Raw genomic sequence first — 112,393 nt, forward strand, 5'->3', positions numbered from 1 at the left:
AATTAACCATTACAACATTCTTCTTTATCCTCAGTAAAACTCTACCTCAGGGTGGCCTCCACTCCCTGGTCCTGGCCCACGGGATTCTGATCTCATGTGTACACATGACAAGGAGACGGTGGACTTTGCAGTCAGCCTCCCAGCTCTGCCGTTTATTATCTCTAAGGCACGAAGCAAGTCATAGAGACACTGTGTGCAGGTTCCTCCCTTATCTGTAAAACAAGCCCCCTCTCAAAAGTAGGAATGTTACATAACCTGCTGCCCCCTGTTCCCTCTCCAACTCTCATTGAGGGGCCTCTGCATTTAGCATCCAGCAGAGTCTGATGCACAGGAAACATCCTGTTGAAAACCTGAATGAGCAAATGAATAAGGATTGGTGGGAGAATCAAATGACCTGACATCTCATGTATGTAGCTTGAGACCTGGCATGTGGCAAGTGTCCAGTAGGTGGTGGAAATTAACATTTTCCACACGTTAATACCTGAATGTACCATTTATCACCTCAACATTTCTTAAATCAGGACGTGTCTTAAAAATTGGTTTATACATTTAATAGTGTGTTCTTTTTTCCCCCAAAAAAAGCAGTTATTAAGTCAGAGGTGCGTCTGATACTCAACTGCATCTTAGAAACAGGGAAAGGCAGTATTGTTACAGATTTTCTAAATCTGCGATAAAAGCATCTGACATGTAGGAACTCAGAAAATGATAGCTGTCTCTCCATATATTTGCCAAAGAGATATAATCCTATCTATTTCACAAGACTGCAGCAAAGCCACCTGTTTTTGTGAATAAAGTTTTATTGGAACGCAGCTGTGCTCATTCATTTATGTTTGATCCAGGGCTATTTTTATGCTAGAATAGCAGAGTTGAGTAAATGCATCAGGGACCATGTGGGTTGTAAAGCTGAAAATATTTACTCTCTGGCCCTTATAGAAAAAGTTTGTCAACTCCTGTGATAAAGTAGAAGAAAGGACCAGGCCAATGGTGGCTGCCTCCCTATTCCCAGCTCTCACAGGCCCGAGGAGAAAGCCACACAAGTCACAGATACAAACGCCCTCAAGGACAGAGCTGAGGCTGGGGCCCTGCCACGAGGCACTACGGACTGGTCATCTCACATCAACCCGCTAGGCAGCAGCCCTCTGGGGTGGTTACTTGGTTTTCCTTAGTTCCTCCCTTCTGAGCACAGCATTTCTTGATTGTGAAGGGTAATCACAGAGTCACGGAGTTTTGACACGGTGGGACCCTCAGGAGCTGCTGAGATCACAGATCTATTTACTCCTGCACTCCACTACGCCAACAACACTCTCAGAACTGTCTGCCACCATCCTCTCTCCCCTTAAAACACTTAACTTAGGTTTCTTTTTTTCTAACTCCTTTCACTGTTGGTGCACTAAGAACAGGATGTTCTAAGCTCATCCCCCCGCCTCGCCTGGGAGAATGAGGCCTAAGAGCAGGTGTGGCAGGCTGTGACTCGGTCTGTGGGTCAAGTGTGTGAATCTGTGATGACTTCCATTAGTCGACTCAGTGGTCTTTCTCTCATCCATGTTGGGGATGGGGATGGTTGCTGGGGATGTGACGTAACACTGCCTTACTGGTTATTTTCACAGCTTTACCTTAACTGGCATTGACCAAATCCCAGTCAAATACCAACTGAGTGAGCTGTTTCCCCGTGTTTTTGGATGTTGGGAATCTCCACTTGGAAATAACATACCACACACCAAATGGGACAAGCTTTGGGGTCTTTAGCTTAACATTTAAAAGTCCAATACTCATTTACAATTTCTTTTCTCTTAGGCAAAGGATTTTGTACCTTCAGCTTACTCCCCTTCTGGCCAAAAAGAAGTGTATGTTAAGGCACTGATTATTGTTAAAATTTTAGACACAAGTGAACCACCCAGCCCACACCAGTCTTGGCTCTTCTACACCATACAGCGAAAGCACCCACCTCTGCTATGCCATACAGAGAGTCCACAATCTCTCAATCAAGACTTCATGCTGAGAGAGCTCTAGAGCCAGCTGGTTCTCAGCATCTCCGCACATCTCCAGCAACTTCCTTTAAATACAAGACGCCCCAACAACAAGCATGTGTTCATTACATCAGGCACTTGGTTACCATGTTGCTCACTTCTGCTCTCTCTATGATGGGAACACATCAAGGCGCTACACAATAGAGCCTTAAAAATGTCATGAGTTTAGGGCGTCACCTGAAACCTGAGTCCACAGATTTGAGCTTTAAAATCAAAACAACGATGTCAGGTAAACCTTGTGTGTGTGTGATGTGTGTAAACAGTGAGGGCGCGACTCCCTCAAGGAGTAGGTTCTCGGCTGGCCCTGTGGCTTAGCGGTTAAGTGTGCGCGCTCCGCTACTGGCGGCCCGGGTTCGGATCCCAGGCGTGCGCCAACGCACTGCTTCTCCGGCCATGCTGAGGCCGTGTCCCACATACAGCAACTAGAAGGATCTGCAACTATGACATACAACTATCTGCTGAGGCTTTGGGGGAAAAAAAGGAGGAGGATTGGCAATAGATGTTAGCTCAGAGCCGGTCTTCCTCAGCGAAAAGAGGAGGATTAGCACGGATGTTAGCTCAGGGCTGATCTTTCTCACACACACACACAAAAAAAAATAAAATTAAGGATTAGGTTCTCACATCAGGTGAAAACCAAGTGTTCTCAGAAGCACCCTGAGAATCTTTACAGTCACACGTAAAGTCCATTATATATAGTTTCATGTCTGCTAGTGGGTCCAGTCCAGGCGGTGTCTCCTCCCGACTTAACGCAAGTGCTGCTTTCCTGCTGGGCAGAGGAGGCGGCGGGCTAACATTTATGGGCCGTGTTACATGGAACTCGTGTTTCCTTGTGATTTTCTGTGAGCATAGGGTTAATATCACACAGAGTACACCTGCAAAGGATGAGTTGTTCTGTCTGTGTCCCTGCATCCTTCTCGCCCCTCCCCATCTAGCTCTCTACAGGATTCTTTTGAAATTAGAAACGTGTGTGGCGCTGGCAGGAGGTGGCCGTGGAGCTGTAGTTAAGATGTAATCTCTGGTGCCCAGCTGCCTGAGTGTGAACACAGGCTTTGCTATTTACAGCTGTGTGGTCTTGGGCCATTTACTACCCTATGTGATTGTCAACATCCTCATCTGTAAATGGGGTGTTAGTATCACTACCTCCAAGGTTGTTCTGAGGATTGAATGAGTAAGTACATGCAAAGCACCTAGAACCGTGCGAGCACAAAGGAGCACTCTCCAGCAAGGGTGTTGATGATGACGGCAATGGTGTGAGGAAGTATAAACATGGAAACACATCTAGGCTGGAGGAACTGGGAAGCCAGCATGTGGGTACGTGCCACCCTCCTCTCAGGGCCAGTGCCCTCAAATACGGGAGCACAGACAGGAGAGAGGAAGGGGGAAGAGTGGGAGGAAACCATTATCCTTGAAAGAACGAAGGGAGATCTGTAGGACATACAGCATAGCAGATGTCAGGAAATGGCTAACAAGTCCAAAGACTATGCCCCACTGGATAGCAGGGCCCACATTACCACAGGGGAGAGCAGACATGATTAATGACACTGGCCTCCTGGAGAAGCAGGTAGAAGGAAGGGTAAACATTCCCTCTTACAATGAAAACAGTTTTATTATATTTTTAAATTATTTATATTGTACATGTCCTTTGTTAAAAAAAAAACAAATAATTCAGAAAATACACTATTTTGAGTCAACCACCATTGACATTATGGTGACCACCCCTCAAGGAAGTCACTCTTAAGGACTGGAAGGGACTTAGAGTTTATAAATCTGAGTCAACACCTGGAACAGGGCAGGTGAGCATAGAGTTCTTTAAACCCAAGCTGAGGGGATAAATATTGACCCTATCGACTGCTTTTGTTAGCAGCCCCTTGTATCATGCATCCTTGCTCCTTCTAAGATGAAGATTCTTCAGCATCCCAGTGGTCTAGACCCCACTTCCTCCGTGGAGGCTGTGCTGTTCTCCTGGCAGATGAGCCAATGCCGTCATGCTCATGGTCCTCTGGTCACACATGGGCCATGGACACCACCCAGCCATCCACTTCTACCGACCCACAGGGCGTCTGCCTCTCTTTCCAAAACAGCCAGCTCTTATTCCAGGAGAGAGTCTTCTGGCTGAGTCAATGCTTCTTGTATGTTCTGAGTGAGAGCTGTCAAAGGGAGTTTTTTCTGGTAGGCACACAGTTGGTGTTTGGTAAGTATTACTTTAATGTGCTTGTTTGTAATGAAAATGTGTTAATGATTATTGACACCTATCCTCAAATACCTTCAGATCATCATTCATTGACTTCTCCCCCAGGCAGACTGCACAGGTAAGAGACAACCTGTCTGGGGTCAGGTATGAGCTGGTCTCAAAGGTATGAGCTGTGGGACTTCATCTCTGCGCCAGTTTCCTCAGGCCTGGAATACAGGGAAGATGACAGTGCGTGTCTCCTAGGGCTGTCTGCTGCCTGATGGAGATACTCAGTGTCAAGTACCAGGCATATGGTAAGTACTCAGTAAATGTTACCTGCCATTATTGTGGTAGTAGCTATGACTATTATTTGTAATTAATCAAGTGCACACTATGTCCCATGACTGGGGACATAAGACACAGAACTTGCTCTCTGATTATCACCAAATAAATGCACTAAGGTGCTCAATTTCAAAAAGTTTTGCTAGACTACTCATTCTTCAACTGGCTCTTAATGTGGCTCTAATCATAAAGATTTAGCTGTAGTTAAACATCTAAAAATATCTAGCTAAATAGCAAAAAAGTGTTTTTAAGGTTTTTAAGCACAAAACCACTCCTATTCCTATCAGAGATTTGTTTTTCAGCTGGAAATGACCATAAGGATCATCTGATTCATGTTCTAATTGTGCAGTCAAGGAACCGGAAGCCTGGCCAGGGATCCTCTGATGGACGGCAGCGCCAGACTCAGTGCCGGCAGCCTAAGCCCCAGGTCTGTGTCTTTTCGTCACTGGCTGATGGCTTATCTCAGAATCTGGGTAGAAGAAGCCTCGAAAGTAACAAGTCGGCTGGTTACAACCCCACCATATGCTAACAAAGAATACTTTCAATGGTGGAGCACCCCAGGTACTTTTGTCTTCCCAGTGGAAAGGGCACTCATGTCACAGACACAGGGTCCCTCTTGCTGCAGCCTTGTTGTGCCTTGACCTCGGGCATGTCACCTACCTCTCTTGGCTCCAAAGGGCTCCATCTGATGCACTTACACCTGTGTTTGCTTGTATTGTATAGACTATCTCTGGAGGGCTATCAAGGAACTGCTAACACTTGTGGTCCTGGAGAGGGGAACGGGGAGCCTGGGGAACAGGGCTGAGAGAGCCCTCACTTTATGTTCTTGGTATATTCTGGATTTTGACCATGGAAAGGCATAGCCTATTCAAAACAGTACACTGAAAGTTAAAAATAAATAACAACAAATATACTTACACATCTCTCCTCCCCCCAAGTTATTTTCAGATAAATAAAAGAGGCTTCACACGCCCGTAGGAGACATTCCTGCTTCCACATTCTAGTCTAGGAAGATCCGAGAAAACAGGCTTTGATCATAATAGAGGAGAATTCACGCATTTTACTTATGCTGCCTTTCTAAGGAAATTTAAATCTAGAATAAATGGAATAATCAGGCAATATACATTTTGTGCATCCCTGGAGATCTGTGGGTCTACGGGAAAAAAATCATAGAGAGGAGTCTATTTTGACAAGTGTCACTCGAGCTCCAAGCTGTAAACAGCCTGTGGTTTCCATGCCCTGACCTCAAAGCCACGACAATCGTGTTTCCTGATGCACATACTAAGGACAGTCTGTTTATTTAACACGTGAGCTCATTACTGAAGATGCTGTCTACCAACATGAAACTCCTCCACAGAGAAGGCCTGAACAGCTTTCTAATCACCAGGGATTCATCTAAAAGGCTCTAAAGTCATAATTTATAAAATGTATGCCAACTGCACAAAAAGAAGTCATTCCAGATCTCATATGATGCACAACATGACCTCAGTCACATCAATGGGTTGGGCTGAGAAGCCCACCCCTTCCGTCTCTCTTCCCTCTAATTCTTCCCTCTTCACATGCATGGGAGCCTCTACTACTGGGCCTTTGGGAGGCTCCTCCTATATTTTCTAGAGCCCTCTAGACTGCTATGATTTTCTCCATATTATATGACCTCTTGTGGTCACCTTTCTTCCATCATTTCCAGGGTGACTCCTCTTCCCACGTGCAGAGTGTAGACACCCTCAGAGCCCTGTCTTTGGCACTTTTGTTCGAGGTTGAAGTAGGAAGGCTAAGGCATTAATTAGGTTTTAGAAATGAGGGCCAGGCACCCTTGCCTGGAATATGCCAACCACCTGCCACTCATTTCCCTCCATCATGGCTGGGCCACTATCTCCTCCAGGAAGCCTCACCTGACTACCTCTCTCCTCCGTTGGTGCCCATTCATGGTCCTCCCATAATGCCTTCTGCATATTTTGTTTAGCATGTTGTTTATAATTATCCATTTGTGTGTATCTCCCCCACAGGCCATGAGAACCTTTAACGTGGAGATTATATCTTATTCAGTTTATATCTCCAACACTTGCGCACAGTAGATGTTTGGTAAATATTACTTTAATGTCTTTGTTTGTAATGAACATATGTGGCACTCGGGCTTGCCTCAAAGCAATCAAAAGGAACCACAAGACATAACTGTGTGAAGGACAATGGCATATAGCATGAATGGGAGGAAGCAGGAGACAGTGACACTCATAAGGGAAAATGCCATCAGATTATGAAGGGCTTACCTCATGCTAAAGAGTTGGACTTTAACCCAGGCAGTGGGAAACAGTCAGTGTCCCTCCACTGAGGCACCACAGATTTTATGGGACACTTTCTTGTGTGGAACTATCCAGGCATTGCAGAAGTTGACAGCAGTTTGGTCCCCACCCTCCAAATGCAGTAGTGTCCCCCAGTCTCTATAGCAACCAAAAATGTCTCTACACATTTCCAAATATCCCCAGGGGTGTCATTCTGGTCCCTGTGGAGAACCACTAAGCTAAGATTTTCTTTTGAGGCAGAAGGATGACAAGATCAATTCATATTTCAGGAAGCCAACTCTGGTGATCATGTTAGAGATAGGCGGCGAAAGAATGAAATTAGAGGCAGGAAATGCAGCTCAGGAGGTGACTGCAACAGTCCAGGTGAGAAGTAATTAGGTCTTGCATTAAGACGAAGGTGGTAGAGATGGACAGAAGTGAGGAATTCAAAAGACATTCATAGAGAGAATCACAGGACTTGCTAATCAAGCAGCTATGGGGAGGTAAGGACAAAAGGAGAGGAAATATCTAACCCCCACTCTAGCTTAGACAACAGGGAGGGTGGAATTCAAAAGTGAACACAGAAAGAACTGGTTGTGCACTGTAAAATAGACATCTAGGGAAGGAAGCTTTTTACTTGATTGAGGTGGTTTAGAAGCCCCAGGCATAAACACATCAGTCAGAAGGCATGAAAATAGAGGAGGAGGCCCAAGGAATGTGACTGCAAGAATAATGAGGAGAAGGACGGAACCTCAGGAGACAATACGAAAAGGGAAGGCAGAGCAGAAGCCATGGCAAGAGGAGAAAGAGCAGCACGGGCAGAACCAGCGCTTGTGTCGGTTCTGATGAACGGGACCTACAGCAAGCATTCCTGGAATCGTAGGTGTGTGCAAACTACCACTCCTTTGATATGCACCACTACAGAAAACTATTGTGCAAGAGAGGAACAACCCTTTGGACACAAGGCAGGGACACGGTTAGTGGGGACCCTGAGAGGGGTGCGGAGGAGCCAGCCCGCCGCCAGCCGTCCACACCCGCCCCCCGCCCCCCGCCCCCCGCGCCCCGCCAGGACATTCGCCTGCCCGCGGTCGGCTGGGCCCTCGGCTTCCTGCGGCTGAACCCCTGCTTTCTGGCGGCGGCGGCCCGCGGGGCTCGGGGCGGGGGACGGGCGGCCCCGGCGGCTCCTCCACCGCCTCCCGGCCCAGGCGGCGGCTCCCCAGGCCGGCGGCCCCGCCCTCCCGCGTGCCCTCCAGCGCCGCCCGCCGGGCCGCCGGGGCGGGAGCGCAGCCAGGCCCAGGGCGCGGCCCCGCGTCGGTCCCCGAGGAGGACGACCCCCCGGGCTGAGCGGGCCCGGGCAGAGCGGGCCACTAGGACCCCGGTGTCCTTTCCTCATCAATGCTTCCTCCACGGATGTGAAACTCACTTCCCTGACTAGATTCAAACACGTGTTGACGAAGGCAGACACACGGCGTGTCCACGGTGTGACACCCGTATCACAAGAGCCCCCAAACTCATCCAGGGGACCCCTCTCCCTGCAGGGCTGCTCGGGGAGGAGGCGAGGCTGTGAGGAGAGGACCCGGGAACCGCCTGGATGATGGAAATGGTCAGTGTCTTCATCAGGGTCGCGCTTATGCGCGGGTGTAGACATTTGTCCAAACACAGAACTCCTCAGATGGGTGCCGGTCACCGTGTAAATTTTACCTCAGATTTTTTAAAAGTGAAAACCAGCAGCTGCAGGACAATACGGACCGTGTGTTCCACTTGGTGACATGAGAGCAATGGGTCCTCTCTTCACAGCGCGGACACGCGCACGGGGGAGGCCGTGTGGGGACGGCCGCCTCCAGAGCGGCTGTCATGGCGGCCGGCGCGAGGTGGCAGGAGGGGCGCTGGCACCGCGGACGTCACTGGGGCAGCGGGAGAAGGGGCCCGACCCCGCGGTGGGAAGTCATCGGGGTGAGCGGAGGCCCCGGGTGACAGGGTGGGTGGGGAGGGTGACTGGAGACCCATTGGTGAGGTCCAGGGCCAGGCCCCGGGCTCCAGGCAGCCCCTCCCCCACCCCGGCGGTTGGCGCCCCACCCCACCCCCACCCCGGAGCCCCGTTGCCTAGGAACCCTCGGCGTGTTTGGACTCTTCGCCTCGCGCAGGCGCCGGTGCCCGACACTTGGCGGGACTGGCCGACTGGGCTGGAAGCTTTGCGCCGAGCGGACCAGGTCAGCTCTGCGACCCGCGGCGATGGCCTCCTGGTTTGGTGGCCTAGGCTCTGGCTTAGGCCATTCCCTGGGGCAAGTGGGCGGCAGTGTGGCTTCCCTCACTGGACACATCTCTAACTTCACCAAAGATGTGCTGAGGAAGGGAAGGGAGAAGGCGGAAGAGTCACCGGACTCTGGGAGGACGGAGATGGAGGACGTTCAGGCAATTGTAGCGTCAGAGGAGAGACTGAGAACCCAAGCTTTGAGAAAAGCTGAAATTGTGCAGCAGACCGTGGAGGAAAAAGACACACGGCTTGCCTCCATGAGAGAAGAAAACAGTCATCTGAAAGAAGCCCTGGAACGACTGAGAGAACAGACTGGAACTGCACCTGTGGTTGACCCTAAAACCCTGGACAGGGTGACACGACTAGAATCTGAGGTCTCTCAGCTGATGGTGATAAAAGGTCATCTGGAGGAGGAAGTAAAACATCATCAAAAGATGAGTGAAGAGCAAAACCAGAGGAAGACACAGCTCCTTCGAACTTTACAAGAGCAGAAACAGGAAATGGATGAACTTAAATACCAGCATGAGCAAATGCATATGAAACACACTCAGCTCTTTTCAGCCAAAGATGAGGAAATTAAGAATTTGCAAAACACGATAAAACAAATCAAAACCCACTTGCCTGAAAAAACCCAGCACATGCAGATAAAACATTCAGAGATTTGTCAAGTGGCAAAAGGTCAGAGTCTTAGTGTGCAAAACGGAAGTGAAAAGCATGATTTACGTAAAGTTGAAACTGAAAGATTAGGAAAAGGAAGAAAAGAACAGGAATGGGAGATGAAACTTCGAACTGAAAAGACTATCCCTTTGACGGAGCAGATTGACCAGCCCTACAAAGATGAAATTGGTCAACTAACTCAGATTATCCAGCAAAAAGAGTTGGAGGTACAGGGTCTTCACGCTAGAATAGCTTCAGATGAGAAGGTGAGGGAAAACAGCAACCTAAAAAGAGAGTATCACAAAATGATGGACATACTGGTTGCCAAAGAAGCAGACCTCGTGAAGCTGCAAGATGAAAATACAAAACGGTCCACAAGATTTGAAAGCAGTGGTCAGGATATGTTTAGAGAAACTGTTCAGAACCTCTCACACATCATTCGAGCAAAAGACATGGAAATCGCTGCCTTGAATCAGAAATGTCAGACTTTATGGACAATCTTGCAGACATCCAGCACTGGCGGTGAGGTTGGAGGGGTTACTGTGAATCAGTTGGAGGAGCTTCTGCAGGAACGTGACACGTTACAGCAGCAGGTCTCCCTAATGGAAGGCTGGACACATCAGGTGATGACCGCGGTGCGCAACATGCAGCGAGAGTCAGCCCAGCTCCAGAAAGAACTTCCACAGCTTCAGGCTCGGGTCTTGATGGACGGTGATAATAAGTCTCAACTACGGATGACCTCTACTGACCGGATCCAAAATTATAAAGAGGAGGAAATCCAAGTCATACATCTGGCAAAGAAATTAGCACGAATGCAGCTCAGCCTAGAGCAGCTGTGCAATGCCAGGGACGTTCTTTTAGGTCCACTTGACCTTACTGCACCACAGCCTCCCACCACATCATCGCTCACTTCAGAGTCAGCCAACTCTCTGAAGGCAGCTAGATCTGATGCAGTGAGTGAGTCTTGTAAAGCGCTCCCAGAAGAGATAGAAGAGTTAAGGAGATCCACGGAGGAAAAAGAGGCAACCATTCGAAGCCTCCAGGAGGAGAATCAGAGACTGTCTGCTGCGATTGCTGCCACCTCCGAACTAGACAGAAAACAACGTGAAGAAACAGATTCTGAAATCCAGCAGCTCAGGGAGAAACAAGATGTTTTACAAAACTTCCTTCAGGAAAAAGAGCTCTTAGTCAACGCAAAAAGTGAGGAATTACTTTCTTTGAGTGAAAATTACACAACTGAAGTGAAGGAAAATGAACTTTTGAGGCAGGCAGTAACAAACCTGAAGGAGAGAATATCACGTTTTGAAGTGGATTTGCATAAAGTAAAACAAGAAAATGAAAAAATACTAGAAAGGTCCAGGGAAAAGGAAACAGAAAACCAGGCATTACAAGAGACAAATATGCGGCTTTCTATGATGCTGAGAGAGAAAGAGTTCGAATCTGCTGCAGTGAAGAAGAAGGCTCTTGCTTTGGAGCGACTCCTGAAAGAAAAAGAGCAGGGCCAGGCTGGGGAGTTAAACCAGCTTTTACATGCAGTTACGTCCATGCAGGAAAAGACAGTTCTGTTTCAGCAGGAGAGAGATGAAGTCGTGTTGGCACTGAAACAGCAACAAATGGAAAACTGTGCCCTACAGAATGAGGTTCACCATTTACGTGACAATGAATTACACTTACACCAGGAGCTAGAGAGATCTCATAACCAGGCTTTAGAGTCAGAAGATGCTCATCTCCGTGAAGTGCTGGTTGCAGAAGACAGAGCAGCTCAACTAAGAAAGAGAGTCACAACACTAGAGGAAAAGCTACTTTTATCTTCCCAGGCAACGCAAAAGGCAAGCCATCAAGCCAGGGTACAGGCAGAGTCATTGCAGGAACAACTGAATGTTGTCACCAAGCAGAAAGATGAAACCGCATTACAGCTTTCTGTCTCCCAGGAACAAGAAAAGCAGTATGCTCGAGCACTAGCCAACCTGAAGATGGCACTAGCCGAATGGATGGAAAAGGCAGACCATCTAGAAGGAAAACTGATGACATTGCAGGGAAGACTAGAGAAAGCAAATGCCGTCTTGGATCTGAAGGAGGAACAAATTGGAGAATTTAAAAAGCAAAATGAGGTCCAACAGGAAATGTTGGATGAGGTGCAAAAGAAATGGATGAACTTAGTAAGTAGCATGGAAGGAAAAGTAGAGAAAGTCCTAGTGAGAAAGCTCTTCCTGGACTATTTTCAAACACCCAAACATGAACGTCAGGAAGTGTTACGATTAATAGGAAGCACTCTGGGAATGAAAAGGGAAGAAATGGAGCGGCTCATCCAGGAAGAGCAAGGCGGCCTTACCAGATGGATGACTGGGTGGCTTGGATCAAGAAGTGTCCCCAGCACACCTCTGACCCCAAATCAGCAATCTGAGCTCAATGGTTCTTTTTCAGAACTTTTTGTTAAATTTCTAGAAACCGAGTCTCATGTAGCTTTTCCACCACAAAAGCTCTCTGCTCAGGATAGGAAGCATCTAGATGCACCCAGAAGGGAGAAATTGGCGAAAAATGTACCAGCTCGTCTTAACACCACCCTCGGATCCACACCCAGAAAATCAGATGTGACTGCCTGCTCCACAGCTGTGTCTCTTATTGACCCACCCGGCCCTGGGACTGGGGGGTCTGGGCATCTTCTTTTAAACACTGTTACTGATGTTGTGCCCACGTGTACACCTTTGCTCCTGTCACCTGCCAAGAGTGCTGCAGTTGCCCAGAAAGACCTTTCATAGCAGTAGAGCATCCCCAAACCCGAGACAAGACAGCGCTTTAGAGAAACCGGGTCACTTTGTGTGTGACCTTATCACAAAGTGGCCAGCTGGGAAAAGTCATAGATTTGTTTTTAGTTTCACTTTAGCTTTAATAGGAATAGTCTTCATACTTAAAAAAAAAAGTGTCCTTTAAGGTCTTCACCCCACTTAAAGCAGAGGTTACTTCTAGGGAGAGTGGGCCTTGGTGGGACTGGAGGCTGTGGTCAAAGGACACTTCCAATTGAGTTTGTAGCACTTTCACTTTTTACAAGGAGTGGGTGTTGTTTTAGGTAAACGTTGGGTAATTAGAACAGTAACTTGTGTTAATGCTCAAAAATATAAAATACACAAGTGCCTGCTCCTTGTATAAGAAGACAGATGAACAGTGCAAAAGGGCAAGATGCATAACAATTTAAAAAGGAAGGTTCAATTTTCCTGGCTCCGTCCTACTCCTCTTTCGTTGCCTAGGAAACCACTCTATTGGGAACCTGGATTCTCTCAGCCCTTTTTGACACATATATATATTTGTATATATGGGAGGATATTACTCCCTGACTTACTTTTTTAAAAAAGTCACTACACCTTAGAGATCTTTCCAAATGTGTATGAATTCCATCTTATTCTTTTTAAAAGCAGCAGTTTGTCATATGGATGTACCCTAAATTATTTAACTAAAGTCTAGTGATTGGCATTGAAGCAGTTTCTACCCCAAATCCTATCAAAGGTCCGTGGTCCACTCCCTTGCCCAATCCTTAAGAGCCACTCCAAGTCTTCATCCCTTGCCACAAGTTTGATCATCCTTATACCCTCTTGAAGAGATAAGAGGCCAGATAGTCAAGAACTCTCCATTTCCTGCACCCCCTTCCTAGATTCCGCCATCCCTCTATTTCTCTCCATCCATCTCTACTCTTTCCCTTTTGTTTTACAGGAAAAGGGATCCAGCTTTGCATTTCCAGGGGAATTGCTCCATTGTACCCTGGAAACTGTCTATTCAGACTCCTTCAAAGACCTCAGTCCATTAATTTTCCATCTGCTTTCTCTTCAGCCTGTCTCTTTCCCTAAGCAGAGGAGCACTCCCGCGTCTCTCCCAGCATCTACTCCTCTGCTTTCTGCTCCTCCAACTACCACCTTATCTTTCTACCTTTCACAGCTAAGCTTCTGCAAAAATTCTCTACTCCTTGTCATCATCTCATCTCTCACTGACTTATTGAAAGATTCACAAAATCTTGTGTCAGTATTGTCATAGGAATTTTCAAATGTGCACTCTTTAGTCCTTTATTTACTTAAACTCTCAGTGGTGTCCAATGAATTCTAGCTGCATGTTTAGTCCTTAAATGTTCTCTCCACTCTCTTTCTTTTTGGGATGCCGCTCTCCCCAAGTGCCCTTCCTAACCTCAGACCCTTCTATCTCAGTCTCCTTTGTGGCTTCTTCTCTAAGGCATCGTCTTCAGGGAACAGGATCTTCTTACTCTCCCTGTGGTCTCAGGGAAGCTCATCCGATCCCATGATTGGGCTCTCACCTGGATGCTAATTACTTCTGAATGCCTGTGTCTGACCTCACCCTTCTCCTGACTCCACACTGGTTTATCTCACTGTCTGCTGGACACCTCCATCAGGATATCCATAGGGTTCTCAAAATCAACATGTCCAAAAGGGAACCCGGTGTCTTCCAGTACAACTCTCCTCCTCCTCCTATGTTCCTTTTCTCACCTCATAAAACCTCTGTCCATCTCAAGAAGGCTCAAAACCATGGTTGATCTCTCTGTGTCTCCCACTGCAAATCCTGTGAATTACCAAAAAGAGCTTAATTCCTTCCCTTCTTTTCTGTTCCCACTACTCTGGTCCATCCCTTCCTGTCTCCTGCTTGGACTAGCACAGTAGACTCCTTACTGATCTTGCTGGTTGCACTCTTGGCCTCCCTTGAATCCATCCTCCACACTGCTGGGAGGGGGAACTAAGGTGAAAATCTGCTGTTACTGAAATGGTGCCTGGTACCCAAAATGTTGACCCAGTAAGCAAAGTAACCAAAGTTTCTGAGCTTGTTTTGCAGAATAACAGGAAGACCACTGATAAGAGAGCAGCTTGCTGACAGCCCCCTGACCCTGCCTGACTACACATCATGCAGATGCATCGAGAAGCTCAAGTGACCAATCGTGAAATTTGGACGTCACAGACAAGGATCCACTTCATACAACACACAGAACCCCAGCGGATTTGCACACGTGACCCAGGAAGAACTATGAAGGGCAGTGGCGCCTGAGCAGAGGACTCTTCAAATTTCAGCCCCCAAAGTCCTCCTACTCCCTCCCCTATCCAAAACTCTAGATAAAAACCCCAACTTTTTTCCTTTAAGGAGGTGGATTTGACTCTTCTTCCCACCTCCTTTTCTGGCTGTCTTTTGATAATAAACCTGTTTCTTTGCTACGATCCTGATGTTACTGTGATTGGCTTTGCTGCGTATCTGGTAAACAAACCTGAGTTTGTGCTCCATAACATTACTTCTGTTTTTTAAATTATTTCGGGGTTCCCCATTGCCTTGAGTCTAAGCTTTAGCAGAATATCCAAGGCCTTGCCTCTGCAGCCTTCCTTCCTGCTCATCACCCACACATAGGCCACCCTCCAGCCACATGCGAGTTTCTGCAAATCCCAGATGGATTCTTACTCATATAACGTCAAGCCCATGAGCCTAATCATGGCAGGGTAATTGCTTCAAGAAAGTGCACACCAGAAGTGTTTAATTTGCCTGCTCTTGACCCAGAAGGTGTGGGAGGGATTCCCGTCCACCCTAAGGTGATGGGAATGGCTGAATGCTGAACAGATGAGCTCGACAGCAATTTATTAGTCAGGTAATTTAAGAGAGCCCAGGGGAGGACACCACACACCATGTGGAGCCACATGGGGGTGCTCTTGGGAAGAGAGTAAAGATGCAGGGCTGTAGGGCACAGACTTTGTACTAACAAGAGGGTGGAGGAGTCCCCTGGTTCCCACAGGAAGGTGTGATTGTCTTGTCTGAATAATTTCACAGGCTTGCAGGGAACTGGAGCCTGCTACTTGGGGAGCATCTGTGCCTGGTCCCTGTGATAAAGGGGGTTGTTTGGTGAAGAGACCTTAACTATGGGAGCAGAGGGGGAGGGGAACTTGCAGTTAGACCATTGGAGGCCCTGGGATTTGACCAGATGTCAGCGTAAAACTTCATATTGAATCTTTATTTCAGGCCTTATGGTAATTGACTCTTCAATGCCTTGACATCACTTTACACCTTGGTGATGACAGAGACTTTTAGGGAGGAGGAGAAATGCTTCTCTAGGAAGTGAAATGGGCACTTGACCAGGAGAGAGAGGTGGTCATGGACAACCTCAAGTGTATGAACTCTCATTGAGGTTCACTCTGTTGATTCAGGGAATCCCCAGGTAGCCAAGGGGACTGGGGGAGGATTGACATCCTCCAGCACCATGGCATCTGGCAATGGAGTGATGACAGGGAAGGCCACCTCCACCAGAAGGTAGGACATGACACAGGGTCCGGGTTTTGCTCTCTCCTGTAGCAAGGAGGCCTTGGTAACCTTCCTGAACTTGTCAGGTGCTGCTTCCAGACCCAAGGAATAATGGGCAGCTGGGTATGGAGGCTCAGGGTCTGGGAGAGACTCTATTTCCAGAAGAGCCTAGGGCATGGCTAATAATTGCTGCTCTAACACTGTATAATGCAGTGCCAAGGAGGGCATTTCTTGCATCAGAAACCAAATGACATATTTATACAATGTTATAAACCAATGTTACCACAATAAGAAAAACAAAAAAAAGGGAGAAAAAAAAAGAAAGAAAGAAAAGAAACCAAGAGACAACTTAGGCACATCGTGTGTGGTGCAGAGACTCCAGGAAGAATGAGGAGGTTGCTGAAGTCTCTTCACTGAGGAAATCTCTGAGGACTCTAAGAGGAGTGCCCACTGATTTTCATTTGGACAGATTCCAGAGCCATCTGTTGGAGGGAGCCCCCACTGAAGGTGGGCTAATTTATAAGTAACAGCATAAATGGGCTTAAGTAACGTTTGTAAACAAGAATTATGTTGCCTCCAGAATCAAAAAAGGACTAAAAGACGTTGGACTTGTATATCTTTAATATGTGTATCAAACAAATGTCCTCAAAGGAAGATGTCATAAAAGTCATGTCAGACCTGTACTCCTGGGGAAAGGTGGATGCAGTGAAGGTCCTGTCTGCAAAGACCGTGTGTGAGAGCAGAACGGCCTAGGTACCTGTGGGTAACAAGGTAAAAATGTGTCCCTCAGAGGTAACAGCAAGGCTGAGAGGATGTTGAAACAGGCTCTGAACAGAACATATTAGCCTAATCTATAATAGCAAAACATTCAGCCATGTGTAAATGTAGTGGGATCCCAGGTGTTTTAAGGGTACCCGGATTTGTTTTCATCAGGTATAGTCAGACACAAAGATACGGAACTAACAGTCATGAACTACAAGTTTTCTATCCTCATAGATCCCGAGCAGCAGGAGGCAGGGCACACCATAGAGGGCCACACAGGCCAACACCTGGGTCAGTCAGGAGGCAGAAGAGAGGGGAAAACGTGGGCAAGAGCCTTTCTTGTGGATTCCATGGGAAGGAAGGAGTGAGGCTGGGTGAGCAGGTGTAGGATTGGGTAGTTTGAATCATTTCAGTGAGCTCAGGGCACAGTGGTGTCCCTGGTTGTCTGGTCCCTGTCCCTGGGGTGACGAGGGCAGGGGAAGAGTGGCCCAGAGTGGGAGAGCCTGATAGAGGAGGGGGTTGGGGTGTGGGCTTTGGATTGGATGGTTTAAACATGAAAGGTGTGCACAGAAGAGTCATTTACTATCTCTAGGAATTAGTTAACTGTGGCAGGGACTGTCGCTCCAAGGTCACCAAGGCCTCGGATGTCAAAGCATTCAATACAGAAACTAGAAAATGGCTATTACATTAGGTATAACCATAATTCGCCCTAGTATGAATTCTGTGAAGGTTTGCCAATTGGTGCATTTAACAGACGTTAAATTTACTTCAGAGCCTATGTTGTGGAGGCACAAAGGCCAGTCAGCTCCCTTTAACTTTTTGCCATATAAATCATTTTAGTAAATTTTGGATTTCTAATTAGACCAAATTGTGAACCTTTCTTGAATTAATTATTTTGTTTGATTGTTTCCTCCCCATGTATCCAAATTTCTTTCTGTCATTTATCTTTTTATTGGTTTGTTGGTCACTGGATATACTTGGGGGTGGGATAATGTCTTTCTACCCTGCTCATATGTATCAGTTTCTTCCTCCAGAGAGTCTCAGTTCGGGATCATCTGGGTTAGGACCTCTCTCACTGAGGGCAATTGTTGTGTGGTTTAAGGACCCTGGGCTGAAGTCAGGTTTGAATTAACACCTTCACTGTGCCACAGGGGTGCTGTAGATCATTTACCCCATAGACCTGAGGATCAGGAGTTTGTGCCACACAGGCACAGGCAGCAGGGTGCAGTGGAGGAGCACAGGGCCTGCCCACCATCCAGAAGCTGAGGGATGGAAGCCATCCTCTGCTGCAGCCCTACCATTCTGCCATCTGGGCTGCTTCCCTGCCCCCACCTTCTCTCTATGTATTCCCTCAGGATATTTTGGGCTGTAGAGTCACAGCTTTTGTGTTTCTCCAACCAATCACATGTGGTACAGACCTTCTGGATGGTTATGGGGAAAGGGAACCAGGTGTTGGGTCTCATAGATGAGTATCCTCTTCCTCCAGGGAATGCCAGTCAATCTCCCCAGTGTTAAAGTCCACATCCAGTAGGTCATTTTGTCTATCGCCAAGGTGGGGGCCTCAAGCTCCTTGATGACAAGATCCGTCCTTTGGTGTGCTGGTAAGGAACAACACTAAGCAAAGCCCAAGTGTGCTGGTTGGGGTTTGGCATTGGGAGAGAGGTTGAATACCAAATGCTCCCCCTCCCACATTTTGGTTTTTGTCATCGGTGCCTGGGCCTCAGGCTGCCGTGCATGTGCACCTCAAAACCCTTAGGGGTCAGGAGAGCACGTGACAGCAGCAAGATGAGCAGCAGAATAGGAGATGGGTGAGGTCACTGCCTTTGCCTGAACAACAATGACTCAGGAGTGTACCAGGGAGTCATTCCATAATCTTCCTCGTATGGTGGACTACTTCCTTATCTCAAGCTAAAGAGGGAGCCATCCCCAGGACTGTGCTGGGGGTTCACTTTCCCAAACAGTGTCTCTGTGACTGCCCCAAGCAGCCACTGATGGTCATCAGGCTGGATACAGTGACCAAGGAGCAGTAGCCTGACATTCAGTAAGGGGAACTCAAGCACCCACCAGTTAGGACGTTGTGTTGTCACTGCCCTCAGGTGGGAGCCTCGGAGACCACCTGCCAGACAGAGGCCACACCCTACGGCACCTCACTCTGTGATATAGTCAATTAAGAATAGTTCTCGCCTTGTGGGCAAGAATGAGACATTAGGATGGGAAGAGATGGCAGCATCCTCTTGAGAGAACAGAACATGAGCTAAAGCCCAGGCTGGCCAGCAACTGGCTCTCACATCCCAGACAGGAACTGCTGCCTATGACCCAGTTAGTTAGCAAAGGAGTAGTTAGTGAAAGCTGGCCAGGTGTCCTCAGGTGAGGTTGGGCCATCCTGTTTGTGATGTCAACTGTTTTAATCCCCGCCTCTACACTCCATGGGTGAGAGAGAGATTCCCACCCTAGACTCATGGGGATGGCTGAACACAGGACACCCGACAGCAGACAGATGGGATGGACAGCAGTATATTAGTTTATCACATACACTCACATCCCAGGGGAGGAGGACCTCACACCATGCAGGGACACACGGGGATTGTACTTGGGAACAGAGTGAACAATCAGAGGCTTGGGAGGTTGCCTTTGCAGTAAAAAGAGAGTAAGGCGAGGGTTGGCCCCGTGGCTTAGCGGTTAAGTGTGCGCGCTCCACTACTGGCAGCCCGGTTTCCCATCCCAGGCGCGCACCGACGCACCACTTCACGCGGTTGTATGAGGCCCACATACAGCAACTAGAAGGATGTTCAACTATGACATACAACTATCTACTGAGGCTTTAGGGAAAAAAAAGGAGGAGGATTGGCAATAGATGTTAGCTCAGAGCCGGTCTTCCTCAGCAAAAAGAGGAGGATTAGCACGGATGTTAGCTCAGGGCTGATCTTCCTCACAAAAAAAAAAAAAAATAAGAGGGTGAGGTGAGCCCTGGTTCCCGCAGGAGAGTGTGATGGGCTTGTTTGAATATTTCAATAATAGGGAACTGAAGCCTGAGCTCGAGAATAAACAGGCACTGTGTCTGGTCCCCCTGATGAGAAGGGTTGTGTGGCCAGGGACCCCTGTCTGTGGGAGAAGGGAGAAGAGGCGTGGGGAATTAGAGTTAGGCCATTCGAGGTCCCTTTGATTTACCAGATCTCAAGACAGGTCATAATACTGAACCTTAGTTTCAGGCCTTATACTTCAAGTAGTTATAAAAAGCAATTCTTCCTAGTAGTAATAATTGAGTTGAACAATCTCATAGGATAGAAAATAAATGTATAAAATTTAGTGTATTTCTATGTACTAGGAATGAACATGCGGATACCAATATTAAAAATACATTTATGATTACTAATAAAAATAAAAGACTTAGGTGTAGATCTAACAAAACATGTCTAGGATTTGTATGCTGAAAACTATACAACACTGATAAAAGCAGCGAAAGATCTAGCTAAGTGGAGAGAGAAACCATGTTCATGAATTTGAAGACAAAACATAGTAAAGATTTCAATTCTCCCCAAATTGATATAGAGATGTAATAAAATATAAATCTAGTAAGATTTTGTGTGTAGCTATAGACAAAATAATTCTAAAATTTGTATGGAAAGATAAAGGAACTAAAATAGGTAAAACAATTTTTAAAAAGAAGAGTAAGTGGGAGCAATCAGTCTAGCCAGTTTCACAACTTATTGTACGGCTACAGTAATCAAGACTGTGTAGTATTTGCAGAGGGATAGATGCATAGATCAATGGAACAGAACAAAGAACCCAGAAATGATCCCAACAAATACACCCAACAGATTTTTGACAAAGGTGCAACAGCAATTCAATGGAAGAAAGATAGCCTTTCCGACAGACTACAGCTATTTAACGCTTGTGAGGAAATCATAGGCCAAAAACTAGGAAAATTGAACCACAAGGAAGGAAGATAATGGTTTGACTGAGGTACTACCAGGTGGTGATGGGAGGGGAGGGATAGTCTGCCCGTCTGCCCCCCCCTCCCCCCGCTCAGGAGGAGAGCTGCAAGAACCGAATGACTGTTTACTTCATCTTTTTGAATTTAGCTTCTTCTGCCTGACCAGCTCCACAGGCTCTGGTCATTTCCGCATCAGCTCCCACACTCCAAAATCAGGTCACCCCTAACTGAGCGTACAGTGATCCAGACTCCGTTAGCCTTCCCATTAGCATCATTCTCAGCCTATATGAGGTGGCAAGATGGCTCTCAGTAGCTTCAAAGGTACATCCTCCAGGTTCAAGTCTGGCAGAAAAGAGGGCTCTTCTAGACTCAGCAACTGCCATTCAACTCCTGGGATTCAATCTGATTGGACCAACCTAGTAACCCCTCCTCCCTCCCGCCCCCCCCACACCCCTGAAGTATATCTGGGGTGATTTGTATGTGATTGCCAGGCCTTGGTAAGGTTCCACCCACCGTGCCAGGTATGGAACCTCAGGTGATCCACATGGACTGAAAGGAGAGTTTAGTTCTCCAGAATAAACTCTAGCTGTTGTTATAGAAGAAAGGAATATTGGACAACCAGTGCAACAAATGCCCACTGTAGCCTCTCAGGGAGAAATTCCATAGTTCATGTCCAGCTTTTGCTCCCAATATTAATGTTCACAGGGATTGTAAACTCCAGTTTCTCTTTTTTTGACTTTGTCAGAGGATGCAGATTAGCTGGCAGTGACCTTTCTCTGGCTGGGACCTTGTTCATGACTACCCCAGTGCAGTCACATATTTGGAGGCATCACGCAGCCTGAGATGGCTAAGCTTGCCGTTTCCAGACTCCACTGCTGTGTCGTAGAGTTCCAGTGCCTTGATCAGGAACTTAAATGGAAGGAGCTGGCCCTGCCTGCAAGAAGCCTTTGGGGTGGTCCCTCAGTGAAAAACTGACCAAAGTCCTCTGAACCATCAGTTTTCCTGAATCAAAGAAAATCAGCAAAGAACAGAAGTATTCTTTGCTCATCAATCAATACAGGTGTATCAATGCATCTGCCTCCACCTTCTTCCAGTCACCCTCAGCCTCACCATCCAGAAGTATGGGATCCACACCTTCTACTACTTGTTGTTGATACTTATTACCCAGAAACACACATGGAATGTGTTCACTGCCAAGCTGGAAGACTATGCTTGTTCAATGGTTTGCATTACCCTCTAGGCTGAGGATGAGTCAAAGAAAGTGGTGTATTTCATCTCATCACCACTCCCCCTGGCTCAACTCCCTAACCTCAGCCTTCTCCACTGTCGTTTCTACTTCGGGTATCAATGAGCTCTTGTTCCTCCATTGAATACCTAGCAAGTATTCAGTATGTGATCTTGCCCCAAGATATATGTACTGGGTTTTTGTTGTTGTTGTTTGCTAGTTTTGCTTGTGTGTGTGCATGTGCAATCGAAGGTTCTTCAAGTTTGAGTATATCCATTCTCTGGCTCCCGACAGATAATGAAATGGAATATACAAGCACACTTCTTTCTTATTTATTCGGAAAATGTTTTATAATAAATACAGTATAAAATATGTTATGAACATCTTGAATATGCATAAAGTGAAACAAACACATGTGAGCACACCAATTTGACAAATCATTGAGGTGTCTGGTGTACTCCTTCCATATTCCCTTTCTTTGCCCTCCAGTGTCCTACCCTCCCCACTCCCCAAAGGTCACAAATAATCTGATTCTTGATTTTTTCCCTCATTCTTCTACTTTTTTGTATAGCATTTTACCACATACATATGTTTCTCTAAACATTAGTTTTGCTTGGCTTGAACTTTACAAAAATGTTTCATTTCCTTCTTTCACTGAATATCATGTTGCTGAAATTCAGCCATTGATGCTTGTAACTGGTAGCTCTATTTTATTTTCACTGCCACATAGTTTTCCACACATTCCTTCCTTCACAACAAAGCCGAGTATGTGTCCAATGCCCATAGCACAGGTTCTGGCTCAGAGTCGACGCTCAATAAATATTTGTTAAATTGTTGAGTGAGACTGAGTCCCGACTGACTGCAACACTGACACTTGTTTCCCCCGGCTGGATTCTCCGTCCATCGCCTTACTGCTGATCCTTGCAGCTCTTCAGCCCTGAGTTAATCACAGTTATAAAATTTCGTACTAGGCAGAAAAAACCCGGTGACCTACCAGCGCACCTAAAACTACAATTCCCAGAGAGCATGGCGGTGCGTTTGCGTCAATTTTAGTTTACTTTCCTCATCGGCGAACTTCCGGAGTGTGTGGGAGGGGCCAAATGAGTTGTCCAATGAGCGCGTCCGCCGTTGAGGGGGCGGGGAAATTGCCCAGTAACCGGCTCGGCAGAGGCGCCAACGAGCGGGCCGGTTGCTGGGCAGCCGTCGTGGGCGGTGTCGCTGAGCCGCGGCGGCGGAGCGGAGTGGAGTGTAGCCTCTCTCTGCTGCCTGCTCCCAGGCTCGCTCCTTCTCCTGGCGTCTGTCGACCCCCTCCATGTCCCCGGTGGGCACAGCACCCCGGAACCTCCACGCCCACGCCCACTAGCCTGAGGAGGCCCTCCTTCACGTCCGGTTCTTGCTCCTCGACCGACGCAGACGACGAGGGCGTGCGCGGCGCCTGCGAGGATGCTTCTGTCTGCAGGAGGTGCCTGCGGCGCGTGGGGTTGGGGGCCGCCTCCGCGGGGGGCTGGGGGCTCCGTGGGACGCGGGCCTGTGTCTGAGGAACACGCGTGTGCGCCAGGAGGTACCTGTCAAGTCGTGCGACGGCTGTGCAGTGCACGGAGCGGGGGTTCGCTGGTTGAGCTCACGTTTACCTGACCTGTGACGTGTGCCGGGCGCGGTGCCAGCCTGGGGATGCGGTGACCCGGAGTCAGGCGCTGAACCAGCGGACGTGGTCGTGGCTCTTGGAGCTCAAGTCTTGCTAGAAGGACAGACGTGAAGCAACGAGTAACGACAGTCTTGGTGGGTTATGAGAAGTGCAGGTCTCCCTCTTTTATAGGCTTGTTGAGGCACCCTTCTATTTTAGTCTTTTTTTTCCTTCTTTTTTAAAAAAATTCATCAAATCTCACTGTATGTCATTCTGTACTGTCTGTTTCTGTCTTAATATTTGGATTTCTAATTCTAGGTGGTTGTTTTTTTAACATCGTCAAATGCTTGTTTGAAATAATTAAATGTGGAGTGTTATGTTATAGTTTTTCTCCTTCACGTTTTTGGAGGAGCAGAGGAGAAAATTTTTATTGGCTGAAATGTTGTGATTCACTTTTTCTGCTTTCTTTTTACAGAAACTTTGTACAGAATTTGTTTTTTCCCTATTCCTAGGTATTTTGTGGACCGGGTTCCTAGTTTGAGAGAGCCCACTTCTGTCATATAGTGAAGTGCAGTTTCTTTAATGGATAATGTTAATGGGAAGTGAGAGATATATTTTGTTTCTCTTTCATTTATGCAAAATCTTTAATATTCCTTTCTTATTTCCTTCCTTTTTCCTTCATTGCCATATCTCTAAGGAGCACCACCTCTTTTCCGTATTTCTGATGCCCCATTGGAAGCAATACTTCTTCAAGGCTGACACCTCCAGAGCCTTTCACTTTCAAACAGCTTGCTCATGGCCAATGCTGAGAAGTACCAAGTCCTAGACCCATGTTCAGTATTTCAGCATTTAGTGATGGACTTCCTCTTTTGAGGATGATTTTATGTGTTTTACCTGATTCCTCCATGACCTTCTCCTTTTTATGGAGTCTCTGAAACCTTCTAATCATCCACTCTCCCAAAGGCTTTCAGTAGTGGTCGGAGTTAGGCTGAAATTTGGTGTTTAGTTATGACCCTACATTTGAAGGTTATGGTATTCTTTGTCTTCTTGTAATGCCGAAGGCTTGGTTATATGTAGCTTTGTTTGTTCTCCTTATTGATTGAATGATTTGGAGGGACTTGACTGTATGATTGTGGAGAGATTTGGATTCAAGGAGCTGTCTTTATCTTCCAGACCCTGAGGGCTCTCCCAAAGTTTTTACATGTACCTTTCTAACACATGATATTATTAGTGTTGTTTGTTTTCTCAATATGGTGGTTGAAGATGGTATTCCATTGCCAGTTTCATTTTTAATTAATGAACTCGAACATCACTGCATATTGGTCATCTGTATGTATTTCTCACTAAATTGTTTATTCATACCCTTGCCAGTTTATTAGTTAGGTTTTTGGAGCTCCTTCTTCAGTATTGGTAATCATTTGTCTATTTTATGTGTAGCTGATATTTTTTTCTGAATCTGATTCATCTTTTAACTGTGTTTATAGTATTGTTGCTAAATGGAATAGTGTATTTTCTGAGTCTCTGCACATTACTGTAAATCTTTTCGTTCTTTTGGTCTTCATTCATGGATGAGAGATTGTCTGGCTATAGAATGCTTATCTCACAATGTTTTACCCCTCATCTCTGTCCACACACATTGCTCCATTGTATTCTGGAATTGCAGATGAGCAGTCTAATGCCAGTGTGATATTTTTTTCTCTTTCTTCCTAGATGCCTAGAAAATTTTAATTCTTCTCTAAATTCAAAAACTTTCTCAATATGTGTTATGGTAATATTTTTTCTCATTAATTTTGCCTAGTATATAATATGTTCCTTTTGATGATTAGGGCCTTCCATGAGTTCTGGAAAGTTTTTTCTGACATATCTTTAAATACTGTTTTTCCCATTTGCTCTGTTCTCTCCATCAGACGTGCCAGTGATTCTTATATTGAAGATCTCTTCCATCTCTGGAATCTTCTGACTCATTATTTTCTCTCTTTTCCTTTATCCTCTTCTTTCTGAAAGAATTTCTCAAGAATGGCTTCAACATTATTGGTTTAATGCCCAGTGGTTTAAATTCTGATCTTGATTCTTTCTAAAGTGCATTTAATCTCAAGGAAAATTTTATTCTTTTCAAAATATTTCCTCTTTATCTCTGTCTATTTCTATCATGCCAACCTCTCCCTTTACAACTCAGTCTCTCACCTTATCATATATTTTTTCATTTTTTGTTTCATAGAGCAATTTCCTGAATTTTGTTGAGAACACAAACACAACAGAAGCTTTCTAAAGTATGCTTCTGTTTCGTCTAATAGAACTCTTTCAAAGACTTCTTCTGACTCTTAAGCTCAACATTTCTGTCTTTATGCTATACATCTTGAAAAAAAAATAAGACTAAGGTACATAGCTGAGATATATGTTGTTCTTATTTCCACTTCTGCTTATTCATCAAGGAACAAGAAATGTATAGCCTTTTCCTATTTGTTATATATAATTTCTACTCAGTTCCCATCAGGTTGCTGTGTGATCTCTTCCTTCTTCCTGCTCTGAAATTGGAGAACCATCTGATGTGCACACCCTTTAGCCAAATTTCTAGTTTAAAAAACCAATTATCATCAAACTTTCTAATTTAAAAAGTCACTTATTCTTTAAAATAATAACCTGATGTTTAAGGAGAGATATCATGATACTGTTATCTCATTGTCTTTCTACAATATTTAAAATTTATCCATGGATGGGCTATTTCTGCATTCATGACTGAAAACCTACAGCTTCACCATGGCCACTCCACAGCTCCTTTCCTTCCAAATGGAGGTTTCAGCTCACAGCTGATGCTGGATGAGGGTATTAAAAGACTCTGAAGCCTCTAGTAACTAGTTTCCATACTGGGCGAGATGTGAATTCTTTCACTGATGAAAGAAAGTCTAAGCCTGTGAGATTTCTTGAAACATTTTTCCATAAATGGTTCCACCATTACACCTGTAGGCTTTAAAGGGTTAACTCATGGAAGTTCTTCCAGTTTTCTAGCCATTCACTGTCTAATCTTCCTGGTTCCTAGTGCTATTGAAATTCTCCATCTCCTCTTCAGTTTTTGTCTATGTGAGTCTGGGGAATGGCTCATCAGAAGGCACCAGCTTTCTCTCATCATGACTCTGAGCTAAGTAGTTTGTGCTTATGTCGCTCTGCTGCATAAAATCCTTCAAGGGTTTCCAACTGTATGTAGTGTCAGGTATAAAAGCCTCTCAGAATAGGACGTGAGCTCTTTACAATCTGGCACCAACCTGTCTTTTCAACTTCGTATGTATTCACTTCCTGCCATATATCTCATACTCTCGCCATACTAGACAATTAATCTCTTTCTCCAAACCTGCCAGATAATTTCAGACCTTTGTACTTCTGCTCATATACTGTTCCTTCTGCCTGAACTCCCTCTCAGTGGGAAATGCATATTTATCTTTCAAAGTGAAACAGAAATAGCATCTCCTTTTTGTCGTATTCCCAGATGCCCAAAGCAAAATTAATTACCATTAATTACCGTTCTCTGTGGCCCCATTGCTATGCTCTAAATGTTGTGTCCCCCCTAAAATTCACATGTTAAATCCTAACTCCCGTTGTGATGGTATTAGGAGGTGGGGCCTGTGGGAGGTGATTAGGTCATGAGGGCAAAGCCCTCAGGAATGGGATTAGTGCTCTTACAAAAGAAGCCTGAGAGATCTCTAGCCTTTGTCTCAGGGAAATTATCTTCTAATAGATCACTAAGTTTTTTCCTCCCTTTTATTACCTCTGTTCTCTGCCTCGAGAATCCCAATAAAAGAAATGGCAGACGTCTATGCTGCTTCATATTTCTCTCATACATTCCACTATTGTGCCTTTGGCTCAGGTCTGCAAGATTCCATTGACTTTATCACCAGATCACTGACATGGTTGTTAACCAAGCCATTCTCTTCTTCAGTCTGTCCACTGAATTTTTTTAGTGCCAAACATATTTTTCATTACCAGGTGCTCATTTTTGTTCTAGGATTGGTCCTTTTTTGCAGTAGCAGTCTGTTCTTACTTATGTATGCACATCTTTCCAGTTGCACTGGGGTCATTTATTAATCTTTAAAATTGTTTTGTTTCCTGAATGATCTTTATTTCCAACAAACACGATTATTTTATTTATTAATCTTAATGTTACTCATGTATGTGATTTCTTCACATGTTTGTTGACCCTTGGTTGTTCATGTTTATGAATAGAGATCTAGGCTGTTAAATAGTGAGAGTTTCATTTGGATTTGTGTAGATCCGTTGCCAAGAAACTTATCCCTGGATGATACTGTACTAGGGGGTAGCATGTGATAACTAGAAAACTACATTTCAGAGTTGTGGGGGTTGGCAGGCTGTAGATAGCAAGTCAAAAAAGGGAAGACTTGGCTTTAGCAGTGGATTATTTTGATGTGTTCCTTCTTGAGGAAAGCTGTGTTGCCTCTTTTTTCATTAAGTTACTTGCTGTTTGTTCCAGAGTTTCCTCAAACTCTACTTTGCTTCCCATTCACAGTCTTACACTCAAATGAGGAGGCATCTGCATGTAAGCAGGTCATTGTCTTTAGAGTGCGCAGCTTGGATTTTTATGTGGGGGCCAAAAGCGTCTGTTACCTGCTGTATATTTTTGAGGGGAGGGCAGGGAAGAGAGATGGGGTCCAACTAGCCCAACCTTCCCAGATCCAGTTCTTTAAATCAAATATATTCAGCATATGTGTATATATATTGAGCAGTCTGATAAGAGTGCAAAAATGGCTGCAAATTCTGTCCACCCTTATCCATGCCCCTTTGCAATGTGACTTTGGAGCTGCTCCTAGCAAGAGGTGGAGGCTGTTTCTCTATCCTCTTGAATCTGGGCTTGGCCACAGGGCTTACTTTCTTCAATGGGATGCTAGAAAAGTGACTGGAAAGACGGCTTGGAAATCACTTGCGCACTGGGCTTGCTCTCTCTTGCTGCCCTTGTAAAGACGATAGATAAAAGACCAGAGAGTTAAACATACATTTTTTTGCATATGAATGCTGATCTATCAAAAGTAACAGTCCTGTGAAGAAGCCCAAGAGGATAACAAGAGGATGTGGCCCATTTGCTTCTGTTGCCCTGATCACCAGCCTGCTAGACACATGGTGTGTGAAAAAGACTTCCCTAGATATCCAACCAGCAGCCAACCCATGGATGCTTCAAAGAGCCCAGCAGAGGTGAGCTGAGCTCACACAGATAAGAACTGCCTAGCCGATCCAAATCATGAACTAAATAAAGAGTTGTTATTTGAAGCCACTAAGTTTGGGGTAGTTTATTACCCAGCGAAAGCTAACTAATACAAACACCAAATTGTGTGAATATTCCAGGTACTGTAAATACTCTGACAAATAAAGTAGACAAGGCCTTTGCCCTCAGATGATGATAAACAAATAAATAAGACAATTTCAGAGATTCACACAGGGTATGAAGGAAAGGAAGCAGGGTGATGTGACTGGCTGGGGTTGGGATCTAATTTAGATATTGCAACCAGAGAAGAAGTCTTTGAGTAGCTAAAGTTTGAGCCAAAATCTGAATGACAAGGAAGAGCCAACCATGTGAAGGTCTAGAGATAGATTGTTGCAGACAGAGGAAACAGCAAGTGTAAAGGCATTGAGGTGGGAACATACTTCACATATTAAAGGGACGTAAAGAAGGTCAATGAAGCTAGAGTAGGGTGAGCAAAAGAGAGAGTGAGAGGAAGGATGTAAAGTCAGGGAAACAAGCCATGCGGGAGGACTTGGCCTATACTTAATTTATCAGTTACCTTAATGCTTGTACCGTATTGCAACCCCGTCCTTTATGTTTGTGGACTAGGAGCTCGGAGCTCTTAAAAGACTCCTATGGGAAGGATCTCTCTTTTCTCCAGCCTTTTGGGCTACAGCTTCTCATGACCTCTTTTCATCAATCAGGTCCATCTGCTTTCTCTCTTCTAGGATTTCTTCAAAATTTCCTCCAGCTACCTGCCTTTCTAGCTTTCTGGCATTACTATGGATTCATTCTTTTTAAAATACAACTTTTTTTTTTTTGACATTTTTAAGGACCTTGGTATATGTCAGTTCTCAATTCACCATCTTTAATTGAAATTCTCGTATCTCCTGTTTAAATTTGGAGCTCTCAGCTCATCTTAATCTCTTCTCCTCCTTTCGTTATCCTATCTTTTTCTCTCTGTTCTCTTTTCAGCTTGTCTTTAGAGTGGCTGCTGAGAGGTGAGGCCTCAGTGGGATCTTTGTTCACTGTCCAGTAAATATGTATTGAGGACCTTTTATCTGCAGACAGACTTGAGGCCGCTCTCTCCTACCTGTTGCAGCCACTTGCCTTGCTCAGTTCCAGTGAGTTGAGTACGGCTCATCAAAACACCTCCTGCTGGAACACTGAGGAGACACAAGGATTAATTCTTCCCGGTGCCTTACATTTCCCTGGACACTGCAGGTGTTTCATTTCCTAGGAAGGTTTTGATATCTCAGAATTCATATGCCAAAAAAATGTATTTTAACTCCCCCATCTTCATCTGTCTATCTATCTGTCTGTGTATCTGTCTGTCTGTCTATCTGTCTATCTCTCTATCTATCTGTCTATGTAATCTATTTGTCTGTCTGTCTGTCTTCACTGAGTTTTGGGTGCCATAAATCATCAGGAGATGACACATAGGATGTCATACCTGAGAGGGATGGACCACGTTACCGCACTGAGAACAGAAGACACTACACCCTTGCAGACCAAGAGCTTGGCCTTGCTGGGCATTTGTAAAGTTTCCAGGCACAGGAACCTTCACTCATCTCCCTAAAGCAGATAAATATGCTTTTGTACGGAGATTAGAGCACTTGAAAGGTGATATTAGCAATCTTCAGGGTCCAGTACATACTCATAATATTTTCTTCCACAAATCTGTTGGGTCCTTTGCAGAATCCCACAGTACAGAACTCTTTGCCTGCCCTGCATTTGCCTTATGGAAATACTACTACACTCTTTCCCTCCAACCCAGTCAGGAGGCCAGAGCACCTTGAATGAAGAGAAAAGGAGGCCAACATTCTCCTCTCTACCCCAGGGCCATTGCATGTGCTGTGCCCTTTGCCTGGGACACCATTCTCCCTGCTTTCCCTCCAAGTCTCTTACTTATCCTGACTCTTACTTATCCTTCTGGGCTCAGCTTATGAGCTGCTTACTCAGAGAGGCCTTATCTGCTTTTCTAATCTTCCCTTCCTTCCTCAAGTGTAGTGGCTGCTGCTGGTGCCCTGCCCGGGTCCCCTTCACTGGTGGCACACTCATTCCTCAGTCACTGTGAGCATTCATTGCTAACATGGAGCTGCCTTGCCTGGGAGGTTACTCCTGGCCACAGGGGACCGTCAGTGGCGAATGATCGACTCGGGTGTAAAAGACTGGCTGCCTGGCCTCGAGGTGGACCAGAGCTGTCTGGGATATGAGGCTGAAGTTAGTCTCCAGCTGAGACCACACCTTTGCTTAGTTTTCTTCTGTCTTCTCCTGCTTCCCTCATACCCCCCTCCAGAGAACACTTCTCCAATAAATCCTTTTCACTAGAATCACCATCTTAGGCCCTGCCTCTAGGAAACATGACCTAGGACACTTAGAAAGCTTTATTGAAGAGGTTTATCTGTGTATTTACATAGCTGAGAATAACTCGTCTCTCTGATACCTGCACCTCTAACTGTGATGGAGAGTCACATGGACAGACTCGGATGTGAATAGCGCCCTCGGGACTGGCTCTGTCTCTCACACACTCCTTTCCTCCCTCAGCACATCCTGGGGGCTCTCCTTTCAGAGTGCACCTAGAATACAGCCCCTCTCCACCCTCTGCCGCCCCGCCTGGGCCACACCGCTGCCAGCTCTTGCGGGGACTGCAGCCCCGTGAGTGGTCCCCCTGCTCTACCCTCAGCCAGCAGGATCCTGATAAGACCCCAGCCAGCCCTCGCCTTTCCGCCCAGCATCCTCCAGCTCCCGCCTCCCCCAGGGCGAGGGGCACAGGCCTTGCCTCATCTGTCCTCATCACCTCTGACCTCAGTCTCATTGGTCTTCCTCTTGTTCCCTCTACTGTCCCCACTAGAATGTGAGCTACACGAGGGCAAGAATCTTGGTTTTGTTCCCTGATGTGTCTTTAGGGCCTAGAACAATCCCCAGCATGTTGCAGGTGCTCAGTGACTATTTGCTGAATGAATGAACGTTGATCTGAGGTAGGTATGATTATTATCATTTTACAGATGAGTAAATTGAGGCACAGAGAGGTTAAGTAAGTAACCCATGATCACACAGGTACTAAATGGTAGACTTGAGATTCAAACCCAGGCGCACTGGTTTCAGAATCTGTGTTAATTCCTATGTTATATTGCCTATCTAATTAAAAATTGATGAATTAATGGATCAAATAGACTTTCTAGAGTCTTCTTGCATCCTATGCACTAGATCATCAAACTTTTTCATGCTTTTGATTCTCTTTCCTGTTGATTCTCCATTCCTTTGCACATGCTGTTTCCTCTAATTAGAGTGCCCTTTCACATAGTGAACTCATATTCATTCTTCAAAACCCAACCTAAATTGCTCTTCCATGAGGCAGAGTTAATTTCTCTCTCTTCCCTGCTTTCATTGCCCCATGGATATACCTGGGTCAGAGTCCTTAGAATCCACTTATTGATGTGTTTCTGAATCCCTCCTTACCTTATATACTTGAGTCTCTCGATGGCAGGGACCTTGCTTTATTTTCTTTCTCTCTCCCAGCCTGTGTCTAACACAAATTAGGGGCCTAATAAATAGTTGTTGAACGTGTGGCTAGATGTGTTGCGCCTGCCAAGTGAATATCTGCATATTGAATCCCATTTATGATGACCTTTCATTTGAACACTGCCCATATGTTCCAAAGAGAGAGAAATGGGCCCAAATCGGAACAAAAGCTGATGAAATCATATCTAATGATGGCTCTTCATGTCGTTCATTTAGAGGAAAATGCTTCTGGTAAAATACTGTTGTGTCCTTGGTGTATTAAACACAGACATTTAATGTTATCTGCTGTAGAGTTACATTAGATCCTCAGGATCAAAAGATATTGTGGGCACTAAAACTGATTGGCCATAAGCAAAGTTTACTTGGTTGGAGGATAGAAGGGACATTAATGTCCCATTGGGTAATGCAAATCCTGGTGGTCATAAAATGCACTAACTTCTTTTGGTTTTTTTTGTTGTTGTTGTTGTGAGGAAGATCAGCCCTGAGCTAACATCCATGCTAATCCTCCTATTTTTGCTGAGGAAGACCGGCTCTGAGCTAACATCTATTGCCAATCCTCCTCCCTTGTTTCCTCCAAAGGCCCAGTAGATAGTTGTATGTCATAGTTGCACATCCTTCTAGTTGCTGTATGTGGGACGCGGCCTCAGCATGGCCAGAGAAGTGGTGCGTCGGTGTGCGCCCGGGATCCGAACCCGGGCTGCCGGTAGCGGAGCGCGCGCACTTAACTGCTAAGCCACAGGGCCGGCCCCAAAATGCACTAACTTCTGTGTAAAGCTGTTAACCAAAGGTTGTAGCTGTGGACTGGGGGTAGCAAAACCCTTTCTCCTGCATGAGAATTTGACCTTTGGTTAACTTTCTAGCTGTTTTCTGGGACCAGGTAAAGGCAGATTGTCAGCTCTGTCACTGGGCAGCAGTGCTCATAGTAAAACGTTGGTAAATTGCATATGAACGGGTTGGGGCTCGAAACACCAGATGGGCCGCTATGCTTGGGCTTCGCAGAGCATGGTGGCTCTTGTGTTGGCTGAGTCTCTCGTGGGGAGCCTGGACGCTTTGTTGATGGGATTGTCCGTAGAGGTGTTTGCTTCCGTGGGGCATGAAGCTTTTAAGCCAGGATAGCTCCCACACCTGCCTGATGTGTGTCTCATCTCCTTGCACCTGAGCAGTCACCTAGAGGTTGGGTGACAGTGGTGATCGCCCCCAGGTGGCTGTGGGGGCTGCCACAGAGGAGGAATGCTTGAAGCTACGCTGCCAGCAAGCTGTGCTCCTGTCCTGTGTCCTTCTTAGTGGACAGTTGCCTAAGGTAGTTGTGTTAAGTTGAAGCCTGAAACACACTCGGGCGGGCATTGCAGAAATCAGATACGACATTTGCCTGATGTGGTCTTGGAGAAGTTAGTGGTGCTGGTTTCAACACTTAGGAGTCTAAATGAAAAACAGTTTGGCCAAATGGAAGTCATGAGGCTGAAGACTGCTCATGTTGTGTGCAGCACCCTTCCTCCCACTGCCCCCTAGAGAGCGGGCAGTCCTGGCCTGAGCCTGGGGCCCAGCACTGGGGAAGCACTGTGGTTTCAGCATCGACCTCCAAGGTGGAAATAATGCTCTTTTCAGGCCATTCCCCTACTCCTCCTGGGGCTTAATAATTAGGTGTGGTGAGCATCTTTCTTCCTGCTAAACCTCAAGGGGCTCAGGCAGGGTTGTCTTCTTCCTCCCTCTAGCTGGACCGGGCTGTGGAGGGGACACCCAGCCTGGGTGGGGAGTTAGGGGTGTTAGTTCTAATGGCTCCACCCCCGCTCTTGCTCCATGCCACCACAGATTGCATCATCTTCCTGCATTTCCCCTCTTAAGCCTCCCAACAGCCTCAGGAGGTAGGCATCCTTATTGTCTTCCTTTCTCAGATAAGGAACTGGAGGTTCAGAGAGGTTAAGGAACTCATTCAAGGTCACCCAGCAGGTCTGTGGCCGAGTGAGGACTCAACCCTGACCATCCAGCTCCAGAGCCTGGCTCTGAATCCCTGCGTTGTGTCGACCTCCCTCTCCCTCCAAAGCTAATTAACGTCCTGTGATTCTAAATCAGTGCCACCTTGGTAGGTGCCCTGGGCAGTGATTCTAGGGCACAAGATGTCCTTCTTCCTTCCCTCTTTCTGCCTGAGTTGTCAGTTCAGAAAATGCTGAAATGGGCCAGGTATAAAGTCTGGAATGGGGCCCCCAAATTGCTAAGCCTTTCCTCTTCCCTCTAATGCCTTTGTTTTGACTTCCTCCTCAGATGGCCTTCTTGATACAGTGTCCCAGGTGTATCTCTTGTAGGCAGAAGCTTGGCTTCTCAGATCTGGCAGTGACAGGCAGGGAAGGGCAGGGGCGGGCACAGTGGGAGGCCACTTTCCACATCCTTCCTTGGGGAGGGCTGGCCTGACTTGCTTCTCCCGTCCATTCCCAGCTTCTCTCTGACATGGCAGGTCTGCCAGCCCCCAGGAATTCGGCCACAAGCAGTCCCTGTGCATGGGAAGGGCTCTGCTTAGTGTGTGGGAAGCTTTTTCACTTACCAGGGGTGGAGGAGGCTGCCCCAGGGGTTGGTGAGCTCCCCTTCCTGGCAGGATGGGGAAGCAGAGACTGGGCGGCCACTTGGCCACAATCTGGAGGGTTTTCATCTTTGCAGGAGGATTTGACCCTTTAGGGTCCCTTCTAAACCTGAGCTTCTTTCCTTCTATGATTTCTTCCCACATCTCTAATCCAGAAGAGGCTAATTATGCAATGAAGCATTAATTTTTCCGTTGAGATAATATTCTGGGGATTATTCACAAAGTACGGAGAGCCAGGTAGCTCAGCGCACCACAGGCACATTTACAAGGGGTCTGGGGTGGGGCTTATATCTCCACCGACCCCTACCCAAGTCTCTGTAACAGGGTCTTCTGGAAAAATCGTTCTCAGCGTCTCTCAGATAAAAGACCCCTTTCTGTTTATTTCCAATCCATTGCGATTGATACTTTGGTAAAAGCAAAATCCTGTGTTGGATGTCAAGGAATGTAAAATGGCAGCGCACGTTTCTGAATGCTGACCCTGGGTTTCTGTACTCCGCCTGCTGTGGTCCTGTAGTGGGGGACTGGCCAGGCCCGGGCCACCCTGTCAGAGTGTGGCTTCCTCAGCGGTTCTGAAGGGCGCGGAGTTTGGAGCAGCTCCGCTTACGTTGTCCCTGAGCTCACTGGTATTGACAGTGCTGAGGAGTCCTGTGGGACAGACACTTGCTCGCCGCTTCCCACACCTGTCTCATCTTGGGATGCTTTCTCTTGGCCCACCACAGAGCTCATTCCCAGAGTCTGCTTCAAGAAACTCTTCTCCTGTGGGCGAGGATGTGGAGAAATTGGAACCCTGGTGCACTGCTGGTGGGAGTGCAAAATGGTGCAGTCGCTGTTCAAAACAGTGTGGTGGTTCCTCAAAAAGTTAAACATAGAGTTACCAAATGACCTAGCATTTACACTTCTGGGCATATACCCAAAATAATTGAAAGCAGGGACTCAAACACACATTTGTACACCATGTTCATAGCAGCATTATTTACAGTAGCCAAAAGGTAGAAGCAACCCAAGTGTCCATTGATGGATGAATAGATAAACAAAATGTGGCCTATCCATACAGTGAAACAGCCCTAAAAAGGAAGGAAATTCTGACATACGCTGCAACATGGATGAACTTTGAGGACATTTTGCTAAGTGAAATAAGCCAGTCTCAAAAAGACAAATACTGTCTGATTCCACTCACGTGAGGTACCCAGAGTAGTCAAAACTCTAGTGACAGAAAGCAGAATTGTGGTTGCCAGAGGCTGCGGGGGCAGGGATGGGGAGTTAGTGTTTAATGGGGACAGAGTTTCAGTTTGGGAAGATGAAAAAGTTCTGAAGATGGATGCCGGTGATGGTTGCGCAACAGTGTGAATGTACTTAATGCCACTGAGCTGTACGCTTAAAAATGGTAAATTTCAGGCCGGCCCAGTGGTGTAGTGTTTGAGTTTAGCATGCTGCACTTCAGCGGCCCGGGGTTCACGGGTTCGGATCCTGGGCATAGACCTACACCACTCGTCAAAGCCACGCTGTGGCAGTGATCCACATATAAAATAGAGGAAGATTGGCACAGATGTTAGCTCAGGGCCAATCTTCCTCAAGTAAAAAGGAGAAGATTGGCAACAGATGTTATCTCAGGGCCACTCTTCCCTCACCAAAAAAAAAAAAAAACAAACAAAAAGGTCAGTTTCATGTTAGGCATCTTTTACCACCATAAAAAGAAAGGAGCAGCTCTCAGAGTTGCAGGGGTGTAGGGCTGGGCAGGCTGCTCCCTCTCCCTCCTGCCCCTCTGTGCCTGGGGCTCCCATCTCTGGGTGGGTCTGGGCCTGGCTGAAGAAACGCACTCATCTCTCGAACACACTAAATTTCGAGATCCGACAGCTGCCTGGCCCTGGGGTCCTTTCTGAATCTGGTCCGCGTGGGCACCGACCCTCATTTTCCAGATTGCTGATTGCAGACGGAAAGTCCCTGCCTTGTGGCAGATGCTGGTGCTGCAGCTCCGTGTGGAGGAGGCCGCCCCTTGGATTCAGTCGCTGAGCGTATGCTGCCCCGACGGCAGCATCGTGGCGCCACGCAGAGCTGGGGAGGCCTCTGCACGTTCCGGCGTCTGTTCCCGGAGGCCCTGGGAGCCTGAATTTTGTGAGCTCATTGGGTCCCTGGAGCCAGCATTGCATGGAGAATGGGGTGCCAGGTGGGCGGGGTGGGCTGGCAGGGGTGGGAATGCGAGCTCTGCTGCTTACAAAGGTGGGGCCTCCACGTGGCCTTGCCCAGAAGGTTCCTCACGAGCCTCCCAGAGATGCTGTGAGGTGTGAAGGAGGCAGTCTATGTCCTGAGTCTGTCCTTCCTTTGCCCTTTCTCTGGCTCCTCCTGCAGGGTCTTGGGCCTGCTGCAGGAACCATGACATCCTTCTGGTTGAGGCAGAGGGGCCTGCAGAGGGGCAGTGGGCCAGGCAGACAGGCCCGGGAGCAGGCAAGCCTGGGCCCCCATGTCCACCCCCAGGGGCCACTGCCAGGCAGGCAGGACCCTCTGGGCATCGTCCCTGAGGTGACCCCACCTCTACCAGGTTGGGAAGGTCTGGCCTCTGCCCTCATGGCAGAGTGGGACAGCACTTTGCAGAGGCAGAAACACTCCCCTTCTCCCTCACCATCTTCATTGGTCGTTTTGCTCGAGGCCTTTCTGTGGTGTTGACACCGTAGGGTCCTTCCCGTGGCCGACTCTAGGGGATGGTTATGAGTGTGGCCTTGGAGCCAGACATGCTGGGGTCCTCCTGGCTCCCCTGCTCACTGGCCTCCCTGCCTCCCTCAGACTCACCACTGCCTCTCTCTGCATCTTCTTTTCCCGACCCAAGAACCAGGTAAGCAGCTCACGATGCCGTTCTGAGAACTAAGTGGAATAATTGCCTGTGCAGCGTTCCCATAGCTGGTAGCTATTAATAGTAACAGGAATTTGGCAGCAAAACCCCATCCATGTGGATCTCGATGAAAGGGGATATGTGAGGAGTGGTTTGGCCAGACTGTAAATGAGGCTGACTTAGCCGTGTGTCCCAGGACGTGGGTATGCACTTAGGTATCACCCTTCACACCTGGGGAGTAGGTTGTTCTCTGCAAGGGCTGAAATGCACCCAGAACATTTCAGGTGATGCTTTTTAGGGAACTGCTCCTGGGGTAAGCAAGAAACCAGAGGACTAAGTCAGCTTCCACTGTCAGGCTGTACCTTGCTTTGGACCAGAAAATAGGCTTGATTATTAATTACTCATTTGGTTCAATGAGTAATTATTAGGTTGTCCTCCTCCCTGGGCACCCAGATGTTGGTGAGAAGCCCCCTTTGTCCTATGAGATGTTTTCCATGTTTGGAATTTGGGACTATGGAAAGATGTGGCTCTGGAGCTGAGCAGCACTGTCCCTTTGGAGGAGCCAGTTTGCCCCAGGCCCCACCCAGCCCTCTTCTCTTATCCACAAACACACTCACATCCCAAAGTCAAATTCCCACGCTGTTTTGGGTGGCACCAGGGTTACTGAAATAAGCCATGAGCAGCTCTGGGGCCTTGCTGACATGAGTGTTGATCTTCGGATGAAGAGGCGCTATCTCCCTCCTTGTTAAGGGCGCCACCTCCCCCTCGCGGCCACATAGCTGGTGTGGGCTATCCCCCCAGGCTGGGCGGGCCCTGCAGAGGTGGCCAGTCCTTGGGCAAGCATTGACACTGCTGCTTGAGCAGAAAGCCTGCTGCATATTTGGCAGAGTCTGCTTGCTGCTGAATTATTTACCATCTTAACGAGTCCATTTTTCATGTCCTCCACTGGTTCCTCCAGGACCCACCCGACAGGCTGGCAGTTGAGGGCCTAGTGAATATTAACAAGGCAGCTTTCTGTTTGGTGTGTCTGCTTAATGTTCTTCCCACCAGGGTGAGACCAGGTTGGGGGGCACCTTCCCGCTGGCCATGTGGCCTGGAGATATTTTCCAGTATGAGGAAGTCCCTGGGGCCCATGGGGCGGTTACATCACTGTGAGGAACTCCAGGGAGGGACTCCTGCACCTGGACAGAGTAGGCACCATGACTGGGTGTCGAGCGTGTTGAATGATTGTTCTCGGGTCGGCTGGCTGACCTTCAGCTTCCTCTTACTGGTGAACTTGGAAGCACGTGTTAGGAATGCCCCACAATGTCTCTTGAGAAGAATGGGCTCAGCAAGGCCCACTGTCCACATAGACAGACAGGCTGTCCCTGCCTACAGGGAGCTTGTGTCTCCTGGGGGCAGACAGAAGTGAACAGATTCCTGATGTTACAGAAGCACAGAAGAGCCATGATGAAAACAAGCAGGGCGATGAGAGTGGGGTGGGGAAGTCCCTGCGAGCCTGGACTTGGATGGAGAGAAGGAGCTGTGAGGATCTGGCCAAGACTGTTCCAGGCGGGAGATGGCCCCGGTGAGGTGGTGATGTGGGAGATGGCATGAGCTTGGCGGGAGGTGAGGGGGCCAGAGAGAGAAGGAAAAACGGGAGGCCTGCTGGTGGAGAGGGCAGGTGGGGTCCTGTGGGCCCTCTAGGCCAGGGGCTAGGAGATGCCCTTTGGTCCTCAGTGCCTGTGGAACCTTTGGAGGGTTTACGGAGGAGCTCGGGAGTGACATGGTGTGACAATGTGTAAGAAGCCCCTTCTGCTGCTGAATGAGTTGTAGAAGGTGCCGAGGAAGCTGTCAGGCCAGTTGAGAGGCTGGTGCAGTGGTCCAGGGAAAGGTGCTCTGGCCTGGACCAGGTGCACGTGGCAGCAGTGGAGAAGGGTGGGTGATTTTAGGAACATTCGGGAGGGAATTGCCAGGGGACTTCTGACGAATGGCACACAGTGGGTGAGGGAAAAGGAGGCATTGCGGGTGATTCAGGAGGTTTGGACAAGTGTAGCAGACACTGGGGGTGAGGGGAATTCTCCTGCTTCATTTCCCCCCATTGCACACCTGCTACCAGACGAGTCATGCGAGAGCTCGATCTGATCAGGCTACCCTTGCTCAAGAATGTTCAGTGGCTCCCCGTTGCCTGCAGGACTCAATGCACACCCTTGAGGGTGGCATTCGGGGACCTCCCCAAACAGATTTGTCCCCCTGAGTTATTTATTCTCCAGCCTGACCTATTCAATTAAGCCTCTAGTGGCTGTTCCAAACCTGGTTAATATGCAGCGTCACTCTTTATTTTGCCCATATGTCTGTCTGGCCACTCACCCACCCAGGCTCCACTAGGTTCCAAACTACTATATACTTTCAAAAACCTGAATTTTAAAGTTGCATTGATTGGAAAACTAACTGTTTAGTGAATCAGAGAAAGATGTCCTTAACATAAATCTTCAGTGATTTATTCATTCACAGTGCATTCATTGAGCACTTACTGTGTATCAGGCTGAGGGGGCAGTAGTGAGAAAGATCTGTTCTCTCCTGGTGCTTATGTTGTAGTGGGGAGAGAGAGGTGGAGTCAGCAGCAAGTAAGTAAAAAGAAAGAGCAGAGGACATGTGCTGTGAAGAACGTGACTGGGTGGCAGGTTGATTTAGATCTGGGGGTCAGAGAGGACCTCCTGGAGAGGGGAGATTTGCCGGCGAATGGCAAGAATATTGAGAATACTCTCAGTGAGTTCTGTCTCCCCTTGTGTTCCTCCTCCCTTCCAGCCTCACCCCCCGGGTGACCACTGTCCTGGTTCCTGTGTCTAACCCTCCGCTGGTCTTGTTTTATTACATAATGCATACAAAAGTATTTTGTTTTGCCTATGATTTTAGAACTTTTTATTAAGGTATAGCTTACGTAAAGGGCACACATCTTAATTGCACACTGGTTGAATTTTTGCATCTGTATACACCTATGTGCCTGCCCCGGAGATGAAGATTGAAAACATCTCCACTGCCCCAGAATGATCCCTTGTGCCCCCTCCCCACGATTAACTCCCCACCCCCAACCACTATCTTGACTTCCATCCGTGTAGATCAGTTTTGTGAGGTTTTGTACTTTATATAAGTGGAGTCGTGCAGTATATAGTCCTCTGCGTCTGGCTTCTTTCACTCAACGTTATATGAGAGGCACATATTTTTGTGTATAATTGTGGCTGGTTCGTTTTCACTGCTGTTCAGTGTTCCCTGTCCTTTGGAGGATGCATGTCTGCGTATCAGCTGGGTATGTACCTAAAAGTGGAATTGCAAAAGGCTTTCATAGAGACAATTTTCCAAATAGCTTTTTGCACTCCCATCAACAAAGAATGAGGGTTTCTGTTGTTCCACAGTCTCAACAGCATTGTCAGCCTTTTTAATTTTAGCCCCTCTGATGGGTGTGCAGTGGCATCTCATTGTGGTTTTCATTTGCATTTTCCCAGTGACTAAGGATGTTGAGCATCTTGTCACAGGTTTCCCAGCCTTAGAATTTCTTCCTTGTGAATGTTATGATCAAGTCTTTTGCTCATTTTTTTTTTCTTTTTTTTTTCTTTTTTTATGAGGAGGATCAGTCCTGAGCTAACATCTGCCAATCCTCCTCCTTTTGCTGAGGAAGACCGGCCCTGGGCTAACATCCATGCCCATCTTCCTCCACTTTACATGAGATGCTGCCACAGCATGGCTTGCCAAGCAGTGCGTCGGTGCGTGCCTGGGATCCAAACCGGCAAACCCTGGGCCGCAGCAGCGGAGCGCGCGCACCCAACCACTTGCGCCACTGGGCCGGCCCCTTTTTTTTCTTTTTTGTGAGGAAGATTATCCCTGAGCTAACATCTGTTGCCAATCCGCCTCTTTTTGCTGAGCAAGATTGGCCCTGGGCCAGCATCCGTGCCCATCTTCCTCTACTTTATGTGTGGGATGCCTGCCACAGCATGGCTTGATAAGCAGTGTGTAGGCCCGTGCCCATGATCTGAACCTGTGAACCCTGGGCCACCAAAGGGGTTCGCCGGAGCGGGCGAACTTGACCACTACGCCACCGGGCCGGGCCCTTCTCTGGTTTTTAATATCCCTGTTTTACAGATAGGTAACTGGAGGCCCAGAGTGGGTAGGATTTGCCTAACATCGCACAGCAGAGAGGGGAAGGTGGGTTCCAGAACTCTTGTCCCAAGTCAGGTGTGTGTGTCTGCACCCATCACCAGCACCAGAGTGAGGATCAGCCCTGCCCAGGTGGCCCCAGCAGATGTGCAGTGATGGATTGGCGGACTTGGGGTGGCAGGAAGCAGGATTGTCCACAGAGGCATTGGGTTCCGCTTTCGAGGTGTCTGCTGTTGTTTGGCATTGTGAGGTCCGGCTCTGAACTCAGACAACAAACGCTTGTAGTTCTTCGCGGTTCCCTGCTGCCTTCTACGGACGTTCATTCTGGTGGGCCTTGCCTCCTGCCCTGCCACACTCCCCATCCCTCCCCACTGCCTCCCCAGGGCCCAGGCCTGTTGGACCACGTGCCCTCCCCCAGCACACCCTTTCCCCTGTTCCTTCACACATGCTGTCCCCTTAGCCCAGCCCAGCCTTCCCACTGAAGGAACACATTATTCACTGAACACATGTTTATACCGAGTCTGCTGTGCACCAGATGTGCCGCTGGGCTTCAGGAATACAGCAGCAAGGGCTGAAATTCACCCAGGGGCTCCAGGGGCTCGTCGCTGAGTAAGCTGAGAGCTGAAGGAGGAGCACACACTATTTAGGCCAAGTGAGAGGTGAGAGTTGGGGAGGGCCCACCTGTGCCAAGGCCCTGAGGTGGCCGGTTTGAAGCGCTGTAAGATGTCCATTTGAGTTCAAGGTGGGGACAGTGGCCATCCTGCCCATTGACTCAAGACCAAACCCTGTCCTTTCCTACCCAACCTCCTTCCTGGGCAGACTTTGAGGTCAGAGGCCTTGAGTCTGACCGGGTCTGTCACTGCTTATAGCTGTGTGACCTGGGCCAGTGGCTTCCCCTCATGAAGCCTTAGTTCTCTCATCTGTGAAATGGGGGAGAGGCTGTGCAAATAATAGGACCAACTCACAAGGCATTGGAGAAGTCTAGACAAATGTGAATAATACACCTGAAACGCTACCGTGCACAGTGCTCAGTGTGCACTGCTATTTTCTATTGTTATGATTATTATTACTGCTTTTATTCAAAGCTGATAGGACTTGGAGGCAGTGTAGGCTAGTGGATAAGGTCACAGGCTTTGCTGTTAAACTTGGGAGTCAAGGAAGTACTAGCTCCTCTGCTTGCCTGCTGTGTGACCTTGGGCGAGTCACTTAACCTCTCTGTGCTGCATTTTCCTTATCCATAAAATAGGGAGGATAAGTCTTAGAGAGCCTTCCAATATGTGCTTGCATGTGTTGGCATAGGGAGAGACTACACATGAAACCAGTCGCCTTGGTTGCTCCAGGAGAGCAGAAATGGAGCAGTGGTGGAGAGGGAGAGAGCAGCGGGCACAGGGGAGAGTGTGAACTTGCTCTTTACCTGCTTCTGTACTGTTTGGTTTGCTCCAACGAGCGCCTATTCCTTTTGCAATTAAAACAAAGAAGCCCCAGAAAGTGGAAAAGTTAAATTAAATAAAGGTACTACCTTCTTCCTAGGATGCCGTGAGGATTAAATGAATTAATACTTGTAAAGCAATTAGAATAGGGCCTGTCTGTGGTCAGTGCTGAGTAAATGTTAGTCGTGATAATAATATTGTTATTATTATTATTATTATTATTGTCACTATCACCATTACTTTTCAAACAGCTCTGCAAAATCATTAGTGTCTCTCATGTACTCTGAGAGAAATGAGGGTCCTCTGATCCGGAGTGGTAGGGGGGTTCTTGGAGGCCCTGGGATGCTGAGTCACCTGTTCCAGGGAGGAAGGTGAGAAGCCCCGAGGTGGTTCTGTTACCAGAAACAAACACGGGTTCTTTATCCGCCACACAAGAGGGGCCAAATAAAACTGAAACGGCAGGCTTATGTCAGGGAAAGAGGTTTTATTTCAGGTGACGTCAGCCAGGAGAGGAGAGCTCTCAAATTTGTCCCATCTCCCCGAAAGATGGGAGGCAAGGGGTTTTAAAGGGTGCGAGGAATGCAGCTGCTTGTAGGGAGGGGGAGCTGTGGCCTTGCTGGTCGGCTCTTCCCCACCAGCCTGTGTTTGGCCTTGTGAGGCTGCTGGCAGGGACGGGGAGGGCGAGATAAGGGAATCTGCAGGTGTCCTTGGTTGTCTTTCTCCGTGGTAGAGGGTGGATTCTGGTGCCAGGAAGCCGAGGAGTTGGGGTCTGGGAGCTTCAGCTTCTTGTCTTGACATCAGTTTCCCTGTAACAAACCTCAAGGACTGGTAATTAGCCCAAACTTCAGTGTGAGCCCACCTTGAGGCCACCTGAGCTTTTAACAATTTGTAACTTCTATCTGCCTTGTGAAGTTCAGGGATACAAAGGTTTAAAAAACTGCTGTTTACGTATGAATGTAACTTAGAGAAGCAGGGAAAGGAGATAAGTGCTTTTCATGTTGGGTTTAATGTAGGGGAACTGATATCAGGGCCAGCATCAGTTCTGGGCAGGGCGCCAGGCCCCCCCCCAACCCCTGCCCCAGGGCCGCCCCCATGCTTTTCTCTAGTCCTCTAGCTTTGGGGGATCCTCTGCCCTGGTGTGGGAAGGGCAGGTACATCCCTTTAGTCTGGTGACTGGGAGGCCCTTGAAAGTCTGGGAAGGCCCAAGGGGTAGAGAGGGGACATCTGGGTGGAAACTGAGTCAGGGCCAAGCAATGGAGCCTGCAACTGGGACTTCCAGCCCTCCTCAGCCCTGACAGGTTAGAAGGCGGGGACAGGGGTCCACAGGAGGCCCAGAGATGGAGGTGACTCTTGTGGGCTACCAGGCAGATGGCTGGGGGTTCTCATGGAGCTGCTCCCTTTCTGCAGGCTGGGGCCCCCAAGCACTGGCCCCGTGAGAAGCAGGAGGATTTGGTTTTATTTTTAAGATGAAGAAGACCTTAAAACCAGCTCATGGGCTGGCCCCGTGGCTTAGTGGTTAAGTGCGCGCGCTCCGCTGCTGGCGGCCCGGGTTCGGATCCCAGGCGCGCACCGACGCACCGCTTCTCCAGCCGTGCTGAGGCAGTGTCCCACATACAGCAACTAGAAGGATGTGCAACTATGACATACAACTATCTACTGGGGCTTTGGGGGAAAAATAAATAAATAAATAAAATTATAAAAAAATAAAAGCAGTGCGTAAGCATTTCACAGAATCAGATGTTATTTGCGTAACAAGTGTCTGAATCATCAGTAATAGGGAAGAAACTGCAAATGAGGAGGAACAGAGAGCCTCTGGGAACAGAGGTCTGCTGGCACCTGTTTCAAGTTTGTGACAACACCCTTGGGTTTAGGGTTCTTGGAAGGTGAGGGAGAGGAAGTGGGAAACGGCCTCAGGTGCTGTTGGGGGTTGGGGCTGATCCAGCCTTGTGGGACCTAAAGTTTAGAACTTAGATAGGTTTTTGGGTGGAGCTTTTTAAGAAAAAGAACCCAGAATTATGTGTGGGATCTAAGAAGGGGCTTGTGCAAGTGAGGAGCCCTGTGGTTTCCACTTCCGTAGCTTCCCAGGAAACCTGCCTCTGGTGGTGCCAGAGTTTTAGTAAGAAAACCTTTGTCCATGTGTCTGCCCTTGACTGACAGGCTGTGTGACCTTGACCCAGCCACCTCTCCTCCCATGGGTCCCAGGAGATGGTGCATTTGAAGGCCCTGTTCGTGCATAATAATAACATCACTGAGGATTTCCTCCTTGGCAGAGATGAATGGCATGAGGCTTTTTAAAGACTCCAAATAGACCTCTGTGCCATATTGAAATGCTGTTTTGACTCACGCACGCATTAAGCTACTTAATAGCTACCTAATGTGTCTCTTATTTTTATTCTTGTTTCAAAACTAATTATGTATCATGCAAGGATGCCAATAACGTGGTAAAACCTGCTATTCAACTAGACTAGCACTCCTCTCTGTGGGCTGCGAGCCCCCCCCGTGATCTGCACTGGTCTGGTCTGAACTGTGTGTGTGCCCACACACGTGCGTGCATGGACACTCTTGTGGTTCCTCGTTCTGGGGTCCTCTTCCCTCCTTAGTTTGTGTTGAACACACTGACACACACAAGCATCAGTTCCCAAGCTACTGTTTTGCTTTGATGGCTTTGGTCCTAGCTCCACTGTGCCCCATTCCCATCCAAATCAGGTCAGCACCAGGTCTGGCTTGACCTATGGGTTCAAGTTACGTCATCAGGAGTTATCTTAGCTCTGCTTTCCATGTTGGCCTCACTCTTTGGTCAGTTCGCTGCATGTAGTGGCCCTGGCAGCCCCTCAGGGGGGTAAGAGCTTCTCATTCATAGGAGTTCTGTTGCAAGTCCTATCATAGGTTTGCTGGGCCCAGGTCACATGTCCATCCTCAGACTGGTTACTGAATCAAAGGGGATGAAATGTACTGATTGGCCAGATCTAGGTCATATACTTACCTTTTGATTCTGGTACATAGACGGTTAACTTCCCCCAAACCACATAGACTAGGAAAGTGTGGAGGGGGTCTTCAAAGGGAAAAAGAGGTACTGTTGGCATAAGATGAGCAGATAGAGGGAGATGGCAGACAGAAAAAATAGCCACAGATGTCCACTACCCTACCCAGGACAGTGGAGCATCCTAGGATCTGAAGGGATAAGTTCACCCTACAACTGGTGGAAAACCCAACTCAAAATCCCTAAGAGCCACGTATGACATCAGGGGTTATGGAGCCTGGAATTGAGAGCCAAATGGAGGCAGGGCCTGAGGCACGCAGAGTGGAAACAAGCACAGGGTTTCCTGCTGGCCTGGCTGGCTAGTGGCTGGGCAGAGGCACAGGTGCCTAGGAGCTGTGTCAGTGTGGAGCCCAGACATGGATGGGAAGGAACAGGCAAGAATGTGTCAGGATGGAGGCATCTGGAGGAATTCTCCTGGGAGCTGGTTAGAAATGAGCGTCTCGGGGCCGGCCCGGTGGCGTAGCAGTTAAGTGCACAGGCTCTGCTTTGGCGGCCTGGGGTTCGCAGGTTTGGATCCTGGGCATGGACATACACACCACTCATCAAGCCATGCTGTGGCGGCGTCCCATATAATGTAGAGGAAGATGGGCACGGATGTTAGCCCAGGGTCAGTCTTCGTCAGCAAAAAGAGGAGGATTGGTGACAGATGTTAGCTCAGGGCTAATCTTCCTCACAAAAAAAAAAAGAAGGAAAAAGAAAAAAGTGTCTCGAGCTCCACTCCAGACCTCTTGCATCAAAATCTGAATTTTAATCAGACCCCCAAATGATTCACATGCACCACTAGTCTAAAAGACTTGTCTCTTAGCCCTCACATTCAGGAATGGTAGGACTTATGTTAGGTCTTGAGTTCAGGCTTTCTGGAATGCATTGTGGCAGTGTGTATGAAGGAGCGTTAAAAATATTCATGCTCTTTGGTCTGGTATTTCTACTTCCAAGACTATTACTTAGCGAGATCATCAGAGGCAGGGGCAAAGAATGTTATGCACAAAGATGTTCATTGCAGTATTAGTAAGAATAGTTCAGAAACTATGACATATTCACAAATAGTAAAGGATGAAGTCAAGTATGGCGCATTAGACATCAACTGTTATGTTACGATTTAAAATGTTGTTTTAAAAGAAGTTTGCAGGGAATGGGCAGGGAGCATAGTCATAAACAAGACGAACACACTGCCTGCCTCTTGGAGCTGACATTCTCCTGGGGAAGACAGACAATAAGCAAGTGGACAAATGAGATGATTTCAGATTGTGACAAGTAAGGAAGGAAGGGAGAATGGGATAATGTGGTAGAGGATCATGGGTGGGTTCGGGAGGGCTATTCAGTGGGGGATACAGGGAGAGCCTGTCCTAGGAGCTATCATTTAAAGTGAGGTCCAATAGATGAGAGGGAGCCAGTAAAATGAACAGCCAGGAGAAGATCTTCCAGGCAGAGGAAACAGGAATTAGCAAGATGCTGGAGTCGGGGAGCTCAGCTGTGTGAGGGATGTGATGGAAGATGTGTGACTGGAGCAGAATGAGCCAGGGGGGAGTTGGTGGCTGAGGAATCTGGAGAAGTGAGCAGGGCCAGACCCCTAGGCCTCGTGGGCTGTGGGTGGACTTTGGGTTTTGTTCTGAGGGCAGACTGTTACAAGAGTGGCTGGAGAGGGTATGTGATATCAGGAAGACGGCAGAATAGGAGGTCCCAGCCCGCACCCCCCACAGAAATACCAATATGACAACTATTTACAGACAAAAATACCTTGTGAGAGCTCAAGAGTCTAGTTGAGAGGTTCCAGCACCCCAGTAGACCACAGAATCCAAGATTGGTCACAATGAAAAGAGTAGGAAGAACAGTTTCACTTGGCTCACATCAGCCCTCCCCGAGGCTGACAAAACTCAGAGCCGAGAGAGATTTCCCAGCCTACTTTTTTCGCAGGAGAGAGAGCAAGTGAGGGTTCAGCTCCCCCGCCTTTTGGGGCAATGTCCAGAAGGCCTGCTTGTCTTGATGCACCCAGAACACTGAAGGAATCAGTGTGGCTGGATCGTCTGGGAGCAGCTGAGAAAACAGAAAAGTGCAGAGACTCATAGCATCCAGTGCATGTGGCCCCGAAACCACAATGCCCCACAGATGGTGCCCCGCACAGTCCCACAGATGGCACATGCATCACAGTAGCCAGCAAGGATCTCAGCAACCAACTTGACTCTGCAGGATTGGGAGAAGGCCACAACCCTGAAACTGTTCCTTCAGAACGGAGGACAGAAGTGGAACGTGTGCCCGTTGTCCTGGCGTCTCAGTGCACTGCCCTAGGGAAAAGGGATAGGTGACTCTTGGCACTTGACATGGCTCTGTGGGATAGGGAGCAGGCATAAAATCCTAAGACATACCCGTCGGGAGGGATGGAGGGAAAGGGAGCTTGCACCCAGTGCCCCAGCATATCAGGGCACTGACCTAGGGAAAAGGAATGAGCAGCTCTCAGCCCTTGACGGCTCTGTGGGAGCCAGAGAAGGCACACAATCCTAAGACTAGCCCCCATCTCCTGGAGGGAGTGAGAGGAGTGGAGTGGGCACATCTGTAGAAAAGGTTTGAGAGATCCCTGGAATCTCTAACCAGGCTCTCTGGTGAAGGTCTTTCCCTCCTATTTCTAGACCTCAAGTCAGACTTGCTGAATCTGAGTGACTGGGGATGCAGCCCTAGGAATCTTCATTTTGACCAGAAGCCCCCAACCAAGTGATTCTGATGCCCACTAAAATTTGAGGCCACTAATGTAGAATGAGGGAGGTGAGAATCCCATCTACATGCTGGAGAAATGACACCTGGAAAAGTATGCCGCGAATTAGCTGGGGCTGTGACGAATGGCTGTGTGCTCACAGTTAATCCATGTAAAGCATTCAGAACAGAGCCTGGCACATAGCAAGTGCTCAGTAAATGTTTGGTAGTTTTAGCAAACATAAGAGAAAGCCCTGCCTAAAAGCCAGATCTGTCTGAGCATGAAATGGTGGTGAGATGCCCACCTTTGGAAGTATGCAAGGACAGTGAACCACCGCTTAACAGGATGTGTTGACAGAGTTGTATGCTTGTATGAGCAAGCAACCTCCTGGCCTTTGGACTCTTCTGTTCCTACCAGAAACCACGTTTTGTTGTGCCTGAGTTTGGGACTCTTCCTCCTCCTTGGCAGGAGGCAGCCTGCAAGAAAGACGTGGGCAGAGAGCGCCAAGGTGCAGCATGTCCCTCAGGATGCCTGGAATAGAGGCCGTGCAGCAAAATGTTCGCTGATTGCAGACGCTCACACATGCAGTCTCAGAAAGAGCCCCCTCCCCTTGAAAGTGGTCTGCACTGTTCCCCAATCCTGCCTCTCCAAACCTATGCCGTTACCTTCCTAGTCAGGAAAACCTGGACGTAATGGGCCTCTAGGAGTTGGTGAAGCTTCTCTCTCCAAAGTATTTGCATCATAAGAGAAGCACGTTGGCTCCTAAGGGTGTCACTTCAGGTATGGGGACTAGTTTGGGAAATAGGTAGGAGTCTGAAATCATTCCACAAAAGCCAGTGCTCCCGAGTTGGTCCTGGAAAGGCAGACAACAGAAAAAAGTTGGTGTTGTCCATTTCACTGGCTGAGCACAAGGAATTGTAGAACTTGCTTGTTGGGCTGGTGAAAGGGAGCGCTTATTCACAGGCTAGGTTAAGGAGAAAAGAGTTGTTACACAAGGCCTGACTTTTTTTTTTGGCAGGTGGTAAAGGCGTTCATAGTCTTTTCTCCAGCCTGCTCCTCTCATGGTCCAGGGGAACTAACCCGGGAGCTCCAGGAGCTCATGAAAAGGGTGACTGCTCCGTACGAGTACCCCAGGAAGGTAAACATCGGGGGTTCCAGGACATGATGAGCTGGGGACTCAGGAGGGCGCACGCTACCTGGGCTCCCACTCCGGGCTCGGCACTGGGGAGATGAAGGCACAAATAGCTGCTTCAGCCTTTTCTTTCTGTTTGTTCACGGGGCCTCCCCAAAGCACATCTTGTTCCTACTCCGAGAAGTGACTGTAAATCAGATTCAGGGGGTGGTGCTGAAACACTGTGGGAAAGATCACGTGCTCCAGGCTCTGGCTGATTTGATTGTTGCCATTTGGAGAAAACCATGATTCATGGAGGCTTTCTGATGAAGTGGCCGATGGTAATGACTCTTTTCGAGACAAAAGTCTCTCTGGAAAATGATGATTTCAAAGTGTTTTTGTTTTTGTTTTATGGTCACTAGGTGGCCTTTGTTTCAGAATTGCCCAAGATAGTTTCTGGAAAGATCCAAAGCAGTAAATTGAGAAGCCAAGAGTGGAAGAGATGAGATACAACCTCAAAAAGGCCCCACAGGCCTCTGAAGATTCTAAGGGGAACTGGTGGGATCACTGGTTAGTCGTCACTTGGAGCATCATTCCTTCAACCCTGTGACATCAAAGGCTCTTTGCTTCCAAGTGGGCATCTCCAGAATCTCTGGATGACCCTGGAAGAGAGAAGAAAATCACTGACCCAGAGCGCATGGCCACTGCCCAGAATAGCAAACGTTTGGTGGCTTGACTTTCCCCTCTGTCTGGAGGCATCTTCAGCAGCTGCCCACTGGTCTTACTTCCTAAGAGCTTGTAGCTGGCCCTCCAAGGGACGGGTCACCAGAGCGTCAGAGCACTTGTGATCTCCTTCACTGCCAATGGGAGTGCAACCACTTGACCCTTTTGATAAAGCCATTTGGTAGTCATATCCAGGGCCATAAAAAATTGGTTATACCCTTTAGTTCAGAAATTCCGTCTTTGGGAATCACTACAAAAGGAAGGATTCAAAAGACGTTTACTTTAGCATTGTTTAAAACTGTGAAAAAAAAACAAGGAAAAAATCAATATTCAAACAATAGAGTAATGATTAAGTTGTAGTAGAGTAACTCAATAACTTATTATGTGGCCATTAAAAATATGCCTTGGAGGGACTGGCCCCACGGCGTAGCAGTTAAGTGCGCGCGCTCCGCTGCTGGCGGCCCAGGTTCGGATCCTGGGCGCTCACCGACGCACCGCTTGTCAGGCCATGCTGTGGTGGCGTCCCATATAAAGTAGAGGAGGATGGGCACAGATGTTAGCCCAGGGCCAGTCTTCCTCAGCAAAAAGAGGATTGGCATGGATGTTAGCTCAGGGCTGATCTTCCTCATCAAAAAAAAAAAAAAAAAAAATCCTTGGGGAAACCTTGAGCTATCTTAATTTTAAATCAGAACAAAAATAATATGTGAATACTGGAGAGTCACAGCTTTGAAAGATAAAAGAAAAACTGTAGATGGAAAAATGGTGGGAAGGAAATACACTAAAATGTTACTAGTAATTTTCATGGGTATTGAAAATAATGGATTTTAGTTTTTCCTTTCCTCTACTTTTCTTATTTTCCATGTTTTCTCAGTGAGTCTGTATAACTATTTTAATGAAAAAATTATTTTAAAGAAACAGTCCCCCTAAACCACACTCTGCCTCGTGTCTGGTTCTTCCTCCACATCCTAAGTCATTGTCCCCAAATATGAGTGTTGTATGTCTTACCCGGGAAGGACATGAGGACCTGAAGCCAAGTCCCAGGCCCAGAAACAGAAAGGATGACTCTGGGCAGCTGAGGCCAGGCGGAGGAGAAGCAGATGGAAACTCAGAGTGAACCCAGTGCTGCTTACCCGACACCCAGCACCTCCACTCACGCACCAATCATTATTTATTAAGCACCTACTCAGTGCTGGGCTCTGCGAATGCGATGATAAACAACAGCCAACCCAGTCCCTCCCTGTATCAGCCAGCTCGGGCTGCCAACCAGAGTGCCACAGACTGGGGGCCTTTAACAGCAGGGATTTATTTCCTCAGTTCTGGAGGCTGGACGTCCAAGATCAAGGTGTTGGCAGGGTTGGTTTCATTCTGAGGCCTCTCTCCTTGGTTTGTAGACGGCTGTCTCCTCCTGTGTCTTCACATGGCCTGTTCTCCATGCGTGTCTGTGTCCTCATCTCCTCTTATAAGAACACCAGTCGCATTGGGTTAGGGCCCACCCTAACAACCTCATTTAACTTACTCACCTCTTTGCAGGCCCTGTCTCTGAATACAGCCACATTCTGCACTACTGGGGGTTAGGGCTTCAGCATATGAATTTGGGGGGACACAGTTCAGCTCATGACACTAGCCTTGTGGAGTTTATGGTCTAATGGGGAGGTTGATATTATTTGTCAAAGAATAATGCAAATAATGCCCAACTGTGGTAAATGCTATAAAGGAAACAGTACAGTTAAAACATAGTTGGGGGCTGATCAAGACTGGGGGGACTCAGGGTATCAGGAGAGGCTTCCATAAGGAGGTCCCCCCTGAGCTGGGATTGAAGGAAAGGTGGCAGTAAACCAAGAGACTGGGGCTGAGCTTTCTGAACAAAGGATACCCACGTGCAAAGGCCCTGAGGTGGGCAAGGCACGTCAGCGTTTCTAAGAACAGCTCACGCTCAGCGCCAGCTATGTCCAGGCACAGCTCTAAATGTTACCTCTCAGCCATCCTGTTGGACAGGTACTGATAACATCCTCTTTTTACAGATGGAACAGAGAGGTTAAGCAGTTTGCTGAAGTTCACACAGCTAGTATCTCACAGAGATAGAATTCAAACCCAGGGGGCCCAGCCCGGTGTCCACACATGCTTCGCCTTTCACAACTGATTCACGATGACCTGGTTTCAGAATTTTGTCTTTCTCCAGTGAGTGCTGGGGAGATGACAGAAATGACCCCCTTAAGGTTTCCTAGCCCTTAAAAAGAAAAAATCGTGTCAAAGTGATTTACTTATCCTTTTTTTTAATTGAACAAATCTGACGTAACATTGTGTAAGTTTAAGGTGTACAGTATGTTACTTTGATACATTCATATCTTGTAATATGATTGCTGATGTAGCGATATTTATCACATTACGTCATTATGGCCCAATATTGTTGTCTATATTCATTATACTGTGCATTAGATCCCTACGGTTTATTTACTACTCCTTACAAGTTTGTACCCTTAAATGCCAAGACTCTTATCCTGCCCCATCCCTGGGTAGCAGCATTTTACTCTCTGGTTTTTACAAGTTTAACTTTTTTAGATTCCACATGTAAGTGATATACAGTATTTGTCTTTCTCTTGTTCTTTATGCTGTTTATCTTTATGTATTCCAGGGCTGGGCAAATTCTCCTCTTTTTAAAGGTGGAAATTCAGAAAGGTGATTTGCCCCAGGCCTGACAGGAGGGGGCGCCAGAGGCCAGGAAAACAGACAGGTCTGACTCCACATCACTAGTGCTCTTGGGCTGGGGCCTGTAGTCGTGGCATGGGGCGCTGCTGGGATTCCTAATGAGCCCCCAAAATGTCAGTTCCCTGAAAGCCGTGGCTTGGGTGGAAATGACGCCTGGGGGAAGTGGCACCTGCGGTCGCTGTGCTGTGGTCACACTGCTCCCGTCTCTCAGCCTCAGATGCCTTGTCTGCAGGGCAGATGCTGTCTGGATTCCCCTCCACTCCCCCCTGGGCTGAACAAGTCTGTTCTCCCGCTGCAGTCAGAGCTCTCCACCAGGGGCCTGGGCTCAGACTTCAGTCAGGACAAGCCAAGGATGATAAAGGGTGGGGGAGACCCAATCACCCTCCCCCGAGGGGCCCCACTGACACACCTGACTCCCAGCCAGCTCTCCCACGGTCACTTCAGCCCAGCTGAGCTCCAAAAGGAAAAGACAAAACTCCCAGCTGCAGCCACACCACAGGGAGCCAGCACCACCACCCAGCACCTCCCAGCTGCACCCCCAGCCCCAGACGTCATCAATAGTTAGAGCAGGAAGGACGAGTTTCACCGCCATCCTTTACTGCCAGTTTATTCTGTGCCAGGCATCGTGCTGAATGCTCTGCTGAAATCCTCTCAGTTATTCTTGATCTTCACTCGTTCCCATTTTACCGTCATGACTGTAGCTCTATCCACAGACCATCGTGCTATAAATCAACTCACTTCTAGAAGAAAATATCTTCACCCTAAGAAATAGAATACTCATTAAACAACGAGTCTGGAGTTCTGTTCATGTTTTCCCAATACACATCAAAATAACCACAAACATGAAAACTACTCGTCTAAAATCACCTTGCAGGTCCTGGCTATTGTGACTAATGCTTCAGGGAACACAAGGGTGCATATATCTTTTCGAATTACTGTTTTCATGTTCTTTGGATAAATACCCAGAGCTGGATCATACAGTATTTCTATTTTTAATTTTTTGAGAAATCTCTGTATGTTTTCCATAGTGGCTGCACCAGTTTGAAGCAACCTAAGTGCCCATCAATGAATGAGTGGATAAAGAAGATGTGATACATATATACAATGGAATGTATATACTCAGCCGTAAAGAAAGAGAAAATCATGCCATTTGCAACAACATGGATGGACCTTGAAGGTATTATGCTAAGCGAAATACGTCAGACAGGGAAAGACAAATACCATATGATTTCACTCATATGTGGAAGATAAACACATAGATATGGAGAACAGATTGGTAGTTACCAGAGGGGAAGGGGGGCTAGGGGAGGGCAAAAGGAATAAAGGGGAACATGTGTACGGTGATGGATAGAAACTAGAATATTGGTGGCAACACGATGCAGTATATACAGAACCTGATAGATAATGATGTACACCTGAAATTTACACAGTGTTATAAACCAATTTGACCCAATAAAAAATTAATTATTTAGGGGCCGGCCTGGTGGGATAGTGCTTAAGTTCGCGTGCTCCACTTTGGTGGCCCGAGGTTCGCAGGTTCAGATCCCGGGCATGGGCCTATACACCGTTTATCAAGCCATGCTGTGGAAGACATCCCCCATATAAAGTAGAGGAAGATGGGCACAGATGTTAGCCCACCGCCAGTCTTCGTCAGCAAAAAGAGGAGGATTGGCAACAGATGTTAGCTCAGGGATAATCTTCCTCACCAAAAAAATAAATAAAAAATAATTAATTAATGAAATAAATAAAATCACCTTGCAAAACCCACTTTGGGGAAAACTGATCTAACTGAAGTCCCACTGTAATCCTAAGAAGAAAGTAGTATTATCTCCATTGAACAGAGAAGAAGACTGAAGCTCAGGGGGGATTCTGCATAGCAGCCCGTCCCCAGGTCTCCACCCCGTCTCCCGTCAGGAGTTGGGAGACTCTGCCAAGACCCCAGCCCCCTTTCCAGGGTCACACTTCCTCCCTCTCACTCTTGGTCCCATTCCTTTTCTTAGTGAACTTCCCTTTGCTCTCACTCTGCCTCTTCCTGGCCTGAGGGCTCAACTGTAGGTAAGGCTCAGCTTTTAAGTCGTTTCTTCTGTAAAGTTTTCTCAGACTTTTGCGGGATCCCAGGACACCCTCCCTAACCATGTGGTGGCAGAGATAATGGAGATATTGAGTGGGCTGGGCTTGATGGGCTACGGTCAGAAAAGAGCTTTATATTTTTTCCTCCTACCGCTGATATTCAAAGTCACTATGTCGCTCTCTCTTCCTCTTCCAAAGGACTGTAAATCCCTGGGTAGATCCCTTACCGTTTTATTCTCTCTCAAGTCTCCTTTTCAGGTGTTAAGTGTTTAGTCCAATCCACATCAGCACTTAACTCCGGCTTAGAGCTGCCCCTCTTCCACCGGCCAGCCTCGCCCAGCTGTGTGCCGTGTCCTCTCACGCTTCCTCAGGTGGCTGTCCGCTCCCCTCTTCCAGGGTCCGGCAGGTCAGGGGAAGGTGGGTAGAGGGGTGAGGCGTACTCCTGATCAGTGCTAGCGTGGTCCTTCCTGATGCTGCCCTGATGCGGACGACTGGGTCGTCAACCTCTCACCGCTCCGCTCTTGGATCCCCATCCAATGATACACCCTCTTCCCTCTATCCTGTGAGGGCCCCTTGCCTGGGCAGGCAGCCGTGTTGGGTGGGGCCCCCTCAAATCAGCTCAGACATGGTGGTCTTCAGCAATGCCCACTGGCCCATTGGCCAAGCATTCCACATTCCTGCTCTGCCAAATTCTGGAAGTGCAGGCCCCTTCCAAGACCCTTTCCGCTCTCTGGTGACATCCTGGAGCGAGTGGATGGGTTTTTGGAACTCAGAAAGCATGCAGCAGGGGGGAGGGGAGAATTTGGGTGAAATGGAGTCTCCCCTCCTCAATGCAGGAACGTGGGCTCCAGCTGCCTGATGTTTGAATACCGGCTCCTGCGCTGTCTGGCTGTGCGGCACTGAGTACCCTGTTTGACCTCTTCGTGCTTCATTGTCCCGTCTATAAAATGGGGAAATAAACGACACCCACCCGTTGGATGGTTTTGAGGTTCCAGTGAGTTTGTGTTTGTAAAGCACGTAGACCAGTGCCTGGCACAGTGTTAGTTACTAGTACAAGTCATTTTCTTGAGGTACTTGCTTATCTTATCTTCCTAAAACATCAGCAGTTCCCTTCCTCCGAGTCCACCTGCTGGCTTGTGGGTAGCGTTCTGTCATATACAGGCTGGAGGTGGGTAAAGTTCCAAACTTTGGGGCCGCCTTTGAGCACATTGTGTGGAAAACCTCTCTTTAAACTGTGGATATTTGTCATCCTAGTCTCGGCTTTGGGCTTCAGCTAAAGTTCTGAGAGAACAGGGAAAGTCTCATTTAACATCCTCTTTCATGAGCGTCACACTGGGCTGCTATTGTCTGATGTTTTTGCCCATCTTCCCTAGTAGATTGCGGGCTTTTCAGGATCATGAGTCAATCAGAGTCCTGTCTGCCACCCCAGTGCCAATTTTAGGACCCGCTGCCTGGTAGGCATCAGTAAATAGTCATTGAATGAATGGATGAATGGAAAATAAGATACTTTTCAGACCAGAATAGGGCACTGAGGAAGCTTCAAGCAAGGATTATACCTGAAGACCACCCACCTCATATTTTTCTCTAAATTAATGTGCCTGTTTCTTTTCTTGATCACTGAAAAGTCCCTAAGAGAAGTCCTCACTTGTCCCCAGGCAAATGACTTCCTCTGTCTGGGCCTCTTTATTTCCTTCTATATACTGGGGTTTGGACATTGCCAGAAATCTATTTTTCCCAACCTTCCCAGTGCCGAGGACTCCTTTTCATCATTCTGCCCATCATGTTTTGAAAGGTTTTGTCTTCCAAATGGCATTTCTTGTAAGCCTACTGAGTTCCACACAATTTGAGTTGGTGTCAGCTTTTACTGAGTAGTAATGTTTGCCATGTTGGCTATAGGATGATCTTTTTCCTGTTTCAGAATTTATCACGGATTTGGGAAATGATCCTTAGCTAGAAAGAGCCTGACGTGTTGTGCAATATTGCAATCACAGCAGCATCTTTACGGAGAGAAGCAGTTACGTCCAGGGTATGCGTGGACAGGAGCACTTCCTTCCTCTCTGCTTCTGGATTTCTCTCTGCCCTGGGGTCTGCAGCCCATCACATATACTTATCTTAATAAAAATGAAGATGAGGACTATGATGGTGGTGGTGGTGATGATGACGAACATCTACCATTTGTTGAGCTTTTCCTTAACTGTTGAACTGTGCTGAGGACTTATTGGACATTATCTCATTTAAGCCCCACAAAAAGCAACAAAGGAGGCATGTCTCATTCATCCCTTCATTTAACAAAAATTATTCTTTCAGTTCTAAGCACTGAGGATACACCAGGGAACAAAAAAGACAGAATGTCTCCCCTCTGGAAATTGCATCCCAGTGGGAAAGAGAGACAACAGACAAATAACAAAAAAAATTAGAGTACGTTTGATGGTGTCAGTGCGAAGGAGAAAAGTAGAGAAGGGGGACAGAAACTATGGGAGGTAGATGTGGGGTTTTAAATAAAGTGGCCAGGGAAGGATTTGTTGTGAAGATGACATTTGAGTAAAGGCTGAAATAGGTGCGGGAGCGAGCCGTGCAGACATGGGGAGTGTGGAGGACAGTGTCCTAGACAGAGAACAGCAAGTTCAAAGGCCTGTGGCAGAAATGATCTTCTAGATGGTTCCCGTTTACAGAGGTGGAAACTGAAGCTCTGAGAGGTGGAGTCACTTGCCCAAAGTTGCACAGCTATAAGTGGCAGAGCTGGGATTTAAATACCAGGTCTGCCAACAGCAAAACCTGAATGTGCTAACATCTGTAGCCCAGAGCAAGCTCTCGGTAACTGTAATCTCCAGTCACTATTACTCAGTCCAGTGGCCAGCTGATCAGACACAGCCTTGAACGGTGACCATTTCAGATCTTTTTCTTTTAAACTCATTTTTCAGAAACACAGTGTTGCCTGTAAGAAAGACGTTGGACTTGGAAGTCAGACCCGAGTTCCCCTGCAGCACCCATCAGCTGTGGGGCCTCCTCCTTGGAGCCTGTTTCCTCATCTATAAGATGGTGTTGCACATGCGTCCCGCGTAGAGTTCTGGTTAAGATTACACGTGTGCGTATTTACACAGCAGTGAAACCATGAAGTAGCCATTATCCTTTAAAAATTTTTTGAAGAAAATCTTGATTTTCCACCTCATAGATTTCCCACTGCACTGTGGTGTTCTGAACTGTGTGCAGAGGTCAAGATTTCCTAAAAAGAAGGAAAAAGTAAGCCTGCAATGAGAAGCTCATCAGAGTCCAGCACTGTGCCTTCGCAATGTCCCTGGGGGGCAAGCACAAAGGGCGCTGGGAGAGGTATTTTCAGACCATCCTAAATAAAGTAGCATGCACACACACACCACGGACACACACACAGACACAGCCGGAAACACATCTGCATATGCACAGCCACACATAGACACCCATACATGCAAACATACACAGATGTCTATGATCACACAGCCCCACACATGCTCACAACCACACTCACACACAAATAGACACACCTACACTCACACACATAGTCTTACACACATGCCAAACTCATATACAGGCACACACACATACACTCACGCACAAAGCTGTACATACACAGCAGTCACACACACAGTCACACATTCACAGACATACACACTCACAAAGACACTGCACACACACTCACATACATACACACAAACAAGTACGCATAACCCCCTGTACACGTACAAGTATGCTCCTACCCCCACACACTCACACAGACGCACATGTACAAACTTACATGCACAGCCACACACACATGCACTCACACACAGAAGTAGACATACACAACAGCTACACACACAGACACATGCACAAACACACATTCATACACATGGGCTGTCACATGCACGGCCACACACATCACACGTTCATACTCGTTATCACGTCAACATGTTTCGTTTTCTTCAGAGCCCTTATTCATTCAGTCACATATTTACTGAGAATCTCCTGTGTGCCAGATACTGTCTAAGTTTTTGAGCTAAATCAGTGTACAAACAGGCAAAGGTCTCTTCCCTCATGTAGCTTACATTCTAATGGAAGGAGACAGAGAAAAAATAATAAATAACTTCTTTAATATGTTTGAAAATGATGAGTATTAAGGAAAAAGAGTACTGGGTAAGGGGGGAGGAAGAACCAGTCTGGAAGTGGGTTGCAATTTTAAGTAGATGGTCAGGGTAAGCTTCATTGAGAAGGTGACAAAAACTTTGGCAAAGATTTGAAGGGAGAGAAAGGGTTATCCCTGTAGAGACCTGGGGAAAGTGGTCTGAGAAGAAGAAGCAGCAGGTGCAAAGGCCTGAGGCAGGATGTGCCTTCAAGGAACAGCAAGGAGGCCAGTGGGGCTGATGTGCAGCGAGTGGTAAAGGGACAGGACATCAAGCCAGAGAGGAAGGGAGTGTGTGTGAAGACCATGTAGAGCCTTGGGTGACGTGGTCAACACTTGGACATTTATTTTGCCTGAAATGGGATTCACTGGCGGGTGCTGAGAAGAATTGTGACATGACCTGACCTCTGATCTACCCTTAACAATATCTAAGGTGAACTTGATCATTGTACATGTTATTAGCTGTCTCGCCTCCAAACTGGAAGGGATCTGACTTGGTCACCTCCATGTCCATCTGAGAGCAGCAGTCAATAAATACTTGTTGATTAATTGACAGGAACAGACATTTCCAGGGAGGACAGCATTCCATGACATGTCCTGGGGAGCTCGGCTCCAGAACTTGCCAACCAAATGGGTCTGCGGGTCCTTTTGCCTCACTTTCTGGGGAACAAATGACTTTTTTGAGCTTCCTTCTATTTTTGGGACCCTAATTACTGTTCCCAGGACCACGACTCTTATTCCTCAAATCTGCTGTGTCCATGTGATCAGCAGGAATGGTCAATGACCGCCAGACCCTCTGTCCATGCAGGTGTGTGAATTTGAGTCCAAAGACCCCCCAAGTCCCCCATTCTAGACTGAAGTCACTACAAATTAGTGAGTGCTTACTGCATGCCATGAGTTGGGTGTTTTTTTTTTTTTAACTTTTATTCATTTACTTTTTGAATAAGTAAATAAAATTTGAATTGAATAATTTAATTAAAAAACCTACTTTGACCTGTTTCAAAATCAAACTAGCTCCCCTCTCCAGAAACAACTGAAGCTCTAGCGCACCATTCTAGAGCTATTTGAAGCATCTTCATGTGCTGGGTGCTTGATGCGCATTCTCAAGTCTACTCCTCACACGTCTAAGAGGTGTCCTTGGATTATCCCCCACTTTCCAGGTGAGAAGACTGAGCCTTGGAGTCGGGGTAACATAACTTCGTCAAGAGCACACAGCTCAAAAGTAGGAAAATCCAAATTCAAATCTAGATGGACTTCAGGCCCTCAGGCCTGAACTGTGAGTTTCTACTGCATAGTGGTGGACACAGAAGTTGCCAACCACTGGAGCTGAAGAACCAGCTGTGATCCTGGAGGAGATCACGTGTGGAGTGAGTGCAGATAAAGGAGACAAGGAGGAATCATCAAAAGAGACTGGAATAAGAGGAAAATCAGGTGAAAAAAAGGGCTAAAGGAGGTGAGAGAATGTACCTCAAGCCCCTGGGAGCTCTGTTTCTCTCTCCCTGGTTGGAGCATGAAATTACTGTCAGTCCTGGGCATAAATCTCCTTTTTACCGCCTGGATTAAAAGAACAGTCCCTGCTGGCCCCCAAGGTTCTGGGGCTGTGCAATTCACAAACACAACATGGAGGAGTGGCATTACCCCAAGTAGGGCTCTGGCTTGTCCACAGTTAATGATTAACTGTGCTCTCCTCAAAGGCTGGAGGAATTCTGGAACTCTCTACTCGATTAGCTGTGCTCTCCTCCAAGGCTGTAAGGATTCTGGAGCTGTCTGCTCAGGAGAAGGGTAGACCAAGAGATTCCCAGAGAGACTTCCTGAAGGGACTTGGCAGGTGAACACTGCTGCAAGGAGTGGACTGATGGGATCATGCCTCATGATGGTTCTAACCAATCTTTAGAAGTCAGGGCCATTAAGGAGAGTGAAAATCCCAGTGGAAAGCAGTCTGCAATCCCTAGGGTCCTCGAAAGGGAATATCTGCCAGGTCTGAGGGAGGAGACCGCACTGGGCAAAGGAAGTGGGGCCTTTAGCACAACAAAATGGGGGGACTGGGGTATGTGGGAGAAGGGTGGTCAAAGAGGAATAGGAGTGAGTGGTGGTCAGGGAAGGAGGTGTCTCTGAGGAGGTGAGGCCAGAAGAATGAGAAAGAGCCAGCCATGGAAAGAGAAGGACCAGCAGGAACAAAGGCAATCAATATTCATGCCCAGGAGCTGCTAAGGAAATCTTCACTCCTTCTTCTTCACTCTACAAATCTTGTTCTTTTGGAAAATAGGAGAGTAGGCACAAGTGTCAGAGACCCTGAGCATTCTGGCTGCTGCTGCCTAGGTAACGGGATAGAAATGCAGCCAATTGGCAAGACTCCTGGAATCAAAGGTCATTAGACTTAAATTCTGCAACCCCCATCAAGGTGCACATGAAGGAACTCAGAGACCAGCCTGCACAGCCTTGGAACTACCTTCCCTGGAGCCAGTGCATAGATGGAAACGATAATTACAACTGTTACAATTTCTACAGTGCTTCTCTGTGTTAGGTTCTCTGTGCTGGATGGTTAGTATTCAAGATGTCTCAGTCAAGGTTCAGTTGAAGGAAATAGATGCTACTTGTATTAGTCAGCATTTACCACAGTAGCAAACATCCAGGACATCTCAGGAGCTTGTAACCATGCATATTTTCCCCCTGGGTCTGTGGGTTGGCCATGGATTTGCTGGGCTCAGCTCAACTCACATGTGCTATCATTCTGGGACCCAGGCTGAAGGTAGGCACCTGTCTGAGACATGCTGCTCTCATGACAGAGGGCAGAGATGCAAGAGTTCCTGACCAACCACACCATCTCATGCACTCGTTGACCAAAGCGCATCCCATGGGCAAGCCAGAGTCAATGAGAGCTGGATACCACTTGACGTTCTGAAAGATTTCACTGGGCAAGTCACATGAAAATGAATGGGGACATATATCCTACTACAAGGAGGGGGCAAATTGTTGGGAACAACAATTCAGTCTACCATACCATTGTTTTTTAAGCACGAAGGGATTTATTGCATGGAATTGGGTGTTCACAAAGCTGTCAGAGGTGCTGGAGAGATAGGATCTAGACAGGTTGTTGTGTTTTTGGAGAATGGCACACCAGACGGAAACTGAAATGGATGCTGAGTGCCAATTCACTCATAAGCACAACACATTAATTTCTGGAAGATCCCTGTAAGGCTGGGATGAATCTCCTTAAGGAACTGATGACTATACAGGAAAGACTCACCTCTGTCTCCTGTTTCCTTCACAGGTCTGACTATGCACTGGCTGCGGACACTCCAGGGGCTTAGTATCCTGTTGGGGCTCAGATGTCCCGTCGCACTGTCCACATTCTCACCAGGAAACTGGCAGCCCTGCAGTGGGGCCACCAAGAAGTCCCTGCCAAGTTTAACTTTGCTAGTGTTGTGGTGGATCATTGGGCTGGCGTGGAGAAGGTAGTGGGGTAGGGGAAGAGGCACAGAGTTGGACAAATTGACTGAGTTCATTAATCACCCGTTCATTCAATAAATATTTATTGAGCACTTACATGTCAGGCACTAGGATGAGCTATGAAGATGTCTACTTTCTATGAAGGCAGCACGGGGTGGGAACAAGAGAGCATGAACGTGGCAGAAAGACGAGCCTAGGAGACTGGTACAGAGTGGACAGCTGACACACAGTTTGCTGCACATACTGCATGTGCTCTGTTGTGACCTCCCAGAGTGAAACAAGGACTAATGTGTTGGGGTCATAGAGGAGGTGGCTTTGGGTTTAATAAGAGAAAGTCAGCACTGACCAAAGACTGAATCAGTCTTCTCAGAAAGTTATGCATCCTTGTCATCAAGGGTGTGTAAGCAGGATGGCCACTAGGCAGGGATTGTCAGAAGTGCTCCAACATGAGACATCAGAGAAAGAGAGTGATGCGGAAATTTCTAATTTTCTTTTCCTGCCTGGAGTTCTATAATTCCACCTCATTCACTGCTGATCCTGCTACTCCTTCACTTGAAGTTCTGTGTGCTTTTGTGGAGGAAAGAAGGATTCATCTTGGCTGGGATTGGGGGAGAGGTGGATCTGCCAGCATGGGCTTAAAAGAATGGCACTCAAAGGGAGTCATAACCGTGGTGTTGTCATGAGGACCCGACACCGTGATACAACCTTAGTGCAGAAATCACCAATGCTGGGCCTCTAGGCTGGAGATGGCTTGTGGTGCAGAGTTCTTAAAAAAATTTGGTGAACATTTTGAAATTGAAAAATTTCAGATAAAAATTTATATTTCTGGCTTTTCTATAAAAGTTAGACCTCCTTAAAATAATGAGGAAGGCCTTTACTACCATGACTCAAAATCCTGAATCCATAAAAGAAGTGATTTAATAAATCTGCTACATAAACATCGAAAAACCTCTCCATTGACAAATAACACTATAAGCAAAATCAGAAGACTAATGACAACCAGGGGAAAAATGTTCAACTCATACCACAGCAGAAGAGTTAATATCCCTAACACAGAAAGAGCTCCTAGAAGTCAAGAATGGAAAGACACAATCCAACGTAAAAGTGGGCAAAGTAGATGAAAGGAGAGTTCACAGAAAAGTGAACTCGAATGGCCCTTAAATATAAGAAAAAATGCTCAGCCTCACTCCTAAGAAGAGTAATGAAAATTAAAACTTAAATAAAATTTTTTACCTCCCAGTGCAGTTAAATATAAAAGTTTGACAATATGCTCTGTGGACAGGGCTATGAGGAAATGGACACTCACACATTACTGGGCAAAGTGCAAAATGGTACAACTCTATGGAGAGGAATTTTGAAATATCTAACCCAATTACCAATACATTTTCTCTTTGACTTTGCGTTATTGCTCTCAAACTGTGATATGGGGACTGCTGAGGATACCAGAGACTGTGAAATCAAAACTGTCTCAAAACAAAACTAAGACAAATTGGAACCCTTTTGTGTCACCGATGGAAATGTAAAATGGTACAGCTTCCATGGAAAACAATGTGGAAGCTCCTCAAAAAATTTAAAATAATTAAATGATTTTAAAAATTAAATAATTAAAATAATTACCATATAATCCAGCAATTCCACTTTTAGGTATATACCCCAAAGAATCAGAAGCAGGGTCTTGAAGAGATATTTGTACACCCCTGCTCATCGCTATTTACAATAGCCGAAAGGTAGGAACAACCCAATGTCCGTCAGTGAATGAATGGATAAACAAAATCGGCATATCCATACAAGGAATATTGTTCAACGTTAGAGAAGAATGAAATTCTGATGTCTGCTACAACATAGATGAACCTTGAAGACATTATATTGTGAAATAAACCAGACACAAAAGGACAAATATTGTGTGATTCCATTTGTATGAGGTGCCTAAAGTAGTCAAATTCATAGAGACAGAAAGTAGAGTGATGGTTACCAGGCTGGTGGGGAGGTGAGACTGGGGAGTTGTTGTGTAATGGGTACAGAGTTTCAGTTTTGGATGATGAAAAAGTTCTGGAGCAGGCTAGTGGTGATGGTTACACAATAATGTAAATGTACTTCATGTCACTGAACTGTACACTTAAAAATAGTTTAAATGGCAAATTTTATGTTATATACATTTTACCACTAAAAAAGGAAAACAAAGATAAATACACAGAGAACAGGAGAGAGAGAAATAAATTAATAAATACACAAATCTAAGGTAACAGTTGCCTTCTTCACTTTCACTCTCTCACAAGTGCACAGTGGCGTTTTCCAGAGGCTCCATGATGGGTGATCCTGCAACAAAGTAAGTGCAGAAACAGAAAAGAAAATCCAACTGTCTTCTATTAAGGAAGACGTTAAAGAGATTTGCAAATATGTAAACTGATGCCTCTCTTCTCCTTATTTTGTTTGTTTTGGAAAGTATACTTACCTCTGTATCAAAATGTATCCTATTTGTGGTAATGTATAATGGGTTTATTACTGTTACTTTTAAAAGCACATGTTTATAAAATTTCTCAGTTTTAATTTCTAGTACAGTAAATATTGATAGAATCCATATAAATAAAAATTCTTTAGGGTTTTTAATACTTCTAAGAATGTGCAGGGGTCCTGAGATTAAAAAGCTGACTAAGCATTGGTGGGGCAATCCCAAGACGGGCATTTATTCTACGTGCTTGCGTACCAGCCCAGCCTGATCAGTAGGTCTTCTCTTTCTTCAGGCTGGGAAGTGGCCACCCAGCCCAGCCCTGTGGTGCGTGAGCAGTGATGAGGATGAAGTGATGTGGAACTTCAGCGAACTGTGTGGAGCTCAGCCAGCAGGTGGCCGATGTCCTCTTGGGGGCGTGTGGCCTGCAGCGTAGGGCCCGTGTGGTGGTGGTGCTGCCCCGAGTGCCTGAGTGGTGGCTGGTGACCCTGGGCTGCATGCGAGCAGGTTGGTAATTGAGCACCTGGACTGGGCACTGTCTCCCTTGTGAAAGAAACTGATGGCAGAGAAGTGCAACCGCCACCCCCTCAAAGATGCCCCTTCCCCATAGTGTGCTGTCCTTCCTCGTATGGAAATATTATCCTTCTTCCATTTATTTACGCAAACTGTTTGCCAAGCACTCTGCTAGAGGTTGCTAGTATGGGGTGAACAAAACACGGTCCGTGTACTCATGGGACTTACAGGTCTTTGGAGAAAGATAGCTATTAAACTATTAATTGCACACATAATTATTTAGTCACAATTTTGACAAGTGGCATGAGAATTTCATAAGAACCTATTAAAGAAAATTTGGCAAACTGTGACTTGTTGGCCACATCCAGCCCACAGCCTGTTTTTGTAAATAAAGTTTTATTGGAACACAGCCATGCCCTGCTCAGAGGTTCTCTGGTTGCTTTTGCACAATAATGGCAGACTTGAGCAGTTGGGACAGACAACGTCTGGCCCACAAAGCCTAAAATATTTACTGTTGGCCCTTTGCAGAAAAAGTTTGACAATCTTGCTGTAAAAGGAGACTCTAACTGACTAATCTGAGGGGGTCACAGAAGGCTCAGTGGAAGTGAAATTTGGGCTGAGATCTGAAGGATGAGTAGGATTTGGCCAGGAGAAGAGGCAGAGAGGAGTGCTCCAAGCAGAGGGAATGCACAGAGGGGAGGGAGGCTTGAAAAGGATGAGAGAAGCTGCAAGGACGTCTGTGTGCCTGGAGTCCAGGCAGCGAGGAGGAAGGAGTGGCAAATGGGCCTGGAAAGATGGGTGGGCGCTGAACTGCAGACCCTAGGGGCCGTGGTAAGGGTTCTGGTCCTTATCCAGTGAGGAATGGAAAACCGTGGACGGATTGAGTGATGTGATCATTTTCTGTTTGTACAAGGTCACTCTGGGTGGTACGTAGACAATAGGATGAAGGAGGACAAGAACGGGGGTGAGAAACCCAGATGAGAGACGAGGGATGATGGCAGCTTCAACTTGGCTGGGGTGGTGGAGGTGGAGATGAGTGGATGGGTTTAGGAGACAATGAGGAAGAAGCTTATAGCAAGATTTTCTGATGAATGACATATGGTAAAGGAAGAAGGCCAGGGAGATGGAGAAGTCACAGACGCTTGGGCAACTGGGTGGATGCGGCTCTCTTTCACTGGAGTGAGGGACACAGGGAGAAGCAGGCATGGGGGTGTTGGGGAAACACGACTAGTTCAATTTGGTAACTGTTGAGTTCGGGATACCTGGGTGATGTTCAAGAAGGGATGAGGAGTTCTAATTATGAGATAAATAAGTCCTGGTGGTTATAAGATAAATAAGTCCTGGGGATGTAATGTACAGCATGAGGACTATAGTTAACAACACTGTATCATATATTTGAAAGTTGCTGGGGGAATAGATCTTAAAAGTTCTCATCACAAGAAAAAAAATTTGTAATTACGTGTGGTGATGGATGTTAACCTATTGTGGTAATCATTTCACAATGTATACGTACATCAAATTACAGACATACCTCATTTTATTGTGCCTTGCTTTATTGCGCTTCACAGATGTTGTGTTTTTTACAAGACCCTCCACCAGCAAAAAGATTACAACTCACTGAAGGCTCAGATGATGGTTAGCATTTTTTAGCAGTAAAGTATTTTTCATGTGGTTCCTGAAATGTTGAGAGTGGAAAGAAAGTGAACCAGGGGTAAGAGCTATTTAACAGGAGGTACGTGTGAAATCAGTTTCATAAAATGTGAAACATAAGTCTAGTTACTCTCTAAAAGAATAAAACAAAGTCACAAGAGTTTCTTCAAGATAGAAACAAAAGCAAAGAAAGACCAAGAGCACTCTTGCCTACACAAGTGCATTCAGGGTCCCAGGTTTGGGAGAAACAGCCGGGACCTAGAGCACCACTGTGCTGCAGGACCATAGACAGTTCCAGGTCCTTTCCTTATTTTAGTGACTGTGTGAGTCTGGATACAGGAAACTCCTGCAGGGCGTTTTATGTGGAGTCGGGGTGGAGGGGTTGTACTGGCCTTAGACTGTCAATGGTGTGACATTAGGTAACTCAGTTTTTCTCCTTAGTCTCAGCGGACCCCTTACAGCTCTGACAACCCAGGGAAATCTGGGTTGAAATCACTCTCTGATGCTCAGTCCCATTGTTATTATTACTCCCCATTGGTCACTACTACCCAACCTCCTCCCCGCCCCCCCATTTACTCCCCACTGGCTGTTTACATCGGTCTTCTCTGGGGAAGAAGACAACCCTCCCTTCCAGTTCTCTCTAAGCCATTTGGCTTCTCCAGACCTCGTCTTCATGCCCCGGACTATCCAAATGAAAGCCAAGACATTCTGTATAGGCTACAGCTGTCCAAGGCCAGGGCCATCGTGGCTGGGGATGAAGTGGCCCAGGCAGTGGACACCGTGGCACGTGGCTGCCCTTCTCTGAAAATGAAGCTACTGATGTCTGAGAAAAGCCAGAATGGGTGGCTGGACCTCAAAACACTACTGCGTTGAGTATCTACATGTCTTAGCCTGAGTTTTCACCAAAAGTGGAAACAGAACCATGCACTTCTGTGCAGGTGCTTTATTGGGGAGGTCCAGGGAGCAGAGTGTGGGACTGGGGAGAGTGAAGCAGGGAAAAAGGAAAAGCTAATGCAAGAGTTTATTATTGAGTCGCTGCACAGATAAGTGGCGCTTGATCTGTAGGAACCTTCTGAGGAGCACACCGAATGCCTCTCAGGATTGTCCACTAGAGGACTGACCATGTTGACCCATCAGCACCCGACCCCCAGTGATGGAGAGTTGCACTGGGGGGCATTATCTACCCCACACTTCTGGGCTACACATGATGCAGAGCAGGCTCAGAGTCCCATGCCCTGATGGCAACAGAGAAGCCCTGGGGCACAAAGTGAATCATCCATGGTCCACAATAGAAACACCATATGCATTGAAACTCACCCAGAGCTGTTCACTGCAACCATTTCTGGAATCAGAGGTGAGGCCAAGAGTGTATGAGGCAAAACACAAGAGAAGGCTCGTAGACTGAGTTTCCAGGCTCTTCTTCCCACCTTCTGTATCTCTAAGCTAGGCTACTTCTCATTTCAGAGGACTCTATGTGTCCTTCCAGGCGTTGATAGCAGGACTGGCTGGAAGAATGAGTTTTCCTGTCACGTGTCTGAAATCTCCGCATTAGAGACACGTACCTTAGGAAACCCGTGGGGGGAATGAAAGCTTTTCTAATTTCATGGTCTTTAAGATAACTGTCAGAGAAGTAGACAACATGAGCCTAGCTTTGAGACTTAAAATTGGGACACTGGAGGAGGGGTCCGGGAGATGTGCGGATGCTTCATGGGAATGGTGGAGGGGGTACTGGGAAAATTCATACTAACTGAGCACCTTCTCCTCACCTGGTATCATGCTGGGGTTCCCAACAACAATCAGATCAACATTTATTGAGTTCTTTCTCATTTCCTTTGTATTACAGTTAACTTTCTCAATAACTCAATAAAACAGACAGGTACTGTTGATCCCATTTCACAGATATGGAAAGTGAGACTCAGAGAAGTTAAATGGTCCAACGTCACACAGTTAACAAAGTGCCAAAGCCGAGTGGTTTTCAAGCCCAAGTCTGACTGACTCAGAATCTCATCATCTTCACCTTTCATCAGCCCCCCTCTGAAGTGGGTTGGCTGACTTGCCCTTGCCAGCGTGGGGGAAGGTGGGAAGAGATGAGTCACCAGGACATCTGGTGTCCAGGGCAGATCTGAGAAGGTGACAGTCTGTGTCTCTGTCAGAGAAGCATCTACCACACATCGCTGTGTGGAGACTGGAAGCCAAGAAGCAGCTGCCATCGACTTCACCAGCGGGACCAGTGGCCTTCCCAAGATGGCACAACACTCCCACTCAAGCCTGCGCATCAAGGCCAGGATGGATGCTGGTTAAGAAGAGCTCTTTCTTTACAGAGAACTACACGACCAGGCCTTGAGACTTGTCTGAGCTCAAATCGAGTTCTACTGGGGCGGGCTACCATCTGATGCTTCTGAGATAGACGGTTGGGAAGGGGGACACGAGGGAGCAGGGCTTAGCAAGCTGGGTATCCAGTGACCTCTGGTGGGCATTTCTGTTTCAGATAACATAGGATCTCAACATCTCTTCAGTGCTTTGAGCCACGTGTCTACTAGACTGAATGATGAACGTAAAGTTTATATGCGTTTCTCCCCAGACTGCTCTGTGTCTTGTCCTTCGGGGTGCTGGTAATTTGCTTTGATGCTACAGATTCCAAGAGGGCCTTTTTGTCAGCAGCAAATTACTTTTCAAATCCATTGAAGTAGAAGCTGTAACTGGGTTAATTAGATGAACTGAGGGCTCAGAATTTCTGGATCTCAGATCTCATAATTCAGAATGTCCTTCCACTCTACATCAGCCCTGTCAGTGGAATCAGGAAATACCACGCCAAGTGTGTCATGCGATAATAACAGAGCTCTTCAGGGTCTTTTTCAGTGGATCCTGCTTACCATGTTAATTTTATTATTAGAAGTGGAAAAATATTTTAATGCAAAAAACCCTCAAAAACTTAAGTGCCCCACATGTGAGCCAGTGGTGCCAGAAAATTAAATTGTTTAATAGAAATTATTTCATGGAAAAGCCATAGTAAAATGCAGTTTCTAAAAGATGAGAAGATAAATCACTTCTAGGATATTAAATTCCCAGCCCCTCCAAAATTTGGCCCTAATAGGCTATGACCCAATTTCTCTACAGAACTGAAAGCATTAATTATCTTCAGGAAGGGACACACACTATGGAGATTCCCAGCCACAAGGAAGTTCTTCATGTCTAGCCTAAATCATTTTTGCTTTAAGACAGGCCTAATACCTTTTATTCTGGCCTGAAGAAAGGGAACAAGTTTTGCCCTGTACCAGACCCTCAGCTGTGCTCAGGAAATTCATGATTCTTCAAGAAAAGATAACCAAAGGTCTACCCAGCCAAACTTGAACTTAGCAAGGCCTCTTGTTAGAATATTCAATCAGGTGTCTTCCTTTAGTAAACATTACCTGGGTGGTTACCATACGCCAAAACTGTACTACATTCTGGGGATAAAATGAGTGAGACCCAATTACCTAAGTCATGGGAGCTGGGGTCACACCTTGTGAATACTTGCCCCTTCTTGATACAAGGATGTGTGGATAGAAAACCTCTCCTTCCCCCTGCCTGCTCACACACACACTCCTACAAACATATATAAACACACTCAGGTCCACACGCACCTGTGCACACAGACCTACCCCTCGCCACACGTATGCACACACTCATGCTCCACTCACCCAAGCATGCACTCACGTATATGTACTTGTGTTTCCTCCATGTTCTCAGCATGTGGACAGAGCTGAAAGCGTCTGACATCATATGGACCATCTCAGACACAGCTTGGATATTGAACCTCTTGGCCTCATTTCTGGAACCCTGGACATCAGGAGCATGCACATTTATCCATCTCTTACCAAAGTTTGACCCGCTGGTCATTCTAAAGGTAAGAGAGGATCCAGTTTGCACCAGATGGTCAGAGTGAGCCCAAGGTTTGCACACTCCAGTTTATTGCAGTTTCTTTCAATTCACCTAATTTTGACAAACCCTTGTCACACAGATGGACAGTGGTTAGTAAGTGAGATGGAAATGGTCCCTTCTCTCATAGAGCTCATGGTCCAGGGAAGGAGACAGACCCATATACAGATAAAAGAAATATATTCAGGAGACAGGCATCATGGGTCATTCATTTACTCAATACATATTTAATGGTGTCAAGTATCAGATGGATGGTGGTGAATCAAGTGTAAAAGAGAGGAATGGAATATTGGAGGTGGTGCCATATGTATGTGTATGTGCGTGTGCATATAGTGCAATCATCTTAAGTATATAGCTTGAAAATAATTTACCTATGTTAGACACTTTATTAGTCAGCTCAGGCTGCTGTAACAAAATAGCATAGACTGGGTGGCTTAAACAACAGACATTTACTTCTCATAGTTCTGGGGGCTGAGAGTCTGAGATCAGGGGCCCAGCATGGTTGGGTTCCTGGTGACAACTCTCTTCTTGGCTTGCAGAAGGCTGCCTTTCCCTCTGTCTCCACATGGTGGAGAGAGCGAGTTCAGGTGTCACTTCCTCTTCTTATAAGGACACTAACCCCATCATGGAAGCCCTGCTCTTGTGACCTCATCTAAATCTAATTATCTCCCAAAGGCCCCACCTCCAAATATCACATGGGACGCTGGGCTTCAGCATGTGGATTGCGGGGGACACAACATTCAGTCCATAGAAGACACCCATGTAACCCCCACCAGATCAAGATGTGAAACATTCCCACCACTGCAGACAGTGCTCATACCCCCTCAGGCCGTTGTCCATACCCCTTCATAAGTTAATCATTCTTTTGGCCTCTACCACCATAGATTAATTTAGCCTCTTCTTAAACTTCGTATAAGTGGAATCATACAATATGTAATCTTTTGTGCCTGGCTTCTTTGACTCAACATTCCCTGTGATTACTGTCCAGATTGTTGCACATATTAGAAGTTTGTTCTCTTCAATTGCTGTATAGTATTCCATTCTGTGGATCCATCACAATTTCTTGTTCCATCCTGTTGTTGATGGACATCAGGGTTATTTCCAGTTTGGGGCTATTATCTACAAGAAGTTTTGAAGAATAAATATGAGTTTTTCTAGTGGAACTTGATGGGGTAGCCATTAAATGAAATCTATAAACCACATTACCCTGGGGCAACAAAGCAATGGAAATGGGCTCATTTTGCCTGCAAAGTCATGCCCTACGTTGGACTCTGTTGTGATAGGGAGTTGGGTCACTGGCATCCTGGGGCCTCCAGGTCTCTGTAGCAGTTGACGGCCCACCCAGACTTCTGTTTTGCTGGCAACAGAGACCCCAGGAGCAAACTGAGGAATGGATGATGTCCTTAAAGGTCAAAAGGTCAGGCATGGTCTGGGTTCTCTCAGGAGATTCTCTTCAGATGATTTTGTCATTCTCTGTTTTAAACAAAAACTTACTCTGCCTCCTTCCAAAAAAGGATTTGAAGTGGCTTTTAAACATCACAAATAGAAAAAAACAACAACATGAAAACAATGTAAAATTATAAAGCCTATTAGGAAAATACAGGGTGGAGATGGAGAAGAGGGGAAACTAAAGAGAGTAAGGAGAAGTACAGCAAATAACTGGATAATTGCATGTTGAGCTTCCTGTAAGGCAAGGCAGTAAGGGAAATGGGATGATCTTCATGACTTATACCAGTTCATCAAGAGCACTCAGAGGAAATAATTACATCATGCACTAATGTTTATCATTTTTTCTATATATTTTTGCCTAAACCATCTTTGTAATAAATTCTTCACAAAGCAAAGCATGGATGGAGGTGGTGTTACATAACAGTTGGGAGTACAGGGTGCAAATGCTGGTTCCACTACTTGCTGGCTCTGTGACCTTGGGCGAGTTACTTAACTCTCTGAGTCAGTTTTCCCTCTTTAAAATGGGAGTGATAATGCGAAGTCTGTGAGGTTGTTGTGAGAATTATAGCACAGGGCCTGGCAAGTATTCAGTACTGGCTATTTTTTAGTAGTACTTCTTCTGAATTGTCTATAGGCAATTTTAACTTGTCAAAGCACTTTTCTACCTGAATTATGTCCCCAAAATATTTTTGGGAAATAGGGCTGTAATTAATCTATTATAAAGCTTGTCCTAGGAGGTTAAGGGACTTAATCAAGACCACACAGCTGATTTGCTACAGTGGCTGATCTCTTTCCCTTGGTGACTGGGGGTTTATGTAATTCTAGAGGTGTGTTTATAGGGGCATCTCATTACGTTGACAGAAGTAGGTTGCTAGGATTTGATAAAAATGTTCCAAGTTAGTCCTGGACCTTTTCTCTATAATGATAGGTGGTCATTTCTCTATCATTTTTGGTTTGAGGGTACATGAGAATTGGGGCTCATTTGGCCTGAAATAGACACAGCAAAGAAGCTAGGATTTAAATCCAGAGCCCACCTCTGTAGCTCATGCTCATAACCACTGTGCCTACCAGTTAGTTCATCATCTGACCTGATGGGCAGTGTCAGCTGGCTCTCTCCCTCCAGGCCCTGTCCAGCTACCCAGTCTACAATGTGGTAGGAGCCCCTATCCTTTACCAGATGTTGGTTCAACAGGATCTTTCCAGGCGACGGGGCTTTGGGGGTTGGAAAGAGCCTCTGGTCTATTGGCGCCTCCTCCTGCCTCCCCCACATGCACACATGTTCCTCTATCTGGCCCTCTGAGCATGGTTAGCCCCATGAAGCCAACTTCATCGTCAAAGCACCTAGAATCCAGCTCTAGGCAGAGTTTGGTTCCAGGGATGCTCAGGGGAACAATGACCTCTCTTCTCTTTTTCAGGTACAAGTTCCCACATCTACAGAACTGCTTCAGTGGAGGGGAGACCTTCCTTCCAGACACTCTGGAGAACTGGAGGGCCCAGACAGGACTGGACATCCGAGAAGTCTATGGCCAGACAGAAATGGTCCCTGCTCCTAGAACCATGGGCTGGTGAATGGGCTTCAAAAGGCTCTTTGATAATAAAAACATGAGCCACCATTTATCATGCACTTATTCAGTGAATATTTATTGAGCACTTACTATGAGATAGATATTGACAATTCAGCAGAAATAAAACAGGCAAAGCTCCTGCTGTCACAGAGATGACATTCTAGTGGGAGTCAGGAGAGAGACATAAACTAATAAATATATGACGTGGCAGATGGTGAGAAGTTCTGTGGAGAGAAGTCAAGCAGGTGAGAAGGGGTGAGGCAGGATGAGGGGCTGCTGTTTCAGATATGGTGGTCAGGAAAGTCCCCTGCAACGGGGTAGCGTTTCTGCAGAGACCTGAGTTTATTGAACATGCAGGCACTGTACTAAGCTGCTCAGATTGAAGTGAGGGGTGGGGAGAGGAACCCACTAGGACCCAACCTCACCTGCTGAGAGACCTTCTTGGAACTCTTGGGGCCCTGGGAGGATGATGTGGATTCCCGTCGCTCTACACTATGCCACTTACCCAAACTACCTGGGGAATCCTTCCCCTCAACTCCTTTCCCAGTGCTTCTTCTCAGCACTCTCAGGACTTCTCGCCTCCTCCTCTCTACTCTTTTACCTTACTTCCTTCTATGGCTAATGGGTCCCCTGGCAGAACTCCCGAGAAGGCTCATGGCAGGGCTGTGATATGGAAGAACTTTGCACATGCGGGGAAGGACAATGGAGTCATGGCAAGGGCTTCCAGCCTTTCAGAGGAGGCCATGTTTAGGGTCTGCTCCCTTGGCCACCAGCATCTCTGTAGGATTCATTTCAGGATTCAAGCAGAGCTTGTCCTCTTATGGGAGATAATTTAATCCCATATTATTTTAAAGGACTTTTTGTGTCTGTGGTCTCTTATTAAAGTATGGCTCCTTCTAAAGAGATTATAATGTGGTTAGTTCCTCTTCCCTGGGGAGTTGTAAAGGCGGGAGCCAGGGAAAGGGGAGGGAGGGAGCCACCAAATGAGAGGCCACTTCAGGACTGTGTCAGGACCTGCTCTGTTGAGTCTTTCTTTCTTTTTCTGTGACCTGTGATCCTCCTGAAGTTTGCTGATCCGCCCACCACTTCCCACAGGGAATCACCTGCAGAGTTTCCAAGACAATGAGAATCAGACCGGGCCGCCTGGGACCCGCCATTCCCCATTATGATGTGCAGGTTTGTTAGGGGCACTAAGGAGGAAGGGAAAACACCATTTTTTCAGTAATTTACTTATTACATTGCTCATTGAGGAAAAACAATAGCAAGTAAAGATATTAAAATAATATTTAAGAAGGAGGGAGGGAGAAAGGGAGGAAGGAAGACAGAAAGGAAGAGAAAAGAGAAAATTATTCATATGTTTATCATCCAGAGAAAAGTGCTTTGAAGAGCTAGCCAATTGGCTAGCTCATTAGTTATATAAATATATACATTAAAAAAAAATAAGGATGAATCTTATCATTTTGTAACTCACTTTTATCACTGATGAGTCTTGGGTGACCCTCTTTCCGGGTCAGTTAGCACCAATCTTCAGCGTGATTTTTCATGACTGCATAGTGAACAGTGGCTCCACCACTCTTTACGCCTTGTGTTGGTCAATAGGTGATTTCCAAATTTTTCGCTAGTAAAAACAACACTACAATGAATATGCTGTAGCTAAAATTTTGCTCCTTTCCCTTATTTCTTTGGGTTAAATCCCAAGAAATAGAATGTGCGTATGTGTATCTATGGTTATGTGTGTGGGTGTATGTATCTAAAGGGTAACAATTTTTATTCAGTGTTATGTGTAATTGTCTGCTATCCCACCCCTGACTGTGATAACCATTTACAGAGCCCTTTTTTTAGTATCTTATTTCATTCTCGTACAATCCTGTGAAATAAGCTGTCATTATCTGTTTTACAGAGGAAGGCCCTGAGATGTAGAGTTTAAGTAGCTCAAAGACAACTAACTAGTAAGACAGCAGAGTCATCATTTGAGTTTTGATCTGTCTGATGTCCAGGCCCATAGGCCTCGAAGATAATGGGAGGCTATTATATTTTCTGAGCTCCTAAGGCCAGAAGAATCTTCCCAAGCTCATCTGGTCCAGTCTCAATAAGGGGCTTCTCCTAAACCATCCCGGGCTGACGGATTGGAGATCTGGGTTTAAAACTCTTGTCTTCCCTTGGTTTCTGGCTCTTGTTTTCAGTGACCACTAGTGAAAGGGTCTTCTATTTGACCAACTCAGCCCTTCCACACTGCCGTTCAAGCCATTTCCTGTTACGCAGATCAATCTGCTTCTTCCTCCAGGTCATAGATGACGAGGGCAATGTCCTGCCCCTGGTGCAGAAGGAGACTTGGGCATCAGGGTCAAGCCCATCAGGCCTATAGGCATCTTCTCTGGCTATGTGGTGAGGAACCCCCTCTCCTCTCTCTGTCCCCTGGTGGGGATAGGGGTTCTGAGAGGGATGAGAGGGGCAAAGTTATGAACTTCCCAAGAGGCATTGGGAAGACATAGGGACAAGGGGGAGTTCAGTGTCCAAGAATGGGCACTTTGCCAAGAGAAGAGATTGGCCATTCACCCCTGCCATCCTTAGCCCATCACTAAGACCCCATTTGAAGAATCATCTTTCTCCAGACACCCCTTTCCACCGCCAAGAAGTGTTTCATGCCAGAAAGCTTATTGCCTCTCAACTGCATACAGCAGTGTTTTCCCAAGGGCAGCCCTGCCCCCACCCCCAACTATTGTCTCTGCTCCATGCCGTTGATCTCCTTCAGAGCCATGCTAGACACTACATTGAGACCACCATTTGGTTTCAAGGTACCTTCAGACCTTGCCACATTAGAAATAGGTGATTCTTGAGTCTAACCGGCTCACTTTACAGGTAAGGATGGTGAAGCCAAAGATTACAAGACTCATCCAAGCCCGTTATCATTGAAAAATGGGCAGAGAAGACCTCAAACACATTAAATAATAAATGAAATAATAAATCCAATAATAATCGTTGCTACCATTTATTGAGTGCTTACTATGTGATAAGCCCTGTCCCAAAGCACTTCGCATACATTAAACTCATTGGATCCTCCCAATGACCCTATGAAGTCCTTGGAAACAAATTGCTTGAGTTCAGAACCCTGCTCCACTATTTACTGTGTGATCTTGGGCAAGTTACTGGTCTCTCATGCCTCAGTTTCCTTACCTGTAAAATATGTATTATAATATCTCTCAGCGTTATTATGGATATCTAAAGGCATGAATCTTTGTAAAACACTTAGAACAGTGCTACGTAAGAGTGTGTGAAATAAAAGAATTTCTGTAGATCCAAATGATCACTTCCACTGTACAGAGGAAAATCGAGGCCCAGAGAAGAGGGCACAGCCGCACTGGGTGCTTCTCCAAGCATTTCGTGTGCACTGTCCCCTCTATCCTCATGCGCCGGGATTCTCCCCACTTGACAGATGGGAAACAGGCTCAGGAGTTGGTGGGTTGACTCAAGGCCGCAGAGTTAACGCCAGCAGGGGCTGCATGGTGACCAGGAGAAAGAGTCAAGCTGGTGGCCAAGAGATTTGGTTTCTGGTCTCAGCTCTGCCAGCTGTAATGGCTGTTTGGCCTCCGACAGGCCTCTTGATCTCTCTGATCTTCAGTACCCCTATTTTCCAAATGAGGAGGCTAGGCTGTGAATTCCCTATGCTGCCTTCTAACCCAGTGACTGAACATCCAACCTGGAGCCCACACCTCAACACTTGAACAAACACTTGATATAAAGATGCGCTAACAAGGGGCAAACCTCAGACCTTCTCACTGCTCATGAAAAGTGCCTCAGCTGAATAGAGGGGCCCGGCCACTGTAGAAATATGCACAATGCCCGGGACCCTGGGGGTTTGCTATTGTATCTCTAGAACTTTCAGATCTAACAAAGGAGCCAAGAAGAATGTCTAATAAACTTTGGTGCCCTTGAGCAGGGTCATGGAGTGGAGCCGGGGTTGGGCTGACTGTTGAAGGGAAGGAGGAATCCGTCAGGGAAAGCGCCCTAGAGCTTGGGTGAGTGAAGCATCAATATGACCCGTCAGACTGAACCCCAGGGAGCAGGTGAGAGGCCCTGGGGGAATAACTGAAATACAGAGGGAAGTCCAGTTCCACCTGGGGGCTGGGGTTGACAGGTTCAGGACAAGCCCACTGTGTTTAGTTGTTCAAGTTGTAAAAGCACAACCTGCTATCTGTTCATGGCAGCCCTGGGCCAGAGCACTTAGGCTTTGCAGGCATAATGACTCTGTCTACTCACCAGGACAGTCTTGAGAAGACAGCAGCCAACATTCGAGGGGATTTTTGGCTCCTGGGAGACTGAGGAATCAAGGACAAAGATGGATATTTCTAGCTCATGGGGTGGGCAGATGGTATCATTAACTCCAGTGGTGAGCTTAGCTTCTGGGCTGGGAAGGGTATTCTGGATCTTTATTCTGGCTGGTTCTAGACTTTGGGGCTGGCCTAGAGGTTGTGTCCAGGCTTCTCTGAAGGACAGGTTCTCCTACAGATACCGGATTGGACCCTCAGAGGTGGAGAGTGCACTGATGGAGCACCCCGCTGTGGTGGAGGAGGCTGTTGTCAGCAGCCCGGACCCCATCCGAGGAGAGGTGATGGGCGAGCAGCAGCTTGGGGGTCTGCAGATTTGGTAGACAAGGGCAGTATAGAATGGTGGTTAAGAGCATGGACTCTGGAGGCTGGACAGCCTGGGTCCAAATCTTAGCCCTGTCGGTTACCAGCTGTGTGAGCTTGGGCGAGTTATTTAGCTTCTCTGAGCCTCAGTTTCTCATCCATAAGATGAGGGGTTGTTGTGAGGATTAAATGTGTTAATATTTGTAAAGTGCTTGGAATAAGGCCTGGCACATAGCAAGCACCACATAAGGTCTATTATTATGGGGCTGAAGGGATTCCACTGCTGTTTGGCATTTGAATGAGAATCTGATCCCTGACGAGAGGAATGAGGAGGAATTGGAGGCAAGAGATAGAGCCCCTGAGCCATGGGGTCAACAGTGAGAATACAGGGAAGAAGAAAGACCCCTGTAATGCCAGAGTTATACGAATAGGCCAGATGGAGTCTAACAGAGCCTGGTGTGTGTGTAGGGAAAGGGTAAGGTGCAGACGTGTGGGTTGATGTCCAAGGACGTTTCTGTAGGAAGTTGACCATGTGAAACCTCTGGAAAGTAAGGGATATATCACCCATGGAAATATGGGAGCCACTAGGCAAATGGGGCCCGAAGGGGATCCTCTACTGAGAAAACACTGTGTGCCAAGCACTGAGCTAAGCTGTGCATATGAATTCATTTCATTTCCCGTGAAGTAAGTATGACAATTGGATCTCCATTTTATAGGCACACAAACTGTAGTTTGGAGAGGTTAAAGTCATTTAGGCTCGTAGTCCCCAGTCTTTATTTTCCTCTCTTCTCTTATATCTAGTTTCTCCCCATCACTCTCCATTGTCCCAGGGATATGAGGTGAGCCTGGTCTCAATCTACAGTCCTACCTGTGCATCTGATAAGCCACTTGAGAGAGAGGTGGAATCTTGGCCATTATTATCCTCAGTTTCTCCCTTTCCCCTGCCCCAGATATCTGGAGGAGTAATTGAAGGGATATACAGGTGATAGCTGTGGTGGAAGTCATAACACTGATTTTGCACTATCCTAGGAGATGACGAACACTCTGACCCCTTCTCTCTTGGCCCTCATCCTCGCTGCAGGTAGTGAAGGCATTTGTGGTCCTGGCCCCACGGTCTCTGTCCCATGACCCAGACCAGCTCACCAAGGAGCTGCAGCAGCACGTGAAGTCAGTGATGGCCCCGTACAAATACCTGAGGAAGGTGAGGCCTCTGGGCTCCTGAACTTGAGGAAGGAGGGATGGTTCTCCACTTGTATTTCTCTCCTTCAGGCAGAGAATGAGGCCTCTAATTCCAAAGTTCTGCATGACTATGATCAAGAAAGCCCAACTGTTTAGAAGCCTGAAAATTGTCCTTAGACTTGAACTCGCTCTGAATTGCAAGTAGGATGCTCCCATGGGAACAAGTTCTAGCCAATACCTGGCCTACATTCCCACTCTCTGCACTGAGGTCTTGCTATATTATTCAGGAATCTCTCAGTTGCAAGTGACAAAAATCCCACTTGAAGTTTATTGTGCACACAATTGAAAAGTCCAGGGGTGGGTGAAGCTTTAGTTACGGCTGGTAACAGGCATTCAAATGATGTGGTCAGGGATGTCTCTTTCACCCCTTGACTCTCCTTCTTTCTGTATTGGCTTCATTTCTTGAAATGCTCTCCCTTTGTCATGGCCCCCAGAAGCTCCAAATATACATTTTTAGCAGCTTAGCAAATCCCAGTAGAAGAAGAGCATCTTTTTCCCCAAAGGCACCAGCAAAATTCTTCACGTTAATTATCATTGGGCCAATTCAGGTCATGTGTCCCTCTTAAACCAATCCCTGCAACCAGGGGATGGGACACTCTGATTGGCCAGTTCTGGATCATGTGATCACTCAGGAGCTAGCGCAGGAAGGATGGGAGAGAGAGCTGCCCTGCACCTATGAAATGGACTGAGTGAGGGAGGGGTGGCTTCTTACAGGAAAATGGAAGTGGTCCTACCAGAAAAGGCAAAAAAGCATAGAATCCACTATACCTGTTTTCAGCTGTTTTCACTCTGGGGCAGAGAACTAAACCATGGAGGTTGACACAGAAGGAGGACCCAGTTTTTGGAGCTGGCTACAAGATAGGAGCTTGCCCCAGGGAAAGAAAACAGATTTATTTTTTTGTGTCTGGGGTAGAAGGTGAGAGCAAGCACGTTAAGCCTCAAGCCCCTCAGATCCTAGTGTAACCCGGATGCTCACTGACGCTTTGTCAGCACAGGCTAATTGTCACAGGTGGTTTCTGAGAAGCAGACTCTGGGAAGGAGACTAACCTGCAGAGCTTTATCAGGGAGTGCTTTGGTATCAACACCTGTGGAAGGAGATGGATGGGAAGGGAGCAGGATTGGGCAGAAGGTGAAGTTGCACTATGATGTAGTTTCAGTGGGGGCCTCAGCCGACCCCATGGGGAGTTCTGAAGCTAGGACAACCTTTCAGGCTTTCCTGAGGGAGTGGAGGAGGCAGAGGGGAGGGCATTTGTAGCCCCATGTGGGTCAGGCATGGATGCAGGCTGCCCTGGGAAGGGGCCGTGGCCCTGGGAGAGACAGCTCTCCTTAGCTGTGCACTCTCCAAAGAGGTCTGGCAGTGGGAAAGTAAGCCTTTTGTTCCTCCAGGGGGATCTGGCAGCACTTTAAAGAGTCCCCTGCACAGACTTTCAGTCTGAAACTGATAGAGAGGCAGTATAGCACAGTCTCTGGAATCAGACTGTTGCATTCAAAATCCATCTCACCACTTAGTTACTCAACAATCTCTGTGCCTCAGTTTCCTTATCTGTACAATGGGGATAATGACTATTTCACAGGTTGTTATGAAGAAGAGTTAATATTTGTGAAGCATAAGGCACTTAGAAGAGTGACTGGTATATAATAAACATTTAATAAGTATTTTAAAAGGAGACTAGAAATCCAATAACACCAAACATATTAAGAATTTTGAATTGAAACTGAGTATTTGGGAGGATCCGGTGGAGAGGTCCTATCACACAGTGTAACAGTGTATTACTCAGTAGATGTGTCTCTTTTTACAAGTCTCCCCTTTAGAATGCCCTGGGCAGCAGGTTCCTTCCACCTCCTCCCTCCTTCCAGCAACCATACCCTTCTGCTCCCTTCTTTTTGTCTATCTGTCTGTCTGTCTATCTATCTATCTATCTATCTATCTATCTCATTGAGGTCATATTGGTTTATAACATTGTGTAATTTCAGATGTACATTATTATATACTAGTTTCTGTATAGATTGTATCTTGCTCACCCTCAATAGTCTAGTTTTTATCCGTCACCATACATATGTGCCCCTTTACTTCTTTCGCCCCCTGCCCCCTTCCCCCTCTGGTAACCACTAATCTGTTCTCCTTATTCGTGTGTTTGTTTATCTTCCACATAAGAGTGAAATTGGGCCGGCCCCGTGGCTTAGTGGTTAAGTGAGTGCGCTCCACTGCTGGCGACCCGGGTTCGGATCCCGGGCTCGCACCAACGCGCTGCTTCTCTGGCCATGCTGAGGCTGTGTCCCACATACAGCAACTAGAAGGATATGCAGCTATGACACACAACTATCTACTGGGGCTTTGGGGGAAAAAAAAAAATCTTAAAAAATAAAAAAAATAAAAAAAAAAAAAGAGTGAAATCATATGGTGTTTGTCTTTCTCTCTCTGGCTTATTTTGCTTAATATAATGCCCTCAAGGTCCATCAATGTTATTGTAAATGGGATGATTTTGTCTTTTTTTGTGGCTGAATAGTATTCCTGTGTGTGTGTGTGTGTGTGTGTGTGTGTGTGTGTGTATCACATCTTCTTTGTCCATTAATCAGTTTTTGGGCACTTGGGTTGCTTCCATGTCTTGGCTATTGTGAATAATGCTGCAATGAACATAGGGGTGCATAAATTTCTTTGTACTGTTGATTGCAAGTTCTTCATAATATGCAGAGTAGCTTTCGTCTTAGCATTAAACCTGGATCTCCCCTGTGGCTTCCTTCTACTTTCTATCTACACTCCAGGGGCAAAATAGTAAATATTTTAGGTTATACTGTCTTTGTTGCAACTGCTCAATTCTGCCCTTGTAGTGTGAAAGCAGCCAGAGACAATTGTAAATGAATGGGTATGGCTGTGTTTCAATAAAACTTTATTTACTAAAACAGGAGGAGGCCTGGATTTTGCCCATAGGGTGTAGTTTGCCAAGCCCTGCTCTACCCCACTGTGATCTTAACAAACTCCTTCTTCAGCAATGTCAGTCTTGCCTTATGGAGGATTCCCACATCAGCTGCTAAGAAGATACTTTTTTCATATCTGTGTCCCTGTTGTTATTATTTTTATTAAATCCGAGACCATCTGACTCCTAGACCAATGCCCTGGCAAGCTGAACCATATAATGGGAAGCCTCAATGAATTATCTTCAACATCCATATATTAGGATTCAGGAATATTAGAGGTGGTGAGGTCCTCGATATCCAACATTCCTTTTCACAGGTGAGAAAAGTGAAATTGGAGAGATTTTATAGTTTTGCCAAGGATGCACCAATAGGAAATGACTGAGATGGAATTCAAAACCAGGCTTCCTAACTCTTAGATGTCTGTTCTCTCCAGTCTAGCTTAATAACCCCAGCTTATATTTTTGGGTGTTTACCCCATGCTAAGAATTTAGCCTTGGAATCTCATTTTGTCCTCACAACAACTCAACAAGGTTGTTGTTATCCTCCGGCTTACTCAGTGGGGAAACCGAGTCTCCTAAAAGCCAAGTGACCCGACCAAAGCCAGGCGAGTGGTAGAGGAAAGACTGGAGCCCAGAGAGTCTGACGTCAAAGCTCAGGTGTCTGATGCGTCGTGTTATGTTCACGTACTGCTTCTCGCCTGGTCTAGAGTATGTCAGAGACCAGCTGCCGATTTTATGTCCGGTGCCAGCCATTCTCCTCTTGTCCTTGACCCCGAGCACTTTCTGAAGCTTCTTATTGCACAGGGGGCTGCCCTGGGTGTTTTCCAGGCTCAGTCCTCACTCACCTTGAGCCTCCAGCCTCAAGAGCTTCCCTTCACCCTATAGCAGTTCATCTGAAAAATCTAACCCCATTGGGGTCATGGACAGCCCATCCTCCACTGATTTTTCCCAACAGTTGGAGTTTGTCTTGGACCTGCCCAAGACTGTCACGGGGAAAACCCAGAGACAAGGACTGGAAGAGGTCTGGGCAGGCCGGGGCTCGGTGAGACCTGCAGGGGCCTTTCCTGTGCATCCTGCCCTTCTCCCCCTCCATTTCCCTTTGGGTCTTCTGCTTTCCCCTGGGGATATGAGATTCTTTATGGCAAGACATGCGTGTGATTTTTGTCTTTCCTTGGTTATGAGCTCAAAATCTTCCATGTTAGATGTTGAAAGAAGAAAGGGAGGAAATGAGAGAGAAGAAAGGAGAGGGGAACAGAGAAAAGGAAAGAAAAATAAGAGCGAAAAAGAATAAAACAGCAAGAAAGAGCAACTGAGAAAGAAAAGGAGGGAAGGTAGAAAGAATTGGAGAGAAGGAAAGAAAGAGAAGGAAGGAAGAAAGGAAGGGAAGAAGGGAGGAAGGAGAAAAAAGAAAAGAAAGAGCTGGATAAACAGAAGCAAGCAGAAAACTAGATCTTAGAAATGAAAGGCCAGGGTGCCCCATCTCACTCCTGGGATAAGACCTCCATACAGAGAGGCTTGGGTATGTGGTTAGGACAGTGGCATCATCCTCAAGTCACCCCAGACGTTAGGGCATTCATGACCAGTGGAGGGGAACCACCATTTATTGAGCATTTGCCACGTGTCAGACACAGTCCTAGCCTGTCACGTTTTATCTCGGTGTGGCATCTACAGACCTCAGGTCATAGCTGTGAGAACAGTGTGGGCACCTTGAAAAAGTCTCCCTTCCCCCATGGCTCATGTTTGTGGTGGTGTCTTCTCCTCCTACAATCAAGTAACAAAATCATTTTTAAATTAAGACCCTGAGGATTCTCTTTGGGGAAAACAAAGAAGGGGAAAGTGGCATTGGTGAAAGATAAATCACAGACTCAGTTCCTGGGGCCTCTGGGACCCCAGAGCCGGGAGTCCAGGAGAAGGAGGGAGGTGAGGACCATGAGGGCTTCACCACAACCCAGAGATGGAGGGTGAAACTTCCTAGCAGATTCAAGTGAGCTGGAGAAGAGAGCAAAGGATCTCTTAGGATCCCTGACTCTTGTCAAGAATACTGAGTAATAATAACAACAACAGTAATGATAATATCAATCAGTTACCCAGCACTTGCCAGGTATCAGGCACTGTGCCAAGCAAACACACGTATTAATCCTGCTTAATGTTCGCAGTCACCCTTTGCTTAAGGTACTGTTATTTTTCCTCCTTGACAGAGGAGGAAACTAAGACTTGGAGAGATTAAGTCATATTCCCCAAAGTCACACAGCCTCAGGTTCCCACACAGGCCTGTCTGCCTGCAATGCCCATGCACCCCTTCAATCTGCCTGCCTGCTCTTCTGGCCCTTGAGAAAGCACTTCTCTTATAGTCCTCTTTTAAAACATCCACTAGACTGTGGATATGCTGTGATATACTCCTCCTGGAGTCCACTAAAATATGCCAGAGTTTTGTTTGGCCTAGTAGAGAAACGCAATCTGCTAATCAAATAGCAAAACTTTGCTTTTCACAATCTGGATTTATCAATGTTTAAGGGAGTATCATTTAACTGAGAGCTTCCAAGAATTTAAAATGTGGCAGATTGCTCATCCTGACACTTGCACTGCTATCTTTATCCCATAGCGAGAATGTCTTGGGTCATATCTCTTTACTCAGTACCCAGTCCACACTCTCCTTACCTCTTCCAGGCTCAGGAATGATTGATGATGGGGAGGCACACCTTTAGGGGAAGTCTGTGACCTACCCAAAGAAAAGGATCTGGCTCTCCTCCCTCCACTCCATCCCCTTCTCCAAATGGCTTGTATAAAGCAATCACAATATTCAGCCAGTGTCTTTCAGACTGGCTGAAAGATTGGCTTACTGTGACTACAATGAAATCACCACCTCTTGTCTTTTTCAGGATGAGATAAAGATAGACCACCTCATACCTCCTGTGCTTATCTAGTAAAAGCCTTTTTAGTCTAGTAGAAGTCCTAGGCTGGCTGCAATTATCCGTAGATAGAAAGATGAACTTACTCTGGAGAAGGGGAGTCACCTCGGTGAACATTCAATATTATTTCAACATCAGGTTCAAGTTGTGAAATGACAGAAGGGGTGGCCATTATATCACATGATAAAGAGTTGAGACTTCATCTGGAGAGTAATGAACTCAGTCAACAGTGCATTTCTAAATGATTACCTTGGTAGCTGAGTGGTGAATGTATTAAAGGAGAATTTGAGAAATGCATAGAAGAATGCCTTCTCCTTGGAACTTGATGACTTAGTGACTAAATAAGGCAGATGGGGTTAAGGGAAAGGAGGCACTGAAGGATGAGGTCTCGGTTTTTGATTAGGTAAACTGGGATAGGTGGTTATAATACTTTCTGAGAGGAACAGATTTGGAGGCAGGAACATTGAATCAGATCTGCTCATGTTAATTTATCTGTGTTATCTATGGAATATCAAGATTAGCAGTAATCACTTGGGTATTTAAATTTGAACTCAGGGAGAGGTCAAGATTTTAAATGTGGTTTAGGAAATTATTAAGAGAAAGAGAGAGAGATGGAGAGAGTAAACATGGAATGAGAGGAATTGTTGGCTGAGGATGAGTTCTTGGAGAACAATAATATTTAAAGGAAGGAAGAGGAAGAGAATTCCATGGACAATGTTGAGAAAGAAGACTCAGAAAAGGCAGGGTATGATAATAGAAAGATGAAAGAGAGTGATTCAAAAGTCGATTATTATTGACAAGAATGGCCAGGAGTCAGAACTGAAAAGGATCCATTGCATTTGGCAGCAAGAACCTTAGAGAACTTGTTTCCAAGGGAAAAAAAATCAATAGAGTAATTAAGAGTAGAAAACTCTTAATGGCTGTGGGTTATCAGTGAGGGATGGAAAGAGATGGAAAAAGCTAATGTAGTCTTCTCTTTTTAATAAACATTAATTGAAAGAGGAAGGAACAAAAAACAAGATACAGAATCAAGGAAGCAACTTCTGGAGGAGGGAGGGACTTGAACAAGTGTGGCAAACATTGCTTTCCTCCTACTGTCATGGAGTGAATTGTGTCCCCCAAATTTCATATGTTGAAGCCCTAACTCCTAGTACCTCAGAATGTGACTGTATTTGAAGATAGGGCCATTAAAGAGGTGATTAAGTTAAAATGAGGCCGTTAGGGTGGGTCCTAATCCAATCCGATGGTGTCCTTATAAAAAGAGGAGAAAGGACACACAGAGAGACACCAGGGGTGTGCACACAGAGAGACAATCATGAAGAGCAGCAAGAGGATGGCCATCCGCAAGCCAAGAGGAAACCAACCCTGCCAGCACCTTGATCTTGGAGTTGCAGCCTCGAGAACTGTGAGAAGATAAATTTCTGTTGTTTAAGCCACTGGTGTGTCCCACCACCATCTCCACACCACCTGTTCCTCGCTAAAAGAACCCAGATTTTGTGTGGAATCAGAGTGAGCTCACTGCTGGGACATGAATTATGATTGGATTAACCCAGTCCTTTTCCAGTTCTCTTCAATTAAGTCAATTAGAAAGTTTCAGTTTGCTCCTTCTGTGTCTTCCACTCCTTTGTGGTGGAGTTTATTTGTGACTCAGCAAATATTGACTCTCTACTCATCCCTCTCCACCCCTACTCAAGGGAGGAATACACTTCTCTGAGCCATGAGGTTGAGCTTGGTGGTGTAGCTTGTCTTGGCCAATGGAATACTAGCAGGCATGATGCAAGCAGAGGTTTTGAGTGTGCTTACCTGGTTTGCCTTGATTTTTGGTGCATCTGCCATCCACCATGAGAAGAGCATGCCGTGGAGAGCCACCAGTCTCAGAATGAAAGCCTCGTGGGGCAGACATAACCCCACCCCACAGCTGAAGCTGAGCCTCCCAGGCTTGTGAGAAATAAATGTTTGTTGGTGTAAACCGTTGAGACTTGAGGATTGTTTGTTAGGCAACATTATCATAGCAATAAATAACTGATAAAACCTTAATTCCCCTTTTTATTTTTATTTATTTATTTTTTTTGTGAGGAAGATCAGCCCTGAGTTAACATCCATGCCAATCCTCCTCTTTTTGCTGGGGAATACTGGCTCTGGGCTAACATCTGTGCCTATCTTCCTCCACTTTATATGGGACACCGCCACAGCATGGCCTGACAAGCAGTGCGTCGGTGCACTCCCAGGATCCGAACTCAGGCCGCCAGCAGTGGAGCACGCGCACTTAACCGCTACGCCACGGGGCTGGCCCCCTTAATTCCCCTTTTTAACAAAAAGAGAACAGACTAGTCTCAAATATTTGGCAGGCAACTATATCCCAATGGGATTTAATAACAATAATAATGTGTGCTTTCATTGTATTCATTTTTAGTTTCTTCAGTAGTGGCAGATAGAATTAATTTCTTAATGATACTAATGGTACAGAGTTTCATTTTGATTGATATATTTTTGTTTGTTTTTGGTTTTTTTTTTGAGGAAGATTTGCCCTGAGCTAACATCTGTTGCCTCTTTATTGCTGAGGAAGATTGGCCCTGAGCTAACATCTGTGCCCATCTTCCTCTACTTTATATGGGACACCACCACAGCATGGCTTGATAAGCGGTGCATAGGTCCATGCCCAGGATCCAAACCTGTGAACCGTGGGCTGCCAAAGTGGAGCACGCAAACTTAACTGGTACGCCACTGGGCCGGCCCTATTTTTTGTTTTCTTATTTAATTTTTGAAGAGAATCAATGTAAAGGAAAATATTGAGTAAATAAGACTAGAGCTAATAGTGCATGGTTATAGCAAAAAAGACAATCAAGGTGAGGCATGAATGACTGAAGTGTGAGAAACATTCGAGTAAGAATGGGCCAGGATTACAGAGGAAAGGGGAAGGCATGGGACCAAAATGAAAACTCAAAAGGAAGTGCAAGTAGTGTCATCTTTCCTAAAAGGAACTAGCCAAGGATGAGTGGGGAATGTAGCTAACTTTTAGAGTTGAAGGCTGTGAGTTTGAGGTCTAGTTCTGTTCAAGGAGTGCCCTGCCCACTCTCAGCCTCAGTCTCCTCATCTGAAAAATGGGAGGGATCCCACATCACCGGAAGGATGCAGTAGAGATTCATGGAGATCATGCCTGAGGAAGCATCTCGCAGGGTTCAGGTAAACCACCAGGCAGGGGTTAATATATGACAGGTGCAGTGTGAGGGGCAGAGATGGGGCCCAGAGAATGAGTGCTGCCTCAGCAAGCAAGGGTGCAGTCAGGCTGGGCACAGCAACCCAGCTGCATGAACTCTAATCAGAGGTAACCTCTTATTTAATTTTAAATAAACCTTTAACTAAACCCTCGGTCCACCAAGAAAGCCAGTTTGCCCACAGAAGGAGAGAGAGGGGGACGAGTGAGCAGAGAAAGAGCATTTGCTCAGAAGAGCAGGGTATTGATGGAAACGAAGATCCAGCTTTTTGATGGAGTCAAGACTTTTTTTGGTCCTTCCAGGGTCAGGGTGCTCTAAAAAGAAGAGAGCGCTGGCATAAGAGAAACACCTACCCGGGGCTGTGAGCTGGATAAAGAGCCCATCCCCACAATGGTTTGGGAGGTCCAGATATCCCAGCAGGCCCCGCAGAACATGACAGAACGTGATATCTGAAACCTGTCCTGCAGAAAGGGCCCTACAGAGGTGACAGCACCATCCTGAAAGAACCTTTGTTGTTTTCTTTGATCATTTTAATATTGTTTACCTTTGAAAATGGATGATACCCAAAGATATTCTGAAAGCTGTTAAAAGGTATCCAATAAACGCCCCCCCCCCCCGCCATCACAGTTCTCCTCCCCAGAGGTAAATGATGCCAGTTTTTTGTGAATCCTTCCAGTGGTATCTGGGGGGAAATTTGGAGGGAGCCAGATGGTAGAAGTTTAGTTGGTTTTCTCCCTCTTTACTCAGATTGTGCTGTGATTTGCACACCATTGCAGTTCCCTCTGGCCTCCCCCTACAGGAGAGAACTCACTCTCTCTCAGATCCTTTCTTCATCTCCCCAGCAGTGTGGGTGGAACAGGAAAAGCCCCAGGCACCTCCATCACCGTGGTCCTGCCTTGTGCACGTGGGTCAGCATTTCAGCCAACATTACCCTAGAAGCCGGATGCTGACCTGGTGTTCAGGGGCTGGTCCTCCTGCCTGGGCATGGTCACTCAGGAGGGCAAAGGCCCAGGGGCATTCACTTCCCAAGGAGCCTAGGATGGGTTCAGAAGAGCCTGGACAGCAAGCTGGTTCTATGTGGCTCCAGAACCAATCTAGGAATAGTGAGGGTACATGGCAAAGGCAGGTAGCCTTAGGAGGTTGTGAGTTCCCTGCTGCCATAGGGCTTCTTGTTTGCATCAGACTAGCTGATTTCCAAGTTCTCCATTTCCTTCTGGAATTGGCAGCAGTGAAATTGAGCTTCTTGGGCAGAGCCAGACCTGATAAGTGTGGCTCAGTTGTCAGGGCAAGGGTGTGGCCTAGTTCTTACTGCCACCATCCCCCAAGATTCCCAGGCACACCAAACCAAGTAGGATGCAAAAGAAAAACAAGAAGAGCTCAGTTGCATGTGGATAACAGCTGGTCTCTCTACCAGGTGGCTCCCAAAGCCTTGCATTCATTTACTCAACAAATAGCTAGTGTAGGGGGAAGAGGGAGAATCTCCCTCTGCCCTTTTCCTTAAGGTTCTTATGGCTGGCCAAATAATCAACAAGACAGGTTAGCAGGAGAAAATAATACCAAGTTTAATAACATGTATACATGGGAGAAACTCAGAAATGAGCAACTCGTCCCTCTGTCTAAGCTGCTTGCTTAAGTATTGCAGCTAAAGGCGAGGAGCGTGTTGGGGGTGGGTAGTGGCCTGGGACTTCAGAGGGCAGGAGGACAATTCTTTTCAGGGTCATCTATAGATAATGTGGTCAGGGAGAGATAGAGTTTTTTTGATAAAAGGGGCTTGGTGCCCCTCCCATTGTAACATCTATTTTACATTATCATTACAGCCATCATGATAGAAGATCTGTTCCAGGAAGGAGCCACCATGTCAAATTCTTTAGGCAGTTAGTGGGGGAGGTCAAATGTCCTTCAGAGAAAACAATCAAGGTAAAGAGATATATTTCAGGGTGGCCAAATCTTGATCTCCCACACTAGTAAGTGATTACTGGTGCTGGTATTGTCCTACCCAGGGAGGGTACAGCTTTAAAATGAAAGTTCTGAGAGAAGTAAAGATGGCGGCGTAGGCAGACTCTGAACTCACCTCCTCCCGCAGACACAGCCAATTTACAACTACTTGTGGAAAAATGACCCCTGAGACAGAACTGAAAACTGGATAAGAGGAACTCCTGCAACAAAGGACAATCCTAATTGAGGTGGAAGAGGCAGAAACTCCCTTCTGGAGAGGAAAAACGCCGCCTTCACAAGCTGCCAGCTTCACGGCTGCCCAGGAGCAGCCCAAAGGTACACAGCCTTCCCTGGAGGAGTGGGGCCCTGAGCCGGGAAGTGCCTCCGCTGTAGGCATTTTGTGGACCCAGCACAATCGAGACAAGTGGCAGAATATCTGACTTTGCCTGCTACTAAAACATTGGGGAGTACCCCCCAGAAAACCTGGTTCACAAAGAAATTAAAACCGGCTCTTAAAGGGCCCGTGAGCAAACTCACCCATTTCAGAAAGCATCCTAAAATCACCAGAAAGAAAGGTGCATAGTGCTTTGGTGAAAAGAGACTCACCTGATAGGCCCTGAGTGCATCTCTGTGAGAGGTGAGACCTCTCCAAGGACTGGGACATTGGCAGCGGCCATTGTTGTGTCCTGGTGTGGGTGTGCTGACACAGACGCCATTGGAGTTCTCCCTGGGGCCTGCTAGCCCAGGTCTACCCCACCCACTAGAGCACCGATTTAATCCAGCTCAGCCAGGGCAGGCAGCCCACCCTAGAGACTGGCCCCACCCAACAACAAGTTCTCAGGCAACTTGTGGGCCTGCATAGATTGGTGACTGGATTCTCTGCAGCCTGGCAAGTGAGCCGACTTCAGTGGGGCAGGGCGTGCACAAGAAGTGGGTGGAGAGTGTGGGGCAGTGGTGGAGTGTGTGGGGCTCCCACCGTGGAGAGACTGGGTCCGCTTTGGGAGGTCGGGGCACACACATGGGGCAGGACTGTGTTGACTATGTGTGTGGACCTGTGGGCGGCAGGGCTTGTCAGCTGCAGAAGACTTGTGCTTCTCAAAGACCCACATAGGGGGTTTGCCCCACCTTCCAAAGTCTGAAACAATTGGGTGCTCCTGTGCCTGAGGCCAGCCCCACCCAGCTGCAATCCTCAGAGAGCTGACAAGAGACCTAAAGGCTGGAGGCTTATAGCAATTGTAAGCCCCTGAGCCTAACAACCTGCCACGCTGGGGGCCTAGTCACTTAAAAGAAATACTGCAATACAAATGTGGTATTAGAACTTGCAGCCAACTGACCTGGGACTCCCTACACCTGATAAAGAGACTGAAGGGCCCACAACAACTACAAACAGCTGAGCATTACAACAGCTGACCAGGAGCATAACTCGGCCTACCTGGACACATACAAGGAGAGCAAACAGGCCACAACAGAAGGACACACGTAGCCCACATAGGGGTCACCCCTGGAACATTGAGAACTGAGGGAAGCACACTGCAGGACTCCTAAGGCATCACTTGTATAAGGTCACCTATCCAAGAGCATGAGACGTAGCTGACCTACCTAATACGTAGACACAAGCACAGGGAAAGAGGCAAAATGAGGAGGCAAAGGAATACATTCCAAATAAGGGAACAGGACAAAACTCCAGAAAAGGAACTAAGTGAAACAGAAATGAGCAACCTACCCAACAGGGAGTTCAAACAAAGAGTGTTAAGGATGCTCACTGATGTGGGGAGAAGAATAGATGAACTTAGTGAGAATGTCAACAAAGAAATGGAAGATATAAAAAAGAACCAATCAGAACTGAAGAATACGATACTGGAAATGAAAAATTTGCTAGAGGGACTCAAAAGCAGAGTAGAGGATACAGAAGAACAGATCTGTAAGCTGGATGAAAGACTAGAAGAAATTACCCAAGGTGAACAGGTAAAAGAGAAAAGAATTAAAAAGAGTGAGGACAGTCTAAGGGACCTCTGGGACAACATCAAGCGCACTAACATCCGTGTTATAGGTGTCCCAGAAGGAGAAGAGGGAGACAAAGGGGCAGAGAATCTATTTCAAGAAATAATAGATGAAAACTTCCCTAACCTAAGGAAGGAAGCAGACATCCAGGTACAGGAAGCACAGAGAGCCCCAAACAAGATAAACCCAAAGAGGCCCACACCAAGACACATCATACTCAAAATGTCTAGAATTAAAGATAAAGAGAGAATCCTAAAAGCTGCAAGATAAAGACAAGTTACATACAAAGGAAACCCCATAAGACTATCAGCTGACTTCTCAGCAGAAACCTTACAGGCTAGAAGAGAATGGCACGATATATTTAACGTGCTAAAAGGAAAAAACTTACAGCCAAGAATACTCTACCCAGCAAGATTATCATTCAAAATGGAAGGAGAGATCAAAAATTTCCCAGACAAGCAAAAATTAAAGGAGTTTGTCACCAAGAAACCAGTGCTACAAGAAATGTTAAAGGGACTGATTTAAGGGGAAAAGAGAAGACCATAAATAGGAAAAATGATCTATTTCCATGATAAGAGGGCAATGGATACAAATGCACAAATAAGAGGTTAGATATGATATCAAAAACATAAAATGAGGGAGGATGGGAGTTACAGAGTAGAGCTTTCAGACAGAGGTCAAACTAAAGAGACCATCAATTCTGTATAGAGGGAGAAAGGAACAGAGAAGGACTACTAAAACATCGAGAAAAAACGTTAAAAAATGGCAGTAAGTACATACTTATCAATAGCTACTTTAAGTGTCAATGGACTAAATGCCCCAATTAAAAGGCATAGGGTGGCTGATTGGATAAAACACCAAAACCCATATATATGCTGCATACAAGAGACACACTTCAGACCTAAAGACACTCACAAACTGAAAGTGAAGGGATGGAAAAAGATACTCCATGCAAATGGCAATGAAAAGAAAGCTGGGGTAGCAGTACTCATGTCAGACAAAATAGACTTTAAAACAAAAACTGTAAAAAGAGACAAAGAAGGGCGTTACATAATGATCAAAGGAACAATCCAACAAGAGGATTTAACACTTGTAAATATCTACGCACCCAATGTAGGGGCACCTAAATATATAAAGCAATTATTAACAGATATAAAAAGAGAAATAGTAACACAATAATAGTAGGAGACTTTAACACTCCACTTACACCAATGGATAGATCATCCAAGCAGAAGATCAATAAGGAAACATTGGCCTTAAATGACACACTAGAACAGATGGACCAAGTAGATATAGACCGAGAATTCCATCCAAAAACCAAAGAATACACGTTCTTTTCAAATGCACATGGAACATTCTCCAGGATTGATCACATATTAGGCCACAAAATGAGTCTCCATAAATTTAAGAAGATTGAAATAATACCAAGCATCTTTTCTGACCACAACGGTATGAAACTGGAAATCAACTATAGGAAGAAAATCAGAAAAGCCACAAATATGTGGAGATTAAACAATATGCTACTGAACAACAACTAGGTCAACAAAGATATCAAAAAATACCTGGAGACAAATGAAAATGAAAATATGACATGCCAGAATTTATGAGATACAGCAAAAACGGTTCTAAGAAGGAAGTTTATAGCAATACAGGCCTATCTCAACAAATAAGAAAAATCTCAAACAATCTAACAATGCACCTAAAGGAACTGGAAAAAGAAGAACAAACAAAGCCCAAATTCAGTAGAAGAAGTGAAATAATAAAAATCAGAGCAGAAATAAATGAAATAGAGACCAAAAAACAATAGAAAAAATTAATAAAAGCAAGAGCTGGTTCTTTGAAAGGATCAACAAAATTGACAAACCTTTAGCTAGACTCACCAAGAAAACAAGAGAGAAGGCACAAATAAGTAAAATCAGAAATGAAAGAGGAGAAGTTACAACAGACACCTCAGAAATACAGAAGATTATAAGAGAATACTATGAAAAGCTATATGCCAACAAATTCGACAATCTGGAAGAAATGAATCAATTCTTAGAATCATACAACCTTCCAAAACTGGATCAAGAAGAAGTAGAGAATTTGAATAGACCAATCACCAGTAAGGAGATTGAAACAGTAATCAAAATCCTCCCCAAAAATAAAAGTCCAGGACCAGACGGCTTCCCTGGTGAATTCTACCAAACATTCAAAGAAGACTTAATACCTATCCTTCTCAAACTCTTCCAAAAAATTGAAGAGGGGGGGAAGCTCCCTAACTCATTCTACAAAGCTGACATTACCCTGATACCAAAACCAGATGAGGACAACACACAAAAAAAGAAAATTACAGGGCAATATCACTGATGAACATCGATGCAAAAATCCTCAACAAAATACTAGCAAATCGCATACAACAATACATTAAAAAGATTATACACCATGATCAAGTGCGATTTATTCCAGGTATGCAGGGATGGTTCAACATTCACAAATCAATCAACGTAATAGACCACATTAATAAAATGAAGAATAAAAATCACATGATTATCTCAATAGATGCAGAGAAAGCATTTGACAAGATACAGCATCCATTTATGATAAAAACTCTGAATAAAATGGGTATAGAAGGAAAGTACCTCAGCATAATAAAGGCCATATATGACAAACCCACAGCTAATATCATCTTCAATGGTGAAAAACTGAAAGCTATCCCTCTAAGAACAGGAACCAGACAAGGATGTCCACTGTCACCACTCCTATTTAACACAGTACTGGAAGTCCTAGCCAGAGCAATCAGGCAAAAGAAAGAAATAAAAGGGATCCAAATTGGAAAGGAAGAAGTGAAACTGTCACTATTTGCAGATGACATGATTTTATATATAGAAATCCCTAAAGAATCCACCAGAAAACTTTTAGAAGTAATAAACGAATATGGTAAAGTTGCAGGATATAAAATCAACATACAAAAATCAGTTGTATTCCTATACACTAACAACGAAGTAGCAGAAAGAGAAATTAAGAATACAATCCCATTTACAATTGCAACAAAAAGAATAAAATACCTAGGAATAAACTTAACCAAAGAGGTGAAAGACCTGTACACAGAAAACTATAAAACATTGCTGAAAGAAATTGAAGAAGACACAAAGAAATGGAAAGATATTCCATGCTCTTGTGTTGGAAGAATTAACATAGTTAAGATGTCTGTACTTCCTAAAGCAATCTATAGATTCAATGCAATCCTTATCAAAGTTCCAACAACATTTTTCCCAGAAATAGAACAAAGAATCCTAAAATTTATATGGAACAACAAAAGACCCCAAATAGCTAAAGGAATCCTGAGAAAAAAGAACAAAGCTGGAGGTATCACACTCCCTGATTTCAAAATATACTACAAAGCTATAGTAACCCAAACAGCAAGTACTGGCACAAAAACAGACACACAGATCAATGGAATAGAATCGAAAGCCCAGAAATAAACCCACACATCTATGGACAGCTAATCTTTGACAAAGGAGCCAAGAACATACAATGGAGAAAAGAAAGTCTCTTCAACAAATCGTGTTGGGAAAACTGGATAGCCATATGCAAAAAAATGAAAGTAGACCCTTACCGTACACCATACACAAAAATTAACTCCAAATGGATTAAAGAGTTGAATGTAAGACCTGAAACTATGAAACTTCTAGAAGAAAACATAGGCAGTACGCTCTTCGACATCGGTCTTAGCAACATATTTTCAAGCACCATGTCTGACGGGGCAAGAGAAACAATAGAAAAAATAAACAAATGGGACTACATCAAACTAAAAAGCTTCTGCACAGCAAAGGAAACCATCAACAAAACGAAAAGACAACCTAACAATTGGGAGAAGATATTTGCAAACCATACATCTGATAAGGGGTTAATCTCTAAAATATTTAAAGAACTCATGCATCCCAACAACAAAAAACTAACAACCCAATTTAAAAATGGGCAAAAGACCTGAACAGACATTTCTCCAAAGAAGATATACGGATGGCCAACAGACACATGAAAAGATGTTCAAAATCATTAACCATCAGGGAAATGCAAATCAAAACTATGATGAGATATCACCTCACGCCCGTCAGAATGGCTATAATTAACAAGATAGGAAACAACATGTGTTGGAGAGGATGTGGAGAGAAAGGAACTCTCATACACTGCTGGTGGGAGTGCAAACTGGTGCAGCCACTATGGAAAACAGTATGGAGATTCCTCAAAAAATCAAGGATAGACCTACCATATGATCCAGCTATTCCACTGCTGGGTATTTATCCAAAGAACTTGAAAACACCAATGGGTAAAGATACATGCACCCCTGTGTTCATTGCAGCGTTATTCACAATAGCCAAGACTTGGAAGCAACATAAGTGCCCATCAAGGGACAAATGGATAAAGAAGATGTGGTATATATACACAATGGAATACTACTCAGCCATAAGAAACGATGAAATCCAGCCATTTGTGACAACATAGATGGACATTGAGGCTATTATGCAAAGTGAAATAAGTCAGAGGGAGAAGGTCAATTACTGTATGATTTCCTTCATTAAGTAGTAGATAATAACAACAATAAACAAACACATAGAGACAGAGATTGGATTTGTGGTTACCAGAGGGGAAGGGGGGAGGGAGGAGGGCGAAAGGGATAATTTGGCACATGTGTGTGGTGATGGGTTGTAATTAGTATTTGGGTGGTGAACATGATGTAATCTATGCAGAAATAGAAGTATAATGATGTACACCTGAAATTTATACAATGTTATAAACCAATGTTATTGCAATAAACAAAAAATTTTTTTAAAATTTAAAAAAATAATAAAAAAACGAAAGTTGCCTCCATCATGGAATTCACATTCTAGTTATTGTGGGAGGGGTAAGGGAGAAGTCGGCAATAATTAAGATAAAAAAGCAAAATATGGATTAGGATGGGTAGTGGTAATTGGTATGGAGAAAATTAAGCAGGTAAGAATCAAAGAAAGTGATTGCGTTTTTCTTCTATTTTTATGGATAGAAAATATCTGGAGCGAAATAAATAGAAACGTATACTTTTGGCAGATTTTTTGTTTCTGACAGACTTACAACAAAATTCCACCACCACTCCTATCTCCTTGCAGACCGTTAAGTGGGCCACTGGGATGTCATGTAGGGTCATTGAGAGGCACAGAAAGGGGCTCATTCCTTGCCTGCCCACACCGACTTATGGAAAGGGATGTTTCTGTTAGGCTTACTATTTGGTTTCCTTTATTTTTGCCCAAACCCACTGGTAATGATCCAGAAGGTACTTGACATTCACAATTAACATTCACATTGACAGTTTTCTTCTTTTTTTGATCTGCCTACAGTTTTTCTCATTTAGGTTGTTGCCCAGAGTTGCACAGGTTACGCCCAGCAGAAGTGCACCCTCCCAGGGGGCCACTTATTAAAATTCTCACCAGAGCACCATAAGGGCTAGCAGGGACCTTGCTTGTCAAGAGGGAATTTGTTGTTCTGCTGAGGTTGAAATTTGTCTTGGCCACCGGGCTGGTGCTGGAGTTTCAGCAGAAACATCTGGCCTCCCATCCCAGTCTAGGAAGGCAGAGGGTTGAAGGAGATAATTCAGAGTGAAAGCCAAGTAGTTTTCATTGAGAACCTACCGTATGCTGGATAGTTTCACAAATATTATCTCATTTGATGCTTCAGTGTAAGCCTGAAAGAAGCAAGCATTATTATTAAGTTCTTCTTGCTGCTGAGGAAACTGAAGATTGCAGATATCAAATTAAAAAGCTACCCAGTCAGCCGTCTAGTAAGTGTTGGGGCAAGGATTCCAATCCAGGTCTGTCTCACTCCAAAGCCCGTGATCTTTCACTAAGAACCAGTGGATCCAGAGACAGAAAAGCCAAGTCTAAAGTGCTGAAGAAAGCAAGCCACCACTACTGTTGCTCCCAACGACAAGCAGAGTTCAAAGTTCAAGAAGCCAGGGAAAGTGTTATGGAGTCATCAGATCAATGAAATGGCCTCACCAGCACGGGTTGGACTCCTGATTCTAGGGTGAACCTACCATCTGCAACCCCCACCACCATCACTAGCCACACACCCCTTAGCCCAGCTGGCAACTGCCTGTCACCAGGACGACTGTCTGTCTCCTACCTGCTCTCCTTTCCCACTCTCTCACCTCCACAGAGTATTCCCCACGCGGCAGCCAGGCTGATCTTCTCAAAACATGTATCAACTGATACTATTCCCCTGTTTCAACCTGCCAACGGCTTCCTCTCTCTTAGAATAAATTCTGAACTCGTCTTCATGGCCTTCAAGGTCCTACGTGATTTGGCCTCTACCTGCCTCTCTGACTCCTTGTGCTGCCTCTTTCTCCCTTCTGCTTGACACTAGACCACTAACCTTCCTTCCAATCATCCAATGGACCTTCTCCTGTCTCAGGGTGCCAGCTGCTCTACTGCTTGGCGTGCTCCTCCCCCACTTCTTCACCCGGCTGCTGCTTCTTGTCATCTAGGTCTGGGCTCAAATATCCCTTCCACAAACAGTTCTTCCCTGATCACCCTACGATAGTAGCAGCCCCCGCCCCGTCACTCCCCATTACGTCAGCTCTTTCATCTTCTTCATAGCACTTCTCACCAACTAAAAGTACCTTGCCTATTTGTCTCCTTATTTATTCTCTGTCTCTCTCTGGTCAGCAGGTAGGAAGCACCTAGAGTTAGAAGTTTTATGAATAAACGGGTGAAAACAAGAGATTCTAAGGTGGCCGATACAGTGATCTTGGTAACCTTCTAAGTTAGATAGGAGGAGTTATGTCAGTGACACAGGTGAGGAAACAAGTGACTTGCCATCAAGTGGCAGAGGATAAGCTTGCAGCTCATCCTTTGTCTCCAAAGCCCAATTCCTTTTAACTGCATGGCATTATGCCTCTCTGAGTACTCTTCTAAGAAAACCGAAGACATCAACTTGGCAGCCATTAGCAACAAAGCCCACCTTACTAAATGTGCTATTAGTAACAATCCTTTATGAAGTATGTTAACCTTCTACTGTGGTATGGCAAGTATCTTTGTCAAAGCTCATCGGTTCATGTAGACATGTGAAGGACAGAGACCAGGTCTTATTCATGCCTGCACCTCTACGGGCCTGCCACCATTCCTGTCAGATCGGACAGGCTCAATACATGTTTGCTGGGTGAATAGATGGAGTTTGTAGGCACTTAATGATTTACAAAGTACTTCTACATACTTCATCTTATTTAATTTTCCAAAAAGCCCTGGAACATAAAGGAAAGCTGATATCATTAACGGCATTTAACAGATGATGATATGCAAGTCACACCCAAACTGATGTTATTTTATTTAAGAATTATAATGAACTCATATTCCCTGTTGGAGCAGAACCCATCTGAATTCAACACACTACTGTTGCCCAGCACACATGTCTGCTTAAAAGCCAAGATAGACACCTTTTTGGTATCTTTCACATCTTACAGAATACATCAAATTCTGAAAAACTCTGTGATAATTAGACAAAAAAAAAAAAAAAACCTGAAGCTGAACCATTCAACCTGGGATAATTATTACATTCTGATTCTTTCCCTTTCTCACCTCCTTTTAGTCTCCATTGTCTATAGCATGGAGTGTTCATTCATCTTCCTCCACAAAGAGAATCCGGTTCCTACAGAATAGAACTGTCAGGGTTGTGGGAGCCTTGCTCTCCGTGTTAACCCTCCTGTTGGGTTTTACAGCACACAGCTTTTGCTGAATGGCCTTCTCCACTAGTCTCTCCTCTAGCACTCTATGAGCTTTTCCCCAAAACGGAGGTCTGGAGATGTCAGTCCCTTACACCAGGACCCCTGGACTTTCCCCAAAAATACTGCACAGATTGCTTAACCTGGTTCTCAGAGTACCCCAAATCTGTATCCTACTCATCTGTGCAGCCTCATCTCCCAAATTTCCTTTCCACGTGCCCTGCATTCTACCAGACCGGAACAGTCAATGATTCCTTAAACAATTTCTCTGCGTTTCCCCACACCATTCCCACCCCATCACCACTACCAAGGATGAAGGCTCCACTTCTAAACACCCTCCCCATCCTTCAAGGGCTTTCCCTTGAAACCTCCCCTAGATCCCTTCAGCAAATCATTCAACAAAATATTTAGTTGGACTCTCCTTTATGCCCAAGAAACCCTATCCTCAAGGAGCTTAATATCTACTGAGCAAAAGAGACCCAACCAAGAGAAACTCAACATAATGAGGGTGCTGTAATGGTGTCATTGCAAAGCAATGGGCCAGCATTGGAAGGAATGCAAGAGAGTCCATTCCAACCCTCACTGAGACTACAATCTAGGCAGAAAGTGAGGAGGGGAAAAAACACAGCACCAGACTGGGCTTGAAACAGAAGTCCTGTGGCATGAAATTCTTCATTAATTCATTCATTCCTTCATTCCTTCATTTGACAGACATTTACCAAGCCTGAATATGTGCACAGCACTGTGCTAGGAATGCAGAAATGATGTTATGTGGTTCCTACCTTCAGGAGTTTACAGTCTAGTAGGAGAGACAGAGATATACATACAGGGCTCTAGCACAGGTGAGAAGCACTGTACCAAGTGCCAGGGGACCAGAGGGGCGTGGCTGGCTTTGCCTAACAGAGTCCAGGAAAGCTCCAGAAAAGGATGGTATTTGTCAGGGCTCTAAAAGGGAGTAGAATTTTATCAGGTAGAGAAGAAGAAAAGAAGGGAAGGGAAAAGAAGAGAAGGGAGGGGAGGGAAAAAGAACATTGCATTAGTCAGTCCAGTCAAGAGGCAGTTATTATTTATTTATTTATTTTTTGGTGAGGAAGATTGGTCCTGAGCTAACATCTGTTGCCAAATTTCCTTTTTGCTTGAGGAAAATTGGCCCTGAGCTAACATCTGTGCTAATCTTCTACTTTGTATGGGACACTGCCACAGCATGGCTTGATGAGCAGTGCGCAGGTCCACACCAGGCATCTGAAACCACGAATCCCAGGCCGCCGAAACGGAGTATGCGAACTTAACCACTACACCACCAGGCCGGCCCCTAGAGTCAGTTATTTTAACATAGAGACTTTAACATAAAAAAGTGTTTAGTTACAAAACCATTAACTAAGTGACTGAGAGATTAAAAGGAACTCTAAGGCATCATGAAGGTAGCAGTTGCAAGAAGCAGCTACCACTCCTATAGCTGAAGAAACAAGGGAGAAAACTTAGAAACTCAGAGGAGGAAGCCCATTGGTGGGCAGAGGTGTGAACTCAGATCTCCAAGGAGGGGCACTGCTCAGCTGGGCTGGTGTCTCTGAGCTCAGGGGAGGGGCCCCGTGGGCTGGCCCAGACTTCTGAGGACGGGCACAGGCCAGCTGTGCTAGTGTCTCCTAGTTGAGGCAGGACTTGCAGCTGCGTCTGCAAGTGCTGGGAAAAGGGCAGCCTGGATTCAGCTGCAGCTACGGGAAGGAATTGCAGGTGCCAAAGGGAAGAAGTGTCTGTACCTAGACTCCAGGTCAGTGGTACTAAACCAGAGTGATTTTGCCCGCTAGGGGACATTGGCAATGTCTGGAGACATTCTTAATTGTCACAACTGGGGAGTTGCTACTACTAGCATCTACTTAGTAGATGGAAGACAGGGATGCTGCTAAACATCCTACAATGCACAAGACAGCACCCCCTCCACAAAGAATTACCAAGTCCAAAATGTCAATAATGCCAAGGTTGAGGAACCTGTTCTAGGTTACCACTGATGTTGGTTCCTGCCTTCCTTCCTCCTCTCTCCAGGGTAAGCTTCTCTGGCTCAGTCCAATATTTACTTGAACAACTGGGTTGTCAGCAAAGACTAGATGTGCTCTTGCAGGCAAGACCTAGAATGTTCCGGTATTTGGATTTCCCATTAACCCACTGTGTTACTTTAAGTTTTTAGCAGTAAAATTCCAGTTCAGGGAGCTCAGAAGTTGAAGAAAACTATCCTCTTTTTAGAGGAACTTGGATTTCAGGTCAGAGTTTGAGTAGGGAAACTCCAAATAGAAAAGGCATTCAGCCAAGGTGGAGCTGTTTGTGTGTGTGTGTGTGTGTACATATAATGTACATTCAATTATATTATGGTATATTAATGTACATATAATGTAATATATATTATATATACTATATATAATATACTACATATATTAAAAGATGTATGTGGAAATACATATATTTCCACAGTTCATTGAAGCTCTGTTCATTCTTTTTCAATATTCTCCTCTCAATTCTTCAGACTGGATCATTTCTTTTGGTCTAACTTTAGTTTACTGACTTTCTTCAGTGATCTCCAATCTGCTTTAAAGGCCATTCAGTGAATTTTTAATTTGATGTAGTTTTCAGTTAAAGATTCTCAATTTTAAAAAAAATTTCTATTTCTCTGCTAAACTTTTTGTTTGTTCATTATGAGTGTATTTTACTTTAAATAGTTATTAAAGCTACAACATAGTTATTAAAATCCTTGTCTACTAATTTCAACATCAGGGTCATCAGTTTTCTCTATTGATGTCCTTTTTCTCTTGAGAATGGGTCATGTTTTCCTGTTTCTTTGTAAGTCTAGTAATTTTTAATTTTATGCTAAACATTGTCTATAATATGTTGTAGAGATTCTGGACTTTGTTATGTTTTTCTGAAGAGTGATTATTTTGTTTGTTTGTTTCAGTAGGGAGTTAACTTGGCCATACCCAAATGCCCAACTCCATCGCCCCTGCAGTGTCCAGCAACTGAAAACTTTGTTCAGTTCTTTTAGCCTGAGACTGGAAGGATTCTGTGTAGTTCAAGGATCAGCCAGAAATTTGGGCAAAATGTATACACAGAATTGGGGGATCTTCTCCTCTGGTTCTCTCTTTCTTGAATTTCCCCCATAAAAATAGGAAACTCGCCCAATACCATTCATTTTCTCCAGTTTCCTCCCTCCATTTTCTGACTGCTTTTGGTTGCTCTCTAGTACATTCTGGTATTGTTTTTTATATTTTGTCCAAGGTTTATAGTTGGTATCTGTTAGAAAGTTGGTCTTAAGGAAGGTACTACTCTATACTTCAAGTGTAAATTCTGTAATTATGTTCCTAGTTGTGAAAAATTTGATTAATACCTGCCTCCCACCCACACTTATTGTGAGTACATACATTTTAATTCAATTAAAAACCTTAACCCTCCCCCCCCCAGCCAAATGCTCTTTTAGGAGGTCCCAGGACAGTGTGGGTGAGCATTTTGGATTGTAATCAGTATACAAGCTTCAAGCGAAGCTTTGCTCTGTCTCAGGGTGTTTGCACTTAAAATCAAGAACAAATTAACTCTAAAAATCAAAACAAAGCAAAGAACTTGGTGTTCTTTCAGTTAGAAGTTATCCCCAGGATCAACCTGCGCTGGTGAGTAAACATGGTGACTAAGAGTTAAAGATTTAGAGCCAGGTGGATCTAGATTCAAATGCTATTTCTGTCATTTCCTGGCTGTGTGATGTTGGGCAAGTAGCTTAAATTCTCTGAGCATCAATATTCTCATTAGTAAAATGGTGTAATAATAGTACTTTCCACATAATGTTTTATCCTCTTGTCTATTTAATTGATTTTTTGCTTTTTGTCTTTTGCCTCCCTATCATAGGAATGCAAACTCTTTGAGAGCAGTAACCTTGTCTGACATGAATAAAGCTATATTCGCACGTAGAGTGTGCTCATCAATTATCTATTGAATGAGTGAATGTACTATAGGTCTGTTATAATATCGAGGATAATGAGTGTAAAATACTCAAATTTACAGGATATTTGGCTACACAAAGTCACTCAGAGAAGTAGGCTGAGAGAATTTATGCCATATTTTGACGTTACTATCTCCACGCATGGTTTCCAGGACTATTGAGTCAGGGGAAGAGAGAGAACTCATACCTGCTCTTAAATGCCCTAGACCAGAAGTCACCTGTGTCACTTCCAGCTGGAGTTCATTGTCCAGAACTGGAATTCAATGGCCTCTTCCTAACTACAAGAGAGGGTTGGAAATGAAAGACAAGTGTGCATGGAATCTTCAGAGAGTTCTACTCAAGACAAGAAACTTTAGCACAACGGGATAAGAAACCTGCTCAGTGTCGCAGAGCTGATAACTGATAAAAGCTAGACTGAAACCCAGGCTGCCTGGCCTCAGAGCCCGTCTTCTTGACCACAACACTGGTGTTACAGTTCCATGCGAGAGATCTACTGAGATCCAGAAAGTGTCTCATGGACTCTTCCTCCTGTACACATTCTTTTCTCAAAGTGACTGCCTCTTCTGTTTGAGTAAAAGAGTTTTTTGTACTTTGATACTGTGGGTGTTTAATCATTGGCTTACTGAGGCCAGGCTTCTATCCCTTACTCACTGCACTCCATAAAATAAAAGCCTGTCCTGAGCTGAAAGTTTATCTTGAATGAGTCGGCCAGGAAGAGCAAGACCCACCTCTCAGAAGCCAGGCTTGCCCCTCAGTCCTGGCAGGGGTGTTCTAGGTGTCTCCAGCAATCTCTGGTGGTGACTTTGAGCAGAGGTATTTTTCTCCCTGGTTCCATTCAGGTTGGGAGGGAAAAGGCACTGGGAAAGTTGGGCCAGGATACTGGAGATTGCCCATCACCCAACAATACCCCCATAATGGCTCTATCCATTGTAAAAACTACCAGTACAGGCCACTATCTATGACAGTCTGGGCTTATCTAATGCAACACCAAATGAACCCAGCGTCCACGTGCTTTACAGACTTTACATCATGCAATCCGTTCAAAGATCCCATGGGATAAATCTTATTAACAACCCCCCACTCCTTCATTTTTCAGGTGAGAAAACCAAGGTTAGAAGAGGTAAATGGCTTGCCCATGGGCCATGTTGTAAGTGGCTGAGCCAATATTTAAGCTCAAGATTTTGGGATTACAAAGACCCTGCATTTTGCTAGTACACCAAACTGTTTCTCTTAGAATCCCAAATTAACAAAAACAGCCAACATCGATTATGCCAAGCACTATGCTATATGCTTTTCATTAATTATTTCATCTAACCCTGACAACAACAACAAAATAGCCAAGGAGATAGGTGTCCCTATTATCATTCCCATTTTGCAAATAAGGAAACAGAAGCATAGAGAAAGGAGGTCAATGAAGGTCAAAGAGATGGTAAGTGGCAGACCTGAGGCTTAAACCCAAATCTTTCTGCCTCCAGAGCACAGGCTTTACTACTAAGCCACACTGCCACTTGGCTGTCATTTAAATGAAAACATTGGAGGTACAGGGTTGGGCAAGGGGAGCAGGTTAGCCACAGAGAACTAGTCCAAGTGCTCCATTTGACTTTATTTGTTCATTCACACTGCAAGTCATCCCACAAGGATCAGAGGTGACTTCATATAGTTTCTTTTTCTAACCAATTGGCTTTCCATGGAGCCCTGTGATTGCTTTTTGCCCTGTCCTATCTGAGCATCTCCTCCCCCTTCGGGATCATCCAATTCCTGCCAAGTTCTCCACCCCAGCTGGGGCCAGGAGGCACGTTCTTTTGTGTGCACATTCCTGGGAACTTCTGATCAGAGAGAATTGAACATGCAAAATCCCCTTTTCTATACCAATCCAGGACCTAACCCAACCGTTTCCTAGAAGTACCAGGTAAGACAGAGGTAAGTGACAGCTTCTTTGAGTTGTGTGTGTGTGTGTATTTGTGTGTATCTGCCACAGGGCAGTAAAAGATATACAAAACCCTGAACTTAAAATCTGAAGACACTATTTCAAACTCTGGCAATGCTGCTTACAGGTTGGCTGACCTTGGGCAAGTCTTTTAACTTCTCTGACACTTTGTTTCCTTAATAGCAAAGTGAGGATGGTGATAGTAAGGGAGAGGGAAAAATGGGAATATATGTGTGATATGGCCAGGACAGTGACTGGCACATAGAAGGTGATTGATTTCGTGTTAGGCAACTTTGAATGTGGTGCGCTGTGGGAGGAGGGTGCAGAGGGGAGCAAAAGAGATCCAGAAGGTGAACACTTGAAAGAAAACTCCATTATGCAGAAGTTTGTTCACATTATATAAAGTGAACGTTTTTCACTAAATTTATTTTTTTTTAATATCTAACTGGGGCGTTTGGGCTTCAGAATTTGCTGGGAGTAGAGAGCACCTCAACATTTATTGAGCCCTTACTGTGAATTAGACCCAGGGCTGGCAAAGTGATGGTGGAAACCTGGGCTGTAGGTATTATTACTGTGTCCTCAAGTTCCGAGACATAAACAGTGGCCAAGATCACCGAGCTGGTAGCCTAACCTGGCTCTGTAACTCTTGGATCCTTTATCACACTAAGTATGTTGCCTCATAAAGCAAATAGTTTTTTCAGTGCGAATTCTTGTGAAATCAGAGCTCTGTTGCAGGAACTCTTCAAGGCACTGTGTACCTGGGCATATAGTGGTGAGCCTAGCCACCTCTCAAAGCCACAGTGCCAAATTGATTACAAAATGCACTTTAAAGCACTTCAAAAGATTGTTCTTTAAAACGATTTCATAGGGTGTCCTTGGACTATAAACTCTAAAAGAGTAGAAACTCTTGCAGTCTAATTAATCTATGATTATCTGAAACCATACATGGCACATAATGGATCCTCAATAAATAGCTGATGAATGTAAAATATATTTTTCTGTAATTCTCACATTCTGTAGGCACACTGGCTTTTCCCACCTCAACTTTCATCTTCTAGTTTTCTGAATTACGACCAAAAGGGGAGAATCTAACATTTGCTTGAGTACCTGTCATATGTCAGGTATTGTGATGAATAGATATAGATGTAGATACAGATGTAGGTATAAATATAGTTATAAATATCAATATAATTATATACAGCAATAGATATACAGATATGGGTATACTTATAAATACAGATATAGATGTAGATGTAGTTATAGGTATAGTGACAGATATTGATATACCTATAGATATTGGCATAGTTATAAATATAGACACAGAAATAGATATAGTTCTAAAGATAGATATGTATAGGATAGACATATAGACGTAGATATCTCTGACTTTTAGTCCTCTTGACACACTGTAAGATTAGGTTCTTACTTATTAATGGAACTGGACCCTGCAGTGTCCATGTTTGGGAATTTATCCCTGATCCTTCTCTTTAGACTCTAATTCCAAGGGTTAAGCAGCTGTTTCTTTTTGTGAGGCCTAATTGTTCAATGGCAGTTTCCCCAGAGAGAGTGCTAAGTGACAGTAGCTCCCATTTCTGGAGCACTTATCTGTGCTGTCTGTGCCGAATGCTTTATACAGGATGTCATTCATTCATCACCACGGCTCTAGGAAACAGGTGCTGCCCGTATGTTCGTATTTCAGAGAAAGGTTAGAGAATTGCCTGAAGTTACGTAGGTGGTGACTGGAGGGGCTGGAACTGGGACCTGTGCTGTGTGACTCCCAAGGGCAGGCTCTCAGCTACCACAGTGCTCAGCTGGGCGCCGAGTTGGGCCCTCTCATGTGATGAGGGTTAAATTAGAATTGCAAACACATTTGCAAGATGATGCCAAAGTCATTTCTTTTTTATTTGATTAAACCAACATGACCTCAATATAATAAATTTTTAAAAAAGAGGGGTGTATTAGTATGCTAGGGCTGCCATAACAAAATACCACAGACTGGGGTGCTTAAACAACAGAAATTTATTTTCTCACAGTTCTGTAGGTAAGAAATCCACGATCAAGGTGTTGGCAGGGCTGTTTCTTCTGAGGCCTCGCTCCTTGGCTGGTGGATAGCTGTCTTCATGTTCACATGGCATTCTCCCTCTGGGTGTGTCCTAATCTTTTCTTATAAGTACACCTGTTAAATTGGATTAGGATCCATCTAATGGTCTCATTTTACCTTAATTACCTCTTTAAAGATCCTGTCTCCAAATACAGTCACATTCTGAGGTACTGTGGTGTTAGGACTTCAATATATGAATTTTGAGGGAACGTAATTCAGCTCACAATAACGGATTAATTAATTTCCTCATTATTTCTCTCCTTTTGTTTTGGTCTTTAGCCACGTATTAAGGGGTTGTTTGCACTGTCTTTGTGTATTTTAAGGAAGATCCTGAGGTCATTTATACACCTATGTATAAAAATGGCAACTGAGGCTGGTATTCTTGCTCTAAATTGGCTCCTGCCTGTAAAGGGAGGTATGTATTGGAAAGAAATAGCAGAGCAGGTGGGCTTCTAGAAACCAGCTCTGCTATTAAACTTGCCTTGCAACCTTGGGAAATCCCTGTCTCTCCTGGGATGTTGGCTTGGATCAGGGATTTTAAGCTCAAATGTCCAAAGGAGCTAGACAGGTGCAGTAAGTGGAGAAGCAGACAGGTGTGACAAAATAAGGAGTGGTGGAGGCAGTGTCAAATTGGAGAACATCCCATTTAAGTGAAGCAGAAAATTCTTAGCTCCAGCCAGTTGGTGCTAGCTTGAAATAAAAGCACCGTGTTGCTAGACCTTCTAAGTTTTCAAGAGAAACCTTTCTTAACCTGTTTTATCTTGAAGTCTACTTTGTCTGATATGAGTATGGCAACACCTGCTTTCTTTTGTTTGCCATTAGCTTGGAGTATTGTCTTCCATCCTTTCACTCTGAGCCTGTGCTTGTCTTTAGTGCTAAGATGTGTTTCCTGAAGGCAGCATATTGTTGGGTCTTGCTTTTTAATCCATCCTGCCACTCTGTATCTTTTGATTGGAGAGTTCAATCCATTTACATTTAGGGTAATTATTGAAATATGAGGGTTGAATGTTGCTGTTTTGTCACTTATTTTCTGGTTCTTTTGCATTTCCTTTGTTTCTTGTCCCATTTGTTTTGGACTGCCAATTCAGTTTGGTTGTTCTGTCTTATGATTCTTCTAGTTTTCTCTTTGTTTATCATATGTGGTTTTAATTTGATTATTTGTTTAGTGGTTACCTTGAGGTTTGGGCGAAAAATCTTCTGTATGAGATAGTCCATTATCTGATAGCCTCCTATTTCCTTATACTAAGTCAATTCAGTCACTTTCCTCTTCCCCTTCTAAGTTGCTCTTGTTATACCTTATTCTATCTTGTGTTGTGGCTGTGTGTTTACAGTGATGAGGTTAAATTTATTTTTGGTGAATTTCTTCCTTTGATCTTTGAGTTTAGTATTTAAGTGGTTGCTAACCTATTCCGGTAAAGATCTACTATTTCTCTGATTTTGTCTACCTACTTTTCTCCTTACTCCAAGCTTTGTGTTCCCTTTCTCTTCTTGTTTTCAGGCCTGAGGGCCTTCTTGAGTATTTCTTGTAGTGGCGGTCTCGTGGCCATGAACTCCCTTAGCTTTTGTTTATCTGGGAGAGTGACTATTTCTCCATCATATTTGAAGGATATTTTTGCTGGATAGAGTATTCTTGGCTGAAAGTTTTTGTCTTTTAGTATTTTGAATATATCATTCCAGTCTCTTCTAGCCTGAAAAGTTTCTGTTGAGAAATCCGCTGAGAGCCTGATGGGAGTTCCTTTGTACGTTATTTTTTGTTTTTGTCTAGCTGCCCTTAATATTGTTTCTTTGTCGTTGACCCTGGCTAGCCTTACCACTAGGTGTCGTGGTGAAGGCCTTTGTCTGTTAATATATATAGGAGTCCTGTTGGCTTCGCTTACTGGTATTTCCTGCTCCTTCCCCAGATTTGGGAAATTTTCAGCTATTATTTCCTTGAATAGGCTCTCTGTTCCTCTTTCCCTCTCCTCTCCCTCAGGAATACCTATAATTCTTATGTTACATTTTCTAATAGAGTCCGATATTTCTCGGAGTCTTTCTTCATTTCTTTTTAGTCTTAGTTCTCTCTCTTCTTCCATCTGGAGTATATCTGTATTCCTATCCTCTAAAGTACTAATTCTTTCCTCCATATTGTCAGCTCTGTTCTTTAAAGATTCCAGATTCTCCTTTATCTCCTCCATTGTGTTCTTCATCTCCATCAGCCCTGATAGGTTTTTCTTTATGATTTCAATCTCTTTTGTGAAGAAACTCCTAATCTCATTTAATTGTTTGTCTGTGTTGTCTCGTATTTCGTTGAGTGTTTTTATGATAGCTATTTTGAAATCTCTGTCATTTAGTTTATGGATTTCTGTGTCTTCGGGGTTGATTTCTGGGTGCTTGTCATTTTGTTTCTGGTCTGGTGATTTCATATATTTTTGCATTGTGGTTCCTGTGTTGGTTTTGATTTTCCTCATCCTGGAAGTCTCTGGTTGCAATTTCCACCTGCCGCCACTGTGTGGTGGTAAAGGGCTGTGTAGTCTAAGCCCCCTGCGCTCTGCCCCAGTTTTTCTGCTGCGATCCGCAGTTTTGTTTTGTTTTGTTTTGTTTCTTTTCCCCACTGCGATCCACGGGTCCAGTCCAGTTTATTCAGGTCTGCCTCGGACCGCTAGATCTGGTCGATCTGCAGACTCCGGGTTGCGGGGAGGGGGGAGCTCTCTCTTTTGCCCTCTGGGTCCCTGACGTGGGAGGCTTCTCGTTTGCCCCTCTTTATCCGCTCTCTGGGTTGCTCAGATGTTGATGGTAGCCCTGTGGCTCCTCTGAGCCCTCTGTGCGGGAGTTTCCCACTGGCTGAGAGCGCCCGAAGAGCTACAGTTTCCCGCCGAGGGCCGCCCCTCCCCCCTCTCTGGGAGCCACGCGGACCGGATCGCTGATCTGATGGGGAGGGAGCGGAGTTCTCCTTACCTCTCCCCACTTCCTCCGGGGGCCCAGCACGTTCCGCTCTCAGATGTGCGGCAGTGTGGATCCCTCCGCTCCAGCTTTTGACTGTCTGGGATTCCGTTGTTGGTCTGTGGCTGTTACTTTTGTTGTATTTTGTGGGGGAAGAATTCACGGGAAAGCTCACTCCGCCATGATGCTGACG

At 45.7% G+C, this 112,393-nt stretch overlaps 1 protein-coding gene, 1 long non-coding RNA gene and 1 pseudogene across 2 annotated transcripts; all 3 read left to right on the forward strand.

Annotated features, from left to right (window-relative positions):
- The first annotated feature begins 7,127 nt into the window (after nt 1-7,127).
- On the forward strand, nt 7,128-12,725 carry LOC131422009 (thyroid receptor-interacting protein 11-like). The gene is made up of 4 exons (XM_058568868.1): nt 7,128-7,202; nt 7,888-8,128; nt 8,616-8,771; nt 8,926-12,725. The coding sequence occupies exons 1-4, from the start codon at nt 7,128-7,130 to the stop codon at nt 12,486-12,488; spliced, it is 4,035 nt and encodes a 1,344-aa protein (XP_058424851.1). The 3' UTR covers nt 12,489-12,725.
- A 10,401-nt stretch (nt 12,726-23,126) lies between these two features.
- LOC131422555 (uncharacterized) lies at nt 23,127-58,759 on the forward strand. Its single transcript, XR_009224101.1, has 4 exons — nt 23,127-23,382; nt 23,479-23,699; nt 54,545-54,693; nt 58,508-58,759. It is a non-coding gene; the product is annotated as an uncharacterized LOC131422555 (long non-coding RNA).
- A 4,327-nt stretch (nt 58,760-63,086) lies between these two features.
- On the forward strand, nt 63,087-84,537 carry LOC131422552 (acyl-coenzyme A synthetase ACSM2B, mitochondrial-like; annotated as a pseudogene).
- Nucleotides 84,538-112,393: the final 27,856 nt, after the last annotated feature.

Source organism: Diceros bicornis, chromosome 26 (genome assembly GCF_020826845.1).
Source record: "Diceros bicornis minor isolate mBicDic1 chromosome 26, mDicBic1.mat.cur, whole genome shotgun sequence".
Classification (NCBI taxonomy): Eukaryota; Metazoa; Chordata; class Mammalia; order Perissodactyla; family Rhinocerotidae; genus Diceros; species Diceros bicornis.

Excerpts from the sequence above, each read along its gene's own strand:
- LOC131422009 (XM_058568868.1), top strand. The coding sequence starts at position 7,128 with ATGTTAGAGATAGGCGGCGAAAGAATGAAATTAGAGGCAGGAAATGCA. Across the intron at positions 7,203-7,887 it reads AGGTGACTGCAACAGTCCAG|GACATTCGCCTGCCCGCGGT; the intron begins GTGAGAAGTAAT and ends GCGCCCCGCCAG. Across the intron at positions 8,772-8,925 it reads CGCGGTGGGAAGTCATCGGG|GAACCCTCGGCGTGTTTGGA; the intron begins GTGAGCGGAGGC and ends CCCGTTGCCTAG.